A 114,935-nucleotide genomic window follows, 5' to 3' on the forward strand; every position below is an offset into this window, starting at 1 on the left:
TAAAAATAAAAGTTATTACCTTTTTATTTTTACAGTTTTGTAATTGTTAGTCCTTAATTTATAAATTTGAATCATGTTTTAGATTATAATAATTAATTTATTATTTAATTTGTATTAGTTAAATGTATTATTTAACTAATTTAATAAATAAAATAGTAAAACAGTGAGATCTAATTTAATATAATTATAAAAAATTTTCCAGCACTGACCATCCATTTTGAAAGCCAGTGTATTCCTACTTCTCTAGCATGGTTTGCTCATTATCTTCCAACTTGGCTGTTAAAATTGGCTGTGGTTGGGACATTTGTGATTGAAATTGCCATCCCATTCCTATTTTTCATTCCTATACACTCTTTGCGTGTATTCAGTTTTCATGCTCAAGTATATATTTGAATTTATAAAATTGTTAATTTTTATAATTTTATTGCTAACTTTTTAGCTTTACTAACTTTTGATTTTTATATTTGTAGATGTTGTTTCAAGTTTCCATAATATTAACTGGCAATTATAATTTTTTCAATTTACTAACTATGGCGTTATGTCTGTCATTAGTAGATGATGATTTTCTACTTCATGCAGTTCAGGGTAGATCAAATAGTAAGTTAAATAGGTTTATCAGTTTTTCTTACTAATTTATTAGAAATTAATCAAATTTATTAGTTGTTAAAGGTGTTAGTGGAACAGCATTCAGATGGATGAGATACTTTTTTACTCAAGTAATTGAGATATTGATATATGGCGGCCTTATATATTGGACCATTCAATTTTTTAATCTTCGTATTTTATCAGATTGGACCATTGAATCCAAAATAGGTTAGGAGCATTTTTTGTTTTTTAATTAATATATGCAAAACAACTTACAAGAATTTTTTGCAGCATTTAGTAAAAGAGAGTTTTTAGTGTTTATTAAAAAAATACTGCCTGTAACAATATGGATAGGAGTACTTTCTTTGTCTGCAAATATATTAATTGCCCTCTACAGGTAAGTTTGTTTGTTCTGTTTTAAAGAAATTTTTACTATTACATTTGCATTAGTCTAATAGTAAATAAAAATTGTTTTAGATCCATTGTTAACGGAAGAGGATTTGTTGGTAAAGTCATATTTATTATTGGAACTTTGTTTTTTAGTGGTGTGGCAGTATGGATGTTTAGTATCAGCTTGGTAAGTTGAAGTATTTTATTCTGTGATATCATAAATTGTATATAAGTGTAAAGAAATAAAACTAAATTTAAACAAATTTTTCAATGCAAATTAAATCTATATTTAATATATAAAGAAGAAAGTTTGTTAATTTGTTTTTTATACATTTTGACATTGTTTGAGCAAATGCAATGAAACATTCGGCAACTGACTCGGGAGGTCAATGATTACTTTTGATTGAATTAACTCCACCCACCCACAATAGGCTCCCCTTTCTATCCCTTTCTACCATTAGGATGTTGGTGTTCAAAAAGGAAAATTACTTAATTCAAGGTTACCAGCAAGCATAAAATATGTTTTTAGGGATTTTTGAGAGTTCTGAATTTAAATATTTGGTCCATTTTATTATGAAGTTTGATTGGTTGCAAGAATACTATTTTATATTCAGTTGTGAATGATACATTAGAGTTAACTTTAGAAAAAATTTAGCTGTCTTGAATTCTTGGGCAGGCAGAAGTCAAAGATTAGAAAATAATCATTGACTTTTGTTGAACAACACCATTTCCTGTCTATCTGACCAATGAAATTGTGCTGTTCATATGATTCATGTATCATGATAAAACACAATATTGGTAAGCTAAAATAAAGATATGAGTTGTTGTTATCATCTGTAAAATGTTATGTAGGGCATTTTTACCAGACAGTGAGAACATCATCCACATATCTACAGAGGCTCATTTTCTAGATGTTACACTCACAATTAGGAATGGCAATATCTTCACAAGCATTTACATAAAGCTGTCCTACAATCCTTTGTTCATTCCTTGCTTTTTCCACAATCCTTTGTTCATTCCTTGCTTTTTCCACAATCCACTCAACTATAAGTTAGCAGCATTTAAGGTGTTGATCAGGAGAGCCTACACACTGCATAGATGTCCATGATAGAACAAAGGAATTTGATCTTATTGTGTTCTTTGGTTTACAATTTGGTTATAAACATCGGACCATTAAAGTACGCATTGATGCTTCCAACTAAAAATGGACTGTCCCAGAACAATTCACAGACAGAATGCTTGATCATTATCTATGGTTATCTCCAACAGGAACAGAACAAGAAATTGGCAACACCATAGGGTGTAGCATTACTTACAGGAGAAACAGCACAGTTTAAAGAATGTTGAGAGGTGATAAGTATTCTCTGGACATGTACAGGTCGCAGGTGTTTACACAATACCTTTAATGGACCAGAGGTTATCATATAACCTTTGCTACATCAGGGCCACCCTAAGATCCCTACTATAACATTTAAAAGAACACCAGGATAACACCAGGAAATCTAACCCAGCCACTGCCTTAGCAGTATTTGCTTACGTTAGCAGTATTACTAATCAGGGATTTACAAGTGTTGAATAAGACCAAGCTATAATTGCCAAAAAAATGGGAATCTGCCAACATATATGATATGCAGAGGCCTTTCATATCTACAATGCTTTGTCATGGTCATTCTGTCAACTTCAAAGATGTTAATTCTTGGCAGCATGGAAGTTCGTTTTTGAATACCCACTGTGCAAGTAACTTGAAGCCCTATGGATGTCTATGGCAGTGATTCTCAACCTTTTTTTCGTCACAGTACATTTTTAATAATTTAAAAATTTGGCAGCACACACGGTTACCTCAGTAAGTATCGCAGGACAACTGGTGACATCAAAACAGTGATTTTTAAACGTAGTTGGTTATTTAGGTAACATTTTCCAAATGCCTTAATAACTACTTGCAATTACTGGTAACACCAGTTACAATTTCCAAATGCGCCCTAGGAAAGTAGAACCAATTGAACTACTTGTATGACATTGCTTATGTATGGGTATTTGCAGTGACGGCACTCTTCAAAAATCTCACGACACATTAAAGTGCCACGGCACAGTGGTTGAGTGGCATAGACAGTTTAAATTTTTATTTTTGTATTTTTTGTAGTTATGTTTGTTTGGTTTTGATTTTACTTTATTTTTATATTATTATTTTTGAATTAGTTCAAAGTTGTGCATTCTTTTTGCAGTTTGTTAATGGTCCAATTGCAAATGTTTTGATTTTGCATTCTAGAATGTGAGCATTTAAACTTCCTTATGACATTCCATTGTGAGGAAGATCTTTGAAAATGATCAAAAATGCTTTAGTTATTAAAATATTGCTGCATTTTAAGATTTTGTGTGTTTTACTTTAATCAAAAGTTTATATTGAGCTGACAACAGAAATGAGAATTTTGACCTCAATCATGGTACATAGAGAATAATTAAGTAACTTGTGTTTATGAAAATTCTTAACAATTAGCAGAATTTATGGCAATTATAAGTTGCAATAACAATATGATTGACATAATTGTTAGAAGTGATTATTGCATTTGTCCTTACCAAAAAGTGTTCAAAGCAGAAAACTTGTTACATTTTCTAGATTTATGAATATTATTTCAATTCCTTTGTCAATCTCCTGCAAAAACAGAAATGATTGTTTATAGTGCATTATGTTAATTTTTAATTACAAATTAGCAATTATTTATTGTGACATCATCACAATGCTGGGCTGCAATTTTCAATTTATTTAATTTAAAATATATGCTCTCCACTTCAAATTAGTGTCAGCTTGACCCAGTACATCATATTTTTCCTTTAACAATAGAGTTGTGCCAGTCATCTATCTAACACCTTTGAGGAGAAAATATTGGAATTGAAATAATGTGACTTCTGGTGCAAACTAGAAGTTCATATACAGGGTGGGCCAGCGAAAATGAAACGGCAGAGTGTTCGTGTTCGTCCAAGCAAATCGCTCGGACAGGTCGATTTTATTCTCGAGGGGACATCTTTTGCAATAAAGTTTTTGCAATTCTGAATACAACAGATAACAAAAAAGTTTAAAAACTCATTTATTTTGTATTAACTAAACAAACATTTATTTCGAAAAAATTGTTTGTTTAGTTAATATTCAGATTCGCAAAAACTTTATTGCAAAAGATGTCCCCTCGAAAATAAAATCGACCTGTCCGAGCAATTTTCTTGGACGAACACGAACACTCTGCCATTTCGTTTTCGCTGGCCCACCCTGTATAGTTAGTCAGGGCCTCCTGCTCCTAAGGTTTTCCTATCTGGTCTCCTCTTTCGTCTATCTAACTCCATTCTTGAGATTAAGGAAAGTCAGACAGACCAGATGACAATAAGAATTTATAATCTACAATTTTTTCAAATTGCAGCCCAAAAATGACACCTTCATTATTTGTGGCCGACAGTTATGAATGTTAAGAGATTTGTGCAGAGATTTTTAAGTTAACAAAATTTTTCAAAAACTTTCAAATTTTCTTTCTTGCTTTCAACCAAGCTTTCATTTGATGTAAAATATCTACCTAATTCTAATCATAACTTGCACCTTCCTTGTTAGACCAAAGAGAAGTTACACTCAAAAGATATCAGGAAAGTGATAATTTGACTTTTAATACTTTTGTGCAAAGCCTTCTTATTTTCCACAGTATGGTAATTACAATCAATATAATTTAAATTAGAGGCAATCCCACAAACACTAATAATGAAAGTTTATTACATTACAGTTAATAAATATATGAAATATTTTTTAAAATTAGGCAAATAATACAATTTGTTGTATTATGTGCCTATATATAACATATATGTATACAAAGTAACATTTTTAGTTTTATTTCCTTGATTATGTTGTACAGATTTTAGTAAAGAAAATTGTTTTGAATAAATATATAATAAGCATCCAATATTCTCTGCAGATTCCACATACAATAATTGATAGGAGCAGCCAGCAGAATCTTTGGCCAGTTGTTCGAACTTGGCATTCTCGAGTTGACAAATTTAATCTGGTAAATTCTTATGGACTTTTTCGGAGGTAATAATAAATTTTTATATTGAAGTGAAATTACGGTAGAATCTCATTTTAACAGATTGTGGAACAACGGATTTCTCGGAATAATGAATTTTTTTCTAGGTCCTGTCAAATCAATGTAATTTTTACCTCCTTTTAGTGGATCTGTTTGGAATAATGGATTTTTCTACCCCAAATCTAGTGTAAACTTTGTATTTTTTCAACATTTAGGTAATATTTGGGATATTTGTTTCTGGAAATTTGTAGAGTTTGATGATGCACTTGTTGCATTTGAGATATGTACAATTGAAGAATTGTACGAAGAAAGTCAGCTGACTGATACAATTGAGGAGGAGTCACCTAGTGAACACTGTTGCTGGTCCAAGTGTACTGTCGAAATTTAGTGAGGCCATCAATATTTCAAAGTGATGAAGACCTTCTTGATGAGTTTCAGCATGAACAAACAGGCTGTACTGTACACAACATCGCTAATATCAAGCAGTGTTATATTCGATAGATAGAAAAGTGGCATCAAAAGAAATCAAGTTTTTTAACAAATCATGAAGTAAGTCAAGCAAAGTGCTGATGAGCATATGTAATTTGCCTCTTTTTATGCTTACAATATGTACAGTTTTCGTCAGCTTTGTTGTACACATGTATGGCATAATATACATATATATGTTACAAACATATGTGTTTCTATAGGATAATGAATAGAGATCTCAAGAGACTGAATAATTTCAAGTACTGGTATTTCATATATATAGGGGTTAAAAAACGGAAATTTTTTTGAATAACTGATAATTTCCTGGGTGTGTGGGAAATCCGTTTGTGATATAACAGATTCTTAGAACAACAGTGATTTTTCAACAGCCCAAGCAATCCGTTAAAACAAGATTCTTCTGTAATGTCGTAGAATGTGACTACATATATCTTAAAAGATAATTTAATTATTTTATTTTTACTTTTATATACAGTATAACTTTATCAACTGTTCTCTAATTATTTTTTTTCCTTGTAGAATGACTGGAGTTGGAGGAAGACCAGAACTGGTTATAGAAGGAAGTAATTCTTTACATTCAGGGTGGAATGAATATCATTTTTTGTATAAACCTGGAAATTTGACATGCAAGCCAGCATTCATCAGTGAGTACAATAGTAGAATTATCTACATAAAAAAAATATGTTTCATAAAATTTCTGCATTTTAGTTCCACATCAACCTAGATTAGACTGGCAAATGTGGTTTGCTGCTCTTGGCTCTTATTCAGAAAATCCTTGGTTTGTTAGTCTTGTTTACAGATTGCTTCATCATCAACAAGAAGGTAAAAGTAATTTTTATATATAGATTTTATTTTATTAAAAATGTTTAATAACCTTTTTAACCTAAAATTTTAGTGCTAGATCTCATGGATAAAGAATTACTTCCATTCCAGAAGCAACCACCCAGATATATAAGAGCAACATTATATAAATATAAATACACAGATTTTACTGTGATCAGAGAGTGAGTGAGTGTTTTAGTTTGGAGAAGATAATATTTTGTTGACTTTACTTAAAATTAATATAATTTTCAGAAAAAAGAATGGTAATTGGTGGAAGAGAGATTCGGGAACAGAATATTTTCCACCACTGAGCAAAGATGATAGATCATTAATTAATTTTATTAAGGCTAAAGACATACCAGTGGTAAGTAGAAATACAAGAAGTCTCTACTAAAGAAGAAAGTTAATTTTGAAAAATAAAATCAAATAGAATTTTTCACTATTTTTATAAATATAAAACTAATTATCACAGTTTATAAAACAAAGTATCAATTTTATTTGAATAATAACTGCAGCTACTATTTTAAACTACATACTTTTTCTGTAGTTATTACTTTCTTTGCACATACCCATTCAATGTGCATTTATTAATAAAGTATTATTTATGAATGTTTAATTTTTAAAACAAATTTTATTATGAAGAGATACCAACTTCCATTTCAAATATATGTTCTGTATACTAATAAGAAAATAATTAAACAAATAGAAAATGAAGCTGTACTGCAAATTATATATTTTTACTTATTATAGTAATATAGATTTACTTGCCATAGTTTAGCAAACTTTAATAAGTTTTTGTTAAACTATGACAGGTATGTATGGTATTTATTTATATAATGATATATATGTATTTTGATTTTATGCTAGAAGGCCATTCAAACTGAATCATTTCTAGCCTGATTAAATTTTTCTCATTACAAATAATGGAAAGTGAATTAATCCATTTTCAGATCCTACACAATATCCATGTCGATAAACTTAAAACAGAAAATACCCATAATTTAAGGTAAAAATAACATAATTAAATGCCCTAATAATAAATTAAAACATGAAAATAATAAATAAATTACATAAATACTGTGCAATAAAATGACAGTGTGCAACTAGTAAATGCAATTTTCAATCTTTGTCATCTTAAACATGGCTGCCAAATCTGCCACACATGTACTGCTTTCATGCTTTCCCATAAGTTCTTTTTTTCACCTCAATTTGTCAATACTACAACCTTCCTCTTAAGCTTTGTTGCTTTCACACACTTCTCAGATGCCATGGTTAAGAAGTAAAGATTATATTGGGTTGAACAGAGTTTGTATATTTTTAACAACTGTCATTAGTGAATGTAGATGTGTGATTTAATTAGAAGATTTGTGAAATGTAACAAATTATTACTAATGTGAAATTGTATTCTTTGTTCAGAAGCTTACTTTAAACTTTTTACTTCACATTTTGTGTGAATAAAATCAAGTTGAAATGTCTTCAGGTGAAAAGCATATCAGACATGTTATGCTTCGAGTTTTGGAAAGGATATTTCTGTACAAGTAGTAAAAAAAAAATTGTAATGTGTATAGGGAAGATGCTTCTAAACGTTCGACATGTCAATTGTGGTTTAAAAAGTTCCATTCAGGAAATTTTGAATTAAAAGATACAAAACATAAGTGTCCAAAAGGTATTAACAAAGAAAAATTGTTAAAAATTGATGAATAACATACAATATATATATAAAACCAAACACACCAAAAATAAAGCAGTGAAAACATGCAAATTTGAGCAAGAGATAATTTTGCACACAATAGATTGTGTTTATGCTTTGAGTGAATTTTTTTTACTGCATATGCAGTTTGAACTCTGAGGTGAATATGCCAAACAATTACCAGATTATATTAATTAATTTTTAAATAATTTGTCTTAGATGGTGGCGTTAGGTGCCATCTCTTATTAAATTTAACAATTATAATTAGATAAAATAATTTAGAATATTCTGGAAGAAAAGAATCAGTCTAGAGTGGGACTAAAATCTGCAATTCCTGCTTACCGTGTGGATGTGTTGCCAATTATGCTACCTGAGCCTCCAGTCTAATCTCCTTTTCCAGACATATATAATTATGATATAACCATCCTTGGTTACTTATGGCACTGATTGAGGACACCTTTAGTGTCTTTGTCCTATAAACTCCTACTCATAGCACTTTGCCGGCCATGGGGTGTATGTGTAAATAAATATATAAACACATACAAATATCTCTAAACCCAATAAATCTGCATGGTAAGTGGGAGTTGCAGGTTTGAGTCCTGCTCCGGACCGATTCTTTTCTTCCAGAATATTCTAAATTATTTAATTTAATAAGAGATGATGTTTAACACCTCCCTCTAGGACAAATTATTTAGAAATTAATTAATATAATCGTGGAAAAGTAACACAATATAATCTGGTAGTAGTTTGGCATATTACAAGTTAATTGGGTTTAGAGATATTTGTATCTGAAATGAATTTTTGTCAAATTTAGTGTTTGAATTCAGCATTTGAAGTATGAGGTACCAATGTATTTATTAAGGAAATTTACAATACATTATAAAAATTAAGTTTTTAGAAATTTATGAAAAGTAAATATAGCTACTATTTGAGGGCAGTTATTTCAAGCCTTAAGGACAAATTACTATTTGAGGATGATTATTATTCAAATAAAATTGGTAACTGAAAGGAATATATTATATTGTTAATAAACCGGATATTATTAATTACTGCTCTCGATAATTAATTTAATTATGAATTATAATTTTGCTTATAGGAAAAATCACTAACAATACGTGTTACGAATTTATTTGTGAAGAGGATACTGACCACAACAAGAAAACTGGCATCAATGTTTCATCCAACAACATTTATTTGGTCATTATTTTGTAGTGGAATAACCATAAAGATGATTTATCCTATTTTACAATTATTATAACTGTAAATTTTTACATTAATACCATATTGGGTATTTAAATTTCCATTCTGTTGCAATATTAATTTTTTTTTTTTTTTTTTGCAATTCTATATCAATAATAACTGAAGTGAATCCTCTTGTATGATGATTTATCATATAAAATGAGAAGCTAGCCAATTTGTCCATGCATACTTACTGTTTGGAGTTATTAGTTTAGGAAAGTTTCCATAAACAAATATCTCCAAAAATTTCATGCTGTACAGTCAACATATCTCATAATAAAGGATTTGAAATATACAAAACAATTTATTGAAAAAACATCTTTCAGTTTAATTTAATGTCTTGTGATATACAAAAGTAAGGATCATACTGTTAAAAGTGAAGAGATTGTGTATAATGATAAACATGGTTTACAGTCAGTGTAATTGAACAAACAAATACAAAGAACAGTTGACCAGCACAAGCCTTCTGTGCTAGTTTTTAACTTGGTGGAAGTCGGTACAGAAAAAGGGTGTGGGACAATGTGACACCCCCTGGCAGTTGAGAATAACAGTACAAAATTCACATTCCTTAAGACATCTCCTCATTTCGATGTCTCTTGAGATGTTGAAATGTAGTCCTATGTTTCACACATTTATAATGCTTAAAATGTGTAAGGACTTTCTCTACATATACACTATATCCAGTCAGTCACATAACATTGAACTTCTGAATTTGACAAACTTCTCTTTTCCCAAAGCTTTTGTAAAAGTTGCAATATTTTCATTTGTTCAATTGAAATTTCCTTGTTTCTACACAGGTCTTTGATGTAGTGGTATCTTGTATCAATATGCTTACCCCTCTTTGAATTCTCAAACGTTTTCATCGTAGAAATTGCACTTACATTGTCAACTCTGAGGATTGCAGTATTACTTACCAAATTCTAACAAAATATCTTTAAAGTTCATTAATTCTTGAGCTGCGGTGTTAGCTGAGATATATTCAGCCTCCATGGATGAAAGAGCAACATAGTTCTGTTTTCTGGAGTACCATGCGATTGGATTTCTAGCATGAAAAACAATCATTCCACTCACACTTTTCCTGGTTTTGTATCTCCTTCCCAATCAGCATCACTCATGCCTACTATATTGTCTAAACCTTTTGTAAAATGAAGTGTAAGATGTCTTGTTTAACTTAAGTATTGAAGAATTCTTTTACCTGTCTTCCACAACTGATCTGTTGGATAGTGTGTTGTTTCTTAGTAGATATCTAGACAGGTCTGTCTAGATATCTACGAAGAAACAACACATTATATGCAATATCTGGTCTGCTTGTAACAGAAATGTATATCAGACTGCACACCAATCTGCAAAATGGAATTCCTTCATTCAAATTGGATTCTGTTAAATGGAAATTCATTTCCATAGGTGTAGCAACTTCTCAACACTGTTCCATATTAAATTCAGTTAAGATATAGGTAATTATTTTTAATTCCTTTTCATCTCGATCAAACTGCATTCCTAAGAACGACGAGACTTCTCCCAAATCTCTGACACTGAACTCTTTATGTAGATCATTCATTAATTTATTTATCTTTGCATCTTCACCTGTGATGATTGCACCGTCAACGAAAATAGTCAAGTAGACACTGTTACCTACATACAAACAGAAGTTGTACTTCGACCTACAAAAACGTAACTTTTCCATGACTTTGTTAAACTTGTCATTCCAACATTTTGGTGCATTTCTCAAGCCATACAATGCTCTATTCAATTTTAATATCCTTTTTCGACATTTAAGCCCTTCTGGTGTATTGATGTATATATCTTTTTCTAGGTGTCCATTTAAAAAGGCAGTTGGGACATCTATCTGATGTAGCTTCCAGTTATGCTGTACTGCCATAGAAAGTAAAATTCTAATTGTAGACATCCTGCAGACTGGTACATAGATAAATTTTCCTTCTTCTTCATAAGGAACTTGGAACCCTCTTGCTACTAACGTGGCCTTCCTTGTTCCGTCTTCTTTGGTTTTAAATATCCATTTTGTGTCTATAGCTATGTATCCCTCTGGCAAATCTACAGGTGTCCAAGTTGGAAAGTTTCTGATGATGATATAATTCTTTCTCTATAGCTTTCTTCCACTCTAGTGACTTGCATGCTTCCTGATACATTTTAGGGATACATTTTAGGCTCTTCTGTCAATGATAACAAACAATATGCAGTATATAATTCAAAATCATTTAAATGGGAAGGTTTTTTAATGGTTCTTCTAACTTTAGAATTTTCCATTTTGTCTTCTCTTTCATCCTTTTGCTTGCTGTTGTTGTTGTTTCCTACTATTCTTCCATCAACTTCTTGTTCTTCATGCTCTTCTTCAATACTGGGTATAAATACAGTTGGAGAAACCACCCCCTCTTCTATTTGCTTTGGTCTGGCTTTTTCGTTATCTATATACTTCATACAGTCTTCATCAAACCATGCGTCTTGTGATCTTACTATCCTTTCCTCTGTCGGAATCTCTAACCTATAGCTGCCACCACAATATCCCACCATAACTGCATGTTTTGCTCTTGGTTCTAGTTTATTTTGCTTGCTGATATCATTCCATCCATGCCACAGAAGTGATGGTGTTTTCTTTCTCTGAAGAGCACTTGTTGGAGATCTATTTAGTTCGTAGGCTGAGGTTTAATGTTTCTCCCCATACCTCCTTTGGGATTCCTGAGTCAATGAGTTTTGGTAGAATCGTGTTTAACAAAGTCTTATTCATGTGTTCAGCCTTTCCTCCCATCTGTGAACTGTAGCTCATATTATATTCCAATATGCCATTGTGTTTTGCAAATCCTTTAAAACTGATCAAATTAAATTTGCCACCGTTATCCAGTTGCAGTCTTTTCACTGTACAATCATGCTGCGCTTTCATTTCTCAAATATAATCCATCAAGTTATCTTCTGCTTCACTCTTGTTCTTTAACAATTTAACAACAACAAAATATGAGAAATCATCTAGGATTACCTAGAATTACTTTTCACCACTAATTGTAGATGGCATGATTGGTCCACACACATCACCATGCACAAGTTCACCTATGGCGATAGAATGTCTTTCGTTACAGTAAAAAGAGACTATAGAAGCTATTCCTTCTACACACATTGAGCACGTTTGATTCGAAACTTTGAATCCAAGCTGTCACAGTGCATCTTTTCCTAGGTGACCAAGATGACGATGCCACAAATTGTCTTTAGCTGCAACATAAAGAAGAGTGTCATACTCTTCTTTAATCCTATTGTTCAGTTCCAAAGTATAGAGCCCATTTGCTCTGTTACATTCCAACACAAAATTCTTTCCACAAATCATTGTATATTTTTTCATCACAATCCAATGTTTTTTTGAGGTCATCTTTGAGACTGACAGCAAATTATGCTTAATATCAGCAACTATGAGTGTCTCAGTGGTTATAGTGTGTCCCTGACAAATTGCTTGCAGCTCACTACTTTTAGTTGCCTTTAAAACTTCTCCATTAGCTATATAAATAGTCACTTCATGATCCAATGACAAAACGTTACACGTAAGGGGTTCTAATTCTTGTTTCACAAAATGATTTGTGCTGGATTCGGAAACGAGTAAACTGATACTATTCAAATTGCTTTTTTGGTTACAGATGTTTGCTGCATTTAATGAAATTTGCTTTTCTTTACCAAAGGTTTGTTTGACTACTTTTATTACAAATACCTTGAGTTCTGAATCCTTTTCTATGCTGACTTGGGCATCGTGCCTGAAAATGTGATTTGCTCCCACATATGTAGCAACCTCTGCTGTTTGCCTTGAAACTAACTTCACTGGTTTCCAGATATAAGTTATTTTCTTCATGGAATTTTAATTTTATTTCTTCTTCTAATAATCTTGTTTTGACAAAATCCATTTTGACTTCTGCCACTGTTTACAGTTAGAGAAACCACCCCCCTCTTCTATTTGCTTTGGTCTGGCTTTTTCATTCTCTATATACTTCATACAGCCTTCATCAAACCATATGTCTTGTGATCTTACTATCCTTTCTTCTGTCAGGATCCATAACCTATAGCCACCACCACAATATCCCACCATAACTGCACGTTTTGTTCTTGGTTCTAGTTTATTTTGCTTTGGTAGGATGTTGTACCATGCTCGACAACCAAATATTTTTCAAGTGTACATCCAAGTATGATGCAGTAGTGACAAAAGCCGTCACGACTGCATCATACTTGGAAGGCAGGGAGAGTAATAAATGACAAACACAATCACCTTCTCCAATTTGGGATCCAAGATCTTGAAGCTCTCTTATAGTTGTATCTAACTTTAAAAATGGTCTTCCAGACTTTCTTTCTTGCCCATGCATAAGTTCATCCAGTCATCTCCACAATGTCAATTTAGTGTGTGTTTTTTTGTTGTTTAAGTTATGGCAATGCAACACTTGGGCAATCTGCCTAGGGCAGTGGTTTCCAACCTTTTTGTACCTGCGCCCCCTTAAAAAAATTGTTGTGCCCCCTTAATTTTTCTAACAATCTAATTTCATAAATACTCAACTGATATTATAATTTATTTAATGGGCTACAAAATAATATACAATATTATGTAAAAATATACATAAAAAATAATTATTTATTATAAGAAATAATAATTTTAAATGTACTAAAAATAATGTACTATTATAACAGTTATGAAATTTACCTCAATATTAATTTAGAAGTTACCAAAGCGAAGTGTTTCATTCTATATATCAACGTGGTTATCGCAAGCACTACTAACGAACTAATTCTGTTCATAGACAACAGAAACAAAACAGATGCTTCTGTTTACTGAAGTTTGGCGCGAGTAAGCATGAGAATACGCGGGATGTTCCGAGTGCTTGTCTTTTGTTTCCTCGCCCCGCCGGCGCTCAGCTCCAAACGCGAAAGCGAGATGTTTTCGTTCCAGCAAGAGTATGGATGGATGTTTTAGCATTTGTACCCGAAAAATTCGCGGCGAGGATTGTGGACTACGTATACCTATTTTGCTGATTCATTTTTTTGACACCTATTCGACTTTTTTGGTTTGTATTCGAAAATGATATTTTGGAAACAGCTGCATGCTCCCCTTGCAACAGTCTCGCGGCCCCCTAGGGGGTGCGCCCCACAGGTTGGAAACCACTGGCCTAGGGGGATGCCTTCTGGAAGGTCTTTTAAGGGAAACTAGCCCCTATTTAGGCATTTACAGACGTGGAGAAAACCTGGAAAACTCCATCTGTGCGAGGTGCAAACCCATGACCTAATTCCCAGTGTTCAGGGAACAAAGACTGCTTGGCCACTGGTGGACCATCAATTTAGTGAATGAGCTTGTTCTGATGAGTGTGTCTTTCAGAGCTAGTAACTGAGCTTTTGCAGTTTACAATCCTTAAATATTTCTGTTGGTGGGCGGCAGATCGAGAGCAGATCTCGAATTGAAAGGAAACCACCTCCTCCAACTAGTTAGCACCTGGGGTACCAACCATAAACTAGACTTCAACCCGGCCAAAACAAAGGCAATTATTTTCAACAAACCGAGGGGAGGCAATATCTACCTCAGGCCCCCCTCTGAGGATGAATGGCAACTCCATTAAGGTAGAGAAACACCTCAGGTACTTAGGCATCACTCTGGATTTCAAACTTTCTTGGGCTTCACATATTGAGCATATCTCTAGCCGCACGGGCCTTATTTTTCAGGCATTTGCTCAGGTGGCCAGGAGAGACTGGGGCCTCTCTCCTGAGGCCCTCTCGACTATATATGACGGTATCTTTATCCCAATCGCTACCTATGGGTGTGGCACATGGGGTAGCGCCATCTCAAAGGTTCACATCAGAAGAAAACTGGTTTCCGCACAGAGGCGAGCTCTTCTGTTATTAACTAAGGCCTATCGCACCACTAGTAATGTTAGCCTACAAGCGATCGCACGGAAATTACCCATAGACATTGAGATCTCTATGAAAACGAAGATGCAACAAGCCAAATGGGGAACGAATATTCAGATAGGCGACATCACAATTGAATCTGCGGATATTGAAAGGCCTCACCCATTCGGTGATACCATTACCCCCACTTACAACTTCTCAAGTAGCTGGAATAACCTTAACAATGCCAGTATCCAAATATACACCGATGGCTCAGGTATTGACGGTGGTGTAGGTTGCGCTTATGTTGTTTATGACAACAGTGAGGAAATTCACAACCAAAAATTCAGACTACATCCGCAATGCAATGTATTCCAAGCGGAGCTTCTGGCAATCAGCAAGGCCACGAACTGGATTAACAACACCTACTCGAATTTCAAGATCGACATCTACACTGACTCGTTATCTGCCCTTAACATGATCTACAGCATCAAGCTCCATCCACTTGCAGTGGAGATACGGAACAACATCTGCGTATCCAATAATAACATTCAAATATTCTGGGTCAGATCACATCAGGGTATGGAGGGGAATGAGCGGGCGGACGCCCTTGCAAAAGAAGCTGCCCTCGACCCAAACATCTCTTACGACTACGGCAAAATCAGCCAAGGGACTCTTAAACGGCTTCTGCAGGAGGAGGCCATAGATACATGGCAATCTCACTGGAACGAACTTGGGCACCACATCATTAAGCAATTCATTCCTGACCTCCGGCAACACAACAAAATAAAGTGGTTTACCCCTGACCACTATACTACTCAGTTTTTGAGTAACCACGGGAAATTTGCTCACTACTTGGCGAGGTTTGTCAATAGAACGTCTGACGAGTGCCCCACCTGTGGGGTTAGAGACGGAGCTAACCATTACCTATACGACTGTACTATAACTGCCAAAGAGAGAACTGAAATGAGTCTTCTCCTGAATGAAATTAACATAGACTGGCCCTGCGACCTTACCGACATTTGGAAAAGTCAAGAGATCTTCCACGCCTTCAAAAGGCTCGCAAAAAAGATGATTCTTACTAACAATCAGCTGCTCCAAGATGGGGCAGTTGGGGGACCAAATAGCTCCTGAGGGGCTGCGCTATCGGGTTTTCCTATCCCCTGCTGGGCGGCAATGCCGCCCTTCTCTTTAGGTACAGGGGATGTCATCTTGTTCTTTCTCCACGCGATACAAGCTGTAACGCGGTGATTCGTGAAACTGTTTTATTTTATTGTTTTATCCACTCTATATTTTCATCTTGTCTCTTCAATGTAGCATTCTGTAGCGCCAATTATATTGTTTCCTACGCCCTGGTTGTGCCACTGGCAGGTACAGGGCATGTAAAATAAATCTTTACGTCAATAAACCAATCCTTAATTATATCCAAATGTTTATCAGATATTCCTTGTATTATTACTGACTGTGTCTTGTCATCTTTCACTATATATTTTTTTCTTTCAGCTTCCTTGTCTGGTGGATCACTGTAAATCATATCCTCACACTGTTCTCTTTTTAGAATATACATAATTCTAAATTTCCAGTTATTAAAGTTATTTGCTTCTAATACTGGTACGACCATTGCAACACCCATAATTTTGACTACTCCACTAAACAAAGTTAACTATATAAAATTTAAGGAACTTACTGGAACCTCTGGGCCCATAACCTGTTAAAAGTGAAGAGAATGTGTATAATGATACACTATTTGACTGTAAACCATGTTTAATTGACCAAACAAATACAAAGAACAGTTGACTGCAAGCCATCTGTGCTAATTTTTAACATGGCAGAAATCGGTACAAGAAAGGGTGCGGGACAATGTGACACCCCTTTGCAGTTGAGAATAACAGTATTCCTTAACACATACTCCTTCAAATCAATGAAATCACAAAAAATAAATACAGTCAAACCTGTTTTAATGCGGTGGATAGGGACCGCATAAAAAAAACGCATAAAAAAATCGCACAAAACTTCACGAGTGGCTATAAAAAATAGTTTTTGCAACACAAAAAAATATTTTTTTTGTGTGGACAATAGGGACCGCATAAAAAAAGTCTCACATAGAAAATAACTCAAAACCGTATGAAATAGAATTTATTGACAACAGATGTCAGCACTTGACTGCATCGTCTCGTCTATCGTCTGTTTTACATATTTTTGTCCAGGTAGTGTTTTGTTGACTTAAAAAATAAATTATTTCATTTTTCGCATATTCATGCAATAATATTACTATAATAAGTTCATTTATGCTATAATAAGTCAACGTGAGACATGACAAATTGCATGAGACTAGTCGCCAACTATACCGCACAAAAAAAAGACTGCATAAAAACAGGTTTGACTGTATATATATATTTTTTTTACATATTTTCCTTTCATGGAGTCAAATGTTTATATATTTGTGTAAATTTAATCATTAAAAAAACCATCAGGAATTTTTCAGGGGTCCATCTGGATATGTTGGCCTTATCCTCATCAGGCTGCCCCATTGTGGGCCTGGCCAAACCAGTAATGAGCTTGCTTTTTAGCAACTCATTATTGGTTTCATTATTTTTATCTCTGCTCTGTTGGGCACTCTTAGTACATGCAGAGCAGAAAGAATTAAAAATAAAAAGTCATATACCCAGATAGAATTGTCTGATTACTGCAAAACTTTGTACACAGCTATGTCTCATACAGGTATACAAACAATTACAGTTGTCTGATTGCATGTCAGGTAATGCAACCAGACTGCCTTAAACTTAGTCCAATATTCTATGAAAAGACACACAGGCTCAGTGTTCAGAATTTTCAGTGTAACCCATTGTTTACAGGTCTTCAAATGCCAGGTGTGCTTTTAACAATGCAGTCAAAGACATTACACATGACTAGCAGTTTGACAAAGGCCATATTATTGAGCTAAGGAATGCAGGATGGCAGTTTTTCAAAATTGCCTACCATCTAGCCATTCTGACCTCTCTGTGAAGAGGTATAGGAGACAGTGGATATGTCACAGCCAGAATGTTAATTTAGCTGCTTTACAAAGTGTCTAGCCATTTAATTTAACTGAGCTATTTCATAACAAAGCTAACGAATACTCAGTTACTTTACAAAGAGGTTACCCACTGGATTAAATGACACTTCATGTTCTACAAATACAACTGTCAAACCAGTAGCTGCTTTAGATAAACTGCCATGGAGTTCTATGCAAAACAGCATGGAAAATTGAAGAAACTATGGATTTTTTGAGGTTATTAAACAAACAAAATGGCAGATTCCAGTGCACATTGGACATCTATCAAATATTATTGGTGTTCAAAGTATGATATCTTCATTGGCTGTATTTATGACATCTCATTTTTAAGAAGATACATGGGTGTAGCCAGGAAGGGGCATGGGTGGGCACAGCCCCCCCACTTAACCTGGTGTCCCTCCCCAGAAAATTACAGCCTCTACTTAGGCCCCCATAACAAAACCCTGGCTACGCCAATGAGAAAATACCTGAGGATTCAGTAGGTAAGTATCATACCTACTGAACAGTATTTTGATATTTCAAAATATATATAAATGGTTTGCTGTATATTAGCTAATATGACGATTTTAGTCTCTGTAATCCAAATTCTTGGTAGACAAATCTCACAGCAATTTATAAACTTATTGGCAAATTAAATTTATTTTGTAAAGACTACATCAAATGCATTTCGGGCTGGTGTAATATCTTCCAGTCCCTCTTCAGTGAATAACCGTTGGTGGTAGTTACAATGATATTTCCATAGGTAAGGGTGGTAAACTTTGCACACATTTATAGGAATCAAATTTAAGGAAAAGTTTCGTAAATTTGATTCCTATAAATGTGTGCAAAGTTTACCACCCTTACCTATGGAAATATCATTGTAACTACCACCAACGGTTATTCACTGAAGAGGGACTGGAAGATATTACACCAGCCCGAAATGCATTTGATGTAGTCTTTACAAAATAAATTTAATTTGCCAATAAGTTTTAAATTGCTGTGAGATTTGTCTACCAAGAATTTGGATTACAGAGACTAAAATCGTCATATTAGTATTTTGATATATTGACAACGATTCATAAATTCTATGGACATGGTGGTCATGACAAAATGTTATACAGAATTAAAATATTTTATATACAAAAAATAGTTGAAATATTTGTTGCTTTACGTCCTACTTGCGAAACCAAACGTAATATACAGGCATCCCTGGTACAACGTTTTGCTCTACTACGGTTTTGGAAATCCTCCGTACAAAATTTCATAGTTATCGAATAACGAAGTTTACCTTACTTTTTTTTTTTTAATTCAAGTATTGTGTTGTCTCAAATTTGCCCATGGATTTTAGAATATTGAAATTTTCAAATTCGTCAGATTTACTTTAATGAAAACCGACTAAAATTTTTTTTTCTTGTCCTAGCTTTTCTATCAACTAGGTGTCATTTTCGTTGCTTTCAGGCTTCAGCCCTGAAATCAACGACTGTCACTGTGTTTTGTTTTTATAGATTAATCTTCGTATTTAGAAAAGGTTTAAATAAACATTTTTTAACCGTACATAAGCTCTACCATTCGTAAAATGACGAACGAAATACGGCGGTATTTCGGTACTCGAACACAAATTCTGGAAAAAATCACTTGGTACACGACTGAACGAATGCGACCCACTAGAACAAATTTTCGATTAATTACATATTTTTATTTCATTCATAAAAATTGTTTATGATAAAAATAAAAAATATTAAAATGTTGCTGATACTTCTGATCAAGATCAACAAAAAGTTGAGATGACGACGATACTTTGTAAAAAGAAAACGTCCTCGTTTAACTAAAATTGATATTAACACGTAATACAGTACTTTTAATTGTGATTGTCAGTTATTGATTGGAAATAAATTATCGATCACTTTAATAAACATATTTCTCTTGAAAAGGAAAAATAAACTTGCTGTCACTAACTTCTGGATCGTAACCCCAAGTTTTGCATTAGGTTTTTGTTTCGTGTAGCACGGATTCGCATAACGCTGCACTTTTTCGGAACGTAACTACCGTGTTATATCCGACGGGTCGAATATCCGCGGAATTTTTCGGGGGGTGGTCCGTTCGGATATGTCGGGCCCCGTCCCTCACCACCCGGTCGCCCCATTGTGGGTCCTGCGCCGAACCCATAATGGGCCTACTAAAAGAGCCCTCTTAGTGCCCACAGGGCGGAAAGAGTTAAAAAAAAAAAAAAAAAAGACTATCTGGATCGTAACCCCAAGTTTTGCATTAGGTTTTTGTTTCGTGTAGCACGGATTCGCATAACGCTGCACTTTTTCGGAACGTAACTACCGTGTTATATGAGGGATACCTGCATTTAAGAAAAGTATTGTGTATACACATACAGCATAACCTCCGAATAGCGGACACCATCGGTACTAAGAAATTTGTCCATTATTGGGAGGTACCGTACATGCTGGCGGCATACTGTATTTCGATGCGATCATCATAGTGACGAATACGATGGATTATGAAAACATCAAATTTGCGTTAGGAATGTGAAAATACCAAAAAATATATCTAGCATATATAATTATAAATATATTGTACAGTACAATATATATCTTTTCAGCTGTAAAAATCCAGTTTTAATTGAATTCTAAATAGCAAACAGATCGAACAGGATACTTTAAAATGGAACAAAAATTACGATAAAACAAACGTTGATTAATTATTAATTCATCAAAAACGACCTAAGCGAAAGAAACGAAAAAGAAAAATGAAACGTATTGAACAGATTGAACTAACCAGTATGATCGGTTAGGGCATAAAGTTCCAATGTCAAGTTACAAAGGCGATTTGTTAGCCATTTCAAGGGTGGGGAATGTAATCGGTATCGTTGCATTTACAGCGTCATTTGTGATCTAAGCCACTAACAAAGCGGACAAATCATTACATCGAATTATAAAAAATCGATGTAGTGATTTGTCCGCTTTGTAAGTATAAAAGAGGTGTTTATATTACTAAAAGTATGTGCATTAAAGTTAAATATTGATCGTTTTATGGAGTATATGCAATTTATAAACGTTTATTATTTTCTAAACAAATTAGACAATAAGGACTAAATATGTTGTATTTTTAGTCCTTATTGTCTAGTCTTATTGTGCTGTAGTAGTGTTACCACCTGTCCGGTTTTCATCCAGACAGTCCGGGAACTGACTGACTGTCGGGGTGAACTATTAATTTTGTCCGGGAATTTCGTAGAAATTGTGAAATTACGATGACACAAAGTTCTTGCAAATATTGTTATATATTTACACCATTTGAACAACGAAAGACCTCACACTCACTGAAACTCATCTGCCATTCCGCCATGTTACTCTATTTATGCTGATGTGTGACGCGCAACCTGCCTCTTGACCTTTTTTTTTTATTTGCTTGTATGTTACTCCTACGCAAGTCCCTAGTCCCTAACTGTAACTGATTTAGAATCAGCATGCACATTATTCTTTGCTTTGTAAAATGACATTGCGCATGCGTCAGGAACTTCTGTTCGAACAAACCTGACCTGCCGTCCGGGTCAGCGATTTTGTAAAGGTGATAACACTATCCTGTAGTAACTATTTCATTATTAATATTAATTAAAGAATCAATTTAGGAAGACACTCGGCACGTCGTTCGATGGTCGATCGTTTGCGCTTCGGATTCGATTCGAATCTCTTAGATTTAAAAAGGAAAATGCGGCTTTCCTCGGAAGAATTTAAGCATTAATTACGCTTTTGTTTTAATCGACTAATTGCAAATTTTCTTTTTTTTTCAGAATGATGATGATGGCGTGGTTTCGCCGGAAGAATGCGGTGGCGCCGGAGGGAGGGGGTTCCTCGGACGGCTCCGATGAGAAGTTCGAGGACCGTGGGCTCGACTGGGTCTCTGCCGAATCGATTAGTTCGGTGTCGCTTGAAACCGTCAAGCGAGTGGCGACGACCTTCCCCGAGTGCCTGTAGCGTGGCACTCTCCCGGAGGCGGGAGAGTTCTGAGTCCATTCCACTTGGTCAAGGTCGTCAGGGATCAGCCGGCCACAGGCCTTGTTGTGAAAGACGTGTTAAAGGGTGCAACTATGCAGACGCGAGCTAGCGAGAATATGTGACGAGATGAGGCGAGTCGCGATAAATATGTGCGAGAACCAGAAATTCGCTCTCGCCAGCGATATTTCTCGCTTCTCGCTTGTGTGTGGTTTTCCTTTGCGAAAACTAAATCGCACACAACCTCTCGCTCGCTCTAAATTCGCGTCTGCATAGTCTTAGCCATTTTTGGTTTCTAACTAGTAATTTTGGTCAAAGCGTATATAATTTATAATTATGAACAGAAAACACAAGTAACAGATGTATCACAAATGATAAACGTGCTATTTTACTTTTCGGATCGGGTGGAAAGGCTGTAGTTGCGTATGAAAAAAATTAAATTTTTAGATTACTTATAAATGAATAACTTATTTTTATTTTTAACTAATATAAATTACGAATAAAGCATTCGTAATTTGTAACTATGACCAGAAAATATGAGAAATCAAGTTTCGCCATTGGCGCTGTTCGCCGTAGTGGCATAATTTAGAACTAATGCTCGCACAGGGGCTAGAATCTTGTGGCTCTCTTAGTGTCCAATAAGCGTAGTTTTAAAAAATAACAAAGTGGCAATTAATGCCTAAACCGAAAGCACAAAACAGTTTTTCCTCATCAATATTGGAGACGAAAAAACCTGATAAAACTTAACAAAATCTACATGATAAAAGAAAACATAATTAGAACTAATTGTTAGATAAAATTATTTTAACATTTTAAAACTTTCCATTTTTATTTACGATCTCAGCAAAGTATCCCGACATCTAGTGGAAAAAATGTTAACTATCCATCGTAGGGTCGTATACGTCATGCATTGTTCATTGTGTTTAGTATGAGTAAAAGTAAAGTGTTCTGTTGTGTGCAAGGTTGTAATTCGAAATATAGCAGTTTGAAAAATATCAGTTTTCATCATTTTCCGAAAGCGGGTAAAGTTAAGATCATTAATAAAGTTGGAAAAGAGGAAAATATCGAAAGAAAAAAAGCTTGGGAATTAGCACTAATGATGGGAAAAAAAATGACTCCATCAATGAGAGTTTGCTCTCTTCACTTTCTAGAAAATGATTTCATTTTACCCGGTAAGAAAATTATTCTAATAATAATCATGTAACAAAAGGATGCTTTTAATTACTTGATCTCATACTAAATATTAGTATAGCCTGACATTAAATAAATATATATATTTGTAATTCAAATTTATGAATTTAATAAATTTTCAAATTGTCTATGATTGTAGGTTTACCATCAAAAAAGAAATGCCTCAAAAAAACTGCTGTTCCTAGCCAAAATTTGCCAGTTACAAATAAACAATTTTCTGATCATTGTGTTAGGAAAAACAGGCACAACAAACTTTCAAAGCCTATCCAAGAGACAATCAATAAGACACGTCCAGAAACTAGTCACGACTCAAAACCTACCGTACAAGATATTGAAGCGGCTCGAATTTTATTAGAGTTAGAAATTTTATTAGAATGATGGAAATAATTATTGAAGAACACAAAATCCCTGAATAAAGAATAATAAAGTATTGTAAATGTAAATGTTTCTATTCAAGTTAAAACAATAATAATAAATGTTACATGACTAACATTTAATAGCTGGTATTATATTGATAATTACATACAGTATATAAAAGTAGATCAATAAGTAACCACCTAGCCAAAAAGCAACAGCAGAGATGATGTTTTTGGCTGGTTATCTATTGATTCATTCTTACGTATTGATGAAATTATCAAATTTCGGAATATGGTAGTCGTGATAATTTAAAGTACTTTACATCACGATGATTTTTGCTTGAAATTGTCAATGTATTTGTAAAATAGTGTGCATTTTCTAGAAATAAAATTATATAAAAAAATCTTCTCCGTGACTTTTAGATGATATGAAATTAAAACAAGTTGGGAATAGTGAAAGCAGATCTTTAATTAAATAAACTATTGTAAGGTCACAGAAACATACTGTATTTTCTAGTATTTCATCAAAGTATTCTGCAGTTTGGTTCAGTAGAATGGGTTTTGTTTGTTTTAAGTTTGAAAACTTCAAAACTGGTTTGTTCATGTAACTGAAATGTGCATATTTCAAAATATAACTATACAAGCATAATATATTAAAATAATAAATACATTAATTTATAGGTTTTTTAAAATAATTTTTACATAATATGTAAATAAAATACTATGTGGTAATTGTTACAAGACAGAAGTCGATAACAATAAAAAGAACAAAAGATTAGAATTGAGTTTATTCTCAATATATTAATATATTGTCACTTGTGTTTTAAATCTTTTTTGATATTTTTTGTGTTACTGTTAAGGTCTGAAGGACTGGCAATTCTAGGGTTACCTATGCAAAGTTAAGATTGCTGATAGTGTTTTAGGCATTGTCCAAAATAAAATTATATTTTGGACTTTTATCTTAAAACAAATTAGGGCAACTTTAAGATTACCTAGAGGTAATTTAGACAATGCCCAAATTTGATATTTTTGTTTGCATTTTGCCTAGTTTACTGGACTGAATAGGTATGAGATTAAAAAATTTTTGTAGAACACTTTCATTGAAGAATGAACCTTACTTCTAAGAATTGAAACATCAAGGAGAACAAACAAAAATTCAGTACATTACTAAAAATGTCTTGAGACTTATTAGCACAAGAGTTTGAACTGTGGAATTCAGAATTACATAACAGCCGTTTCACATTTGCATACATCTATTAAAAACTTTTTCATGCAATTGCACTTAATGGATCCTTGTCCACCAAAAGTGAAATTATGATTACTAATTGACCTTAGCAAATACTCTTTGTCAGGAACATCTTCCATTTCAAAAAAATTTCTATAATATTCTTGAATCCAGTTTGACGAGAAAACGAGCCTTTTCCCTTTTTTTGTCCCAACTTTATAAAACCAATCATCAGTTCACTCCGTAACCAGTCCTATATTACTAGCATCCCTCTTTAGATTAGACAATCTTAAGTTTGCCTAATTTGTTTTCATGCAAAATCCAAAATGTCACTTTATTTTGGGCAATGCCTAAAAACTATTGACAATTTTAACTTTGTTTTGCCAGGGGTGGGGAACCTTTTGCACGTGTGTCAAATGTGGCATGCCATGAAATTTTCCAGCACACGACCCAGGATTCATCTTAAAAATAAATATCCATTACCACTGTCCAAACTGTCATTGAATGCTGAAAGATGCTTATTTTAACTTCAATCAACAATTACTCATTATTAACTTTATTATTCTTTTTCACATTATGTATGAAATCATGTTAAATATTTCCATCTTGCTCCACAAGGGGGTAAGATAGGTGTGTTTTGAGTGATATAGAATGGTTCAAATTAATTTTTCATAATTATAAAGATTAAACAACATAAAACTAGTAATGAAACAATCTTTAGGGTTTATTACAAAGTTTTATACTACAGCAGTTTATTTTTCTTGAAGACATAACATGCTAATGTGGTGAACCTCATTGTCCTCTTCTCCACCAGCACATGAGCAATGTGCCCATTGGTGACATATTACACAACCTTCCATTGAAACAGAATACAAATATCCACAGTAAAGACATTTAGTATCAAGAGAGAGAGAGATGAAGTAGTAACTCAGTTTTGTCACACAAATACTTTATAGATGCAACTATCTATAAAATCTTCAAGATGCTATTTTGAAGTCTTGGAAGTTTGTGATACAAAATTGCCCCAAGATGCCATTTTATAGTCTTGTTTAAACTTCTTGGTAATCAATGGTATTAATAAATGATGTTATACAATCATGTGAAATTAAAAATTCTCTACTAATAAAAGGAATTAAAAATTAACACTAGAATGCCCAGCAGGGGCAAATTGACTGCTTTTGATATTTGGATTCACATTTTTGCAGTTTTTTTGGTAGTATTCTGAAATTTTGAGATTTTTAATCATCTTAGTTAAAGTTAATTTTGACTAGAAATCATTATTTTCCAGGATAAAGTTTTTAAGATAACACTGATTTTACTATTAATGCTCTTCAGAAGTCAATTGACCATTCTCTGTTTAATAAGGTGTTTTTATGTAGTACTTTTAATGATATAAGTGATAAATTAGTGAACTTTTAACTGAAAAGAGTGTGTATGAGAACCGAAAAAGATGTTTACTGCACCAGTTTCAGAGATGTATAGCTGTCAGTTCTAAACTTGCAATTTTTAAAGAAGCTGGCCTTTCAATGTCATGTCTGAGTTGTGTTGCATTTGCTATTTTATAGATAGTTGGGTATGTATCATTTTCTCAAGCATAATCTTACGGCAAATGAAACTGTGAAAGCTGTGCAAGATGCATCTCCATGTCAGTGTGGAGGTGAATTGTCAGATCCAAAGTGCAGTTTTGATTTCAAGGACTGATGAAACTAGATTTTCAAATAAAAGTGAAAAGATAAAATGAAACCTGCAGATGAAAGTTTAGGTGATCTATGTTTCTAGGAATCATTCCTAAACAAGGGACAAAAATGTCACATCAGATAATTTCTTTATATTGCTCAGCTGGCAAAAGAAGCGAGAAAAAGAGAAATACAAGAATTAGTGGCATTTTGAACAAGGTTTGAAGGGATGTCTCACTCTTTGTAAAAAAGCTGCAACCCCCTTCATTCCAGTGTTATTTACAAGGTGGAAGAAATTACCCTTACTAAGGAAAAACCAAAAAGAATATGCTTATTCTTAGCAGTATGCATTCATATGTAATGGTCAATGAGGAAGCAAAGAAGAAAACACCTGAGATAATCAGCTACAATGACACCAAATGTGATGTAAATGTTAATGATTCACAAGTTCAGTACAGTGCTAGTACCCATGATAATGCACTGGTCCATACATGTCTTCTATAACATTCTAGATCTGGCTATGATCAATGCACATACAATGTACAAGTTGATAACTGGATCCAAGATCTCTTGACAATCTTTCATGATAAAAGTCATTGAAGAGTGAGTTATGTTGTACAAGAATTTGCAACTTCAGCATCTACTAATTCTTTCAATTCTGAGAGATGGTAGTGATGTAGCTACATCAAAAGATGCCATCTAAATCACTTCCAAAATTGGACTTTGCAAGGAAAACAAGACAAAAGTAACTTGCTTTGCATGAAATGTCCATACATGGCAGATTTCTAAGTACAAAATAGATCTGTAAAATATGTCAGGATTGTCCCCTTCAGAATATGTGAAAATAATATTTACAGTAGAGCATCGATTATTGGTCAAGAACTATTACAGTGACATTTCGAGTTGCATTTTTTTATCTTTAAGCGACATTTGCATTTTTTATCAATACAGTATCTTTTACAGTGACACATTATAAACCCTTGCTTACTTCCAGATGTTAACATGGATGCTGTGCAAAGTTGAGGGCATGTCCTGAATGTTAATAAAGTTACTCAGAAATTGTAAATTCATTACAAGCATAAAGTCGATCAAGACCCTTGTTTCTTAACTGATAGAGACCTGATGGATTAATGCTCATAACAGCAGCTAAAACATTTCTGAGAGCTGCACATGCCCAAACATCAGGCACCCTAACTAAAACATTTGAACCAATTTCAACCTGTCCAAGTAACCTAGCCTAATCAGAATGCGTCATGGTCAAATATCTTGAAAGCCATGATATGAATTTTGCTTTGTGGTCTCATTTTGAGTTAGCCACAATGTGTTGTGGCTAACTTCAAAATGTGACCACAAAGCGAAATTTGCTCAATGAGCGATTTCAGTCTTTGAGCCTAACATATATATTTATTGTATTTATTAAGGTATTTAATAATTCAACAAAATTACTCCTTTTAAGTTTTTATTATTGTTTAAATGTTATTATATAAATGAAAATTACTGTACTTCCTGGTCCTCTTAACCTCCCGTTTTATTGCCAGGAAAATTGAGCAAGAACCCATGCCAACATTTTCTTTTGATCCTCTTGTAATGAGATTTTTTTTAATTTTACAAAAATATTTGCAAAAGTTAAAAAATTTCATTTTTAAATTATGAAAAATGTAATTCTTAGTAATCTCCAACAAAACATTTCATGAAACAATAATTATACTGCAAAGAAACATTGGAAGTAAATGAGAAATAAACAGATTTTTAAAATACTTTCAAAATATTCATGCATTATTAGATTTTACACCAAAAGTGATAAACTAATCATTACTGGTATTCAGATGAAGGATAGCAACTGATTAAATGATACCACTACTATTTAGCCAGTTGCACATTATTATTCAGATCACATTCTTAAATTTATAAGAATTAGTAAATTATTATTTTCAAAACAGACATAACTGAATGTGATGTAAACGTGTTGTTATTTTGATGGTGGACAGATTGTGTATGAGGGTCGTCCCAGAAGTACCCAATCTGACGTATAGATGGTGTTAGTTGTTTGAAAAAAATTACTGTAGTTGAAAGTACCAATCTTATAATGCTTAAGTTTGAAGTTTGAAGATGCTACGTTGTTTAGTACAGAAGAGCATTGTTTATCCGAATCAATTGGGGACTGGGGTCGTTCGGATAACTGATTATGCATGAAAAAATATATTAACCTATCTGATGTTGAAATTTTTCTCCATTGCATGTTGCTTCGTGTTGAATTTTTGTCGATTTTAAGCCTAACGAAAATTTTTATAATAATAATCAAGGCTATTGTATCATTAAAAATTATTTCTTTATCTTATACAAACAAAATAAATATATTGAAAAATATAAAAACAAAAAAATTATACTTTAGAAGTTAATCTAGTATCAAAAACGTTTGATTCAGCATGACACAGTCCGACTGGAAAGCTTTCAGTTAACCGACATTTCAGTTGACCAGCTTTCGGATAAACGATGCTCTACTGCATTTGTTTGACAACCATCAATAGTGAACAATGTCAGTGAATTTGTAAACATGGAAAAAATTGGTCATCGTTGTGATACAAAACTTTCATTTGAAAGGTCTCAGTCCAACCAATATCAAAGCTGTGCTAGATTCTATTCTGGGAGAGTCTGCTCCCTCGTTTACAACAACAAAATAATGGGTGTCAGAGTTTAAATGAGGCCATACGAGCTGCCAAGACGAACATTGCAGTGGTCGACCAAATGAGGTGACCACACCAGAAATGGTGAAGAAAATCCACAAAATGGTATTGGATGACTGTTGACTCAAAGTGCAAGAGCTAGCAGACATGGTAGGCATTTCAAAAAGCGCTGTACATTGTATTTTGATTGAAAATACTGATTGATTTCTCGTGTCCAAAATTGATATTTTGGACACAAGAAAGCTGTGCACAAGATGGGTGCTGTGTTTGCCCACAATGGAACAAAAACAGTATCGTGAGGATGTTTCAATCCAGTGTTTGGCAATGTTTCACAGCAATAAAGCCAAGTTTTTGCATCAATTCATAACATGGATGAAACATGGGTCCATCACTTCACACCTGAGACAAAAGAACAGTTGAAACAATGGACTGAAAGGGGAGAATCGGCTCCGAAGGTGGCAAAGACAGTTCCATCTGCTGGAAAGATCATGGCATCAGTTTTTTGGGATGTGCATGGGATAATTTTCATTGATTATCTTCAAAAAGGAAAAACAATCAACGCAGAGTATTATGTGAACTTATTGCAGCGCTTGAGTGATGAAATCAAGAAAAAATGGCTGCATTTGACGAAAAAGAGTTTTGTTTCATCAAGACAACGCACCAGTTCACACATCCATTATCATAGTGGCCAAAATCAATGAGTTAATGTTTTAATTGCTTCCTCACATACCCTATTTGCCAGAGTCCCCTCAGATTATTTTCTCTTTCCAAACTTGAAGAAATGGCTCGGTGGTAAAAGATTTGCCAACAATGAAGAGGTGGAGTCTGTGGTTGATGGCTATTTTGAGAAGCTCGACGGTTCTTACTATAAACAGGGTATTGAAGCTATTGAACATCGCTGGGAAAAGTGTATTGAGCTAAAAGAAGACTATGTTGAGAAATAAAGATGTGTTTTTCTAAATTTTTTGCATCTTGTTAGGTTGGGTACTTCTGGGACTACCCCCACAGTATCAAAGATGTTTGTGACATCAAACTTTTTTTATGGTCATTTGGAAGAAATTTGTTGTAAATTTTTCTATAAAATATGATAGAACAGGTTCATACATAAATAAAAAGAAAGATGAATTTAACAAGAAAAGTTGATAGAAAAGAAGAATAAATTCAACACCACAAATTCAAAAACCTACAAATATACCTACAAATGCCTCACAATGTCTTGAGTCATTTGTAGATGTATTTGTTTTATAAATATAAGGATACAACAATGTCACAAATAAAATTTCCCTTTTATTTATAAGATTAGCATTATTTTAGGATAAGTTGACAGATCAAATTCTTTGTTCAATTTACATAATGTTGAAAACTGCAATTCCATTTTAGTCCTTCAATAAAATCACATTATTATTTTTAACAAATCTTCTCATTTATTCTAAGTTATATATATAATTAAGTATATACATATTAATATGATTCACTACTAAAATATTTGGCAATTGGCTTGTACAAAAATATCAACACAAAACAATAATATATAATTGTTAAGCATTGACATTATAACTAACCATAGTAAATTTAAATTGAATATATACAAAAAAATTTTTTTGTCTAGTTTTTATCTTTCCATAAAATTGCTTTTAAAATTATGAAAAACTATTTATGAGTTAATATAGATATATTTCACTTATTGGTTTCTAACTTGGAAAAAAAAATTAAAATTAAATCATATTTTTAAAATCACATCATGTTTTTGAATCACTGTAAACACAATAATAATTTGTAATTTTTTAAAGGAAAAAATTTTAACCAAAATTCACTATTTCTAAAAAACAAAAAAATATAAATAAATTCAATATTTTGCAAATGCTATCAAAATTAAGATACAAACCAGTCAAAACATTATGCAGTTTAAACAATGACTTTTTCTTCTATCCATTTTTTTAAATTTGGATTTCAAAATATTTATTATAAGCAATAAATAATAAAATAAATAACCAAAACTGAAATTTATCATGAAACCATTTTAGATATTTTAAAACCAATTATTATATTTTTAAGTTATTATACTTTTATTATGTTTTACATTTTCATTTACAGTCCACAATAAGAATTCAAATATAGATCATATACAAGATTTGATGAATAAATTGTAATAAACTGGCAAAGCAATGAAATTGAATTCTACTCAACATTAGTTCTTTTCTGTGTTGATATTTTGTTTGAATTTTGACAAAATTTCAGTATGATAATTATAAAAACTATATTTTTTTAAATTTCTGATTCTTTTTTTCTTTAAATAAATCAAATTAATCAACATAATATAATGCTTATTTGGATGGCCGCAATGGTGCAAAGTGAAAATTCTGTCAGAAATGGTGGACAGTACACAAATGGGTATTTTTAAATGTGAGCAAGGAAATAGGTTATAAGTCAGTACTGTATATTTGTCAGTAGCAGCTGTGATACCATGCAATCTCATACTGATAAGATGAAAGAACTCCATGTTGACATAAAGGCCTATAAATACAAGCAGTGTTTTCCTCAGCTTGCATCTAATGGTAGGCAATTCAAATTATATGGAAGAGCATATCCCGATGTCAAACTTTCATGAAAATTTGAACAGTCATTGTACAATTTTTGACACAAGAATGTCCATTTCCAAAGAAAATATAATATCTAATTCCATTACTTTAGACATCGATCAAAATATGTAAGACCAACATAACCTCCCATCATGGCTTTTTTCACATTTTGTTCAAACAAGCGTCTGTTATTTTGGAGCACTTCAGCTGCCTCTTTGTTCAGTGGGTCTTCTGGATTGGGTTCCTATTATATATATATGTTTTGGTAAGTCATTTTTTATAATTCGTAATTTATTCATTCAACTTTTTAAAATTGAAATATCACTAAAAATCATGACACTTACCAAAAATAAGTATTGCAATCCATACACTATTGAATTAATTGTCAGAACGGGTTTCCAGTCTTCCCTATAATTATAAAAATAGAAAACTTAAAATCTTTAAACTTATCTAGTAGTAGCATATTGTAATTATTCTAGTTTCAGTAAATAGATTTATTACATTTTATATAATTCATTTTCAGTGTTCTCCAGGAATGTTTTTATTAGCTTGGATGAATAAAGAAAAAAATATATATATTGTTCAAAAAATTCTGTTATTTGTAAATTCAACCTCTCTTTCTCTACAGACATATATTATATATGTACAGTACATATGTATACAGTACATATATAATGTTCAGAAAATTTGATGACTTCTGATTTTCAGATAATTTTTCTACATGTTATATTCACATATATTTCTTCCTTAATGTTTCTCTCTCATCCTACTCTATTTTTCACAAATTTATACCTTATTCTTAGGTCTTTCTCTCATTTTTTGTGGTTTTATTGGGTTGTTCGGAAAGTTCGTAGCGATTTTTGATAGCCGACAGTTGAGACACCGATTGACGCAAAAATTATTAGAATTGTACAAACCAATGAATATTACGATAAATTACCCTTGAGACGCGTCCGTTACAAAAAAACCGTTAAGATTATTCAAATAGCGTTTAATTTGGCTCATTGCAAAAATGGATGCAAACAACGTGCATTATCGACACTTGTTTCTTTTCTTTTTTCATAAAGGCGAAAATGCTGTACAAACAGCAAAAAAAATATGTGATGTTTATGGTAAGAGTGCTGTATCAGAATCAACTGTTCAAAAGTGGTTTGCAAAATTTAAAATGGGCAATTTCAGCCTTAAAGATGCTCCTTGCTCAGGAAGACCTCCTGTTATTGAAGAGACCCGATCAAAGCATTATTGGATGAAAACCCTCATTACACAACTCGAGAGATTGCAGACATAGTGAAGTCATCAAACAGTACTGTATTTCAACATCTAAAGAAGCTCGGATACGTGAATCGTTACGACATTTGGATACCTCACGACTTAACGGAAAAAAACTTATTGGATCGCATCTCCATTTGTGATTCTCTTGAAAGACGAAATGAAAATGACCCTTTTCTGAAGCGTTTAGTGACAGTTGATGAAAAGTGGATCATTTATAACATCAGCCAAAAACGATCATGGGGTAAGAAAAATGAATCACCGTTAATAGAAAAGGCCGGTCTTCATCTAAAGAAGGTCATGCTCACTGTCTGGTAGGATTGAAAACGAATCCTGTACTACGAGCTGCTTCCACAGAATCAAACAATTGATTCTGATAAGTATTGTTCCCAATTGGATAAGCTGAACATGGCAATTAAAGAAAAACGTCCGGTACTGGCCAATAGAAAAAAAAGGGCATTGTGTTTCACCAAGATAATGCCAGACCTCACACGTCTTTACGAACACAGCAAAAATTATTGGAACCAGGCTGGGATGTTTTACCCCACCCCCCTTACTCACCCGACCTTGCCCCGTCGGACTACCATTTGTTCCATTCTCTACAAAATTCCCTTCATGATAAAAACTTTCATACTTTGGAAGCTTGCAAAAACCACATGGATCAGTTTTTCGCGGAAAAAACTGGAAAGTTCTATGAAGAGGGTATCATGAAGCTGCCCCATAGATGGCAACACGTCATTAAAAACAATGGCGCAAACATAATGGAATAAAAGTATATTTTTAGTTTTAAAACAATTTCTTTTATCTCTCTTAAAAATCGCTACGAACTTTCCAAACAACCCAATATTTCATGGTTATCCTTGGCAATTTGTATTCTCACATAACTATACCATATTAACTGCTTTCTTTTTATTTCATTAATAATTGATTATTTTTTATCTTCAATACCTCTTTAATTTTTTTCGTTTTTTTTTAATTTGTGCACAAATAATTTGCATAATCTTGTCAATAAATCCATTTCAACTATACTTAGTCAATTCTCTTTTTATCTGTTTTTGATATTTCCTATATTTTGCTTCATATAATACATAATATACTTATTATTATAGTTTATGTACAGGGTATTTATAATTAAAGTTTCACTTTGAAATGGCCATAAAATGAAAACTACTGGACAGAATGTTATCAAACTTAGTAATAGTGTACAGGATGTCATGGGATTTTAATTCCTGTGAAAAAAGTTCAAAAACTCACCACCAGTGGGATATGGCGCTGTATGCAATATTGTTAAATGATATAAGACATAAAGGCATCGGTTGAAAATGAAAAATTTGGCAGAATTGAAAAATGCAATACACCAACATGCCCATAACATTCCTCCTGATATGCTAAGAGCTACTGTCAAGAACACAGTAATGCAATTTAACTTGCTTTCAGAAAATGGTGGATGCCATATTGAACATGCTTTGTAATATGTTTTAGAAACAATTAAAAACATTTTCAACCGATGTCTTCGTGTCTTATTTCGTTTAACAATATTGCATACAGTGTCATTCCCCGCTAGTGGTGAGTGAGTTTTTGAACTATTTTTTTTTTCCACAGAAATAAAATCCCACGACATCCTGTACACTATTACTAAGTTTGATAACATTCTGTCCAGTAGTTTTCATTTTATGGCCATTTCAAAATGGAACTTTAATTATAAATACCCTGTATATTCTGTTTTCTTTGAGATTTTGGCATTCCACAAGAAAGATTCTATATAATGCATGGGTGGTGTCTTTAAAGAAGACATCACCTTCAACTTAACTCATAGTTGGCAGTAATTGTTTTAAAATAACTAAAAGTTGCCATCTTTTTGGCTTAACTTAGCATAATTTAATAAATAGAAAAATTTATTTACATGTTGATTGAACTTTCAGAAAATGCAGAATATCCAGAATAATATCCACTATTGGTGCCATTGAAATAATATTAGGATTACAAGATGGATGGAAGTACAGTGGGTGATCGATTAATGAACACAATCTGTTCAAAGACTTTGTTCGCTATCCGAATTGTTCATTAACAAATTATCGATTTACCATAGAATTTCTTGGGAATTTGATTAATTTGTTCTGGAGACCCCAAAAAATAAAAAAAAAATATATACTTTCTTACAATGTTTATTTTAGTAAAAGTAATAGTAAAAATACATACAGTAGAGAACCGAAAATCGGAATCAATTGGGGACTGGGGTTGTTCAGATTAGTGATTTGTTCCGATTACCGATTATGTACGAATAAATATATTAACCTGTCCGATGTTCAAATTTTTCTCCGTTGCGTGTCGCTTCGTGTTGAATTTTTTCTCCCTTGCATGTCGCTTCGTGTTGAATTTCGTCGATTTTAAGCCTAACGAAAATTTTTATAATAATAATCGAGGCTATCGTATTGTTAAAAATTATTTCTGCATTTTGTACAAACAAAATAAATATATTGAAGAATATAAAAACATAAAAATTATACTTTAGAAGTAAATTTAGTATCAAAAACATTCGATTCAGCACGACACAGTCCGAATGAAAATCGTTCAGATTACCGGCGATTCCGATTACCGGGGTTCCGATTAACGAGTCTCTACTGTATATACACAGTCTTGCATTTTTATTAGTCATGTTTTATCTGTTTGTGGGGGTTAAAAAATATGTCTAATGTTGATTGCTTTTCTCTCTTCTTTAGGATTTTTCAGAAGTAATTAATAATATTGTAATTGTAGAGATCACCCAAGCCTATTAACCTAACCCTGGTTCGGATGCCATTCTAAGACTGTTGTTCTGACATCCTCCCACTTCTTCAAAAGAACTTTAATAGCAGATATCAGATTTAATACTCTTTTTCAGAAGAAAACATATCTTGCAGAGTTTCTTGGTGTTCTTCATTCAAGAGTTCTTGGCATTCTTCCGTTGTCAGATCCATTTTCAGGTTCCATTATGAGCTCTTCAATGTTCTTTATATTTCTTAGATGTGATTTTTTTAGTCGTTTAGTTGCTTGAGTCTTCATGATTATATAGTATCTTTCTTAGATAAGATTGAACTGCAGCCTACTGTAGACATGTTCAAGTCATACTGCCCAGTAACATCAGACATCTGCCCATTCTCTATCTCTGCTATTATACTCTCACCTTTCGTAAATAAAAACCGACCAAGTGCCCCCAACAATCTCGCGAATACCATAAAAGAATTGTTTCTGTCAGAAAAATAAAAGGCTGGAATTATAAGGGAGAGTTTCAAGGTTCGGAGGAATACTATCCGATCAGTATATATTGGGTTGAGCGTCGATGTTGACGTCTCCTGCGCTCTGAAAAGTTTTGAATTGTTGCCTAAAGACGAGGGAAGACCAATCGGTATTCATTATTTTACATTGCTTTTTCTTGTGTTTGTTCTGTGAGATGTTCGTTATCTGAACATAAAAATCTTTTGCGAAAGTGTTTGTTATCCAATTTGTTCATTAACCGATCACCCACTGTATAATTGATAAAAAAGTGCAAGTAGTTCCCAACTTACAACAGAATTTCATCATAAGTTAAATGTAAGAATATTAGTAATAATTGAGTACAATGCTAAACAACATGCATGAACTTACATATTGTAATCAGTTAATGTGTGTACAATCCTTCAAACCAACATTTAATATTGTAATTAGTTGATTAGTGTTTTTATTAACGAAGATTCACAGAAATGCAAAGACTCCACAAATGCTACCAACTCCAAAGAAATCAAAATTATACTGCATGAATATTATAATCTTAAATAAAAATTAAGAATAAAACAATTTCATATGATTTTATTTATTATTAATTCTCTTTAACCATATTATAAAATTAAGTTAGAATGATTGTCCAGACTGAGCAACTTTAAAGACAGTAAGTTTCATTTTTAGTGTTTTTGAAGTGATGCAAATTGAAGTAATAGTAAAATGCAAATACAAGGTGTGGCTAGAAAATAATGAGACTTAAGCTGGAACTTTAAATTTATAGTAGTATACTCACTTTAGATGTTTTCCCCTTCCAATATCTGATCCTTCTGCTTCCACACAGCACTGCATTTGCAACTTCCACTGATCATAACAGTGCTGCAGGTCATCACCTGTAAGGCTATACAGAAACTTCATCTTTTTTTCTTGACAGCAGAATTCAAATCAAAACAGTCTCTCTTCAGAGCAGAATTGACTTTAAGGAAAAAGTAAAAGTCACATGGCACTAGGTCAGGCAAGTACGGTGGGTGTTCAAGGAGTGTGACTCCCTTTTTGGCCAAAAACTGCTTCACTGACAGAGTGGAATGGGTTGGTGCATTGTTATGATGGAGGATGAAACCTTTTGCCACAAGTGTTGCCACTTTCTTCTGACCCTTTTCTGAAAAGATTCCAGAACTTCTTTGTAGTAGTACTGGTTCATAATTTGTTCCAATTTTTGTATGTTTTCCTTGGTTTTTGACATGCTGGGCTGTCCAAAATGTTCATCATCTTTCACATCCTATCAGCCTTCAGAAAATATTCTGTGCCATTTGAACTCACATGCACGACAAAAACATCTCTGTGTGCTTCATGTAGCAGGCACGAAGATTCAGTGGCAGTTTTTTCAATTTCACCAAAAATTTCAGGTTGATACTGTGCTCTTTTTACACGCTGGCCATTTTTCCAATGCATGCTAACAACACATCCACTCGCAGCAGGCACTCACAGCAATCTAGTAAATAGCAGTAGCAAGTTGAGACTCACTGTGCTTGTTCTAATTTGTTTAAGATTGTTTATCCATCCACTCACTCACTTCAACCCACACATGATTGTTGTGTGCAGATGATCACATTCTCACTATTTTCTAGCCACACCACGTATACCGGTCATTGTTATAAACAGTGTATTCATTATTATTCTATTACACTTAACATTTAATAATTGTATTGTACATGCCATCAGTGAATGTTTAGATTCAGAAATAAATTCTTTAATTGCACTAGTTTGGCTATTAGAAGTCAAGAACTGAATGTATTTACCAGTTATAGATCATCGTACATTAATTTACACACAATTATTTATGGTTTCAAACCATTTGTGCATCTTTTTAAAGTTAAATATGAATGGATATCAAAAAGCTTTCTAATATATAGTATATTTGCATTTCCTTGTAAGCAATCAACACTTGGTTTTGTGATATCTGCCATATTGATCTACAGACATCAGAGCAGTTATTTTCTATTGAGTATTAACTTCCTATTTCTGTTCATACCAGTAGAAGTTGAAAACATTTTTAATTTGATTTTTCAGATAATTACCAATTAGTGATATAACATTGACTAATTAAAGATTTTCTTTAAATACTGATGCCATCTTTATTGTTTAATTTTCTCACTATTTAAAATAAAACGTTAAAAGTATTTTCTTAGGACAATGTTGCCGTTGAGAACATATCACACAGGGAACACTTTCAGAGGAAAAGGTTAGTTTATTGGTGTGAATGGATATGCATTTCGGGCCCTCTTCAGTCCTATTATTACATATTTACATATTTATTAGCAAATTGAACACAGGTTTATAAATTTACAGAATGTATTGAAAAATTAGGATATGCATACAATTGTACTGTACAATGGTTTGTACAATAAAATTTAATTACCCTTCAGGTAATTAAATTCCTGAAGAGGGCCCGAAATGCATATCCGTTCACACCAATAAACCAACCTTTTCCTTTGAAAGTGTTCCCTGTGTGATATGTTCTCAACGACAACATTGTGCTAAGAAAATACATATAATAGAGAACAACAAGCATCCAAGATTTAAAATGTTAAAAATTTGAAATACCTCAAGATATTTAGACAGACATTTCCTTCAAGATCAATATTTGGATGATAAACTGTTGTCTCACATTTCACTTTTGGAGGTTCATGTGGATAATTAGGACTTACCCTAAAGCTGAATATAAACCTTCCATTTCTATAAAATCCCTGAAAATAATATGTAAGTATATTTAATAATTTGCAATAAATAACAACTATCTTATTCCATATAATTCAGTCAAACAGCTTATTAGAATCTAAATAACATACAGTACATTAAAAATCTGTAAGTTGCGTACTGCATTACATTAAAGTTATAATTACGAAAAACTTCTTTTATTACTTCATAAAATTGGTATTATTTATTTATAGTTCATTTAAAAGTACTATATATTTATAATTTAAAACATTTAGCTTACAATAAAATATTACAATTATGTAAACATACCATAAAATCTGTATTAAAATATGGTTATAAGACAGTTGTATACAGAGGTGTAAAATGTAAATTAGAAATACAGTGAAGCATCAAAAACCTAATTGGACTAATTGAGGTTAGATTTTCAAATATTCTTGTAAATTACCATTTTATGTAATCTCCAAATATAGTGGCAGCTCATACTTTAAATGCTTCAGAGTTTGAATGCCAAATTCAAGAAAAATTTGCATTGGAGTTCAATGGTTCAAAATTTGAACTGCACAGACAGTGAAAAATGTGCTTGAAGTGTAAATGCAATCTGTTGTGTGGCCCAATTTGTCTGTCACTCTTGTATGCTTTCAATGCTTTTTTCACTTTATTTTTGGTATTTGGTTACATATATTATGTGTTATTTGTAATTTTTAATTTTCTTCTTGCAATTTTTTCTTCAACAGCTTTTGAGTGCCCGTGTTTTGTATACTTTAGTTGAAAATTTGCTGAATGGAACTTTTTAAATCACATTTGACCTGTTCGAAGCTAAGGAGCATCTTTCCCATACACATTACAATTTTGTTTTTACTGCTTATATGATACTAGCAGATAGGCCCGGCGTTGCTTGGGCAAAAGTAATGATAGCGAAGATTAAGATTATTACGTTATAGTCACAAAAGAAAAAGAGTAATTTCATCAACAAACTAAATATTTCTAATGAAAGGTCGAATTTGAAAATCGAATATTGTAATATTGTTCGATTTTCACGACGTGTTCTGATTATATCGTTCGATTTTCATCGAATGTTCTAAAAAAGAAGGGTCGAGAAAAACCGAATCAATCTGTTTAAATTTGAAAATCAAATATGTTCTAACATATTACTCTTTTTTTTTTTTTTTCCTCCAGCTCCCGTGAATCTTGCATGTCACTTTCTCTTGTTCTCCATTGTTACTTAACACTTCTATTGATACTTAACACTTCCATTGTTGATGGAAGTGTTAAGCCTTAATCCTGTCCCTCTCCCCGTGGGGAGAAATTTCGAAAAATCCCTTCTTAGTGTGCATTTTCGTGACGTACCCTAACTGTGTACCAAATTTCAACTTTCAACTCCTAACCATTTGGGCTCTGCGCTGATTATTATTATGTTGGGTTAAGTGAGATATACTCGGTTAACACCGGTGGCTGTGTACTATGCCGGACCAAAGTCAAGGCATAGTAACCAAAACAGAAATTAAAGAAGTGTATCAGTGTGTGTGTCTGTATTCAGGAATTTTCTCACAATATGACATGTATTCAATATAGTGGCCTTCTGTAGTGTGATGTATGTGTTTCTATTCAATTCTAATGTGCCCAGGCTTTTGTGTAGTGTGTGTGGTATGTCTTTGTATTTAAATAATCTTAACAGATTTTTTTTTTTTTTTTTTAAACAGACAATGTCATTTTTTCACAATTTTCATTGAATAATATAATTCTAATAATTTTTGCCTCACTCTGTGTCTCAACTATAGGATATGAAAAATCACTACAACATTTCCAAACTCCTCAATATTATAACTTGTATTTCAAATAAAACCCTCCCACAAAATTTTAAATTTTACAAATTATTTTTTTATCTAAAATAAATACACACTTACTTCATCTGGACAGATGATTAATTTGAAATTAAGAAGGTCATCAGGGTCAGGAAATTCTATCTGACAAGTTTTCGGTAAATTCAATTCATTAATGTCTATAAAAATTACAAATAAAAATTTGTCATGAACAGGGTATGAATAATAATAATTTTAATTTAAAATATATCTGTACTTATTAACAAAAAACACCATTAATTTTGAAAGTAATAAAATGAAGAAAATTAAAAAATTAACAAAATTTTTCTAATAATATTAACAGTAAATTTAAATTTTATAATCATTATACAACTAAACCAAGTGAATTATATAATTTTTTTGTAGTGAATATAAAAAAGTTTTTTTATATCATATAAAGATTTCTTGCAAAACATTATATAAATATTTTACTTGGTCTAACTTCATTTAATTCAAGATTCACTATAAAGTGATTTGTAATATGCAACAGAGATTTCTATTTTATATGCAATTATTCAAGCAGTGAATTTTGGTTTGATTTAACAAATTACAAAATTTTCTGCTACAGATAATGTAACTGAGTTCTTTTTTTAGCTGTATTTATTCCAATGGTTCACTGCCAATTTGTGTTGTGTTTAATATGTCGTTTTTATTGTTGTTTTGCCTGTACAAATAAGTATTTATACTGTACAAATAAAATTAAAAAATGTATGCAATCATTCACTATAATACAGTCACCACTGATCTAATCTAATACATATAAAAATGTTTATGACTATAGCATAAAAATAGCATAAATGTAAGTAAATGATAAAGCAGAAAAATGTTCTTGCACAACTTTTCCAGCACTAATTTCACAACATGTGTCACAATCTATTAAGAAATTTTATTAACCATTCGGGTCTCCAATGCTTCTAAGATAGAAGCATTGGAGACTTGAACAGTTAAAAATTGGAGTCACCAGAAAAACTTATAAAATACCTGAAGACCCTAGAAATGGGTCGAAAACATTTGTGTTACATTTTTAAGTAGTAACTGCAAAGCTATACAAGGTTAGTACGACATATCTGTAATTATTGCTTTGTTTGCTAGATGGATTTGATAGATATCATCTTTTTTTGATGATAAAGCAACTATAATAACATGTCAGAATAATATGCATAGAGAAGAAAAAGAAAATATCAGTTCCATTTCCACTTCCTACAATTATTAGAGGAGAATGGTACAGATAATTAATGATGATTCAAGACTACCTGGAGCAATTATGAGATAAATGGATTTGCAATGAAGGAAGACACTGTTCAAGCCTATTCATTTTTCATTTGATAGGCCAGTAAGGAATGAATATTTATGAGACATTTACCTGGGATGAGGAACAGGATAACCAAATAATAACAAGGTTAGCAAAGATAGTTGAAAAATTTGAAGCCTAAGATAGCCCAAGAGAAAGTATTCTGAGATGTATAAATTTAATATTAGGAAATAAGATAATGACAAATTGATTGATTCTTTTATAACATCACTACAAAGTCTGGCTAGTAATTATAGACAGTCAAACCTGTTTTTATGCGGTCTTTTTTTGTGCAATTTCTTTTTGTGCGGTTTTTTTGTGTGGTATAGTTGGCGACTAGTGTCATGCGTTTTGTCATGTCTCACATTGACTTATTATAGCTAAACAAACTTATTATAGCATAAATGAACTTATTATAGTAATATTATTGCACGAATATGCGAAAAATGAAATAATTTATTTTTTAAGTAAATAAAACACCACTTGGACAAAAATATGTAAAACAGACGATAGACGAGACGATGCAGTCAAGTGCTGACATCTGTTGTCAATAAATTCTACATGTGTTTTAATTACGTTAATTAAACCTTCAAAGTGCTTTCACATTCCTGGACCATTAAGATAAGATTCATTTCAAAGCATAAATTGAAGGTAAATGTACTGTATTATTTTTTCTATTTAGATAAAATAAAAATCCTAAAATTTTATGTGTTTAGACAATCCCTGAAAATGAATAAGGGCAAAAACAAAGTGAAGAGGAAGGTAATTTCCTTAGAAACTAAGACTCACATAGAAAATAACTCTTTTTAAAATCGTAGACTTTTTTTATGCAGTTCCTATTCACCACATAAAAAAATATTTTTTAAATTGTGCTGCAAAAACTATATTTTATAGCCACTTGTAAAGTTTCGTGCAATTTTTTTTTTATGCGGTCCCTATCCACCGCATAAAACAGGTTTGACTGTATAGAGATTAGAATAAGAGATCAGATAATTTTAGGAATGCAAGATAATAAAGAAAAAAGACTACAGAAAAATCACCCAACTTTGAAAACTTATTGACACTAGTTATTAGTGCAAATAAAGTAGCTGTTAAGCAAAGTAATGAAATAAGTACTGATGGGATAATACCAAAATTTCTTCATATTCTGCTGAAAACTCCCAATTCCAATTCTTTTGAAAACTTTCTAAAGTTTATTTTAGCTTAGAAAAATTAATGATTTACATTATGAGCATGGTACATCCATTAATTCATAAATATCAAGCTTAAGAATGGAAAATTAGAAAACCAAAATCAATCTTTCAAAAGAAATCCAAAAATTCTCCATTTATTTGTGGATACACATGCTTTTATTGTGTACTACAAAATAAATTTGTAATATTATTTCATGAAGTTAATATTGCAACATTATCCCCAAAGAAATTACAGCTAAATTCCCTTTTATTCAAAAAACTATTCCATCATGTCATCTAGGGTCTCCATTTTTGGAAACTGCCTAATTAGCTAAAGTGATGACTGGGAAGAGGAAGGTAAATGAGAAGATGCATTTCTTTTTTCATGTTTCTCAAAGTCAGCATGCTTTGTAAATGCTTTAATTCCATCACATTTAACACTAAGTTATGTTTAGCAAATGATGCATGAGCTGAACAAATATCATCACGACAAGTTAACCAATTTTTGAATTCACTGCTTGAGCCATGAATGTAGACTGACTCATCTATTTTTAAAACTCAAAATAGCAGTAAACTCAGCACAAATAACTTAGTATTTTTACTTAGAATTGTATTTGAAAACTTAACTTATTACAGCATTATCCATGAATCATAACAAAACCTTTCATAATTATAAATAGAAAGTCATTTTATCATTATAAGTAAGCATACTAAATATTAAAAATAATTATATAATTTTGTTCATATTTTAAGCTGTTTTGTTGACCACCAACCTTCATTTGAAACAAAGTATTATTATATCTTTTCCCAGGATTATTTACATATTAATTAACACTATAATGACCATACAAAAAAATTTGTGTTGTACATTGTTGGTCTCTGGTGAAATATAGAAAAAGGATTGAATTGGCCCAAAATTTTTTTGTATGGTCATTAGTGTTAATATAGTTAGCCTGAATAGTAGCCTGATAGTTCAATCAATGTTAATTCACTCATAATTACCATTTAAAATTAAAAAATAAATTTTAAAAAGCAGGCAAATTTATAAAACTACTGAAAATTAATGAAACTACTAAAAAAAAAATTAAATTTGATTCTCTTTTGTGCAACACAACACAAACAATTTCTATAGTTATGTCACAAAAGAAAAAAAAAGTTGCAATTAAAAGTTCAAAAAATGCAGGCAAAGTTAATGAAAATTAAATAAATACAGTAGAGCATCAATTATCCGACTTAATTGGGGACTGGGGTTGGTCGGATAACTGAAAAGTATGAAAAAATACATTATTAGTATAGTGTATTAGGCCTGGTTTAAATACTAGCTTCCCTTTCATGGTCGAGCCTGTGCTGCCAGCTAAAACATGCAAAAATTTAACAAAAATAATATTACAGTAGCCAAGACATAACCAAATATTGTAGCGCCACATCACTAGCAGACATTTGAATTTGCCGACTAGAATGCAGTCGGTTAATCGATGCTCTACTGTAATAATATAATAAATAAAAATTATTAAAAATGATTATAGAAAGTAAAACTAAATTAATATTAAATAAATTAAACCTAAAAATTAATTAAAACAAAACAATAAATTATTATTAATAAAAACTCTGGTCTTTACACTGAAACAGAAATAAAAAATAAAATCAAAATTAATTTTAATTAATTTTGATTTTATAGGAAAATGATGAAGGAAGAGATGGCGATGGAGAGTTGAGGAGAGTTGAGAAGAAAATGATGAGCGACGGAGAGTTGGGGATACACATCCTGAACAACCCAACCAGTTCAGGATTTCTACCTTTTCTTCTGCTGTGGGCAAGAGCTGGATTGACTTCAGTATTGTGAGAGGGGCTATGCTGAGATTTACCTCACAGTGGGAAATGATTGATGCAGAAAGCTGTAGTGACCACCACTTCATCGCCTACGAGGTGATGTGTAACTCACCGGACTGGCCGAGTAGTTGCTTCAAGCTGACTACCAGGAACCGCAATTGATTTAGCAAGTGCATTGTTGAAAAGATGGCTGACTTTGTTATGTCAGTCTCTAAGGTTGAGAGTATCAGGAACCTGGAGGAAGTTGTGGCCAACCTTACTGAACTGATTAGAGCTGCAGGAGACTGCATGCTCATGCAATGGCAGCCCACCACCCATTGGTCAGTTCAATCATGGACCCAGGAGCTGAGTGTCCTGAGGAAGTGCACAAGGGCATTCCAGCAACATTTTCAATGATGCAGGGATGAAGACCTTCAGGCAACCAGGAAAGGAGTTCCAGACGGCTAATGTCGAGTACAAGTAGAAGTTAAACAGTAACAAGATCTCATGGCTCAGTTTCTGCCAACAAGTAAGTGAAGAAAACCAGTCTGTCTCCCCTACAAGTTGGTGGTGGAGAAGTTAAAGCATAGCACAGTCTTGGGATCCATCAAAAGACCTGATGGCACTGTAACCTCCACACAGGAGGAGTTGATTGAGTTACTGCTCCAATCGCACTTTCCATGAGATGAACAGTCTGATGACACTGAAGAACAGAGGTGGTTTCAAAGGGACGTGGAGCTGCTTGTGCTGATGACTGACTCTGAGGTGGCCCATACCATCGGCAACCTAAGGAAAGGGAAGGCACCTGGCATTGATGAGATCACGGCTGAAATGGTATAAGTTCTGCAGCAGGTAGAGCCAGACCTGCTCCATGTCTTGTTTCAGAAGTGTCTACTCCTGGGTCACTTCCCAGTCCAGTGAAAGTGGGCGTGCCTTGTGTTAATTCATAAGAGTAGGCACCTGAAGAACAAACCAAAGTCCTATAAGACTATTGCCAATCCTGGGGAAAGTTTTAGACAGAATCCTATCAGACAGAGTATTTTATCACTTGAAGCAGTGAGGACTTTACACCCACAACAATATGGGTTCCAGTCGGACATGTCGACCTGCCAAGCATTATATCGGGCGGTCAACCTGGTTTTCCAGAACCGTCAGCAGGGCCTCCACACATTGCTCAATTTCAATGGATGTAGTGGAGGCATTCGACAACATCTGGTGGCCATCCATAATGGGTGAATTGTGGAAGGCTAACCTGCCAACCACCCTCTATTCACTTGTCAGGAGTTTCCTGAGCAACTGCTCAGTAGAGTACCACACTCCAAGTGCAAAGTTTGCTAGGAGACTGCTGACGGGTTGTCCCCAGGAGTCATGCATAGGGCCCCTCCTTTGGAATGTTCTGCAGACACGGTGACAAGGCTCGTCCTCCCAGACGATATCCAGCTGCAGACCTACACAGATGATTTGTTGCAAACAGTTGCAGGACTTAGTAGACACAAAATGGAGATTTGCAGCAACAAAACAATAGAACAACTTATTCACTGGGGAGAGCTGCATAAACTGTCCTTTAGCCACGAGAAATCAGAAGCCTTGACAGTGGCCTAGAGTGGATTGTTGACACACCAACCAATATACTGCATCTGGGGTAAACCCCATTTGAAGGGTGAACGCGTTGAAGTACCTTGGTGTTATCATCAACCAGACACTATGCTGATGCCTCCATCTGAGGTATGTTCGAAAAAAAAACAAACCTCACAATAGCGGCACTATCGAGACTAGCTAGACAGGACTATGGTCCTAGCGGAGAAGCAATTTGAGAAATCTACAAGATGAGTGTAGAATGTGTTATCTGCTATGCCTATGGTATTTGGTGGAAATATTCTGCCAACGTCAAATAGAGCAGGACGCTGCTAACAATTCAGAGACCCGCTGCCCTGTGGGTAACGAAAGTGTACAGAACTGTACTGTGTCTATGGAGGTCGCCCTGGTCTTGGCCAGGCTGCTTTCATTGCCTCTGATTGTCAGCCAAGAGGCAGCCTTCTACAGGACAACAGTGGAAAGTTTAGAGGCTAAGCATTGTAATCAGATGTACACAGTCAGACTTAAATGTCAGACACTTGTACTGCATTAAGTTTCCATCCCACCTATAGGATAGGACTAGATTGAAATGTCGGTGAACCGACAAACAGCAGTGTTGAAATATACACTGATGCTCTAAAGACAGTAGCTTAGTAGGTGCGGCATACTGTCTTTCCTGACAGAGTTCAAGTGTACAGTCAGTCAGTCAGTCAGACTGAATGAGGTGGTGTCCGTGTTCCAGGCAGAACTGGTGGCCCTGGAGGGGGCATCCCAGTGGATCCTACAACATCCGGGTCTAGAGGTAGTCATGATGTACTCTGACAGCCAGTCATCGCTCCAGGCCCTGAGCGATGGATACCACAAGGACGAGTTGGTACAGGAGATCAGAGGTAGGGTACTGAGAGAGTTGATGACATGTTGCCCTGAGGTGGGGCTGAAGCCATATCGTGATCCTGGGTAATGAGCATGCTGACCAACTGGCAAAGGAGGCAGCCAGAGGCCCATTTGTACCAAGGACGGTTGAACATTGACTTCTTACATAAAAGATACCCTACTGCCATGATCAATGAACTCAAAGTACAGTAGCCTAGTCAACCTATGCTTTCGTGCCTGAAGTTGGCCAAACTCCAGTAAGTTGTGATTGGCTTACGACACAAATACTGACCAGACACGGGAGGTTCCCCACTTCAAGTCCAAGTTCAGACAAGGAGATGGTAGCTGCTCCTGTGGGTGTCCTCACAGTGATGCGAGGTACTAAGTACTTGACTGCCCTATTACTGAGGACTTCCACCGGAGGCTGACCAAGTTGACTGGTCTAAGCCTTCTGAACAAGTATTTCGAACGCTTGCAGCTAGTAAAGGAAACCTATCGAAAATAAAGGAATTGATGAGGAAAATAATAGGTCTTTTTTGACCTTAAGCTCATTGGATGCACTGGGCAGAGCCCCCTTTTCTAGGGAAAAGAACCCTGCTGACCATTATTAAGAGCAGGTCTCTGCTTGGTAGAGAACTCTAAGTGCAGTACAGTGCACCAAAATGTATGTCCATGTAAGAGAGTTGGACTTGAAAGCAAGGAAGGCAAGGAACATTGGTCCTCTTTTGGGTTCAGAGGCGGCGTAAGGTGTGGGCGACGTGGGCCACTGCCTACGGCCTCAAAGGTTTATGCATTACTTAAAAGCCATGAACACAACAAAAAAATTTTACTCATTGTTGTTTATTCTCATTCTCGATAGAGGAGTGTATTGCTATTCGCCTGTACTCTGGAGGGACAGGAGGGTGATCGCTCAGCGACTGAAGAGCCGGTCTTATAGAAGATGGTCAACGCGAGGAAGACAGAGAGGTCATGAAGCGACCAAAGCCGACTTACGCAAGAAGGGGGGATAGAATGCCTTCCGGGAGGACTTTGACGGGAAGCTGGCCCCTATTCAGACGTCATCTGCAAGGAGGAAAATTCAGAAAAAACTCCTGCTGCCAGCCCGTCCAAGTGAGGCGCGAACCCCTGATCAAACTCCAGTGTCTAGGGTCTGGTCACTGCCACTATGAAAAAATTTTACTCATCAGAAAGCGATAAATATATTGACATACCAAATTTGTTTTTATTTAGTCTAGCAACATTTGCTGGCATTGCATTGTTATCGCGGGGAATCCCCACCAGGATTTTCCATTCTGTTTGTTTATGTTACTTTCACACTGGATTTGAAAAATGCTTGTCTGACGCTTGTCAATTTATTGAGAATAGCAGTTATTAACGGCCAAAAGGCTTTAAAAATGAAAGGGTAGCTGAAAAGAAAAGGATGTTTGATTATGAAGGCAGCGATCAACCTATACAGTCTCCCAAAAGCCGGTATGAAACTGATTTTTTTAACACCATGATTGATTCTATAATAAGCAATATGGATTCGAGATTTATGTCTTTAAATCAACATATTGAAAATTTTGGTTTTCTCTATGATCTAAGCAAGTTAAAAAATATTCCAAAATAGCAAATATTAAAAAACTGTCAAGATCTACACTCAGTAAGGCGAGTGGGTGAGAACAGTAACTTCCAACCTTACGAATTATATGAAGAATTACAAACAATGATCCCAAATTTGCCCAACTTCATTAAAGATGTGAAACAGCCTCTCCAATACATAACAGAAAATAACTTGAAAGAAATTTACCCAAATACAGTAGAGTCATTTATCCAAATCAATTGGGGACTGGGAGTTGTTCGGATAACTGATTTTTCGGATAACCAATTATGTACAAAAAAATATATTAACCCAGTGGTTCTTAACCTTGCTGGAGGTACCGAACCCCATCAGTTTCATATAAGCATTCACCGAACCCCTTTTAATTGGAAAAATAAAATATAATTTTTCAAATTCAAAACATAGGTATAATAGGTGTTCTATTGGGAAATATAGGCATATTTCCCAATAGAACACATGTTATGTAGCATTAGTTTTCGAAACCAATACAGTTTCTACGTTACGATGACGTCAGGTGGTTGACCTCCGCCGAACCCCAGGGGTTCGGTCGAACCCAGGTTAAGAACCACTGTATTAACCTGTCTGATGTTGAAATTTTTCTCCGTTGTGTGTCGCTTCGTGTTGAATTTTCATCAATTTTAAGCCAAACGAAAATTTTTATAATAATAATCGAGGCTATTGTATCGTTAAAAATTATTTCTTTATTTTGTACAAACAATATAAATATATTGAAAAATATAAAAACATAAAAATTATACTTTAGAAGTAATTTTTTTCCATTATCAAAAAAGTTTGATTCAGCACGACACAGTCTGACTGGAAAGCGTTCGGATAACCGGAGTTCGGATAAACGACTCTCTATTGTATTTACATTGTCGTTCGAATTTTGTTAACAATACCGGTAAGTACTGCCTATGGTGAAAGGCGCTTATCAAAATTAAAACTAATAAAAAATTATTTAAGAAATACAATGGGTAGGAAAGACTTTCAGCTTTGGCAGTTTTATCTATATAGCATCTAAGCTGAATTACGATACAATTATTAGAAAGTCCAGTAAGGCTAAAAGCAGGAAATTTCTGTTTCTTTAATTCTTTTTTTTTTAATTTTTCTTTAATGTTAGTCAAAAATATAGTTTGCATTTTTATGAATAAAAATTTGACAGTTTCAACTGCTTTTTATTTTATAAAATCTGTCTTCTTGTACCACCAGAGAGCCTCGTGAAATGTACCTTGCCCACATCATATTTAGGTCTTGCCCCGCCACTGTTTAGGTTGTATCGCCAGAACGAGAGCCCAAGCATTTATCTCAAGTTCAACTTAAAAGAGTCCAAGACACCCAGTGGCCGATGGGTGTCTTGGACTCTTTTACTATACAAAAGAAAAGTCTGCCATGGAAGACATCATCTTGTATATGGGACGTTGCATACGCTCTTCTTTGTCAACATGATAGCTTTTTGTAAACCACAGTAGTCACCACTGAACTTAGACCAGGCTGTAGTTAACATGTCATCCAATAAATAGGTTTAAAAAAAAAGTAGCTTTGATTCATTGCATGAATGTTTTACATACTTTAAAACAAATATACAGTAATTAATCTTTATTTTTGCAAAATAACAACTTGATATCTTGCAAGTTTAACAAAATTGAGCCAGTCAAACATGAGTCACAGGCATCAAAAAACATAGATTGCTGTGTCATCCATGTCAATGAACATAGACCAGCCGATAATTTGCACTTAAATAATGTTATAGTTGTAGTATTTCTGAAACAATGGATTATTTTTAGCCTCACTTTAGCCTGCAGTAATCCCATGAATGATATGAGGTGCTTTTTTAGTTTTATTTACAAATGTTTGCATTTTGTCTACAATGACCAGTGGAAAAGCTGTTTCAGAAAATTTAAGGAATGCTATCATTGCTAAACAAAGTCGTGGCATGTCTGACTTGTGAGAGAGCTATTAGAAAAGAGCTAATGCTAAGCAAGTGCAAGTGCAAAAACAGTGCAATAATCTGGTGCACTGTTGTCTTAACAGTGCACCAGATTATTGTTTATTACATTAACCACGGCCATGTTATACCTAACAATACTGCTGGACATCAGAGAAAAACTTCAAAAGTTGATGAAGGGAATTTAAAAATAATTGTAAAAAACAACAACCGCCATGCCACAGATATTAAATATAAGTATAATATGGAATGATACAACTGGAAAAAATGTATCTGTTTCAACAACATGCAGGAGACTGCAAGAAATGCATTTTCAGTTTTATGCAGCACATGAAAAACCTTTGCTAACAATGCATCAAAAGAAGAAATGGGTACAGTGAGCTAAAGAACATCTTTCCTGGTCTCAACAAAAGTGGCATGAAATTCCATGGTCTGATAAATCAAACATTGAATTATTAGCAACAGACAAAAGCAAATATATCATTTGATCTGCCAGTCAAGCTAATGAGCAATTATTGTTATACCGCTCAGTGAAGTTTCCTGCCAGCTTCATAGTTTGGAGATGTATGAGTGCCAGTGGGTATGAGTATGGATCAGTTGACATTTGTTGATGGAAATCTTGCTTCAGAAAAATATATTAACATTCTACAACAGTATTTATTTCCATCTATAGCAAAGTTATATTCAAATAGAATCTACATTTTCCAGCAGAGTGGGGTCACATGTCATACAAGCAGAAAAACAAAACAGTGGCTTGCAGAAAGGAACATAGAAGTTCTTCATTGGCCATCTAACAGCCCAAAACTTTAACCAATTGAGAATGTATGGAACATTATGAAGAAACATCTGTGTGTGCAAAAAACATGCCCTCAGACAGTTGGATTAAAAGCTTCCATCTTAACTATCTGGAATTCTGTAACGGTAGATGAATGTGAACACCTAGTCAACAGCATGCCGAAATGTATGGAATGTGTTTTGGTCACAAAGGTGATGCAACAAAATATTAAACATGCAGTGGTCCATGTTTTTCGATGCCTGTGACTCAAGTTTGACTGGCTCAATCTTGTTAAACCTGCAAGATATCAAGTTGATATTTAGCAAAAATAAAGATTAATTACTGTATATTTGTTTTAAATTATGTAAAACATTCATGCAATGAATCAAAGCTATTTTTTTTTTAACCTATTTATTGGATGACATGTTAACTGTGGCCTGGTCTAAGTTCAGTGATGACTACTGTAATTCTAAATTGTTAATATTGTAATTTAAAAATTTTTTTATCTTCAACTGAAACAATTAATTAATTTTCTTATTTATTAAATGTGGAAGAATTGTTTTAAGAATTGGAAATTGTGACGAGATTTGCTCGATTCTAATTACTAAAAAATGCCCAATTTTTCTGATTCATTGTCCCATCATTAGAAATTAGTAGTATAAAAAAAAAAGCAAACACTGTCTAGAGATAAGATCAGAGACTACCAAATTTACAAGAGAGTTAGGGAAAGAAAAACCCAAGAATTGTAGATACTATGGCAGTAGGCACTAGAATAGAGAGAAATGTCCAGAGTTTGGAAAAGAGTGCAACAAGTGCCTGAAGACAAACCATTTTGCAAAGTGTTGAAGTTTAAGTTTTGAAAACACCAATAACTAAGAAGAGTCATCAAATATAGACTTAATGGACATTTACTCAATTAGCAATGATCAGCAAGTATTGAAAACAATTATGATCAAGAAAAGTAGATGAGTAGTGCAATTTCAGGTTGATGCTTGTGGTGCTTCATGTAATAAGTTAATTTGTCAGTAAAAGATTACATAACAGCAGAAGGAGATAGGAAGCTTTCGTAAACTGAGACTAATAGATATCATCATTAGAATGTATGGGGGAAACTGTTACAAAGCATTTGGTTGAAGAAAGTTGATAGCTGATACAGAGACAGGAATATATCCTGTCATAGTAAGTATAACAGAATGTGAAGGGCAACCACTTCTGGGCCTGGAATCAAGTCAAGAAATAAAACTTGATAAAAGGAACCAATTGCAATGGGCAAATTAATAAAGTATCCTCATTGAAACCACTAATAAAAGCTGAGTTGGATAAAATATATCCAAATGCATTCAAAGAAATTGGAAAACAATGGGAAGCAGAAAATAAAATCAAATGAAAAGGTAAAACCTGTAATACATTCTTTAAGAACATTCCCTATTTCCCTAAGAGAGAGGTTAAAAAACAACTATGAGTTAGAAATAAATGAAATTATAGTGATAATTGCTAATATTCAGCATGTTAATAATCCAAGATAAAAACAAACTGAGAATATGCCTTGATCCCTGAAAGTTTACATTAATTATTCTTTTTGTTGTTTATACCTAAAAATGAATCAAATAAGAACAAAATTATCTTTATTAGAAGCCAAATTTGCAAAAATTGGTAGTAAATTTGGTGATATCTCAGAGTCTGAGGATGAAATTACATATTAAAGTGAATGTGATAATGAAAATGTTGACAGAATTTATATCGAAAAAAAAAAAAACCCGTTTGAATCAGAAGATAATAGAAGTCTGATCAAAAGAATCAAGTGATATTGAACCTAATTCTGAAGAGGAAATTATTGAAAATGAAAACCTGAAGGACATCCTGCCTTATCAAGTATGAAATAGAACTCTCTATAGGTTTACTGGACTAAGTGTCTTGTGAGAAATATTTAATTTATACATAAATGCCAAAATAAAGGATATTATATACCTTTACACTAATCAGAAAGCTGAAAGAGTTAACTGTTCATGGAATAAAAATCATCCAAACTTACAAAAAAATTTGAAACTATTATATCACATTGAATTGGATTGTTTTGTAGGAAGGTAGATCTTATCAAGGCAGATGCTTTGAGTTGCAAAAGGGAACCAGAGAAATGTGGAGTTTTGTACTAATTATAATAAAACTATATATAATTGTTGTATTCAATATTATATATTCAAATTGTTTTATATGTGCTTGTTGTTCCAAATTTTTAAAAATAATTTTTCAAACATGTTCGTTCTATGCATTCTATTTTGGAATTTTACTGGTTAAAAACCTGGGTGTGGTATGGTCAAAAACATGGGGATACTATAGATTGCACCCTATGGAATTTTAGGACTTTGAGTATATATCTAAACTGAAGGGACTGAGACGAGTTCAACGATACCTTTAAACCAGAGATGAAAAATAAGAAAGTTATCATACTTTTTTCGGCGATTGCACGATGATTGGGAGTCGCATCACTCTCTCTGCTAAGCCTATCATGTGTTTAAAATCGTCTACCTCATTACCATGTCTACCTTAAAACCATCGATAACTGGACCTAGTGAATTATGAGATTGGATACATCAGTACTTTGAACAGGATTTGCCTGGAGTGTAAGTATAAGTTTAAGCCTATTGGAAACTGCAGCCTCGCAGCTCGCTTCGCTTGCCACTTCGGCTGTGTCTCCTTGGTGGTCAGCACCTGCGGTGCTTGCCCACCTCATCATTGCTGCTTTGGCCGCGCAACAGCACAGCCTTGGAATACACAAGAAACATCACCTAGGTTATGAACAGTAAAGGATGAATCACTAACCTCCGGGAGGTCCATTAGGAGCACAAACAGTCTTGTCTTTCACAGTGCTTTTTTTAATGGTTTGCAGACTTTACCGCAAGATGGTGGTACTAGCAACTACAGTGTTGTCTGCATGACAGCATTAAAAAAGTATGATGACTTTCTTATTTTCTGTCTCCGGTCCAAAAGTAGGGTACCGTTGAACTCATCTTGGTCCCAAGTTTAAATATATACTCAACGTCCTGAAATTCCATAGGTTGCAATCTATAGTACTCCCAAAAACGTTTGTTTTCATTAAAATTTGTTACTAGCCTTTAAAGGTTCTTGATTGTGTGTATAATAAAATTCAAAGCAACATAAAAAGCACTATAGTAGATTGTAATATTGAAATTCCTGGCCATTTTTGATGATGATACAGTCAAATCAAGAAAATGTCAAAACAGTTAATGGCTGCAGAAGGTAAATCATAAATGTAGATTTATGTATCACCCGTATCTTAATTATCCAATAGGTTTAATTCAAATTTGCAGTGTTAATTTGAAGAAAATAAAATCAAGAACTCTGTATTATGGTAAGCTTATTTTTTGTATATTTATTTTAATTAATTTTACATTCATCTGAAGTGTGATGAAATTAGAAGTTACTTAGATATTTACATTTAAAGTAATGTACTGTACCTAAAAGTAACATCTACCCAATTTTTTAGTATTGGATTAAATTAACGATATCGAAGACAAGTTTATTAACTTTAACACATTATTGTGATACCGTGACTTCTAATATATACGCTATTGTATATATTCATGCTCTACTTTGCTGACTTTTTACTAAAAAAAAAATATATATATATATATATAATTTAAAAAAAATTAACGAATTTGTAATTTAACGTATTGATATGATCGATAATTATTTTATATAAACTAGAACTTAAAATCGCTATGTGAAGTAATGATGTACTGTACAATATGTAGTACAATTACATAATTAACATTACGTCCAAGTAAGGAAACTTTGAATAACCATTCATTTGAATTGACTAGGCCTAAAGTTAGGCTTACCTTTAGTAATACGTAATTGTGCAGCCGAAGCTCTTTTCTGATTATTTGCCTTTCCTGGTGTTTCTCCATCTTTCTTTTGCTGTTTTAATGAAAAAAGTTTAATCATCTTGAATTTAATGTCATAAGAATAGAGCGCACTCTTCTTGACAGACCCCCAAGACGAACCGATCGTCTGCGTCTAGTTTATCTTTTGCCATTTCGGATTTTTTCATTTTCTCTAATTTAAAATAATTTTAAATTTTTATTATTTGTCATTTTATTTTCTATATTGTTCTGGAAATTATTTTCACATATTTTTTATGTTGCAATTCTTGACTAATAAAAAATATTAGATACGTAAATAGAGATAAGAAAGCAATCGTTATAAACATGGCGTAGTATAAACAGCCGAATTTGAATTTTTTTTTTTAAAGTAAGAATGGTGAATGAACAGACGGATCGGTATTTAAAATTGGTTCACGATTGGGAAGGTTATAAGAGGAAGGATGTTTATGATGATGGAACTATTACGTTTTTTTGGTAAGAGTGTCACGCGTTGATTTTGTTTATTGCGTGATGTACTGTACTGTACTGTACAGTACACATTGTCAAATGATCAACTGTTTTGTATAGTTCGTTTCTCCTATTTTTATTCGCTTGCCCGTAACCGTATTCGTCTCTTATTCCAGCAAATAGAAGAAGGGAAACAGTGGGAACGCACGTTCTAACCTAACCTAACCTAACCTAACTATGTAATAAATTACCATAACTATTACCAACAAAATTATTAGAATAGGTTAGTTTAGGTTAGAACGTGCGTATCCACTGTTTCCTTGCTGGAATCAGACGAGCCGCCATCTTGGAACCATAGGTAACATCAACCAAAATGTTTAAAAAGAAATTTGTGTACTATTTTTAATGATCATTAGACAAATTATTTTTAGAGCAATTGTGACATTACATTGAAATACCAATGTTTGCAGACTATAACAAATTTTGGCAGTTACTTTTAGGCATTTTTAAATATACTGTAAATAAGTACCCAAATTTTTATAGTACATGTCAGTATTTTGACTTATAGATTTAATTTTATGCATATTTATGGTATTTGTTTTATAGTTGCTAAAAAGACTAGGATGATAAATATAACTTTTGTTCAGCATGGTATCTAGCTATATGAAGTATGTATTTATCTTTGGTGATCTGTATTTTGTTGAATCCATCTCAATAGTTTTTTGCCAAAAGTTTAAACACTGCCTAAGTACGAATGTTTAATTAAAGTGACCAGATTCCGAAATGTAAAATGTAGAATGTTAGGCTGGGGGCATGAACTGGGTAAGGTTGATGATGTCTATGCTATTGGTTTGAGGGTAGTTAATTCCTCCCAGTTTCTACCAAGCTCTGTTTCAAAAGAAGCTTGCAAAAGTCACATGGAACAGTTTTTTGTGGGAAAACTTAGGAAGTTCTATGAAGAGGGTATTATGAAGCTTCCCTGTAGATGGCAACATCCTCATTAAGTTAAAAACAATAGTGTATACATAATTGAATAAAGTTTTTAGTTTTAAAACTGTTTCTTTGATTTCTCTTAAAAATTGCTAGGAACTTTCTAAACAGTCCAATTAATCACTTTATTAAAATTATTATAAGAAAGTGATTAGGATGACAAATTGTGAGATATGTGACAATGTGTGTAAATTATAATTATAAAATTACTTCTTTTTCTTTACAAGTCTTTAAAAGATTTTTTTCAAACTTTTAAAAATTAAAACAAAGTTTATAAAAATTGAAATAACAATAACATTTGATAATTTATTAGAAAACAGAAATGTTTGTATTTAATGTTTATTAAACTAAAATATCTACACCAATATTTAGTTGAGTAAACATTACATTTTTGTATATGTCTTTTACAGACAAATATTGATTGTTTGCATGTGTGATTTATACATACATACAATTAGACACAAATACATTCATTAATCTCATACATACAGAATACATAAGATTAAGAAATTACAGAATTACAAAAACATCAGAAGTTTTTGAAATTCTCTATCAAAGTTTTTATCATGAAAAGAATTCTGCAGAGCCTGGAACAAATGATAGTCTGATAGAGCAAGGTCATATGAGTTCAGGGTGTGGTAAAACATCTTAGCCTAGTTCCAATAATTTTTGGCATATTCACAAAGAAGTGTGCAATTTGGCACTATCTTGATGAAATGTGATGCCTTTTCTGTTAGCCAATTCTGGATGCTTTTTTTCAATTTCCATCTTTAATTGATCCAGTTGTAAACAATACTAATCAGAATTGATTGTTTGATTCTGTGGAAGTATCTTATAGTAAGAATTCTAGTCCCACCAGATTATGAGCAATGACCTTCTTTAAATGAAGACTGATCTTTCGAAGTTTTTAATGGTGGTTTGTTTTTCATGTCTCATGATTATTTTTGGCTGCTGTTGTTATAAATGATCCACTTTTCATCGCCTGTCTCTAGGCATTTCAGAAAAGGGTCATTTTCATTTTTCATTTTTGGAGAATTGGAAATGGAGATGCAGTCTAGTAAGTTCTTTTCCATTAAGTTATGAATATCCAAATGTCATAATGATTCAAATATCCAAGTTTCTTTATATGTTGAAATAGCAAACAGTACAGTGTCGGGTTGTTGTTAAACTAAATGATGCCACTGAGAGCATTGTTAAACTTGTTTTCTTGAAGTGCTGTGTACAGTGAACTTCTCAGCGATTTCACTGCTTCAAGGTTAAATCTGCAGCAATCAAATGAGGTGCTTTTTCCGCTTTAACAAAATGGCAGTCACCACAATGGACTTCGTTGAATTAATTTACGAAAACTTAAAGATTGAATTAAAACTCATCAAAGACTGCATAGCTTATCAACAGGACACACTCGAAACACCTTGTAAATGTGCAGCCAAATTTATTACATTCTAACATTTTCGGTCATATTTAATTAATGACCTTTATCAAGAAAAACAGAAAAAATTGAACACTTAGCACATTTGCATTAACGAACATGCATTTTGGAATGTTTTTAAAAAGAGATATTTTAGTGAAACTATGTGCGCCATCTCTACAAACAGCTAATATTAAATAAACATAATAAATAAAATCATATTAGATTTTATTGTATGTGAGTTTAGGTTACGGGGCGTGTTTAGGGTCATATTGACATGCTTCGTTCTCGTATGTGGGAAATGTGATGCCGTCCCAGAATATAACTGTAGGGCTGATCTGCATTCTATAGCGACTTTCTTGGTGCTTTCTAATCCAGGCCATTTTGTTCTTATACCTCTTCTTTAATTTATCCGTCACTTGCGTAGCTAAGCTTACAACATGGGCATTAGCTTCCTTTAAGATGTATGGACCAAGCTCATACAGTTTGTTTTCTAGCTCAATTAGCACTTTAAGCAAGTAAAATCTTCTGCGGATGGCTTTTCTTAAGCTCTGGTCACACTATGCAATTTCCAGCCATGCAGGCAACTGCAACTGCCACAGCTGTTCCCGTTAACTAGTAATCCCCCCTCGAAAACCAGCACAACTGCAACCGCAACTAGAAACAAAAAGTTTGTTCTACTCGCGACGATTGTAAACGCGCATCCAATCAGAAAACATCTTTGTGCCACGTCATACTTTGTGTTGTATATTTGTCAACATATCTTGATTATAACATTTGTATTAACTCAGTTTCAGTACATTTAAATGCTATTTTGATATAAATCAAATCTGAATGTATAGTCTAATCCAGCAACTTCAACCTTTAAATTTCAGGTACAAACGACGAAAATTAACAGAAAAAACTAACGTTTTCGAATCTCCATCGAGATCTTCCTCAGGTTCGTTAATGGAATGTCATGAGAATAGAACTCTTTTGAAGTTCAAAAAATCGAACATCTCCAGCGTGCGATGACGATGCAAAACATAAGATTGATATAATAGACCTGAGTCTACTAACGTAACGTCGCAAAATATCAATGCAGGAAATAAAACCATGTCTACCATCGTGGATTGACCTCCGAGATGTATCGCCACGCGTACGATAAAACGTTGCTGTCTTTGTAATTAATGCATTTCCCCGATTTGGTAGCTCTGTAAATCTCCAGGGTCTCCAATGCCCTAATGTGGTCCGTTTTGAACGACTTCTTAATGAGGGTGGCGTTATCGAAGTCCGCTTTTACATCGGGGTCCGTGGCATACGTCGACAGGGCGGTGGTGTGCCTTTTTTTGGCAACGTCATTCTTATGTTCAGAAACCCTTTTTTGGAGGGATCTCTTGGTAGAACCAATATATACTAGGTCTCTTTGGAATCTGTGGTCTCTTAACGGGATACTATAAACGCCCGGTGCCCTTAAAATGCTCGGTTTGTCCTTGGCGTTTCTGAGAAGCGAGTAGATAGATGGCGTTCTCGTGTACGCTAACTTGGTGCCCTTCCTTAGCGCTATTTCCCTGTACAAGGAATGGAGGTCTTTGTTGTATAGTACAACCGTGTGCTGGTCGGGGCTCGAGTTAGGATCACTCCGCCCTGCGGAGGTGTGATGCGCTGTGTTTATATTACAACACTTACGAGCTAAATTGCGGATAAGGCTACTTTTGTATCCATGGCTAGTGGCAATGTCTTCAATGTGTTTTAGCTCTGCGATCGTGTCTTCCCTTTTAGTATTATGGGTGAATGCCCTATTTACTAACGCCCTGAACGCCGCAATTTTATAAGGGTACGGATCCTCCGACCCAGCGGGTATGTACATAGGTAGGTAGCCCGGTTTGTAGTACACCCGCGTCTCAATATTGTTTATATCGAGCTGAATGGAGACGTCTAAAAAATGCACTCTGGTGTCCGATATTTGATCAAGCTTGAGCGTTAGACCAAACAGGTTGTTATTTACGATGTGCAAAAAATCATCGACCTTTGGCTCGCCCTTCCATATGATAATCACGTCATCCACGTACCTACGGTACAAAATAATGTCAGGCGTAAACATGGGAACGACATCCCTCTCTAATTGCCGTATAACCAACTCACATAGGTCGCCCGAAATTGGGCTCCCCATGGGTACCCCCCTTTTTTGTAGATATGTGGTATTGCCGAACCTAAACAGCGAATTGTAGCACATTAGGTGTGTGAGTTCCAGTACATGCTTGCGGTGTGCCGGAAGACTATATTTGGCCAGCAAGACGTCCCTGAGGGCGCAAAAGCAAGGCTGGAGTTTGATGGATGGATACAGAGCCTGAAAATCAAGCACCGTGAGGTGAGCGCTCTCTGTTAGCTGTGTATGTTTCAACGCGTCGACCAGCTCTCTGGAGTTCTTCACCGTTAAAGCATACTGTTCTAGATGTCCAGCCAATATGCGGTGTAATTTGTTCTCTAGAATTCTAGTCGGGGCTCTAGCTTTATCCAGTATTGGTCTGAGGGCCGGCGTAGGCTTGTGCGTTTTCGCAAAAGCAAAGAGCCTGGGCGTATCTGGTGACGCGACCACCGCCCTGTCCAAACCTTGCGCTTTTGCAAGGGGTGTGCTCGTGAACCGTACCACCCGAGCCTGTAGCTTGTTCACATAATTATCAGTCACCTGCTCACATTCAGTATCCGCGATGTATTGCATCATCATTGTTTTGTAGGTCTCTTCCTTGAGTAGAACCAATGCTCTGTTCTTATCCGCCCTTAGTAGAATAATACGTTCTTCTGCAAGCCATTTCTTGGTTCTTCTTATTTGCCACCATAAGTTCACTTTTCCATTACGCCTGCTATGGTTTATTTTCATGGCCGCTTCTCCATCTGTAATGCTCCTTGTAGACCTCATCCAATCCGCGCACCATTCTTTCAATATCCGCCATAATTATGTGAACAAGCTACAGGCTCGGGTGGTACGGTTCACGAGCACACCCCTTGCAAAAGCGCAAGGTTTGGACAGGGCGGTGGTCGCGTCACCAGATACGCCCAGGCTCTTTGCTTTTGCGAAAACGCACAAGCCTACGCCGGCCCTCAGACCAATACTGGATAAAGCTAGAGCCCCGACTAGAATTCTAGAGAACAAATTACACCGCATATTGGCTGGACATCTAGAACAGTATGCTTTAACGGTGAAGAACTCCAGAGAGCTGGTCGACGCGTTGAAACATACACAGCTAACAGAGAGCGCTCACCTCACGGTGCTTGATTTTCAGGCTCTGTATCCATCCATCAAACTCCAGCCTTGCTTTTGCGCCCTCAGGGACGTCTTGCTGGCCAAATATAGTCTTCCGGCACACCGCAAGCATGTACTGGAACTCACACACCTAATGTGCTACAATTCGCTGTTTAGGTTCGGCAATACCACATATCTACAAAAAAGGGGGGTACCCATGGGGAGCCCAATTTCGGGCGACCTATGTGAGTTGGTTATACGGCAATTAGAGAGGGATGTCGTTCCCATGTTTACGCCTGACATTATTTTGTACCGTAGGTACGTGGATGACGTGATTATCATATGGAAGGGCGAGCCAAAGGTCGATGATTTTTTGCACATCGTAAATAACAACCTGTTTGGTCTAACGCTCAAGCTTGATCAAATATCGGACACCAGAGTGCATTTTTTAGACGTCTCCATTCAGCTCGATATAAACAATATTGAGACGCGGGTGTACTACAAACCGGGCTACCTACCTATGTACATACCCGCTGGGTCGGAGGATCCGTACCCTTATAAAATTGCGGCGTTCAGGGCGTTAGTAAATAGGGCATTCACCCATAATACTAAAAGGGAAGACACGATCGCAGAGCTAAAACACATTGAAGACATTGCCACTAGCCATGGATACAAAAGTAGCCTTATCCGCAATTTAGCTCGTAAGTGTTGTAATATAAACACAGCGCATCACACCTCCGCAGGGCGAAGTGATCCTAACTCGAGCCCCGACCAGCACACGGTTGTACTATACAACAAAGACCTCCATTCCTTGTACAGGGAAATAGCGCTAAGGAAGGGCACCAAGTTAGCGTACACGAGAACGCCATCTATCTATTCGCTTCTCAGAAACGCCAAGGACAAACCGAGCATTTTAAGGGCACCGGGCGTTTATAGTATCCCGTTAAGAGACCACAGATTCCAAAGAGACCTAGTATATATTGGTTCTACCAAGAGATCCCTCCAAAAAAGGGTTTCTGAACATAAGAATGACGTTGCCAAAAAAAGGCACACCACCGCCCTGTCGACGTATGCCACGGACCCCGATGTAAAAGCGGACTTCGATAACGCCACCCTCATTAAGAAGTCGTTCAAAACGGACCACATTAGGGCATTGGAGACCCTGGAGATTTACAGAGCTACCAAATCGGGGAAATGCATTAATTACAAAGACAGCAACGTTTTATCGTACGCGTGGCGATACATCTCGGAGGTCAATCCACGATGGTAGACATGGTTTTATTTCCTGCATTGATATTTTGCGACGTTACGTTAGTAGACTCAGGTCTATTATATCAATCTTATGTTTTGCATCGTCATCGCACGCTGGAGATGTTCGATTTTTTGAACTTCAAAAGAGTTCTATTCTCATGACATTCCATTAACGAACCTGAGGAAGATCTCGATGGAGATTCGAAAACGTTAGTTTTTTTCTGTTAATTTTCGTCGTTTGTACCGGAAATTTAAAGGTTGAAGTTGCTGGATTAGACTTTATATGTACTGGTAGTCACGGGTGAAGTTTGTTTTCTGAATGTATAAAAGTTATCGTTAGATTTATTTTAAAAAGTTTCATTACTTTTAATAATATACAATTGAATAAAATAAATGCTTATATAAAAGAAAAAAATATATCGATTATAAATGAATTAAATCATTCAAGCTTTCCTCTAAACAATACTTACCCTCAAATATTTACTTTTATAGGATTGATAAATAACATCCAAAACTTCTGGGATAATGACTGATATCGAATTATGGGCCACTCTAAATTGGTATGCCAAACTATGAAATGTTTCGTCTAAATTATATATAAGTATAAATTATATTCATACGGATATATTCCCTATAACCTTTGGCATCCGAAAGCCTTAATTCATTCATCAGCTGGTGAAAGCACGAAAGCCCATTGATTTTCATTTCGCCAAGTTTTAACCCAGCATGAACGTTTTTTCTTATTTTTCTCTTCGTATATTCTCACGAGCTCTAACAAAATTATCACCTTTTTTCTTCTATTCATTCCAGAAAAGTAACTGCTTGCTATTTTAATAAGAAAAGTAGCTTAAATTCTGTAAATACTATGAAGTAGAATGTAAAATGTCGGTAAACTCACGAAAGTAGACAAAAACAAGCTACTGTAATTTTATTGGGTTATTATAGGATCAACGAGTTTCGATGTCAACGAACAATGTGTGACCACGAGAAGATGTGCGCGACTCGCACTTGTTGTGGTTGCAGTCGCCTGTGCGGCTGGAAATCACATAGTGTGACCAGGGCTTTAAACATACTGTTCTCAGTTTAGGGACTAGATAGGTGCATCCATGCAATAAACGTATTCTCCAAATCAACGTTGGAAACATGCCTATTCTTATAGAACTCCAAATCGATATAATTGATATATACTCCAAATACAGTAGAGCATCGATTATCCAACCCCCGATTAACCGACTTATCGGTTAATCGGGGGTTGGAATTTGCCGACCGTGTTCTAGTCGGCAAATTCAAATGTCCGCTAGTGATGTCTTGTAGTTCTAGTGATGATGAATATTTGGTTATGTCTTGGCTACTTTAATATTATTTTTGTTAAATTTTTGCATGTTTTAGCTGGCAGCACTGGCTCGACCATGAAAGGGAGGCTAGTATTTAAACCAGGCCTAATACACTATACTAATAATGTATTTTTTCATACTTTTCGGTTATCCGACTTTTCAGTTATCCGACCAACCCCAGTCCCCAATTGAGTTGGATAATCGATGCTCTACTGTATATCAATTTGGAGTAGCTTATTCTTGCAGTAGCTTTGGAGTACACTCCAAAGCTACTGCAAGGATAAAAATATTAGCCAAAACAACTGATTAATTTGGTATTGAAATTAGAGTTTTGCAGGGTGAAATTATGAGTCCATTACTTTTTAATTTGTATGTTGTCTGATAGTGTGACTCATTAAATTTGATCCACCTGGGATTTCTCTTTGATCCAGTTATGTGTATTAATGAATGTTGATGACACTGTAATTATTGCTGATACCTCCCAAATGTAAAATTGCAATTCTGGAGAAATTTTGTGTGACTATGGATTAACTATAAATGTTTCTAAAACTAAAGTAATGATATTCAAGAAGGGTGGTAGATGATCACTCATATAGAGATGGTTTTTTTTTAATAATCAGCCTTTATTACACAAGATAAGGATGAAAAGTTTCTGTAAGGTTAAGGCTCAAAGACTGATAAGACTTAAAAAGGGAATCTTTGAAGGCAAATATGTTTAATTTGTGTAGTTGCCTCTATGTAAAATTTTAAGCAACATATATAAAAATGGTTAATTAATTTATAGTAATATAAAAAAGTCAAACACTTTACTAAGTTAATTATTATGCTTTTGTGTCCTTTTTTAACTTAATTTAAAATTTATTTTGTATCCTAGTACTTTCTATATATTAATATAATAAGTATAATAAGTCCTGTTAATATATAGAAAATACTAGTATACAAAATAAATTTTAAATTAACTTTACTAAGTTGTTCAATGTTTCATTAGCTTCAATACCAATAAAAATCTTATCTAAATTTACATATTTTGTATCATCAGGAGGGTTTATTAAAACTGTTCTTTACATAATTAACATCCATAAAATCAAAAATAAAAACTTTTAGATGTCTGGTAGTTTCTGGTCTTAATATTTCAGAGCACTGCTCTACTAATATATAAATTATGTTAAAAGAAGTTTTTCAGATAAGACATATAGTAAAAATTCTAAATATGCTTGAATAAACTAACTATTCATCACTTTTAACATTTCTTCAGTACAGTAAAACTCCAGTTATATGAATTAATTGGGATCTTAGGCCATCTGGATATGTGAAATATCTGGATAATTGGATTTTTGCTTAAGACAGGATGTTTGAATAGAAAAAAAAAAAACTATTATATGTGTGTGCAAATAAATTATTAGATATGAAATTGCACAGTATCTATAAATCTCAATTTATCATTCCTACCTTAATCATTTTCCTGTATCTATTTGTTTTTTTCTTTTCCAGTCCAAAATAAGGACTATATATTTAATGTTAATTTTAACTGTTTGTTCCTGCATTGTTTGTTTTTCTGCAATATTTGCTCTGTATTTTAACTGAAAGAAAAATGTTATCCCATAACAGTCATTTTATCCACAATAGATGGCATTAAATTTAAACACTGGGTCTCTGATTTAAGTATACTAAAACTAAAAGGACATCATATTTAATAGTTAAACCATAACGTTTGTGTACAAAACTAAACTAAGTCCCCAAATAATTCCTCTTAATATGCTGTACTGTATTTATTTAATAAGGTAATAAAATACTATACCATAATACTGTAATCATACTGAAAGGCAGATAGATTATTGTCTTTTCCTGGATAATTATTTCAATTACACACACAGCAGTTAAATGTATTTTATTATACAGTTTGACTATATCCAACTAGTTTTTATTGTGATTTTTGGCTACTTTTGGCTTTACAAAATACTGTGTTGGTGAATTTCCTTTTAAGTCCTAGAAAAACATACAAAATTAGCATGTTGTAGTTGGGTAGTGGAGATCATGTCTTGGCCTGTGAAAAAGTCAGAACCCTTGATGAAAAATTGAAAATTCATTATACAGTTGCAGCTTTGCAGCGAGAGACTCAAGCAACAATTACAAATTGTTTTGGAAAAGGTGGATTCAAAGATAAAGTAGTGAAAATTTTCTAGTGAAAAATGATGGTTTTAATAATGATTGGGCTTGTTTTGCTTCAAGGGAAATATAAATTTTCATTTTGCAATTGTGTAAATAGACGATGAGCTTGTAATGTGTGAAATGGAAAATGTTGAAGATGTCTCTGACTATTATTTATATGAGGATAATGAAGAAAGCAATAAATGTGAATCTGAACCAGTTGCAAGTTTTTTGAAGTTCATGATGCTTTTTTAAAATAAAAATCATTCTTTTATGGATATATCAGTAATAGCAATGAACAAGATAAAAACCACACTTTATGTCTTGGAAAATACTTTGCTTTTTGCAAGTTTGCTAAATTAAATGAACTTCAGTTGAAGACTTTTTAAAATAATTTTGTTTTCTTTTTGATATGTAACAAATATTTTTTGAAATGCATTTTCAAGTAATAAATGCTTTCAATGTGAAAGTTTATATAAAAATGTGAGAGATTGGACTTGAGAAAAAATTTTTTTTTTTTTCGGCTGAAAATTTAATTAAAAATAGCTATAATTTTTCCCACAATTGTTAAAATTGTAAAGGGTATGATTTTATCCCTGTGTGGAGTTAATTCCCTTTCAAGATGATACATTGAATGTGTCACCAGGAACTTGGCAACAAGAAATTGTTATTGGACATAGGCGCTGCAACATTGCAAAAAAGGGCAAGGGAGAAAAGAGGAAGGACCCTCAATAAAAGACAATGACTGATGACAACAACAACAACAAACTACAGATTTCTCATGGACAACAGGTTGTCCATGAGAAATCCATAGTTCATCCTCACTGAGTTGCCCCTCGCTCGGATACCTCTAGGATCCTCCTCTGTCTAGAGTAAACATCTTGAAAAAGTGAACTCCTTTAAAGTAACTTCTTGGAAAAGAGAACTTCCATCCAAGTGAACTCCATTTAAGTGAATTCCAACAGTCCTTTGATCTGTTCAGATCGCTTACCAGTTATCTATAGACTCCAATAACCACCACCTTATAAGTTGCTGAGGGAATTTTTAATTAAGAAAACGAACGTTTTCGGTCTATTCAATAGACCATCATCAGGTTAGAACATACGAAAATGGAATACATTATAAATGGAACATCACGTATAAAATTCAAAAATACCAAAAAATCGTTAACATCCGAACCAATCAGAATAAAAATTAAAACGTAAATGGTACATAAGTGTAAAAATAAAATAACATACTACATTGGCTAAACATTAATTAATAACCAATAACATTAATAAAATATTTGATACATTATAAAAGAAACAACAAGTGTAAAATAAGAACTTATTACTCGTACTCATGTACTAAAATTACCTATCCTAACCGGATGGTAACTGTTCCAACTAATTAAAATTAGAATTAAAGGGCAAAAAATACCCAAACGTAAATTAACAAACACATAACAATATTAAAGTTATTAGTACACGCTAAAAATCATTTAACAGATAATAAAATATTAAGGATCTCCAAATACGAAACACATCGCAAATCATGAGCCATTTGTAAGTCTCTTAATTGCAAATTTCCAAGCTGACGGTAATCCCTCAGCGTCCCTGGCGTTAATGCATCTATTCTCGAGTCTACTCTTGTAAATTTCTATTTTTTCCGCCGTCTTTGCTAAAGTTGGAGAATATATTTGTTTGACGATTTCCGCCTCTTCCCATCCAACGACGGATCCTTCGGCCTGGGCCATCTGGGCCAGAACAGTTGCGTTAGAACTTTTCCTTACATCATATTTATGCTCTTTGATTCTAACACCTAGGTTCCTTGTTGTAACCCCTATATACTCCTGTTTTAGTCCTAATTGCTGATTTTCATAAGGGATCCTATAGACCCCAGCTCTATAAATATGATGTAAGGAAAAGTTCTAACGCAACTGTTCTGGCCCAGATGGCCCAGGCCGAAGGATCCGTCGTTGGATGGGAAGAGGCGGAAATCGTCAAACAAATATATTCTCCAACTTTAGCAAAGACGGCGGAAAAAATAGAAATTTACAAGAGTAGACTCGAGAATAGATGCATTAACGCCAGGGACGCTGAGGGATTACCGTCAGCTTGGAAATTTGCAATTAAGAGACTTACAAATGGCTCATGATTTGCGATGTGTTTCGTATTTGGAGATCTTTAATATTTTATTATCTGTTAAATGATTTTTAGCGTGTACTAATAACTTTAATATTGTTATGTGTTTGTTAATTTACGTTTGGGTATTTTTTGCCCTTTAATTCTAATTTTAATTAGTTGGAACAGTTACCATCCGGTTAGGATAGGTAATTTTAGTACATGAGTACGAGTAATAAGTTCTTATTTTACACTTGTTGTTTCTTTTATAATGTATCAATTATTTTATTAATGTTATTGGTTATTAATTAATGTTTAGCCAATGTAGTATGTTATTTTATTTTTACACTTATGTACCATTTACGTTTTAATTTTTATTCTGATTGGTTCGGATGTTAACGATTTTTTGGTATTTTTGAATTTTATACGTGATGTTCCATTTATAATGTATTCCATTTTCGTATGTTCTAACCTGATGATGGTCTATTGAATAGACCGAAAACGTTCGTTTTCTTAATTAAAAATTCCCTCAGCAACTTATAAGGTGGTGGTTATTGGAGTTTATGTTTTTTGCTGAGTACGTTTATGTTCAATATCTATAGAACTTATATGTAAACTCTCTCTTTCCAACTTAGATCTTGCAAAGAAGCTTTAAGGTTTAAATGAGATAATAACCTTTTTGTAGAACTAGCTTAATATATAAAAACTTTTATTGTTAGAATTGTGTTTGGTACAATTCCTCAATCTGTGCCATCCCTCGTATCAGATCCAAATGCCTACAATGCGACCGCTCACACTGAAAAAAATGAAATTAGTGACCACTTAGGTTTCTGTGTCTACCTTGAAGACACAGTGGTGTCAGTCCTGAAGAAATTGTCATCACAAACGTGGTGTCGAAGCATAGGGGGTACTTCGTGCAATGTCACAAAAATATTGTAAATTATATTTTAATTTTTCATAAGAGAATCAATACTTCTTATGTGACAAACATTTATAATTTCATGGATGTTTTTGACGCTTCTATGGTGTCATCTTTAGGTACAAGAAAAGAATCAATACATTAAATATTCTTGCCAAAAGAAAATAGAACAAATTACAGTATTCTTAACAACTTTTTAAAATGTAGAATAAATGTATATTTGCATACATGCTGTATTGTTTAGTATTGCAGAAAGGCTGTCATAATGTCCATTTTCTGATGATATGCCTATATCATATCATATATCATATATATATATATTTTCCCTCATCAGTCTTTTTTTCCAGTCCTGCCAAAAACAATAGGCTGAAGTTTCATTGCAGTTTATTTTCTACATTTAGAAAAAAATTACTTTTCATGTATATACAGCATATATATCAATTCATACATGTTTATTTTTAACAAAGTCAGAGAGCAATCTGGATAATTAGTTTTACTGTAGTTTTAGAGGATTAGTTAATACAATCTTTTAAATAAAATTGAATTGCCACATATGGCTCTAAAATTCTATCAATACAACCTTTGAGAGAAAGCCAATATGTTTGACCTGGTGAAATAATTTTATGAACTCAACAGAAAAATTCTTAAAATTTACAAAATTTTTCTTGTCTTGCATAATTTCTGTGAAAACGGAATGCAAAAATTTTAGACTAAATCCTTAAATGATCAGGGAAGATTTATGCATGTTTTGTATTCTTTAGTTTAGAATTTCCCAAATAGAACTTTTAAAACCATATTTATCATGTTTGAAGTTTAGGAGAATCTTTCTCATATACATTGAGTATTTTTACTATATATATATATAGTGTTATATTGTTTACAAAATCAAAGCATACTATCCTTGTTACCCATTTTATCTGCAGATGTTTTGAGTTGATTTTAGGCAAACAAAATGTGAGATAAAAAGTTTAAAATAAGCTTATAAACAAAGAATACAGTTTCACATTAACAATAATGTGTTAACTTTCACAACTATTATAATTAAATCACACATCTATATTAAATAATGACTGCTGTTAAAAAAAGTACACAAATACTTTGTTCAACCCAATAAAACTAATATCATATTTTGCTACTTTGTATTGTGTATGCATATTTTTTTAAAATGATTTATGCATGCTAGGCTTGTAAACTGTTTGTTAAATTCTAGTTAAAATGCTTTTATAAACATACTCTTGGGGTTCTAGAATAGATTAATCTAATTTACATAATTCCTTATGGGAAAAATTTGTTTGGTACTCAGGCTTCTGGAATGAATTAAATTCAAGTACCAAGGTACCATTGTACTTATATTGTAAATTTTTGTTCATAGCCAAAAATAATGCTTGCTTAACAATCTCAATGATATATCTTCTGAGAGCATTAAACTAATGTGAAGACAACAAAAATTTTTGTTTTGTTGCTTCAGTCAAAATCAATTAATGTCAGTTTAATGTATTTTGACATTGCATTTTTACATTAATTAGAATTAAACATTAAGTATTTTAGAGATATGAATTTTGAAAAAGTTAATCTTATTTGTTATGATTAAATCTTATTTGAAAAAATTGCATAGCAGAATAAGCTGATATTTTAAGTTTCTGAATACTTCAGATGTTCATACCTAAATTAACCCAAGTATCCATGTAATAGGAAGTCAGATATCTGGTATAAAAATTTCATCACTATTCAGTACATCATAATATGGTAATAATGTATTTTGTAAGCCAAATTTTTGAACATTCTTATAATATTTCAAAATTCAATATAATTATGCAAGGATGATTTTTACTTAATTTTTAAATTTGGAATTACATTACTGAATTTTTTAATTTCTAACAAATAAACATAAAGAAATTCCTTCTGTAGGGAAAGTTGAATTAAATTTATATCAGTGCCTTTAAAATCAATAATTTATTGATTTTTAAATATATTGATCATCAATGGAAGTAAAGCATTTGTTTACATTTGTTTTCGAATAGAACATTTCTTGTTTATGATCGATTATTGTCTTTTCCAATGTGTTGCCATCGTAGCTTAATATTAGAGTAGGATAGTAGGTTTTGTACTTTAAATCCCATATATTGAATTTAAAAAATTTTGTACTTGGGTTATGAAAAATATAATAACAATGATTAACATAATTGAAAATATTTTAGAAAAATTTTTTGAAACTATTGAAATAAACTTTACTCAAAATTCTATTTAGTTTGACTTTGAATTTACTTTCTTTTTTACAAAATGATCAACAGACATTGATTTCTTTTGTCAAAGTTTGTCAAAAATGTTACTTTAATACTGGAATGAGGTATGATGTTTTAAATTTTCACATTTTATTCAAATTATGATATCCATTTGTAAGTTTCTTTTGTTTTTATTTAAAATACTTTTCATTTGTTAAATTAATCATTTTTATTCAAAGCAGATAATTATAATGAAATTTTAATGTTGAATTGTTTAACTTCTTCAAATTACTGGTGTTTTCTTCATTGTTTATTTAGAATATTTGAATAAAATTTATAATAAAAATTAAAAAATCTTTTATTTTTATTTTATATTGTGGATTTTATTTTGTTTATATTTTAATATGTCAATATTTTAGTTTTACATAATATTCTTTAATTAATATAATAATTATTAATAATAAATATTATTATTATTTACCTGAATGTTGAGTAAGAAAGCTCTGTAATTTTAATGAATCTGAGAATAGTGCTTAGCAGAAATTATAGAGACTCCTAGTATCAGTAGGATTTATGGAGAAAAATCAAATCTAGAATATCTGATTTGGATTAAGTGACTGGTAAGTGGCATCTGATCCCATTTAAAATGTGACTGTTTGTTTTTCTCTTGTATATAGGAGAATCATATTTACTCATTTAGAGAGGACAAAAATGATAATGAAATGATATAGCTGGGTTTTTATTGGGATAAAATATGGCTAATTTGATAAAAATATTATTAATCAAATATCTACATAACTAATATAGAGTAATGTATAGTAATTGGTGAGTAGAACACTTTACACACTATATTTCTCATAACCATCATTTACATTTTTCACACCTCAACCTTTTTTATTTCTATGTTATTTATTATTATTGTTTTTTCAATGTATTGACATAGCCAATGGAATATGTTTTAAATTTGCCGTTTGGAACACTTTAACATATATTTTATCAATAAATTGTAAGGTTTTATTATTTTATACCTAAGAAGACAATCTATAGTTTGTTGAAAGTACTTGTAATATTGTTTTAAGTAAAAAATAATGCCAATAGACAGTATTAACATTTTTTTTAAAGTTTTTGGCATCACAAGAAGCAATTTTTGAGCATTTTGTATCATGGAAACTGCAAGACAAAGTTTCTTCTTACTTCTTACATCTAGAGTCAAGAAGCTGAACGAATACATCCAATTACGTTTTCTGTTATGATGTTGTCAGTACGGTTAGCTCTGAAATGCATCGCAATTAAGTACAGCTCAATTCTTCCTTGTGTTAGACCGTTGCTGCCAAATGTTGACCACAAGTTACTTGGTAGGTTTATTAAAGAAAAACAAAAGATGATTGCTTCTGCAGAGCTCTTTTTTTATCTGGCACATATGTCCTTCATCAAGGTTTGGGATCCATGGAACTTACACATGCAATTAGCCAAGGTTTATGCCCTAGCAAACAAACATTCAAGAGTAATAGAAGAAAATGCAAATAAAAACCTGCATTGGCTCTTATGTTCCTACTGCTGCAAAACCAACTTTCCTCATAAGATTGAATACCATAATTGTTTGGACATCAATGTGCCAGAAAGTGTTCATCATTTTCTGCAACATTCTGCCAGTGAAAATCAACTTAGAACAATTAATTCCTCCACTCATAGTGGCAACTAAAACTTGCCAAAACCTACAGGACTATTTAGAAGTTGCAACCATAGCAGAGGTCTAGTCTGCATCTCATTTTACCAATGTTACACTCACTCAAAAGAACCTCACCATCGTTGATTAGCAGAAATTGCAAGCTAGTGCATCAATTCTTTCACAACAAAAACCTGAGGTTACTAATTTCTGACAAAACCAAGAGATATGTCCTCTGTAAAAATGATGACTACAATTCTACAGAAACACAGTTTTTGCAGCAATCTGGTTGCAGCAATCAATGTTCTATTAAATACTAACCCCACTCTGTCAATGCTAAGATTGACTTGAAAAGTCATCACATGACCTGCTCTGTTATCCATACTTTCTGGACCTCTTCATCCACCAACAAATGTGTCTTGCCCACAGCTCTTCTTTGAGGTAAAAACTCATAAGTGTGGATAGTCTCTGTCCGTTAGTCAACAAACGTACCATCTCGAGAAATGGCGATTCCATACCTTACACTCACTACAATTGTTCCTGACTCCAATTTTAATGTTACAAGCCAAAACAACTAACAGATTGGGTTCAACCCAACTGAAACCTTTTGGTTTTACAAGGTTGATGTAAGTTCGTTCTCTCCATCTACATCTATTTTTGAGGCTGAAATGCTTGCTAACATTGTTTTGCTAAGAAAAGCTTTCACAATCCAACAAATACTTGGTATATGGGAGACTCTGCTTCTGGTCACTCAACCCAATTACTTCAAATTTAGTGGCCAGTATTTTTTACAAAAGCAAGGTGTCCCCATGCACTGTTTTCTCTCAGCCGTTTCGGCAGAGTTGATTATGAGAAATAATTAAGTATAAAGTGTTCTACTCACCAATAATCAAATACCTTGATTACATTGTAGGGCAATAAGAATCGTTTGATTTATAACATTAATTGGGTTTGCTTTTATATGTAATTTAAAATGATAACTTTCTCAGAATTTAATACAGGTTCAGATAATACTCATATTATTAAGGTCCATGGTTATGGAATTTACCTAACCCTAGAGCATGAATCTTGATAACTTGAGTGGTATGTAAAAAATGTTTTCATTTTTCCTTTGTTACCAATGGCAAAAAACAGTATCAGTTCAATTATGTCAATGATTTTAACACTTGTGACAAACTGAGCAGGATTTTATTCGGAATTCAATTTAATTTACTGAAAATATAGCCACTGACTAACAAAAGCAGAAAAACTGTGTCAGTTTTGATGATTTACATTTTAATAATTTATTTTTTTTATCATTTAGTCAAAAATGAATATTTTACTTGGTGGCTTTTTCATTTGTTTGGTATGAATTTAACTATTTTTGATAATTATTAACAAAATATAATTAAAATGTGATAAGAAATAATTTCATTTATATGCAGATTATTTAAAATTAAAGAAAAAATTAGACTTATTGAAAAGGTTATTTTTAAAGGATTGATTTCAATGTAGTTTGCATTTTGTTTTTATGAATAGCTTAAGAATTTATCATTGAACTTTAATCTCATTTCAAAATCACTATATTTTATTGTCATAAATGTAACAAACAAGATATTATCCTATCACGTTGAATTTTCATGTATTTCTTTCATTTATAAGCAATTTTAAATAAATTTTTAACCAAAAATTTGAATATAAACTTTGTAAAATTAAAAAAAATGCATTATAATGTTAAACAATAGAAACTTAAAAAACTAAAATTAGTTTGTTAATTATAATTTTTTTATTATAAAAGAATCAAAGTTTAAACAAAGTTGTTTAAATTTTTCATCTAAAAGTGCTTTTTAGAATTAGAAATGAACAAATTGTATTTTTCATTTGTGTTGAGGACAGTGTAATAAATAATTTAAGATAAAATTTTATGAGCATAAATATGAATAGTAGTAGTAAATTTTATGTATCTCGCTAATTTTTTATAAACGTTTCTTAAATTAAATTTTTAAAAAAATTTTTCAGTAATTTGAATTTATTATCATTATTTTATTTTTTGTTTTTTTACAGGAGAGCTCATACCTTAACTGTGTTATTTTTGATGTCATGTGCTTTAGTCTATGTTGCTATTTTTGAACAAGTTAAACAAGATCCAGAATACAATACAAAAAGGTTTGATTTTGTTTGTCTTGATTAATTTGTTTTCTGTGTCATTAAATGCATGTTAAAATATAAACTATTTTTCAGATTAAATTTTTGTTTTTACCAATTACAGAAAATTACTATATTACAGTTATATTGAATATTATTTACCAATCCTTTTTATTGTTTCAAATACTTACATTGACAATTTTTAAATTACTATATAAGGGAATCACACTAATAATCTGTAACAAAGTTTGAAATGCTATAGTGCTATGTATCTAGCATATTTAGACAAAACAATTTGAATTTGCTATAGTGATAAGTGAAGTGAATATGCATTTGCATAAGAAATTTTATGTTCATAGGTTTTATGTTCATGGCATTGAATTCAATGATAACTCATGTTGAAAATTGATAGCTTGGTCTTATAAAACTAATAAGAAGTGCACTACTAAACCATATTTTCAATGTTGTGAAACATTTTGGAATAGGTCATCAAATTGTTTATGTAGCAAAAGACTGAAGAGTGACTGAACAATGGATATAACTCCAGGATCCTGTAGAATCACCAAAAAGATTTTGCAAAAGAAATTATATGGTTTTTTTTTTTTTTGAAAACAGCCACCACATGGATGAAATTGAGTATAAAACTTGCTCAGAAGTATGAAATATTTTTATTAGCTACTAACTGGTTAATAATTATAATAGTTAAACATTTAAATCACCTTTAAATTCCAGCAAGAAACTTTTAATTTAACTACAAGGGTGTTGAATCTGTATCAAATGCCTGGAAATTAATATTGGAGATTTAGCAGGACAAATATACCTAAATAAAATACTGCAATAACTGGATGTTCACTGTATATTTATTCAAAAATACCTTAATTCAGTAAGTAAAACACCAATTTATTAAACTGAACATTTTCAACTTTGTTTAAAAGGTCATTCTCAGGTTAGAACAAAAATAGTATAGTTTAAAAGATTGAACAGTTTAAACCATATGAAATGTTGCATATGCAAAGGTAAAACAAAAAATTAGTTAACAATTTAGCATAATAAAGAAATAAAAATAAAAAAAATAAATGGTGCTAAAATAAATACAAAAAGTAAATGATTCTTGGTGTTTTTCAAGTAAGCAAGGTTCAAATTGTTAATGTGTCTGTTGATTGTGCTTTGGAAAATACCTGTTACCAGTTTGTGTATAACTAATTTGAATAAAGCATTATAGTGAAATGGCTTATTCCTTGATGCTAAAGTTCTTTTTCATTTTGACATAATACTCTTAAACAGCTTCTTATATTTTTCTGATTGTTTACTATATATAATTTTTGGTGTTGATTTATCTTTAGATAGGTGTTTAAATGATAGAATTATTATTAAAAATAATAATAATTTTATCATTAAAACATCTTTTATTGTTTATTTTTTGTAGTTATTCCTCTTGCCTTTACTTGGATAATTGAGATCAAATTACCCTGAAGTTGAGGTACAAACAGGATGTTATTTAAAAATATAACTTTTCTATTGTGTGAAATCAAATAATGCTCTTTCCATGTGCTGAAGTTATTCTACTATCAGCCAATCTTAATTTTTCTTTGTTTTTATGTCAATAAAATATTTTTTTTCTGATGTCATATGTGCTGTTGACCTACTGTCTAATTGTATATTTGCATCATGTTTCTTTTTGTAATGAATGACCTTTAACTATTTTTATTTATAATGGAGTCACAGATTCAAATACTGCTATCAAATAGTTGAAACTTTCTGGAAGTCATATAATATGGTTTGGACTCTATTTTTGTCAGTAATGGGTGCCACAGCCTGCTCAAGCTGTACAGCAATTGAAATTAAGAGGAATCCAAAAATGTAGTGAAGGTCCATTTAAATGTAAAAAATAGGAGTCCATGACTTTGTTTTCAATATACAGAGGTATTAAAGTTATAATGTCCATGCTCTCTGATGCAACTGAACACATCTAATGGAATTAGGCCTAGCAGTCAAAAATAAAAACAGCATTGTGTGTCCCTAATGGAAAATGAGCACAAAAAATGAACAATACACAAGAACCAGGCAATTGATGGTGATTGCTTTGTTCTTGGATTGTCTTTCCATGTTGGCAAGTGCAAAGTTTGCCTGTCCACTTCTGTCAGGTACAAGGTTCATCTCTTCTGTGCCTAACAAGTGTGGGGATTCTTTCTTTTCGGCTCCACCTCAGTTCTGTCATGATACAACAAAATTATGTAATGTCCTAGATTAAACCTAAATGTTTTTTTTATTAATAAAAATGTATCATAATTAAAGAAAATTACTCTTTCTAAGTTTTTCTTATTATTTGAACATTATATCTTAGTATCTCCATGAAAATTATTGTACTTCCTTCTTAGTCACTATTCAAATGCTGGGAAAGTTCAGCAAGAACTTTTTGAAGAACAGCAAGAACTCCTGCCAGTTTTTTTACATAGTCTTAAAAACAAAACCATAAAAAAAGAAAATTTTTAACTGGTGAAATAGCATGTACTGATTTAAAGATAAAAGAATATCTGGTTGAAATTCTGATAAGTAATTAAGGAGGGCAATACATCGTCTGTTACAAGGTAGCTCTTGCAGGAACATGGATAATGAAATTAAATAAAATAGAACATGTTATTCAGATTTTTTAAAATATTTTTATGTTTTAAAAAATCAGAATAAGATTGAAATATGAAATGTGACAATGTAAATTCGGAAATCAAAGCTCTAGCAACTCTGCCACATCTAGTAAAAGATAAATTGCACAATTTGTTAAAAATAAAATACACTTTATTTAGTTTAGTAGATACTTTAAAAATAAGGAAAGTGCAATCATAGTCTATACAAATAGTAATTAATGACAGATTAGAATTTGACAAAGAAGATGGCTTACACAGCAGAACAAGAGGAAATAAAGTAACAGTGGCACTAAAGGCTATCTCTATAAATTGTAAATTCTTTCAGTACTGAATCAATGTTATATTTAAAAGTAAATTTTTCATAAAATATGAAAGTAGAGTGAACATAATTGTATGTTAGAGAAAGAAGGAAATTATGGGTTATGGTCTAATGAGAACATATTGTTACAGTTTATTTAAAATATTAATTTTAAGATTGGTTACTTTAATGGAATGGTTTAGCACCGAGATCTAATTATAATAAATGGAGATTTGAATTTTATATCATTGGTATAAGAAATAATAAAATAATTAACATTAAGAATGATTGGTGATTTCTCAAACTCTTTAAGCCTGGAATATATTATACAAAATAGCAACAAAATGAACCTTTAAAGAAATTCCAGGATAATTAATTGCAAATTTGATGATCAATAGCAAGCTCTAACATTTTCAATCTACTTAGGAAATCTTCCTCAGGATTCATTAAATTTGAATGCGGAAATTGGAACATTTTTAAAAATTATCTAAAAACGTATAAATGAGAATTTTTCAACTAATTCTCTTAAAAATTTAAAATATTATTTTAAATTGATTAAATCGAATTTGAATTTCTCCAAAATAGTTTTTAATTTGACTGTTCCCTTAGGAATAATGGTTGCCATGCATAAGTTACTTGTCTTTCCACTTTGAAATTAATGCAGTGGCCACTCTTTACGGATTTAAATATTTTGAGAGCTTCCAGTGTCCTTATTTGGTCATCATGTTTAGATTGTCTTATGATGGAAGCTTGATCTAGATGGATTTGAATATCGTTGTCTGTGGCATACTTGGCTAGGGCAGTGTTGTATTTTCCTTTACTGATATCATACTTGTGTTCAGCCAGCCTTACTTTGAGAGATCATGTGGTGGCACTGATGTACTCAAGATCACGCTGGAATCTATTGTCTCTCAGTGTAATTTTATAAATGCCAGGGACCCTAAGCATGTTGGTGTTGTTTTTTCCATTTCTAAGGATGTTATAAATAGCATACCATCATTATAATAAACCAGTGTATACTCACTTCTGTGTGATTACTCCGACAATGTCAATAGTGTTTGATAAGTCCACGATAGAACCAAACTATGAAACTTAGTGTTCATAGTTTTATATTAAGAATGATATTGTAAACAGAAGCAAATAAGTAAATTATTTAAAATATGAATATTGTGATATGCCAGAGATTGGAGAGAGAAGTCACAAAAAAATATCAACCTGTTTAATTCTAAGTTTAATGAGATGATAAAATGTAAGTTTTAAATGTAACTTAAAATGTTAACTTATGTTATCATTTGATAAATAATTTATATACTAATTTAATAGTATATAAAATATAAGTTAAAATTTTTTTCTTATGGTAAATAAGAGTCATTAATTGCAAATAATTTTATTTTCAGAGGATTAGTTGCTTGTATTTTGGTATTTTTATTACTTGGTGTGACACAAATTCCTGATGGACCATTTCGCAGACCTCACCCAGGTTAGTTTATGAAAAATTTTTTTAAGGAGTACAAAGTCCTGAAATTACAGAATTTCAGAAACCTCAAAAATTACAAAAAATAGTATCTTACTTTCAATATTTGAAATATTTGACTATTGAACAATACTGTAATATCTAAAATAGCAAGGAAAAAATTCATTGTTTTCTTAATTACTAGGAATGAACATGAAAGATAGAGAATTAAAAAAGTGAGAAATGTGACAAAAGATGAACAAATAAATACTTTTTCTGGATTTTTAATAATGAATTTATTACAATTCATTGCTGGACAAAATTCAGTACAATGAAATTATAAATAAATATATTCAGTTTCCAATATCATTTTAAAAAAGAATAGTTATTTTGACTTTTATTTTTAAAGAAAAATATATAATTCAAACAATCTTTTTTAGTACTTTAATGTTTAATTATGATAAATGGCATCTGTTCTAGCTTTGCTTGTTTTTTTTCTGAGTTTTACTCTTGCATTAATTTTGAAAATATCTGTTCTTATGAAAATGCTGTTCTTAACTATAAAAAATGTTTCTAAAGAACATAAAATCCAATAAATAAATTGAATTTTATGCTCTTTAGAAACTTTGTTTTTTATAGTTAAATTTATTTCTTAAATTAAAGAATTTTTTTTAATGTTAATGAAAAAAGTATATATATTTTAGAAAACAAAATTTTATTCAAATGAGTTTTCAAGTATGTTTCTGTATGTAAGCATTTCTTTCATTTCCCTATCAGTGGTTAAGTGGATAAAAACCACTGAACACTGGTAGTTGGTCCCTGTTTCAAACCTTACCAGTGGCTAGCAATGTGAAGTTTTATGGATTTTTATTTTTACATGTCTAATGTCTAAATAGGAACCATTTTTTATAGAAAGTTCTCCTGGGAGGCAAATGAAGTTTACAGTCTGTTACATTACCCTTATTTCATTAAACCATTTTTTCATTTTCATATGTGTACATAATGTTTTTAACAGATGGATTTTTGGAGTCTAATCAGGACTTTGTTCTTTAGTGTAAATATTAAATTTTAAATAAAATTAAAATATTCTTTGCTTGCTTCAAATTATGTGTTATTTACGATTTTCATTAACTTTAGAATATTAAATACAATTGACACTTTACTTCAGACCTCTCTAAAATCAAATATTGATCCTGAGTTGAGTTTTTAAAATATTTTTATATTTTAACAAACTTTCCAATTTTTCATTTTTTTTATAGTAGTAATAAAACAAACTTCTATGTGTGTATGTGTATACATATATATATTATTGCTAATTAAATTAGCAATTTACACTTTATTCAAGAGTTGTCTGGAATTTTGAGAGTTGATTGTATATGTGAGATTATTAATATAAGTCAAAAACATTCAATGGACTATTAATTATGAATCTGAAATTTTCACCTTTTTCATAGGCCTGTCAGGTTTAACATAGAATGAAATGACATTATACAAATATAACTAAATTTATTATTTTTAAGTACCATAATTGCAAGAGTGGAAATAAAAACTATATATTGTTGTCACCATTGTATTTCTTGCAATATTTTTCATTTTTAAATTTTCAGATTTTAAGTTATCTTTAACAAACTGAGAGAAAAGATATGCTAAGTTTGATTTAAAAATGTAGTTTTTGATATAGATGAATAACCCACCAAGTGTTGAAAGAAAGTCACTTCATTATGTCAGCATAAAGCAAACTTAGCTTGTTATTTCTGCTAATAACTTCTTCTTTGTTTGAGTAGTTTATCAGGTTGATACACAAATATTTCTAGTTTGGAATTATTTACTTATTTGGCAAATTGATAAAAAAAAACTGTATTCTATCTCCTTTATTAGAATATGGGAAACAAAATAACAAAATACAATTGATATTAATAATAGTACTTAGTTTATAATGCAACAGTTTGTTTTTCCATTTTTAAATTTATGATTTCTGCTCTGTATAATTTTATTCTCTGAAGTTATAAACTGAAATTTAGCTGTGAGAATACGAGAGCACAGGGTCAGTTTCCTAAATGCCACTTATGCGTCAAGTTGGTAAAACTTGCCCACTTTATCTTTAGGATGGTATTTTTATTCGAGAGGCGAGGTGGTGGACAAGTTGATAGATGCCATTTAAATAAGACAGGGTGACAGGGTTTTAACAGAAAACAAAATAAAGGTTTAATGAATTTCTAACTCTAAGATACATGAGGATACATATGGCTAGATACATTCAAGTGATCGTTTGGTGATATGATATAAACTCACCGGGCTTAAGATGTTATTATTTGTGTATATATATATATATACCTGGCCGGGTAAAGCGATAGCTGGCTGAGTGCCGTTGTGGAGTTGGTATTAGGTCGTGGGCGTAGGAGTCATCCCCAGCCAGTACCATATTTAACCAAGTAAGGTTATATCTAAATTAATATACTTCTGGAAGCGAAGACTCGCTCGGGATCCAGGTGGCATAACTGGCAAGTGCACCGCACGGCAATCGGAGGTTGCGGGTTCAAGCTCCACCCCGGGTCAGTTCTTTTATTCCAGAAGGTTCTAAATTATTTAATAATTTATTTATTTAATTATAATTATTAATTTAGTTAAGAGATGGCACCTAACGTCTACCTCTAGTGACAAATTACTTTGTGCTAATCATTTAACTAGCCATATTGTAGCCCGATATTTAGGCGATTGTTTGGTGATATACTTTTCTTCCTTGTGTGAGACTACATGGGACTATATGAAACTACCCGGGACTACCACGATGGTGGGAAAATCAGTCCCTTTTATAGGCTTAAGTTTCTCTAGATCCCCACCAATTAAAATGAGGAATTTTCTATACGTCAATGCTTCAGATGACATTAAAACTTTGGTGATGAAGGGGAGATAAGGACTCTGTCGAAGGGAGGTCAACTTCTGTTAAATTGGAAAGGGGTGAAACTTCTTCCCCTTTTACAAATTGATGATTTAGCGGTTTTGGTCCTTTCTCAAGTGATTTTAACATTATTTTTAGTTGAACAGTATCTTTACATAGAGGTATATTGATTTGAGATCATTCTAAATCATAAAACAAAGGATTTGACCTTAAAAGGGTAAAAACGAAAGTTCTATGAACTTCCATTGTCAAGGAAGTTCCGGGTAGGACATCCTTTGTTAACTTTTGAATTTATAAAATATTTTCTTAATCTAATTTAAATAATCGATCTCTTAATAAATTTAATCACCTGTAATCTGCAGATCTCACATAATGATTGACTGCAAAAGAAGAAGATTGTCTTCATTCCATTTGTCTAACATGTTTAAATCAATCAACACTTTCTTTACACAATTTTTGAGCTTCAGAAACCTTTCTGCTATTACAATTATAGAATTTCACTTTGTTTTGACATTTAGTAATAAACTGAGTTCTTTCCCAAATTCTGATTTAGCATATTTCTGTAATGGCTATTTTTCAGTGGACTCTTTCTAAACAATTTCACTAGGAGTTGAGTTTCATCAAGCACTATTTTAATTTCATCAATTGGTTGTAATGGGCAATTTGTTTCGTAGCTGACATTGCAGTCCTCTTCTTCATCAGAAGAGTTTTTGTTCTCCATGATTTCATCATCACTATCATCAGTATCTTCAGAGGTAGAAGCTGCGGATGTGGCAGTAGCCTGATTTCTTTTAATAAAATGTGTCTACAACTCCTGGATGTATTGCGTAGTTCAAGCATAGGATCATCTTGCTGGGGCTTTCCCTTCCAAACTTCATTACATTTGGACCATCGCTGGTTGTGGCCACAATGTGTTTTTCAAAATCCAATTGAAATCTTTTCAATGTATCTTTGACTATTTGTCTGGTCTCTTCGGCACCAAATTTTCCAGGTATATATGCTAATCCCAAATTGAAAACTTCTCTGTTCACACTATGCAGACACAAATTAAAGTACCTTTGGTTTTGGACGCTAGTCCATTCATTGACTGAAACGTATACCCGAAGCGACCAAATCTTTTAAAGTCTGAATCATTTCTTCTTTTTTCTTTTCATAATAACTCAATATGATTTCCATGACATCAGTTTCATTCTTAGGCATTTTATAACCTCTCTGGATAATACACTCACGAATGAATTTACTCTTTGATTGCTGCCTCTGCCGCCAAGTGGGTAATTATTTCCGGCAAAGACTTTTTTGCAACATATCCTATTGTTGTAGACTGCTTTTCAGTTTTAATTTTTTTCGATTCTGGTTCACAAGATATCCCAGGCTGTATAACTGATTTTGATTCTTCCGGCTGATTTACAAAAATATTGTGTACTCTTTGGAAGTGTCTGTCAAGGCCTGTAGTATTCGATCCTTTGCATGAAATTTGTTTTGGACATAATGAGCACTGTGCTGTTGTTGTTTGTTTATTTTTTTAATAATGTTTCCACACTTTTGCTATATGTTCCATATTAAATGAATAGGTTGGTATCTATTTAAATTTGTTGACAATCTGTAATGATAATAATAATCCAAATTTAATGTTATATCTTTGTTTACTGAATATCACTATCATATCAATTATTTTTTTAATAAAATAACAAATCTCATCCAATGTAAATGTCTAACTGAAGTAAACAAAATCTAGTGTTTGTTTAAACTTACATGAGATGGGTGTGGTTTCCACAAGAGAGTAGCAAGCATCTGTGCGCTGACACAGACAGTCACAAATATCATGATCTCATAAACAAACGTCACAAAATAACAATATGGCGGCAAACACATTTATTATTTACTTACTCAGTAAGTTACGTAGGAGTATCACGTAATTACTCATTAAGATAACAGATGGCACTCTCAATGACAGAGTGTGGGAAGCTAATAAAGTTTATTATGACCTTTTGAAAATAAAATTATTACAATACAACTTCGACAAGTGTGTGTCAAGTCTTGACCTGAAAGTCCCAGGACTCTAGACAATTAAATTTAGAAAAAGTCCTGGGACTTCGAGACATGAGACGACCCAAACCCTAATATCAATACTATTTCAGACCAGTTAAAAAATATTATTATTATTATTATTTACTTTACATATTATTATTTTTATCAACATAACCATATTCCGAATTAGTATATTGTTGATGTTATGCGTTTTTGTTGTCATTAACTGATAAAATTTGCAGCAGCAGCCAGTTAACATCAGGCTAACAACTAAAATTTTTTCAGGGGAAAATGTAACTTTGACATTTTGTATGAGAATCATTATATAAATGTTTATATTCAATATAAGAAATTTATTATCTTTAACAATCATTCATAATTTTTATGGAATGAGTTCAAGATTTGATTTGTCCATTAAATGTTTTTATGTATAATAAAAAATATCAATTATTGTCTGAAAAAATTCAGCAAATCAATCAGTCCTATATTTTTTGTATTAATAGATTTATATGTAAAAATTAAATTTTTTTAGCACTTTGGAGATTTGTCTTATGTGTCAGCATTGTTTATGAACTTGCTCTCATCTTTATTCTATTTCAGGTAGGAGTTGACTGTGGTGAACTACCTTTTTTATTACTTTTTAATGATTTTGAGTTTTTTCTTTTGTATTTTTCCCTTATTTTTGATTTTTCCGTATAATTTTATTTTTTAATAATTAAAGAATTTTTAAATAAAAAATTTAAGTTTATATTTTGAGATGTGGTTTATGTCTATATTGTATGGCTTAGTAAAAGTTTGTTTGTTTTTGATTATATACAATACTTTTAAAGATTAACAAATGAAAAACATCTATTTAATATTGTAATGCTATCCTTTATGATGCTAATTCAGATAATTTTTATTATTAGATCTGGAATTTTCATAATACTTCAGCAAAATTTGTGGTTCTTTTACTCATCCACAGTTTATCAATACCAGTGTATATTTTATTAACAATAAAGCAGTGATAGCAATTATTGTTTTATTGTTAATTGCTAGATTAAATTATACATCCTAAAATGGCATATATATTTCTCAGGTTTATAGAAAAAAGTCAAACGTATAATTTTAAAACATTCACTGAACAATAAAATTCAGGAATAAAATGTTAATTTAAGAAATACCTAAATGACATAATCGGTCATGTGTGTTGGATACAGCCAATAATAAACAATACACTACATTAATTTTTTCAAATTCCATGCTCTATTTTCTGAATTACATTTTAACCTGAAAATGATAACTTAATAAAAATGAACATTTCTTACAAAACTAGCATTTCTTAAATTAATGTTTTGTTGCTGGATTTTCTAGTTTGGTGAATGTTTTTAATATTATATTATATCCAGTCCTTGGTTGTTATTACAAGTCAAATGTATATTATTTAAACACATTATTGTGTTTTTAATCCTTTTATTTCAGTACATATGAAAGGACAATAGATTAAAATGATAAAAACCTAAAAATGTTCTCTTACAGAAAATAATCATATTTATTAAAATATTTTATAACAGAAAATTTATAGAGTTAACATTATTAAAATCAAGTAGTGCATTAGGGATAAGACTAGGATTTCTCAAATGGGATCTCGGGATCCTGGCTGTTCTTTTTACCTGGGAAATTCTTCTCATCCCAGGAAATCCCGCAAATTTCTTAAAAGTTCACTTTTTTTTTTTTTTTTTTTTTTTGTGTTAAGGTTGAGGAAATTTTGCAAATAGAAAGTATAAATAACTCATAAACTGTTAGAATACATTTGTACTTATTAATTTTAAGCCTGCTTAGTTTTTTAAAATTTTTGCTTGTTATGACATCTCACAGATTGTCAATAATCAATATGTATTTCTGGCAGGACTCTGAAAATTCTTTACTTGTCAGAACCTGTTATATCTTAAATAATTGCAGCAATGCTGTCTTAATTTTAACTATATCCAGTAGCTTCAATAACTGCATAATGCCAGGTTGTGCAAATTGGGCAAGGATAAAAATGAATACAAAGTTTGCAAGTATGAAGTTTCTTTTCATAAACCTGATCATTATAAACGAACTGCTGAATTATCGGGCTATAAGCTTGATGTTTCTATTAAAGCAGCCAAGGTAGACAAATCAAGAAGACTTGAGAACAAAAGAAGTACTGCAACACATCTTGAAAATGAACTAGAAATCTTTGATGCTACGGGTGAGAAAACACGTAACGTCTGTCTTCTCTTAAATGCATTAAAGATGATTCCACCCAAATCCATTGAATTAGAAAGGACATTTTGACTCTGTTTGGTTTTCAAAATCGTATAAAAATTTACAATAATATTTTGTATTATGTTTTATTTAAAAAACGAAAATTACCTTCTAAGTTAGATCAAACTTCTAAGTTTATTTTTTTCTTTAAATTTTCAACTCAGTTCAAAGGTATTTTTTGGTAAGCAGTTTCCAACAAACTTTAATAAATTTTTTCTATTGGTGAAAATTTCTACATAATTCAAATGTAATTTTTAATTAGAAACTGAATATGACTGTTTACAAAAATTTAAAATTTTCGAGTCCTTTCTTACATCCTTTTTCACTCCACCACAGAAGTAACAGCGTATTGGCTTGAATAAACTTCATTTGAACAACAGGTAAATTATAAAAAAATTTTTACACAAAGTTAAAATTGATCGAAACGCCGACCTTTTATTAGAGGATCCGGCGTTCTTTAAACTAAAACCATGGTTACAACATTTAAATCACAACTACCTTGTCCTTTAGCACAATATATTACTGGTTCAGGCCCTCTGGTGATGGTTTCGGGTAATCAAAGTTCATTTGCATGAAAGCACACGTAACATAACATGAACAACCCAAGGATATCTTCAATTAGAAACTGAATATGACTGTTTACAAAAATTTAAAATTTTCGAGTCCTTTCTTACATCCTTTTTCACTCCACCACAGAAGTAACAGCGTATTGGCTTGAATAAACTTCATTTGAACAACAGGTAAATTATAAAAAAATTTTTACACAAAGTTAAAATTGATCGAAACGCCGACCTAATTTTTAATACATATTTCACACAGCATTGTTAATATTATGATTTTGGAGGTTGCAGAACATATTAAATTACTTTAAAAAATGAAAAATAATTATATCATTCGATTTTAAGATTTATTTTGGTTAATGTTACCCTTGGTGGCAGGATGGCGTCCAGAGGGATTTTTCCCTACATTCTATACGGCGACGGGGAAAATTTCCCTAATTCGAAACTGCTACGGGGAAAATTTTTTCCCCTGCGTTCGACGTGGCGACCGTGTTTTCTGTAACCTCGAAACGGAGACGCGCGATTTCGCGTTTGTGACGTGAGAGAGAGGGAACTGTTTGGAAATGTTGTGACGTAATGTGTTGGTGCCGAAATCGTCGAATTATGCAAATTTCGATTGGAGGTAGTGTAGAAGACAGCGGTGTGTTGCATGTTCGTTGTTGGCAGCGTGTTTGTTTTTTTGACAATAACTGGTTTTTTCCGAATTGTTAAAGAGGTAATTTATATTTTTTACGAGTAAAAACAAAACGAAATTGCTTTTTTTTTGCGCGTTTGTTTTGTTAGAATTGTTTTTTTTATTTTTTAGTAACTTTGGTACTAAGGATATTTTTTTCTAGGCGGTTACTAATTTCGTGCTAGTCATGGGCGACGTTGATTTGAGTTCGAGGAATTATGGGCCAAATGTACTACAAGGAAGTTTTATAAAATGATGGAAGCAGATTATTCGGAATTGGGATTGAACCCGGCAATTGATAATGCATTCAAATTTGCGGTCAAATTAGGTATACAGCAGATAGAGTCGACGTGTTCTGCGTGCGATAAGATATGCAAATTATATTACAGAAGAGAAATGAATGTCTTCTAAGATGCAGTTCGTGTGGAGTTAAATATTCAGTGTACGAAGGAACTTTTAAAAGCAAATGTGGTCGTCTTTCCTGGGGATGTATCTTGTCATTCATATGGCACTACCTATGTCTAGAATGTGGAGCTACCATTTCGGCTTTAGCATCCGGGATATCTCGAAAAGCTAGTGTGGATTGGTCGAATCACATACGTCTAGTAATGATAATATCACTAAGTAACATGACGAGCTTCAAAATAGGTGGGCCGAATAAGATCGTAGAGATCGACGAAACTGTCATTTGCAAAAGGAAGTACGAAAAAGGCAGGTTATTGAAATCAACGAAATGGGTTGTGGGCGGCATATGTAGACAGGACGGGAACTGTTTTATTTGTCAGGTAAACGACAGATCCGAACAAACTCTAAACTGGATAGTTTACAAATACGTCAATTCGGGAAGTTTGATAATAACCGACGAGTGAAAGGGGTACAACCACATTGACGACATCGAAGGCGTTGATGTAGTGCATAGAACTGTAAATCACTTGAAAAACTTCGTGAATCTGAAGACAGGGGACCATACTCAAAACATAGAACGCTTATGGGGATACCTAAAAAATAAAAAACACCTGCCAAAGCATTACACAACCGATTTATCAAACTCATACATGTATCTGTTCATGTACAAGAAGTTCATGGACTGGCCTAAAAAAACTGCCGGAGAAACATTTCAAACTTTCATCGAACATCTTGCTATGATTTATCCAGGGACAGGAAAAACTCCGAAATGGGTTGAACCCGAGACGGTTCCGTCTGCACCCGTTCAAAACGTCGACAAAAAGAAGAATAATTATTCAAAGAAATCAGAGAAGGATCAGGATACTGAAACATCATCCACCGCGAGTAAAAAAAGAAGAAATAAGAAGTCATCGACAGTAGTAAACGAAGCCATTAAAGGGGGGAAAAAAAGATCTATAACAAACGAAGATCAAAATTCCAAAGGCCGGAAGAAATGTAAAAAAGGGAAATGACAGACAATCAACGTGAGTAAAAAAATGTTTTTATTTCTATTAAAATAGGGTTAAATTAGCTTATTATAGTATAGGAGTTACTAGGTCGTGTTATTACGATACAGTGCGCAACGCGCAGTCTCCATAGAAGACCACGACGGCGACCGGAAACGCGTCGGTCATGTGACCACAGGGAAAAAATTTTCCCCGTCGCCGTGTAGAATGTAGGGAAAAATCCCTCTGGACGCCATCTTGCCACCAAGGGTAACATTAACCTTTATTTTATATCTTAAAAATAATTCATTCTATCCCGAGATTTCCTGGGTTCCCAGTTCACTTTTCCTGGGATCCAGGGACAAGCAAAAGACTGGGAAATGAGAAACCCTAGATAATGCAAATAGCAGACAATGCAAATAAATCAATTAAGAAAGAACAAACAGGTTGAAAATATTTAAATGCTTTTAACTAGTTGGGTTTTTTCTTATTACAGAAATTGCATTTGTTTTAAGTTAACATGTAACTCTGTAATGAAAATATTCAATTTAAAGTTAATTTTTAATTCAAGAAATAGCCATTTGTATTGTGACACAAATCAATTTTTATTGACATGAAATATAATCATTACTTTAGATAAGAGAAGTGTTAAATTAGTCACAATTATAAAAACTAATTCTCAAATAAACAAATATTTTGTTTATAGATAATCAGTTTGATGGTTAAATTGATTTTTATGTTAATTGAGTTATAGAATGATTTAAATAAACTAATCTGTGAGTTATTTTTGCATCAGTTAAGTTTGAAAGATAATGTAGTCGTTCACAAATCTTTCATATCAAATAAAAAATAAGGATTTTTAGAACAAAAGATATTAAAACAGTTGATAAGTCTGTCAAAATGATGGGTAATTATATATGGTATACCTAAGTAAATAATTATATGTAAATTTGGGGTTTGATTTACACACAATCTGAATTACAGGATTTTACTGTAGAAAATTACAACTTAGATCAGCTTTGTATTTTTAAATTTAAATTTATTATTATTTCATAGAGGAGAATGATCTCTGATATGTATAGCTTAGGAACACAGGTCTAAATTTGGTCCAGCTTGAATTTGAAATTTATCAATTTATTGTTATATTAAAGTCAAACTAAGAGATTTCAGGGGACTAAGAACCTACTATAGGCTTGATAAAAAAAAAGTCCTCTTAGTGCCCACAGGGCAGAAAAGAGTCAAAAAGAAAATACTTGGCATTTTCATGGAGGAAAAGAAAATTTTGAAAATTATATCATACATTGCATAAATTTATTGAAATAATAAAACTTGCCCTTTATTTATCTTGTACTTATTGTTTTCATTACATCAAAGCAAAATTTTATTTAAAATAAATTTAAAAATCAAATGGATTTATGAAACTATCAAGTCATGAATACCATATCAATGTTTTGTTTAACATACAAGAAGAAACCATAAAATAATTCTGCAACACTAATTCAATCCAATAATGTATGAAAACATTTATGAACCAATGAGTTTCTTTCCCAATCACAATCCTAATGAAGACCCTACACCAATGGTCGTATGAAAAATGAGGAAAATCATAACCCTACCAGGTATGATATCGGTCCTAACTGGGTGTCTTTACCCCCCTCCAATGTTGGATGTCCCAGTTTGTTATTTGAGCCAAAAATGCATAAGGCTGGCTGTTGCGACTGCTTGTAAACAAGAGATTCCATCCTATCTATTTTTAGAAAAGGTGCTAGTGAAAGTAAATAACTGTTAATGCCTCACTCAGTGTGTCTTTACTTCCTCTTATCAAAGTAGCAAGATACTGGTATAGTATGAATGCATTGTAGAGAAAGTGATTGAAAATGAACAAGTCAAGATACTTTGGGATTTTAGACTACAAACTGACAAATGCATGGATCATAATACACCTGGCATCACAGTAGCTGAAAAAGAAAAGGTTTATTTAATATACATTGTATTCTCAGGAGATCAAGGATTGTTGAAAAAGGGCAAGAAAAACTGAATAAATACAGAGATTTAGCAATTGTTGCTTTTGAGTTCCACAGTTGTGTTATCAACTGTGGAACTCAAAAGCAACAGTCAATTGTAATACGGGCCTTGGATGCCATATCCCCTGGACTGATGAACTAACTAGAAGAACTTCACTTAATAGACTTTTTGACATTTGATTTACAAAAAACTGCTATTTTTGGAACTTCTTACATACTATGAAAATATCTGAAGGATGCCTAAGCTCCAGGATGGAGTTTGTGTTACTTCAGTCAATACCTGTCTGTAGCAGTGATAACCCTATCAGTCACATTATAGACTGAGGCTTTCAGCTTTAGATTTATTAGATTGTATATATACTGTATATATATTTATAAATACTTTATATATATAGGTAACCTTCATGTAACATGGTAGTTAGGTTCCATAAAAGGTGAATTAAGATCAAAAACATTAGAATAATAACCATTTACTATGCAGTAAATATTTATGTTCATGATTAACACTAGTGCATTTATGGAAAGGGTTCCATAAAAATGTTGTGTTATAAATTATCACATTATGTCAGACTCAAACCCACTTTTTTATGTAATGTTTATTCCTAAATGATGTTTTCTAAATATAAATTTTATATAGCATGTAAGAAAAAAGTTTATTTAATTCAGAAAATTCCACTTAACAAAACATGAATTAGAAAACAATAACAAACTTATTAAAATTCACAAAATGAAGAATTGTACATAAAAATATTTTACTGCACACAAAAGAAAAATCATTTTGTTGTCTTCACTACCATCTTCCAAAATGATATTTCATTGATATGATTTATTTGCCAATGGCCAGATATCTTCATCATTTGAAATCTTTTAAACATTACTATAATTTTCAACTTCTTTGGATTTATCTGTCGATCACTCATCAGATTGAGAATCTGATGAGTGCTTTGTTGCAGTTGTTTTTGAAGTTTGTTATATGGTGCTAAACAAATTTCTAACTGTTTTTGAATAAGATAAACAGATGATTTCATATAAAATCTTATATTGTAATTATGTTGTACATTTATATAAGGGTTACCTGCATATATACATTTTTCAATTTTACTTTCTCAGCTGTTATATATAACAGAGAGGAAGTGTGGTGATCAATTAAAAAATGACTCCAAAGATTTTTGGACTTGGGACTTTGAAATGTTGAGAAATTCAAAAAAGTTTGAGGTTTTTTTCTGTATTGATGTTTGTGTGGGGGGGATGATTTTTTTCACCTACCTTAAAGCTTAATCAATAACTCTTGTGCCTTTTGTCAAAAAGATCTGAAATTTCCAGGGAGGTTTGTTTATTAGGGATTAATGCTGTTAAATTTTCATGGTTAAAGGTCAAAGAGGTGGGAAGATAGAGGGGGATGGACTTAAAGATTTTACTCATTATTAGCATTTACAATTTTTTATAAAATCATTTCTACCCTCAGAATTAAGCTTTTTGCAATTTTATAATAATTAATAATATAAACATTTTTTAGTGAAATCTCATAACAAATGGTGTCACACACAATTTTAAATGTTTTTGGCAGGAAAGAGATATAATAATATATATATCAGGCATGGGCAAATGCGGCTCCGAGAGCCACATGTGGCTCTTGCTTAAAGTGTTAATTTCTGTTTTTTATTGTTTTTACTATTTTATTTTTATAATTCTGTGAAAATATGTTTGTTAAAAAAATTCAATATTTGTTTTATATTATATTTATATTATATAATAAAATCACACGCCTTACCATACTATCTGCCATGATAGTACAGAACTGTGGCTCCCATGCATTTTGCAAAACCTATATTTCGGCTCCACTGAACTCTTGCTTGCCCACCCCTGCATTTTGCAAAACCTATATTTCGGCTCCCACTGAACTCTTGCTTGCCCACCCCTGATATATATACAGTATATACAGTTTTATATATTACATATAAATAAACCTAGTAAGAAAGTATATATTTTTATTTTTTGGGGTCTCCAGAATGATTTAATCAAATTCCCATACAAACCTATGGTAAATCGACAATTGGTTAACAGGTTAACGAACAATTCGGATAGCGAACAAAGTCTTGAAACAGATTATGCTCATTAACTGATCACCCACTGTATTCATATTATCTATATTACCATTGTTTTTAAATATTTTTCTCTGGAAAAAGTTTGTGTTTGCATCCTAATTTTTCAAAATAAATAAAATTTTCATAAAATTAGTATTTTTTTTTTTTTTTCCTGGAGAAAACATTTTTGTATGGGCATAAGCTTGTATATTCACTTACTTTTTACTTCAGACTGCAGATGACGCTCGAAAGTTGTTGAAACATATCGATAAAGAATTGGGGAAACCACTGGCAGAGCGAAATTATGGAGGAAATTGTCTCATTTATGATCCAGATGTGCCTCAAGATCCCTTTCATAATGTTTGGGTAAGAAATTTAAAGTATATTTTTAAAATTGTTAAAGTAAATATTTAATGAAATTTGTATGTTTTTTTTTTTTGTTCTAAATAGGATAAATTGGACATATTTGTACCAACACATTTTATAGGATGGTGGGTTAAAGTGGGTAATTTTATTTATTCAATAATCATAAATTTCAATATTTTTAAAATATATATTTATATAAACAGACTTTGATGTTGCGAGATTGGTGGCTATGTATGGTAACAAGTATTATGTTTGAAGTTCTAGAATATACATTAGAACATCAATTGCCAAATTTCAGTGAATGTTGGTGGGATCATGTAAGTTTTTTAGGTTTTTATGTATTATCTGTATTAAACATTACAAACAAGAATAAGAATTAATGATATTTATTATCTATCATTTGTATTATATCAGAAAGATATTAGCAGATTAGATAAAAACAATTTATTAAATATAAGAAAAATCTCAATTGAAATTGTTCAAGGATTATTAATTTACAAGTATTTATATTAGGCATACAACAACTACAATTTTTTTTTATTTGTAGTTTTTTATGTTTAATATAAAGGTAGAGGTTTTTCAAGAAATATAAATTTGTTTATAGATAAAGTATTATCTACATTAGTATTTAGTCTGAAAATCATGTTACATAAAATACATATATTTTTAAGCAATTTAACAAAAACTGATCTATATAGAGTGACAGACCACTTGTATGCTCCTTTTAAAATGAAAGCAAATTTTACTAAAAAAGATTTTGGTAAGTAAATTGACTGTACTCTATCAAATGGTGATTTTTTCCCCCCCCTCCAACTTCTTGTACTGACTGGGGAATGTGCTATTCAGGCTGAAAGTCAAATTTTTTAAAGGAACATACTAAGTTTAATTCAGATTTGGATTAAACTTGCAAAACTAAACAATTTCTGAAATTGTCTTACTCCATTGATAAAATGATCTTTAAAGTGTGATGACAGAGAAAAATAATAATGTGAAAAAAAGAAAAATCTTATGTTAGAAAATATTTTTATTAATGTACAGTAAGTCCTCTACTTATGAACTTAATCCGTTCATAGCGGTCATTCGCAAGTCGAAAATTTCGTAACTCGAAAAGACGATGTTTGGCGCAAAAACTCAAATACAACATTGTTTTTACAATTATGTAATATTTAGGTTACTTGAATAATGTTGAATTAAGATTGTTAAAGGGAAGTATAAATTCAAATCAATCACATGTATGTACATTATATATTAAAATTACTCATTTAAAACAACTATAAATGTACGTATGTATGTACTGTAAATGTTTTTAACGTAAAACTTCAAAAATAAACTTGACTGTACGTAAAAAATAACCAACTGCACTTTAATAGTAAACAAATGACACCACACACGATTGAGACATGACTACAGTCCAAACTCAACTAAGAGCCTCTCACCTACCTCTCGCTCATGTTAACCCACCATCTGTCGGCTTTGTTCGTAACTTCGAATGTTCGTAAGTAGAGGACTGCCTGTATAGTCAAACCTTGTTAAGACTCCACCATTTGTTTGATCATAAATTTGGTAGTTTAGTGAGATTGGCAGTCTGTTGAAAAAAGGTTATAACATTACAATGGAGAATAAATAAATTATTTCATATATTACACACTGTACTGCAATAAATTAAGTGTGTTGTGACTGAATGAGGTATACTGAGAAAATGAAAAATGATTTAAAATGCATAGAAGAAACTAAAATGTCTTCATACTTCCACTATGTCCAGTCACCAGGAACAAAAACAGTCTTCCTTTGCAGAGATGACCTTTTATTAGAGGCTATGGCTCTACAAAATTATATAAAAACATTTTACATAACATGTAGTTATGTAAAATGTTTTTACATGATTTTGTAGTCAGTAGTTATTTAATTTAAATGTCCTTTGATGACAAGCCAGCAATTAAAAAAAAAAAAACACATAGTTTAATTAAAATACCACTAGCCATCATTTTCATTGTTTTAATTACAGTAGAGCGTCGAAAATTGGCGTCAGTTGGGGACTGGGGTTGTTCCAATTAGTCATTTGTTCCAATTTCCGACTTTGTACGAAAAATTATATTAACCTGTCTGATGTTCAAATTTTTCTCTGTTGCGTATCGCTTCCTGTTGAATTTTTCTCCGTTGCGTGTCGCTTCGTGTTGAATTTTCGTCGATTTTAAGCCTAACAAAAATTTTTATAATAATAATCGAGGCTATCGTATTGTTAAAAATTATTTCTTTATTTTGTACAAACAAAATAAATATATTGAAGAATATAAAAAACACGAAAATTATACTTTAGAAGTAAATTTAGTATCAAAAACGTTCGATTCAGCACGACACAGTTCGACTGAAAATCGTTCCGATTTCCAGCCATTTCAATTACCGATGTTCCAATTAACAACGCTCTACTGTAATGACCTTTTATTTTTATTTATATATATAAATTATCATTTCCGCTCAAATTGTATATCATATACCAGGGATTGGCAACTTACGGCATGCGGGACAATTTTCAGTGGCAGGCTGATTGAATAGAAATGTAGTAAAAATTATATTTTAATTATTAATTACACATTTAAATGGAAGTCATAGTTCAGCGAAGGGTATGATACATTAAAAACAAATCTCTTGTTTGTATATTTCTATTATAGCGCATGTGTCCCTGCTCTGTGTCGCCCTCCACGTGTTATGCAAGTGCTTTTCATGTAAGAACATAATTCAATTAACAACTTAACTTCAAAATTACACATTTTTGAAGTCCGTTATAACTGGACTAATTTTGATAACATATATAACAAACTTGGTAGAATCATGTTGGCACTCGGAATAATATTATAACTGATGTTCAGCATAACACCGCTGAAAGGTTATCAACCTGTCCTACACATTTGTATACAAAAGAGGAAGAAATGCATTGTGAGTTAGAATGTTTATTTTTTCTATGCTCAGTTCAAATTGTCTACTGCATTACCATAAATATTTCATAAAAAGATTACTCGTGTTTAATGTCTTACCTTTAATTACTGAAACTGAAGAAGTGATCAATCAACAGTACATTTTTTACATGTTTTTAAATGAAATCTAATAAATGCTATTGTGCAATAATCAATAACAGGTAATCAATATTGCATTAATATCATTGTTTTTCAAGCTTCCAATCTAGAATCTTCACTATTTTTTATTATTTCATTACTCTACCATGTGGGTTGTTTAAGACTTATAATATCTGAGACTAAAGGACTGAAACCAGAAACTAACAATCTATTTTCATTTTTGTATTTTATGGAGTATGTACATGTTGAAGTACATGCAGTTATAATTTTTTTTACTTGACCTTAAAACATTGCAATTATCTAAGGCATTTTGGAGAGAAAATAAAATTTAAAAAAATGAGAATAGATTGTTAGTTTCTGTCTCAATCCTTTAGTCTCAGGTATAATAAATCTTAAACAACCCACATGGTAGATTAGTGGAATAATAAAAACTAGAAAAAATTACAGTACTTAAATGGTAACATTTCAGTATTACTGTTTTATTCTGTTTCTACAAATTTCAGCTTTTGACTTTCGATAAATTTGACTTTTTATTTACTAGAATTATTTGACACAAAATCAAAAGCAGTGTTACAAGTATCATACAATTCCTCTTAATGCCTCTTTGTATTGCACAAAATAATAATCCTAACCATTTCTATATCCTCTGAATTGTTTGGGCTGAATATATCCTTAGACAAAGCCATTATGTACACACTATTGTGAGAATACCAGGGCACAAGGTCAATACCCTAATTGCCACTTACATGTCAAGTCGTAAAACTCACTTACGTTGTCATTTCGGATGGCTTTATAACGAGTGGCAAGGGGTTGAACAAGTTGGCAGGTGTCCTTGGATAGACAGGAGACAGGTTTAACAAATAAACAATGCATTTATTATATTATTAACTATGAGATACAGGATGCTACACAAAGTTTGATACATAGACAGGTTATGTGCAGCTAAATGTGATTATATAGTCAAATATTTTACAAGAGTACTCTCTACCAGCTAGGCCTATTTTTCGAGAGAGAGAGAGTTTGCTGTCTGCTGATAATTACCTTGAATGTGGGTGGTGAGCTATAGGCAGTGATACTGTATGGAAGTTCTGGCATCGTTATGTCTTCCTACCGGGTCTTCACCTTTTGCTTGGTCAGTGGGGTTCTGGGAGAAAAAATGGCACATTCACAATTATAACTTCCAGGTGCGAACTCTTGAGCTTCTGGTGGCTTGCACTTTTATACACTTAGCGTGAGAAATGAGTCACATGATCGTCCGATGTTTTTATTTCAAGTTGCAGGTGCGCAATGACTTGCATTTTTGCTGGGTTGTTTTGTAACAACGTGCTAACTTTCACATTGGATTATTGACTTTAGCGGCAACATCCGACCCATTCTCCGTGAGAAGAGTTTTTTCTATTAGCATAGTTACATTTTAGAGGTTTGACTTCTGTACTGGTGTGAGCAAATAATTCACATTCAACCTTTTAAAAACCAGTAATAAAAATTTGAAAACAAACGTTTTCGACCGTTAACTCGGTCTTCATCAGGTTCTAACTATTGAGATTCAAAACTGTTCCAGAACGTATTCAAATTTTCGAATAGAACCGTTGCGCATTCGTGTTACTGTTGGCATGCGTAATACGTGTGGCGCAAAACACAACGAAATTACAATCCATATACAAACGAATTAAATGGAGCTATGGGGAACATCCCCTTCGTAACAAAACTTCCAAGCTTGAGAAATGTTACACGCATCTTTAGAATTGATGCAGGTTGTGTGCAGTCCAGCCTTGTATATTTCCAGACTTTCCAGGGATTGCAGATGGTCCAATCGGTGGGATATTTTAATCAATTCCGCGTTTTGCAGATCAGCACTTATGCCCGGGGTCGAGGCATAAGCAGAGAGGGTAGTGGTGCCTCTGTTGCGGTCGATATCATATTTATGCTCGCGTAGACGCTTGTCGAGCGACCGTTTCGTTGAACCGATGTATACAAGCTCTCTTTGGAATCTGCTATCCCATAATGGAACAGAGTATACCCCCGGTGCCATTCTTTTATCTACGATGTCCTTGGAATTGCGCATGAGGTCATATATAGTGTTACGTCTCTTGTAAGCGATCTTTTTGTTGGTGTATGTGGCAATTTCCCTGTAAATGGAGTCTAGGTGTTTATTATATCCAACTACTACAAGTGCTTGAGTGGTATTGGAGTCGTTAGTGCGTGTGTTGGTGTTGTCAGTACGATGCAAATGTGCAGATGCAAGGTTATGAACTAATGTACGGCTATAGCCGTGTCTTGTGGCTATGATCTGGATGCGCTCTAATTCAGATATGGTGTCCTCGATTCTGGAGTGGTGCGTGAAGGCTCTTTTCGTAAGGGCACGGAAGGCAGCTACCTTGTAAGAGAAGGGGTCCTCCGAAACGGCAGGGATGAATAATGGAGTGTAGCATGGTTTGTAATGGACTTTAGTGGATATTGTGTTGCCATCTATTTGCATATGGATGTCTAAGAAGTTTGCATTTGTGTTGCTTATTTGGTCAAGCTTGATGTGGAGTCCATATGGGTTGTTGTTCATTGCATCGATGAATCTATTTATATTGGGCTTAGTTTTCCATAAGATAAAGATATCATCGACGTACCTCCTATAAATATGTATATCTGAATTAAAGAGGGGTATGATTCTTTGTTCCAGTTTTCTAATGACCAACTCGCATAAATCGCCCGACAGCGGGCTGCCCATCGGAACACCACGTTTCTGCAGATATGTTTTGTCGTCGAAACGGAAAAAGGAAGTGTTGCACAGAATGTCGGCTAGTTCCAGGACTAGTTTACGGTGCGCTCCGTGCGATGTTAGTAAGAGATCTCTAATCGCGCAAAAGCACGGTTGGATTTTTATCGACGGGTACAATGAAACGAAATCGAGAACAGTGATGTATGCACGGATTGTTATTAGACGTATTGAGACCCCTCAACGTAACGGACCGTGCATACATCACTGTTCTCGATTTCGTTTCATTGTACCCGTCGATATAAAAATCCAACCGTGCTTTTGCGCGATTAGAGATCTCTTACTAACATCGCACGGAGCGCACCGTAAACTAGTCCTGGAACTAGCCGACATTCTGTGCAACACTTCCTTTTTCCGTTTCGACGACAAAACATATCTGCAGAAACGTGGTGTTCCGATGGGCAGCCCGCTGTCGGGCGATTTATGCGAGTTGGTCATTAGAAAACTGGAACAAAGAATCATACCCCTCTTTAATTCAGATATACATATTTATAGGAGGTACGTCGATGATATCTTTATCTTATGGAAAACTAAGCCCAATATAAATAGATTCATCGATGCAATGAACAACAACCCATATGGACTCCACATCAAGCTTGACCAAATAAGCAACACAAATGCAAACTTCTTAGACATCCATATGCAAATAGATGGCAACACAATATCCACTAAAGTCCATTACAAACCATGCTACACTCCATTATTCATCCCTGCCGTTTCGGAGGACCCCTTCTCTTACAAGGTAGCTGCCTTCCGTGCCCTTACGAAAAGAGCCTTCACGCACCACTCCAGAATCGAGGACACCATATCTGAATTAGAGCGCATCCAGATCATAGCCACAAGACACGGCTATAGCCGTACATTAGTTCATAACCTTGCGTCTGCACATTTGCATCGTACTGACAACACCAACACACGCACTAACGACTCCAATACCACTCAAGCACTTGTAGTAGTTGAATATAATAAACACCTAGACTCCATTTACAGGGAAATTGCCGCATACACCAACAAAAAGATCGCTTACAAGAGACGTAACACTATATATGACCTCATGCGCAATTCCAAGGACATCGTAGATAAAAGAATGGCACCGGGGGTATACTCTGTTCCATTATGGGATAGCAGATTCCAAAGAGAGCTTGTATACATCGGTTCAACGAAACGGTCACTCGACAAGCGTCTACGCGAGCATAAATATGATATCGACCGCAACAGAGGCACCACTACCCTCTCTGCTTATGCCTCGACCCTGGGCATAAGTGCTGATCTGCAAAACGCGGAATTGATTAAAATATCCCACCGATTGGACCATCTGCGATCCCTGGAAAGTCTGGAAATATACAAGGCTGGACTGCACACAACCTGCATCAATTCTAAAGATGCGTGTAACATTTCTCAAGCTTGGAAGTTTTGTTACGAAGGGGATGTTCCCCATAGCTCCATTTAATTCGTTTGTATATGGATTGTAATTTCGTTGTGTTTTGCGCCACACGTAACACGTAACAGAATGCGCAACGGTTCTATTCGAAAATTTGAATACGTTCTGGAACAGTTTTGAATCTCAATAGTTAGAACCTGATGAAGACCGAGTTAACGGTCGAAAACGTTTGTTTTCAAATTTTTATTACTGGTTTTTAAAAGGTTGAATGTGAATTACATTTTAGACAAAATGATTAACATTAATTTTCTAAATCCCCTTAAAAATCCATGCACTGACACTATTGTGTGTGTCACAAATAACTTTTAATTGCACTTGAAGCCATCATTAAGTAAAAAACATGTTTTGACAAGAGCAAAAGTACTTGGAAGGTAATGATAATTGGATATTGAGAATTTCACTGCAAGGACAGGGAATTAATTTTAAAAAATTCAAAATTAAAAGTGTGTGAACCTTTGATACATTGTGTGTACTCTCAGGTTATTTTCTAGGATTGAGTAATAATATATTATGTCTTAATTAATTAATTAAATATCACTAAAATGATATAAATACACCTTCAATTTTTATCTTTCAAACACTGCTTATAATATGATAAAACAGCACAGAACTTCACTGGAAAGTAGAGATATCAAATGGAGACTGCTTATTTTATGCTGTTCTTAAAATCACCATTAGTCAGTTGAATTTTTTTCTAACCAATCACAACAAGAAATTGAAAATTAATCTTTCAACTGTAAGCACTTTTGAATTTAAAAATTCAAAAGTGCTTACAGTTGAAATTTGTTAGCCAGTCAAAAGCATAATGTAAATATCTGAATGTTAGAGGAGCAGAAATCCAAGGAGATCAGTTAGAAATCATTTAACTATTGATGTTGGAATCAAATTTAAAATTTAAAATGAAAGTCATTGACAGTTTTAAAGTTCATTAGCATTGGATTATTAAATTAATTAAATTTATACATTTTGATGTTAATTTCTGATACCAGTAATAGTGAATGTCAATAATGATATTTGTCAGTATTTATTTTCCTGACTTCGATATTGGAAAATATATTGACAGTTGATTATTTGATAATATCAAACCCCATTTTATATCGAAGGTATTTAAATATCAAAACAGAAAACCATTGATAAAAATTATTAAAGTTTTAATAACATAGTTTATTTTTCTATTTCTACTTATAAATGAGTATTTTGTGCAAATGCAAAAAAGAAAAATATCAAAAACTGCTCAGCAAGTAAATAAGCAGTAAATAAGGAGAAAAAGGGGAAATTAATATTGCCTCCAAATGATCATAAACGTAATTCAATCAGTATTACAAGATGGATTTTTATTAACTTTTTTTTCTATTTTTCAGGATGGGTTTATCTCATGAGAAAAGTTCAATGAAAAGGATTTACTTTACATTATCCCATTAAGTGAAAGGATTGAAATTCTTCAAAAGTACTTTTGCTTATTTAAACAAGAAAAACTTCCTCAGTTTAAATTCAAAATAAAAGAAAATTTGAATGATTGCATTCAGACGACAAATTAAAGATTAAATGTAAATAAACAAAATATTTTGGTAATTGAAATATTTTTTTAAAATGTTAATGTTAATTTACAGTTAATTTTCTGCAGGTGAAGAATGACATAATTCCACACTGTTTCAAGTTTTAAGGTAGAAATGTTACATGCACTGTTAGTCTTGATATATGAGTAGATGGCTTTTGCCAAGAATAATATCTTGTAATTTCTTGGACCGAACAATGACTTTATCTTGTTGCACTATGGTTCATAATTATCCTGAGGTTAGGATGGCTATTGTTGTTCTTTTTCTCTTGTATTTTACATCACTTTGATGGTCTGCAATGCAGTAGATTAAATTTCACTCTGTTACTCTGATATATAGCAAAGATCTACTAGATTTTTCCAGCAGTATGTCATATACACCTGCTCTCTCCTTGTTTTCCTATCTGCTACTATCATTGTAACATTGTCTACATAAGGTTGTCTGCAATGTTATTGGTAAATGGAAAGGGAGATTATTACATAATTTTAATAAATTGTGTGTCATTTTTCCTGAAAATGGTATTGGGATGGAAGTAAAATGCAATTTTCAATCTAGTACTAAAGTAGTTGGAAGAAATATTTGATACTTAATTTTGTCTAAATATTTAAATTTTGATATAGAAAACCACCATTATTCATAAAGTTTGAATAATTTCTAACTCTAACTATAATACAGACTCAAATGAAGAATAATTGTATTCTCTTCGTGTGATATGTGAATGCTGCTTTGACAATTCTGTTAAACTGTAGGATCCTTTGATAAGAAATATAGAAGGTAAATTGTTTTTGTGATTATACATAATAATCACAAAAGCTTGAATATACTGTTATGATATGATATAAATAAATAAAGCAATGCCACATTTGATGATAGGGAAGCTGTTTTCTGTGAGAAGCCGACTTCCAGGGGCAATCCGTTAATTGTGCATCAGTGATGATCTTGGTTCCATTCGTATTGTTTGTTCGATAAGCCAGTAAAAACCGTAGATTTCTCTAAATGTATTTTTAATATCACAATTACATTCTGAATCACTAGCCACCCCCTGCTCCCGAAGTAAGAGTTGTAACTCGAGTCTGTGCTGATCCAATATCATGCAGTCATTTAGGTAGTGTAGAGCACCATCCCCAACATTGCAAGTCGGGCACAGTGGTGATGTGCCGTGGGCAAACCTGACCAGATATGCAGCATACCTTCTGTGATTTGTGAATACTTGAGAATTATAGTAGTTGTGGGTGTACCAATTATTTTGCAGGAATGTCTCGAGGTTAGGAATACACTCAAACCTGTTTTTGTGTGGTCTTTTTTTGTGCGATTTTTTTATACATGCAATGTGTTTTGTGCAATTATTTTTGTGCAGTATACCAATTTGATTGAAATTCATATATCGCGCACAAAAAATCACACAAAACAAATCGCACAAATAAAAAAATCGCACAAAAACAGGTTTGAGTGTAAAGCTTTAGGCAGCTTTGCTGCCAGAGAGTAAGAGTCTCTTTACGCAGAAAGTCGCGGAGTGTGCGTTGACTCAGTTTGCAATACGAAATGGAGAGGGATTTGTCTGTGGCAGCCTCCTTGGCCAGAGTATCTGCTCTCTCATTTCCCTGCTCACCCTGGTGTGCTCTGATTCAGTTAACATCAAAAGTGCATCTGGAAGCATGTAAGTCCCTTCTGATTTTTTCTGCAGTTGGATGTTGGTTTCTGCTAGTGAAGAGGTTGAGTGCAGATAGTGAGTCGGTGAAGATAGAGACATGCATATTGTTATAATTAGTGCTGATGTGCTCCACAGCTTTGCTGATGGCCCACATCTCTGCTTGAAAAATAGTGCACTGGCGGTGCAGACGGAATTTTTGGTCCACCAGCTAAACCGGGTGAGGTTGGTGCTCTGTAAACCACATGTGCGAATGAGTATAATCTGGCTGTTTGGAAGCTGACAATACAGCACTTCCATTCTGCCACTAATATTCGAATACACAATAGCAATCTTATCATTTTTTTCACGTGTAGTATAGAAATTTGTAATAAGATACATAATGCAGTTATAATAAAATATTAATTTTAATTATATGAAAATAATCATGCACTATGTATTTATTTTTTAGAAAATACAAGGGAAGCAACGCTTCCACTGCTTCCAATGACGGCACGCCACTGCATCTCGTGTAACATTTATAGATGAAAAAATATTGTTGATATGATTTTAAAATATAATGAAATCAGCCCTTTCATGTTGCCAATCTATTAACACATACCTGTATCAGAATATGAGATATGGAATTATAAATGATCTACTAAATACAGTCGACTCTGCATAAGTCGACACCCCAAGGGGAAGTGGAAATGTGTCGAGTTATCCGATGTGACGACTAAAGTGAAGTTGGAAAAAACCACAAAACTACAATTAATAAAATGCAGTAGTGCGTTATACAGTAGTATAGGCATACAATACACTGTGTCTTCCATCTACAATTGCTCTGTAGATGAAAAACTGAAAAATTCGTTTAGTGTTATTTGTTTTGAGCACTTAACTGTCTTGACTTTCTTTTTCAGCGATCACGAACGCTTTTAAAACATCATCTTTGCAATTGTCAATTGTTAGCAAGTAACGTCTAAGGATTCTTAATGCCTCTGGCATGAGAAAATGCAAAATTGGATTCTGGTGTGACGTTGATGTAGATTGTATATTTTCTTTTTGTTTATCTGTTATTATTTTATACATAAAAATACATAAAATGTTAAGGCATTTTTATTAATATGTGTATATATATATATATATATATATATATATATATTATATATATTAATATATATTATATTATATATATATATTATATATTATATATATTAATAATATTATTAAATATATTAATTATATATTAATAAATAAATCGACTCCCCCTCATGAAAAAAAAATGAGTTTGCACCACACGTGCGGAGGGAATTCATTTTTTTTTTTTTTTTTTCAGAAAGGGGGTGACAACTTATCAGAGTGTGGGACAGCAAAAGTATGTCGACTTATCCAGTGGTGACGAGTTAAACGGTGTCGAGTAAACTGGAGTTTTTTAACGTTAATGCCTATGTAAGTCGGCCGGGACCACAGAAAATGACTACTTAACCGATGGTGTCGAGTTAGCCGGGTGTCGACTTATGCGGACTTGACTGTAGTTTCCTCTCATTATCTCATAACCATTAAGCAAATACACCAACAACTGCTGTAAATGATTGGGCGAAATTTTGGATAAATGATTATAGATTAGAAATAAATTTGGCATTAGAGTTAGGTGTTAGGCACCATCTCTTATTAAAATTAATAATTATAATATTTAACTGTAATACAAACAACACCTTAATGCTGAGAACCTTTAATTTTAATGATAAACAAACGTTTTTGGCTCATTCCATGAGCCATCGTCAGGCTAACTACATTCGAATACTATTTCGAAAAAGCAGTTCAAATAAATAGAACTCACATGCGTTGCTAAACTACGCAAACATAAATGATATAAATAACATAGATAATAAAATAAAATAAAATAGCCAATGGTACACGTATACATTGTAAAATCTATAGTTCCGTAGGCAATCCTTTTCTCCTAGTTAATGCCTTCCTGTGAATTTTTTAATTAGAAACTTCCAAGCTGACAGCAAAATCGTCGCATCCTTGTAATTTATGCATTTGTTGGTTAAGCTGGACTTATAAATTTCACATTTTTCGGTTGTAGCTGCCAGTGTCGGTGACTGTATTGGTGTTATGAGCTTTGCAAGTTGGTGGTAAGAAAAATGGAGCGCATCACGCTTATCAACTTCAAAGAGGACATAGTCATGTACAAAAGGTATGTGGACAATGTGCTTGTTATATGGAGGAACCACGCAAGAATACAACAATTCTTAAGTGACATGAATTCCAACGATCATGGCCTGAAGCTAAACTTAGAGCAAGTCAGTAGCGACGAATTGCATTTTTTGGACATTGGTATTACATTTAAGAACGGATCAATAAACACGAAAGTTTATATCAAACCGACACACGACCCGCTATATATACCGTCAACATCGAATGATCCTATTAATTATAAGCTATCAGCGTTTAGAGCTTTAATTAGAAGAGCGTTTCAGTATTGCTCTAACATAATGGATACGATGCGTGAGCTGGATAGAATTAGGCAGGTAGCTAGGATGTTGGGATTTGGTCCAAGAACGGTTGAGCGTTTGATTGCCGCTTACAAGAATCCTATAGAAAGCAAGAATAAAAGAGATCTGACAAATGGTATCACGAAATTCACTTATAATAAACTACTATCCTCGGTTATTGAGGGTATTGCGGGCCGCAGGAACAGCACTATTGTGTACAAAAAGCTCCCTTGATTTATAAATTATTAAGGAATGACAAGGATGGAATTAAATGTAATGAGCAACCAGGCGTGTACTCGATACCGTACAGCAACGACCAATTAAGGATTGATAAAGAATACATCGGGGTCACGACGAGAAGCCTAAGTAAAAGGATTAAGGAACACAGATATGACGTGGCAAAAAGTAAATGCACAACAACGTTGGCAAAAATGGTGCAAGCTGAGGGGTCCGTTGTTAAATGGAAGGAGGCCAGGATCATAACACCGATACATTCACCGACACTGGCAGCTACAACCGAAAAATGTGAAATTTATAAGTCCAGCTTAACCAACAAATGCATAAATTACAAGGATGCGACGATTTTGCCGTCAGCTTGGAAGTTTCTAATTAAAAAATTCACAGGAAGGCATTAACTAGGAGAAAAGGATTGCCTACGGAACTATAGATTTTACAATGTATACGTGTACCATTGGCATATTTTATTTTATTATCTATGTTGTTTATATCATTTATGTTTGCGTAGTTTAGCAACGCACGTGAGTTCTATTTATTTGAACTGCTTGTTCGAAATAGTATTCGAATGTAGTTAGCCTGACGATGGCTCATGGAATGAGCCGAAAACGTTTGTTTATCATTAAAATTAAAGATTCTCAGCATTAAGGTGTTGTTTGTATTACAGTTTAATAGAGTCTGAGTGAAAGTAGTATAATATTTAATTAATTAATTTAGATTAAACTGGAAGAAAAGAATCAGCCTGAAGCAGGACTCGAACCTGCAACTCCCAGTTACTGTGTGGACGTGTTGCCAGTTATGCTACCCGGAATAATCTATAATTAGTTCTAATCTATAATCATTTATCCAAAATTTAGCCCGATCATTTACGGTAGTTGTTGGTGTATTTGCTTATGCTATTGGGTTTCGTTTGATGTATGTTTCTCATAACCATTTCCACTAAGATTGTCAATAAGGATGAATCCATTGGAATGTCTATCTGCTGGGTAAAATTTTTCCTTGTTTCAGTTATGAACCATAGTGTGACAAGATGAAGTTATTGTTCAGTTCAAAAAATTACAAGATATTACTCCTGGCAGAAGCCATCCACTTGTATATTAAGACTAACAGTGCATGCAACATTTCTACCTTAAAACTTGAAACAGTGCAGAATTATGTCATTCCTCACCTGCAGAAAATATAGATTAACTGCAACATATTTTTAAAAAATGTTAATATTACAAAAATATTTTATTTTCTTTAAATCATCATCTGAATGCAATCATTCAAATTTGTACTTATTTTAAACTTTCACTTTTTTAGTAAGAAAATCTTCCTCAGTTAAAGTACTTTATTCACTATACAAAAGGATTCTTCAATGTGAAATAAATCCTTTTTATTTATCCTGTGAAACTATCTCCTGTGCAAATAATGAATCTCAACTTTCAAACTTTGCTTATTAGAATAATTAATATAAACAAGTTAAATTTTTTTTAAACATTAAAATTGTAAATAGACAAAGTAAAACCCATTGCACAAATAACTAAAAGTGTTTCTTTTATTTTGAAATAGTGGATTATGGATGCTCTTGTTTGTAATGGATTAGGCATATATCTAGGATTAAAGACATTGAAATATTTATCTATGAAACCATATCATTGGAGGAGTCTCTGGGATATTCCCACTTATCAGGGAAAACTCAAGCGAATTGCTGCTCAATTTGGACCACACAGCTGGATTGAATTTGACTGGAAACCTACCTCAAGTCTTACAAGATGGCTTTCTGTTCTTGGGATAATATTTATAGTAAGATGTTGATTTGTATTTGTAGAGATTTGTTTTAAATAATTTTTTCAATCATTTAAAAATTTTTTCCAAGTTGCTGGTAGCTGAGTTGAACACATTCTATCTTAAATTTGTATTATGGCTAGAACCTCCACATTTTTTGAACTTGGCTCGTCTTATCTTGATGGTTTTGGCTGGTGCAGTGGCTGTCAGAGAAACATTTCAGTACCTGGATGATGTGTAAGCATTTTTAATTTTTTAAGAACATATCCCAGTTTATCAGTTTTGTTAGAAAATTTAATTCTAATGATAGGTTACTTAATTGCACAATAAATTCATTAACTGACTTATATATAAATAATTCTGAATTTTTTGAATATATTGAACTACAGCAGAGCATCGATTATCCGACCCCCGATCAACCGTCACATCGGTTAACCGACCATGTTCTAGTCGGCAAATTCAAATGTCCACTAGTGGTGTGGTGCTACAATATTTGGCTATGTCTCGGCTACTTTAATATTATTTTTGTTAAATTTTTGCATGTTTTAGCTGGCAACACTGGCTCGACCATGAATGGGAGGCCAGTATTTATTTTGTGCAAAATAAAGAAATAATTTTTAACGATACAGTAGCGACAGTTATTATTAAAAAAAAAAATTTTGTTAGGCTTAAAATCGATGAAAATTCAACGCGAAAGTAGCAATATACAGTACTAATATACAAATTACATGGGATATACTAATATACTATACTAATAATGTATTTTTTCATACTTTTCGGTTATCCATTTTTACAGTTATCCGACTGACCCCAGTTCCCAATTGAGTTGGCTAATCGATGCTCTACTGTAATTGTAAAATTTCTAATATTACTTTTTTATTAAAGTTGATTGGGCTCAATTTCTTTGAAGTATAACTTTTCAAGAAGAATAGAAATTTTGTAAATTTTAATATCAGACAGTTTTGTTCTTAAATCTGAAAATTAGCTTTTTAAACTTGGACAAAACAGTTTGTTTTGTCCAAGTTTAAACCAGCAGAATTTAAAAACTATTTTTTTTAAATGTAGAATCCCAAGATGGCTCAGTTCTGTTTTAAAATATAGATTTTGTTTGTGAATCATTTGAAAACATGTAAGATATAAAGTTTAAATTAAACTACTTACTCATCAAATAAAACATCAATTAATTCAAAGTTAATTACATGTTTATTTTTCATTTAGTACATGAAATAATATACTAAGCTTTGAGCTTTAAAACATGTACTGAAGTGCATTTTCACTTCAGTAAACATTCACTGTAACTAAATGGTTTGATCCTAAAGCAGTAAGGTGTAACATTTTTGCATAATTATTCTCATTCCATTGTATTGAGTAAATACTTTTTGACAAGTACTTGATTGCTTACTGTTCTCTTAATTAGTTGTATTTCCTTTAGAATTAGCACAAGGTTGCTGTTGAGACAAATCACACAGGAACTCTCTCTTTTTGATGGAAAAACTAGGTTTATTTTCTCTAATTTAAAAGGATATGCATTATGGGCTTAATGCCCCTCTTCAGTCCTATTGACAAGTCATATTATCATTTGAATAATGGCAAGGTGGTGGCAAGGCTTTATCACCTTTTCAAGAAGGTATGATCACTGGTGCTAGTGCAGCAGGTACCTCAATTTTGAAAACTAACTTGTTGGTTGCAGCAGAACAAGTGCAGTGAAAGTGCTCAGAGAGTGCTGCAGCTGTGATGAAGTCAGCTCTTACAGAATTGTGGAGGGCAATGGAAGGTGTCTGGATAGGATAAGGTAGAATGAGGTTGTTCATAAAGACTAATCAAAGCATTAGTGTGCACGAATAAAACTGTAAAAGTGCAACACCACTCTCTCAAATGACAATGCAATATATGCTTGCAAGTGTGGAGTTTAACAGCAGGCATCTTATTAGATACCCACTACATCATCAGGATGACTGGTATCTATGAAAATTGAGAATTGGAAAAAGATGTGTTTTACTGATGAGTTAGGTTTCTGCTGCATCGTGATGATGATTTATGTGCAAGTATGGCACTAATAACATGAAGCAATGATCCTGCATCCATGATGAGCCCTGTTCAGGCTGGTGATGGTAGTTGTATGGTCTGGTGAACTTTTTACTAATTTGAACTTGAACCCCTGGAGTGTATAGACTGCCATGTAACTAGTGATCTCCCAGCATATCCTGATACATGTACCATACACCTCACTATGTTGCACTTCTATCTAGATGGGAATTTTCAGTGTGTAATGTGTTTTTCTAGGGTGATTGCGGGAACATTTTGATAGCATAAGATGTATAGAGTAGTCCCCAAACTCATTCAATGTTAATTAGTTCTTATACGAAACTAAAAAAAATAAATAAAACAAACACTCAGGCTAAGAGAAACAAAATGTCTAAGAGCTTGTTAAATTTTTTATTAATTTATGAGAATCACATGTTTTCTTAATTATTAACTACTAAATAACTTAGTTTAAATCAGATTTCTGTTTTGTCTAGGGAATGCAAGAAGTTTGGCCGACAGTCTTGGGTGATGCTGGCTGTTGTTATTACAGAATTTCTTGTTATTGCAAAATTTGATTGGAATACAATAACAAAGCCTCTTCCTTCATATGTTGCATATTCGTGGCTTTTGGGTATTATGCTTGTTGTACTGTGGACAATATGGAATTTCTTTCTGTGTGCAAAACTGCAAAATAATCAAGAAATATCAGAAAATGGAAGTGAGTACTTAATCAAGTTTGAACAGAACAATGCAAACAACATTGCTGAAATTTCTGCAAATCTTAGGTTACGGAAATCTGGAAAATCTGTAAATACAATTCATGGAAGTATTTAATTTATCACCAAAAAACTTGCTCAACTAATCAATAGAAATATGCATTTGTGTAAAGATACACATTTAAATATTTTGATACAAATATTTTAAATATTTTTGTTTTCAAATTTCCTAAAAATGAATTTAAATTTATTAATACAAGTAACATTTTTCAATTTGAAAATAGACAGATAAGATGGTGCAATAATCATAAAAGTATATTGAATGTGAAAATGAAATGATGTTTGTATTTATCATTTATATCAAAAGTTATATTATATATATAACTTCTGTATATGTATATATATTGAAAAAACTTAAAAATATTTTGATGCAGATTTAAACTTAAAAATATCTAGTCAAGTTTGTACTATTCATTTTTGATGTTATTTAATTTGATTAGCTTATTTATTTTGAAAAAACGACTTATTCTAAAAAATTAAAAAGTATCAATTTTCTAGAAGTAAATGTTTAAGTGATGCCCAATAAAACATAAATTTTAAGTGTTTTTGTGATAAGAATAAGTCATATAAAACAACTTTTTTTACCAATACAAAAATTACTTACAATTGAAGAGAAAGATCATTCTCAGTTTTGTTACAAGTCCATTTAAAATGTATTATTATTAAATTTTTACTGTTAATTAAATGGCAATTGTATGAATTTTTAACTTTTGAAGCATTCTACATGATCACAATGTTAATACCTAATTATAAAATAGATAGTTTAATTTCCATTGAAGTGGCAGTTATTTTTATTTATTATTAAGGTTGAATACTTTTTATTTAAAAAATTATAAAATTGTGCCTTTTTTTGTAAAAACAATTTTTTAATAGTAAAAATTTTTATATTAAATATATAAATGTTTGTTTCTAACATGTAAAATGTTCATCTACTAAATCTTTATTGTATTTTAACTAGCTTAAAACATAACAGTCAAGAGCATATTTGGAAAATTATTAATTATATATAATATTTGAAAATTAAATTTTAGACAATAAATGTATATAATCTGAAATTTTAAAAAAATCAATTTGAACAGTTTTGTGTGTTTTTTATTATTATTCAGAAATGAAAATTTGTGCCAAGATCTATTTATATAACTTTTTCCCTTAAGTATGCAAGTTACATAGTCTTTACAGAAATGTATAACCAATGTATTTACTCTTCTAGTCTATTATTTAAGATTTGAATTGTTTTAATATACTAATTTGTAAATTAAATAAAAGTTTGTTGTGAAACTTGACTGAGTTACTTATTATACAATTACAAAATCTCTTAAGTTATTTAATTGTTACATGAAAAATAAACTTTTTCAGTTAGCTGAAAATGTTAATTGAATATGCTTTTGCTTTTTTTAAAAAAAGCAATGTTCATCTTTTCTGCCAGCTTTTTTAATCTATATATTTAAATTATGAAATTAATTTTTAAAATGTTCGAATACTATCAATATATATTATTTTTTATTTACCTCTTATTTCAGAGGATTATCACATCTTAAAAAAAATTTCTACATACTAGTTATAATACAATTTCATCATTATCTGACAAACTAGTGTTTCCTCATACTTCGAACTGCCTCCTGGAACGAATTAAATTCAAACTATGAATCGTTCCAGTCTGAATCAATTTTCTCATTTCAAACAATGGAAAGTAAATTAATCCGTTCCCAGATGATGAACAAAATTAATCCTTCTTTTAAAACAATATCCATTTCAATAAACTTAAAACATCAAGTACACATAATTTAAGGTAAAAATAATACAATACCTTAATAATAATAACACGAAAACAAAATACGTAAATACTAAAATGAACATTGCATTTACTGTATCTAGTTATGAGAGTTGAATTCCGTTTCTTATGGTCACTGCAGCTTTCTTGACTTTCTCACAAATAATCCTCTAGGAGATCATCTCACTAGCCAATTGCCTCTCATTTAACCCACTAGAAGGAGTTATTCCATTAATAGCGAGGTTGCGCCAAAGTTTTAAATGCAAAAACGTGTATGTCGAACATTCAGCGCCGCTTTCCTGTAAGCCTAGAAGTTTGACAATGGCGTTTGGAATGTCGAGTATAATTCCACTGACATTCCAAACGCCATTGTCAAACTTCTAGGCTTACAGGAGAGCGACGCTGAACGTCCGTCGTACACGTTTTTGCGTTTAAAACTTCGGCCTCAACCTCGCTAATAACATGCGATCTTCTGGAAGTCGTTGTCTCACCTTTAACCATATTGACAGGGCTGGATTAACCCACTTTCGGGCCCTAGACATTTTCTTCTTACCGGACCCTCTCCCTCTTCCACAAGAAGAAACGTAACACATTTTCTTTAGATTTTAGAATTCACAATAACCATATAAAAAGCAATATATTTTTGTTTATTATATACAGTTGTCCAACAGAAAAGTAAGCTATTCTATTTACAAATCTTTTCAAAATAGATAGCTTGACCGGGCCCTAGACATTTGTCTGTGCGATGATCCAGCCTTGCATATAGATGCTTTTATTCCTTTTCTTAAGAATGATGCACACCGTTGACCGGCATCTTAAACATGGTCGCCAGTTCCACCACACATGTACAGACAGTACCGTTAGCGAGGTTGCAGCTGAAGTTTTCATCTCTAAAACGTGAACGTCGAGTGGCGTTCGACGTTCACGTTTTAGAGATGAAAACTTCAGCCGCAACCTCGCTATTTTCATGTTCTGAGATAAG

At 32.7% G+C, this 114,935-nt stretch overlaps 4 protein-coding genes and 1 long non-coding RNA gene across 6 annotated transcripts in view; 4 read left to right on the forward strand and 1 right to left on the reverse strand.

Annotated features, from left to right (window-relative positions):
* The window catches only part of LOC136977995 (lipase maturation factor 2-like), a 23,849-nt gene extending 14,279 nt beyond the window's left edge, over positions 1-9,570 (forward strand). The window contains exons 6-16 of one of the 2 annotated variants that reach the window (XM_067273624.1): positions 203-381; positions 471-597; positions 661-813; positions 877-982; positions 1,063-1,162; positions 4,923-5,038; positions 6,036-6,160; positions 6,225-6,338; positions 6,412-6,520; positions 6,591-6,702; positions 9,125-9,570. In XM_067273624.1, the coding sequence (XP_067129725.1) occupies positions 203-381; positions 471-597; positions 661-813; positions 877-982; positions 1,063-1,162; positions 4,923-5,038; positions 6,036-6,160; positions 6,225-6,338; positions 6,412-6,520; positions 6,591-6,702; positions 9,125-9,286 (1,403 nt within the window). In that variant the 3' untranslated portion in view covers positions 9,287-9,570. The remainder of the gene's footprint in view (positions 1-202; positions 382-470; positions 598-660; positions 814-876; positions 983-1,062; positions 1,163-4,922; positions 5,039-6,035; positions 6,161-6,224; positions 6,339-6,411; positions 6,521-6,590; positions 6,703-9,124) is intronic. The other variant, XM_067273625.1, reaches the window with a different exon arrangement.
* Positions 9,571-14,835: 5,265 nt separating this feature from the next.
* On the forward strand, positions 14,836-16,257 carry LOC136977944 (uncharacterized). Its single transcript, XM_067273559.1, has one exon. The coding sequence runs from the start codon at positions 14,836-14,838 to the stop codon at positions 16,255-16,257; it is 1,422 nt and encodes a 473-aa protein (XP_067129660.1).
* Positions 16,258-22,892: 6,635 nt separating this feature from the next.
* LOC136977964 (uncharacterized) lies at positions 22,893-23,763 on the forward strand. The gene is made up of 2 exons (XR_010881152.1): positions 22,893-23,327; positions 23,486-23,763. It is a non-coding gene; the product is annotated as an uncharacterized lncRNA (long non-coding RNA).
* A 7,563-nt stretch (positions 23,764-31,326) lies between these two features.
* On the reverse strand, positions 31,327-56,056 carry LOC136977997 (NEDD8-conjugating enzyme Ubc12-like). The gene is made up of 5 exons (XM_067273627.1): positions 55,847-56,056; positions 40,992-41,086; positions 38,974-39,116; positions 32,211-32,274; positions 31,327-32,110 (listed from the first exon to the last, which is right to left on the reverse strand). The coding sequence occupies exons 1-5, from the start codon at positions 55,950-55,952 to the stop codon at positions 31,970-31,972; spliced, it is 549 nt and encodes a 182-aa protein (XP_067129728.1). The 5' UTR covers positions 55,953-56,056; the 3' UTR covers positions 31,327-31,969.
* On the forward strand, positions 56,034-113,121 carry LOC136977996 (phosphatidylserine synthase 2-like). Its single transcript, XM_067273626.1, has 10 exons — positions 56,034-56,365; positions 75,645-75,746; positions 80,063-80,145; positions 85,578-85,645; positions 94,280-94,414; positions 94,499-94,549; positions 94,618-94,731; positions 109,166-109,399; positions 109,473-109,618; positions 111,901-113,121. The coding sequence occupies exons 1-10, from the start codon at positions 56,265-56,267 to the stop codon at positions 112,238-112,240; spliced, it is 1,374 nt and encodes a 457-aa protein (XP_067129727.1). The 5' UTR covers positions 56,034-56,264; the 3' UTR covers positions 112,241-113,121.
* The last annotated feature ends 1,814 nt before the right edge of the window (positions 113,122-114,935 follow it).

This window comes from Centruroides vittatus, unplaced genomic scaffold (assembly GCF_030686945.1).
Source record: "Centruroides vittatus isolate TY-2023 unplaced genomic scaffold, ASM3068694v2 contig_484, whole genome shotgun sequence".
Classification (NCBI taxonomy): Eukaryota; Metazoa; Arthropoda; class Arachnida; order Scorpiones; family Buthidae; genus Centruroides; species Centruroides vittatus.

What these genes read in the sequence shown, in the direction of transcription:
- LOC136977944 (XM_067273559.1), top strand. Translation starts at nt 14,836, where the DNA reads ATGAATGGCAACTCCATTAAGGTAGAGAAACACCTCAGGTACTTAGGC.
- LOC136977997 (XM_067273627.1), bottom strand. Translation starts at nt 55,952, where the DNA reads ATGATTAAACTTTTTTCATTAAAACAGCAAAAGAAAGATGGAGAAACA. An exon ending in TAATCATCTGTCCAGATGAA is followed by an intron (nt 39,117 to 40,991) that starts GTAAGTGTGTAT and finishes TATTATTTTCAG; the next exon opens with GGATTTTATAGAAATGGAAG. An exon ending in GTCTGTCTAAATATCTTGAG is followed by an intron (nt 32,275 to 38,973) that starts GTATTTCAAATT and finishes TTATAATTATAG; the next exon opens with GGAAGACTGGAAACCCGTTC.
- LOC136977996 (XM_067273626.1), top strand. Translation starts at nt 56,265, where the DNA reads ATGGTGAATGAACAGACGGATCGGTATTTAAAATTGGTTCACGATTGG. An exon ending in TCATCTTTATTCTATTTCAG is followed by an intron (nt 85,646 to 94,279) that starts GTAGGAGTTGAC and finishes TTTTTACTTCAG; the next exon opens with ACTGCAGATGACGCTCGAAA. An exon ending in ATCCCTTTCATAATGTTTGG is followed by an intron (nt 94,415 to 94,498) that starts GTAAGAAATTTA and finishes TGTTCTAAATAG; the next exon opens with GATAAATTGGACATATTTGT.